The sequence below is a fragment of the Sarcophilus harrisii genome, chromosome 3 (assembly GCF_902635505.1).
Source record: "Sarcophilus harrisii chromosome 3, mSarHar1.11, whole genome shotgun sequence".
NCBI lineage: Eukaryota > Metazoa > Chordata > Mammalia > Dasyuromorphia > Dasyuridae > Sarcophilus > Sarcophilus harrisii.
Window position 1 is genome coordinate 586,210,667 of NC_045428.1, and position 141,219 is coordinate 586,351,885.

At 48.2% G+C, this 141,219-nt stretch overlaps 3 protein-coding genes and 1 long non-coding RNA gene across 16 annotated transcripts in view; 2 read left to right on the forward strand and 2 right to left on the reverse strand.

Moving 5' to 3' along the window:
* Window positions 1-1,141: 1,141 nt before the first annotated feature.
* On the forward strand, window positions 1,142-36,303 carry LOC100933051 (cyclin-dependent kinase 11B). 8 transcript variants are annotated; one of them, XM_031963020.1, is made up of 20 exons: window positions 1,142-1,351; window positions 3,313-3,438; window positions 4,658-4,773; window positions 6,871-6,998; window positions 7,880-8,018; window positions 20,893-21,047; window positions 23,776-23,898; window positions 24,572-24,667; window positions 24,787-24,924; window positions 26,841-26,906; window positions 27,937-28,112; window positions 29,160-29,250; window positions 31,418-31,539; window positions 32,440-32,545; window positions 32,727-32,848; window positions 33,481-33,588; window positions 33,787-33,903; window positions 34,352-34,500; window positions 35,018-35,207; window positions 35,358-36,303. In XM_031963020.1, the coding sequence occupies exons 2-20, from the start codon at window positions 3,328-3,330 to the stop codon at window positions 35,448-35,450; spliced, it is 2,346 nt and encodes a 781-aa protein (XP_031818880.1). In that variant the 5' UTR covers window positions 1,142-1,351; window positions 3,313-3,327; the 3' UTR covers window positions 35,451-36,303. The 8 variants fall into 8 exon arrangements, with proteins under 8 accessions (XP_031818880.1, XP_031818882.1, XP_031818883.1 ...); XM_031963022.1 differs by having other exon boundaries at window positions 1,144-1,351; window positions 27,943-28,112; XM_031963023.1 differs by having other exon boundaries at window positions 1,145-1,351; window positions 20,911-21,047.
* A 595-nt stretch (window positions 36,304-36,898) lies between these two features.
* MMP23B (matrix metallopeptidase 23B) lies at window positions 36,899-45,716 on the reverse strand. The gene is made up of 8 exons (XM_031963028.1): window positions 45,221-45,716; window positions 44,644-44,786; window positions 44,414-44,553; window positions 43,743-43,910; window positions 39,774-39,938; window positions 39,169-39,279; window positions 37,875-38,001; window positions 36,899-37,440 (listed from the first exon to the last, which is right to left on the reverse strand). Exons 1-8 carry the CDS (start codon window positions 45,374-45,376, stop codon window positions 37,266-37,268), a joined length of 1,185 nt encoding a protein of 394 aa, XP_031818888.1. The 5' UTR covers window positions 45,377-45,716; the 3' UTR covers window positions 36,899-37,265.
* Window positions 45,717-52,882: 7,166 nt separating this feature from the next.
* On the reverse strand, window positions 52,883-101,100 carry MIB2 (mindbomb E3 ubiquitin protein ligase 2). Of its 6 annotated transcripts, none has more exons than XM_031963030.1 (21): window positions 100,556-101,100; window positions 94,281-94,375; window positions 67,691-67,736; window positions 64,213-64,489; window positions 63,458-63,629; window positions 59,398-59,504; window positions 59,011-59,205; window positions 58,464-58,606; window positions 58,081-58,188; window positions 57,847-57,951; window positions 57,302-57,464; window positions 56,994-57,127; window positions 56,213-56,361; window positions 55,945-56,101; window positions 55,567-55,721; window positions 55,108-55,234; window positions 54,693-54,923; window positions 53,852-54,030; window positions 53,548-53,753; window positions 53,390-53,455; window positions 52,883-53,147 (listed from the first exon to the last, which is right to left on the reverse strand). In XM_031963030.1, the coding sequence occupies exons 1-21, from the start codon at window positions 101,051-101,053 to the stop codon at window positions 52,903-52,905; spliced, it is 3,558 nt and encodes a 1,185-aa protein (XP_031818890.1). In that variant the 5' UTR covers window positions 101,054-101,100; the 3' UTR covers window positions 52,883-52,902. The 6 variants fall into 6 exon arrangements, with proteins under 6 accessions (XP_031818890.1, XP_031818889.1, XP_031818894.1 ...); XM_031963029.1 differs by lacking the exon at window positions 67,691-67,736 and adding an exon at window positions 92,742-92,847; XM_031963034.1 differs by lacking the exons at window positions 67,691-67,736; window positions 100,556-101,100 and adding exons at window positions 92,742-92,847; window positions 98,107-98,184.
* A 22,193-nt stretch (window positions 101,101-123,293) lies between these two features.
* Window positions 123,294-141,219, forward strand: part of LOC116422867 — a 20,693-nt gene continuing 2,767 nt past the window's right edge. The window contains exons 1-2 of the long non-coding RNA XR_004233401.1: window positions 123,294-123,714; window positions 139,287-139,450. This is a non-coding gene — a long non-coding RNA (uncharacterized LOC116422867). The remainder of the gene's footprint in view (window positions 123,715-139,286; window positions 139,451-141,219) is intronic.

A 141,219-nucleotide genomic window follows, 5' to 3' on the forward strand; every position in this document is an offset into this window, starting at 1 on the left:
AGAAAAGAAACTAGCATTTATTAAGCGCTTTCTGTATGCCGGGCAATATGCAAAGTGCTTATTTACAATACGACCTCATCTGATTCTTGTAACAGCCCCGAACAGTAGATGGGTGCTGTTATTCCCATTTTCACAAATTTTTACAACTTTACAAAAAAATTTTACAAAAATTTACCAATTTTAACTGAGGCAGAAATTAAGGGAATCACACAGGCCAGGGGTGATGATGCAGCAAATAAGGCCCCAAGCCTTTAATGGACCATAAGGAAAGGCGTTAACAGGAAAGAGCCTCAATTACGTCCAAGCAGGCTCATCCCCCTAAGCGCATCTTTTGCCCTAAAATACACTTTCTTTCACGAGGCCCCAGTGGGATTGCTTGCAGGGACAAAACCATCTTCGACAACGCCCCCCACCGACCCGATCAGAAGGCCAGGGCATAACGCCAACCCCCCGGGCTACTTTCCCATATAAGAGCCTCGGGGCCGCGGGAACAGCCCGCCTTGCGGCGGCTTCCCCTTCTTTAATGGAGAGCTCCTTTAGGAAACAGGTCTTTTCTCGGGGGCTAAAACCCCCTCTGGGGACCACTTGGGAGTATTTACCTCCCGATCTGGACTTGATCTGAGACTCCGAGACCCCCCTCAGCCCCGGTCTAGAGCCGCCGTGCGTTGGGGGAGGGGTCGTCTCAACTCCGGGGCCCCCAGGCCCCGAGCCCCTCGGTGGGACGCCGCGCGGGGGCGTTTTCATGCAGGGGACAGGGCGGACGCCGCTGCTTTCGCTTCCCCCCATCTCCTACCCAGGGCCGGGGAGAGGAGCCTCCCAAGCCGCGGCTCGGGCTGGAACACCGGGACGGACGAGGGGGGGGGGGGGGGAAGGGCCGGCACAAAAGGGGGCGGGGCTAGGGAAGCCGGGGCCCCTGGGGGAGGGGGCGCGAAGCCGGAGGCGGCGCGTCTTTGCCTCGGCGGCTCCGGCTCCATCCAGCTGTTCCCGCCGATTCCCGCCAGCTGCTGCCCCTCCAGCTGCAAAGGGGAGGGGGATGTTTTCGTTCCCCGCCCCCTCCCGGGGAGGCTGAGGAAAATAATGCACCAGCCGGAAAGGCTTTTCACGCGCCTCACCCGTGTGCTCGCGCCGCTTAAATGGGAGGAGACGCTGGTGGCGAAAGTGCAGGGGGCGAAACTCGGCTTGGCTCTTGCTGACATCCCAGCTCCTGCCCCCGCCCCCGCTGCCAGCATCGCGCTCCGCCGACGTCACCGGTTCGCGTCGCAGCCGGAAGTGACGCGCTTCTCCCGCGCCTGATGCTGGTTCTCCTCAGTCTCCGGGTCCGGTGGTGGTGGCGGTGGCGGCAGGCGCGGTGGTAAGTGTCTGGGCCCGGGACTGCTGGGGAGAGTCCGGATTTGGGGCCGAGGCCTCCAGGGGGGTCTGCGACTCTGCCTGTCTGCCGTCCTGACCGCGGCTCTGGGAGGGTTCCGGGCGCGGGGCCTGCGGCGGGGCCGAGGCCGGGCCCGCCTCCGGACCTCGGGGGAGACGTTCCCTGCTCTCGGCCCCCGCCCCCCGCGCGGGCTCCGAGCCCTGCGGCTCGAGGCGACCTTAGGAGTCGCCAGCCGCCCGATTTAGAGATAGGCGTTCTTGCGGCTGCCCCTCCCCCACGACCCCACCCCCGCGGTCCATTTCGGGGGGGGGGGGGGGGGGGGCTGGGTTACTTCTTTAACCGCCCCCTCCCCCCGTTACCTTCTCTGAGAAATAGGGGGGTTGTGGGTCCCCAGGGAGAGACAAGCGTGTAAGTGAGAAAGTTTCTAGGAAGTTCCTTCTGGGTCCGAGAGACCTCGGAGGACTGGGTCAGGGGTCCAGCAGGACCGAGAGAAAACCGGCAAGGGCCTTGCCATGGCTAGCTGTGCGATAAGGAAACTGAGGTCACCCCCACAAGTGGCGCAGCCGGGGTTTGAACCTGGAACTCTGCCGAATGCTTCGGGTCCGTGGTGCCCAGCCTTCCGACCGGGTCCGTAAATCAAGATCTTGCTCCCGGAACGCGCTTTAAAGGCGTCGGGGTCCCCGGGGGAGGGCTGCCGAGCGTAGTACGGCTTCGGAGGCGAGGCGGGCGCTTCTCGCGGAAACTTGTCTGAAATCTGGCTCCCGGGAGAGGGGACGGAGCTCAGCCAAACTCCCTGCGTTGCTGCGGCCCCACTGCCGTCTGCTTTCCGGAGATTGGTGGGAGGAGCTGTGATAAGCGCCTTAGCCAAGCCTGAGGATGATAGCTCGTTTCATGGGGCTCGGAGGAGCGGCCCGCTGGCAACACCGGGTGTCGGATAAAGGCATGCTGCGGGCCCTCACCCGGGAGGCACCCGAGGCTTCCGCGGGCCCGCTGCTCCGGGAAGTGGCTGAGGTAGCACCGCACCGCGGGCTCGGAGCCGAGCGTGTTCCCCAGTTCCAAGCCCAGAGGACTGGGCCACCCAGCCGGCCTTGGGAACGTTCTTTACTCTGGCTTATGAAGCAAGTTTGAAGGCAGAAGACCAGGGTGTGGACCCCATCGGCGCTTTCTAGCGCGTAGTAATGACTGGCAGTTATGGAGTGCTTACCTATGGACCAGGCACTAGGCCCATGCTTTGCAACCCTGGTCTCGTTTACTCCTCGGCACGACCTGGGAGGTAGGTGCTGTTAGTGTCCCCGTTTTATAGATGAGGAAATTGAGGCAGCTAATTCCTGAGGCAGGTCTTTTTGCCTGCACCCACTTAGAGCAGCTGGATGACCTTGGGTAAGGCCTTCATTTCCTCATCGGTAAAATGACAGCGTTAGCCCGGTTGTCTCTAAGGCCTCTTTCAGCTGTCAGTCTGTGATCCCGGAAAGCTTCCTGGAGAAGGCGATAGGAATTCAGCAGGTTGGAGGCACAAAGAGTAGCATCTGCACAGACAAGGAGCCGGGAGACCCCAGGACCTGTTCATAGACGGGAGTGAGGGGAAATAAGTGTCTGGAAAACTCTCTCTTTGGGCTCCGTGAAGAGAGGCTGAGAAATAGAAATACTTCCCTCAGACTCTTTGATATTATCTATGGCCCAGCTCTGTGCTGTATCCATAAGGGTCATCCCTGTCTGGATTCACTTTCCCCCTCCTCAAAGAGCTCTTGCTATTCCTGGTCACTAGTGCAAGGGCTCTGTGAGACCTGAGGGGTGTTCAGGGGTGCAGTCTACTATAAAAGCTCTTGCAGCAGAACCTTAGCCTTCATGCTACCCACAAATAGCTGTCTCCCAAGGACGGGAGGCATCTCCAACCACACTGGGTTATGTTTGGCTTCTCCTTCATTCTCAATGTTTTCTTCTTTCAGTGTGTCTTAACTCAAATGGGTGATGAAAAGGATTCTTGGAAAGTGAAAACTTTAGATGAAATTCTTCAGGAAAAGAAGCGAAGGAAGGAACAAGAAGAGAAGGCAGAGATAAAACGCATAAAAAATGTAAGCCACGTTTTTTTAAGTCAGTGGTTTGTAAAAAGGAAGTTTAATGTCTTTGCACTCATTTTTCCATTAGAATCTCGCTTCTTCGGTGAAGTGGTTTTGTACTTCCAAATGTCACAGGTGAGCCATAGTCTCTTTAAAAAAGTTACCAAAACCCCATCTGATTTCTCAGTTTATCTCAAAGATAACAAACTAAAGCTATTTCTAGATCAGGGGTTCTTAACCTCGTGTTCTTGAACATATTTTTTAAATGCTTTTATAATTAATTCAATATTAATTTGTTTTCTTTGTAATCCTATGTATTTTACTTTATGCATTTAAAAATCATTTGATTCTCAAAAAGGGCCCATAGTCTTCACAAGACTACCAGAGGGATACGTGATACAGAAAAAGGTTAAGAACCCTTAGGCTACATGAAGATTGGTTTGGAGAATAAAGTCTTGGGGACCTAACATCATTACTGAATATTTCTAAGTGCCATAGGATTAATGTTTTTAATTCTTTTCATGCTTACACTTACAAATAATTCTATTTATAAAGATTGACAAAATACTGCTTTGAAAAATTAACAACCGTATTAATTTGCAAAATAGTGTGCTCCAAAGAGCTTTTTTAGTAAATTGGCAGTATATTTCAGGTATAATGGCGCTTTCAGTACCGTGCACGCCGGGGAGTTTTATCCATGCTTTAGCTTTTCTTTCTTTTTTTTCCCCCCCCTGAAGCAATTGGGGTTAAGTGACTTGCCCAGGGTCACACAGCTACAAGTGTTAAGTGTCTGAGGTCACATTTGAACTCAGGTCTTCCTGACCTCAGGATTGGTCCTCTATCCACTGCCCCTTTAGCTTTTCTTTCTACATATGTGGGGGTCTAGGAATCTACTTAGTTACTGAGGAAGAAAACTACTACCTCTCTCGTGAAACTTTATGCTCTTCTGTACTTTGCTCACCAACAATCTGTCTCACTGACTCTACCTCTAAAGAAATCTATTGACTTCTTAGGGTTTACACAGCTTTCTTCATTACCAAGACACTAAGAGACATTTTATGCTCCTAATGAAAGAGTTTGATTTTTTGTGTTTTATTGACCTGTTGAAATTTGTATAAAAAAAAAAAAAAAGAAATTGTGTCTGAGGGCATTGGTGAAGCTAACTTGAATGTCATTTTTCAAAAAGTAAAATGTTTGGTTTTTTTTTTTTTTTTCCTTCCTGTTTTCCTTTTAGTCTGATGATCGGGATTCCAAGCGGGATTCCCTTGAAGAGGGGGAGCTGAGAGATCACCGCATGGAGATAACGATCAGGAACTCTCCTTATAGGAGAGAAGATTCTATGGAAGACAGGTAAGAAGGTGTAGAGAAAAGGGCAGCATTTATGGACTGCCTGAAACTGAATGGGAGGCTCATGGAGGAGAGGCCTTGGTCCTACCATATTTTTCTGTCTTATTCAAGCTTCTAATGGTTATTTTGAAAAGCTGTGTCATGGGCATCGATCACTAGTCTGAGTCATGTGGCTGGATCATTTGCTTCATCCTTCTCCTAAATTACTTGCTTCTTCCATACTTGAAGACTTAAAAACAAAAACAACAATTGGCATTTATATGCATGTTGAAGCTTGTAAAGTACTCTTCATGTAAAACTTCCTTTAAGCCATTACCCCTATGGCATAGATGCTACAGGTCTCAGCCTCACAGTATTACAAATAAGAAAACAGAAGGTGGGTGTCAGAGGCAGGCTGTATAATGAATGCAAAATAATATTTAAACAGTAACAGTTCTATTTAAAACCCACAATATCTTACATTTCCATTATATTAGTTCTAATTTCTTTCTTTTTTTTTGCTGGGGCAATTGGGATTAAGTGACTTGCCTAGGATTACGCAGCTAGGAAGTGTTAAGTGTCTGAGGCCCAGATTTGAACTCAGGTTTAACTGACTTCAGGGCTGGTGCTCTATCCACTACACCATCTAGCTGTCCCTGGTCCTAATTTCTTAGAAAAAATGGAAAGAATTGCCTGAGCAAAGCTGCTATTTTGCATATGTAGTATCATAGTGGGCTTGTTTTACTGTCGTATTATTTCCCAGACCAGTTCTCATAGGAACTAATGAGATTAATCTAGCCAACACAGGAAACTTGAGAGCATTGGTCCTAGATTTGAAAGACCTCTTTTCTTGTATTTGCATCTGCATTTATTAATTATCACCTGTGTCATTTCTGGAGAGGTGGACAGTCACTCCTTAGGGGGCCTTGGTTTCAGTTCTGTGAAAGAGATATACTATTCATATTGCTCCCTCACATGGTTCTGTTATAAAGAAAGCACTTTTAAAATCTTAAACTTTGTCCAGTCTCAGATACTTAACACCTGGGCAAGTCACTTAACCCCAATTGCCTTGCAATAAAATAAATAAAAGCTAAAATTTTATGCTTTATTATTCCCTCTTTTTAATTCTTGATGTTATAAATGTTGTGGCATTACTAGCAACCTGAAATAAAGTGGGGTAGTACAGTGCCTCGCATATGGTAGGCACTTGATATCTGTTCATTGATTGTTTTTATTTATTAATTGTTAATAATAATAACTAACATTTAATAACATCTATGTCCCTAGCACTGTGCTAAAGACTTTACATGTATCTCACTCGAACTTCACATAGCACCCTGCCCTGGGAGATATTATTATCTTCATTTTGTAGATGAAGGAACTGAGCTGAGTTCCCTTGCCCAGGGTCAGAGAACCTACTGAGCTGCCTAGATAGAACTGGACTTTTACGGAGCTCGAGGATTTTTAGAGGAGTGACCTAAACCTCAGCTTCTTAAAACTGTAGATCATGACCCCATATGAAGTCTTGTAACTGAGTGTGGGCTTATGAAATGGTGATTTATTAGCCATAAATGTTTGATTTGTTTACCTGTTTTATATTTCTGTAATACCCGGTATCTTTGTAAAAATCTCTCAAGCAAAAAGGGGTCGCGAGTGGAAAAAGTTTAAGAAGCCCTAAGCTAGATTCTAAAAGATGAGAAAAACCAGAGTTTGTCAGTGCAGCATCAAGACTGGAAGCCTTTTCCACTGGTTCTCTGTGGTTTCCCCTGTCCCCTAGATTCATCCTCTCCTTACTTGAGGGGAGAGGAAAGCCTTCTGGAGGCATGTGGAAGAGCTGGGCCTGGAGAAGAGGTATGTTTTGGTGATGTCTCTCAATCTACCAGGCTGCCTTTTCCTTTCATTTTTGACCTGGACCTATCTTCTACAGAAAAACAATTTTGCTGTGATTTCAGTTTCTAGAGCCTGATTATTGACCTTTTCCACCTGCTTAGGAAAGCCATGTCTCTTGATGACTTTTTATATATTTTGTGGCCACATTTGTAATTGAGATGTTAATACTGTAGTGTGTTTTAAGTGCACTGTTGTACATGGGGTAATTGCCGTTTTGCATTGTAATCTTAGAGGAGAAGAAGATGATTCCTTGGCCATCAAACCACCCCAGCAGATGTCACGTAAGGAGAAAGCTCATCATAGAAAGGACGAAAAAAGGAAAGAGAAACGTCGTCATCGCAGTCACTCGGCAGAGGGAGGTACAGAGCTGCTTTTCTTTTGCTTACCAAGTTAATTTGGATTTACTTTATTCTTCATTTCAGACACATCTTTTCATAGAGTTTTCTCCTGTTGTTTTATATTGCTTTGTTCTTAGGAATGATTTGATCTGATAAAATGTATTAGGTTCAGAGTATAGAACTCCCACCCCTATCTAAGCTGTCTAATGATAAGGCACTTAGAGGCAGGCTGTGTACTTTAATAATAATAATTATTAAGTCACTTTAATAATAATAATTTACATTCCATTATGTTGTCACTTGTCATTGAAAAAGGTGATCTGTCACATGAATGGCTCAGAGACCAGAATGGATGTATGTCCTGCTTCCCCTTGTCCGGCTGGCCCTTTTCTGGGCTCCTCTCAGGCAGCTGTTTCCTCCCATCCATTCTTGTTGCCAGCCATTTGTCTTCCATTTATAGAATACTTTGCAATTTACAAAGTGTTTCCATTATTATATCACATTTCATTATCTTAATTAATCCTTGAAACAGGTAGCTGGGGCAGGAATTATTTCTTTTTTTCCTGACAAGGAAACCAAAGGGATTGAAGCAGTTGTGACTTGCCCAGAGTCACAGCAAGTGATATAGCTAGAGGGAGGACCTGGGCCCCGGCTCAGGGGCAAGGGGAACGGCAGGCATCAAAGAATACTTAGTGTGGACCACTTTTGAGATGGATTTACTAACTGAAATTTTGGTTAGAAATCTGAGTAAAGGTCCCAATCACAAAAGAAGAATCGTGACTCCTGTCAAAGGGAGTTCCTTTCTCATATGCTTTACATGTGTCTCTAACTGATATTTTAAATTAAATTCCTGGAACTTAAGAATATTCCTATGAGTGTGACAGGATGTTTCCCCTCATTAGGGAAGCATGCCAGGGTGAAAGAGAAGGAACGAGAACATGAGCGGCGGAAAAGGCATCGGGAGGAGCAGGATAAAGCGCGGCGGGAATGGGAAAGGCAGAAAAGGAGGGAGATGGCTCGGGAACATTCCAGGAGGGAGAGGTGAGAGCGTTTAGTTAGTTAACCAACCCTTCAAGCACTTAGCACAGTGCCTGGCACACAGTAAGTGCTATATCAATGCTAGTTGCTATCATCATCAGCTTTGTTGTTGTTAATATTACCATGACATATAAAACGCAGAACACAGTACTGAGCACTGTGCTAAGGAGTACAAAAATAGTAGCAAGGCTCCTTACAGTTAAGGAATGAAAAAACATAATAATTTAAAAAGCAACATATCTGTAAGGACAAAGGAGTATAATTTGGGCTCGTCCATAAGTGCTAAGTGAAAGGAGATTAGAAATCAATGTGGGATAACATTAAACAGTGAATACTTCCTAGGGAAATAGAGAAAACGAAGGAGAAAAGAATAGTCTAGAGTGGTATTGTGAGTGAAGCCACAGAGAAGGAGCTGGCCGAGAGTACTGGGAGGTGAGGGACAGTACCTGGTGGCTGCTGGCTGATGGGCATCCTTCAGCGCCAGCTTAAAAGAGGAATCCAAGTCCTCGGTCAGGCTAGATTAGAGAGGGAGGAGCTGGGGGGAGAAGGGGAAAGCGAGGGAGGGCTGCTGAAACAGCATGGGTGATGGCACTAGGAGCCCTGTAACAACCCTGAGGGCATGAGGTAGGTGCCTTCATCCTTCTCCCCAGAGTTCCTCGCTAGAGGGCTATAGAGGGGAGAGGAGAGGCGGAAATGATCCAAATTTAGGAAAACAGCACAGTGATGAGGAGAACTAATAGCAACCCTGAGCTGGGCACAAAGAAGAGACCTTGTCTCCCCTCATGGAGTTCATGTTAAAAGGGACATGCAATACATAAACTAATCAATACAGGACAAGAGGATAGTCAGCCAGGTGGTGCAGTGGTTAGAGTAATGGGTTTGAACCCCAGAAGACTCCAGTTTGAATCCTGCCTCAAACACCTAGGTGACCCCTGGGAAAGTTGGTTGGCTCTCTCAGCTTCAGTATCTATGCTCATTGGGTTTCATAAGTGCTAAGTGATTGCTCTTTAAAGTTATACTAGGGAAAAAGTGATAACTTTCTGGGAAGGGAGTAGACAAACTGGCATCAAGGAAGGCTTCATGGGAGAAGTGCCATCAGAGTTGGGTGGAAGAGGGACTCAGAACTCTGGTTCCAAAAGTGTGACCAGATCATGCTGGGGGAAAGCAAGGCTAATCTGTGTGGCCAGAGCAGAGAGTTTGTGGAAGCCTGGCCACGAAGGTGGTGCTGGGTTGGGGAGTCCTGAGCCAAGGAGCTTAAACGGTTTGGGAAGCAGTGAAGGCTTAAAAAAGAGGGTTACCCTTCGGTCCTTGTATCAGGAAGATGATTTGGCTCTTGGTGAGGGATGAGAAGGGAGGAGGGAGCAGTGCACAAGCAGGGGTGGAGCAGTGGGGACAGAGACAAGGACTGTACCCAGACAGGTCATTTCCTGGGGGGAGCTCCTTGCAAGATGTTCCGTAGGGGATGAAGTCAGGAATGGGGATCGTAGAACAGTTTTTGTGAGTAGTCACATGGAAAGAAAATGAGAAACTGGCAGGGAATGAGAAACGAGGCAGAGAATGGTCATTGGAATATACCACGCATTGTGGGAAGGTTTCATTTCATGAAGAGAAAAGGAAGAGTGATGGGATGTGAGAGGCTGGAGCTGGCTGAAAGGAAAGGGAAATGTGAGGATTTCGGAGAAAGGGACACCACAGATTGTCAGCAATCTCCCCCTCCCCAGATCAAGAGTCTGTGCTTTGTGAGGTAGTATTTCCATTGTTGGACTTAGATTGGCCCGTTTGAAGCTTCCAATAGATGCTCTCGGTTCTTCCCTGGAGGGTCAAGCAAGATACATTAGCCTTGCTGGGTCTGGAATTCGGACAGACAGTACTTCCCCTGATTTGATCACATTCAAATTCATATCCAGTGAGTTGGAACCAGTGACCATACTTTACATTTAGATCCATTGATCTTCAGGGGATTCATGATTCATCAATAAGCCCCTGAGTGTATGGATGGCTGCCGAGGCCACTCCTGTGCCCACTCGGGTCTTCTTGAGATCAGCATCTCTATTTCCTTTGGCCAGTGTCTGAGGCAGCACTTGGGGGTCTTTGCCAGTATTTTCCTAACCTAAGTGCACCTTGCTAAACTCGGAATTTAGATGGGGTCAGACCAGAGCAGAAGAGAGGGAGAGTGCCCCCCTGAGCTGACCCAGACGACCGGCATGGCTAGCGAAGGGGAGTTGTCACCTGATCCTCTACCTGGCCTTAATCCAAACCACTGATCAAAATGTTACCCATTGGGGGGGTTCTGCATAAATTAGTGGGGCACGCCACTGAAGATGTCTTCTCTTAGTCCTTTAACATCAAGGACTTTTCAATTCCATCCATTCAGCCAGTTCCCGCTCCATCTACTACTACCATTGTCTAGCTCAACTTTTTCTTTCTTCCTCCTCCTTTTTGATGTTTGGAAATTTTTACAGTTTATTTATACCCTGATGAAAAATCCATATTCTCATCACAGATAAACATCCTTCATAATGTCTTTTATTCCACCTTTTTGCCAGCACCTTTTGCCTTTCTTTCTTCATCTTCTTCTTATGTTTCTTTCAGTTTTCCAGATTTCTTTTTCTTCCCATACAGACCATGCCTTACAAGTCTGTGCTCTGGTTCATTTGTCTGTGCATAGTCAAGGAATCATAAATTGTGCCAGAGCCTGTTGTTTTGTCACCACCAAAATGGGTTGTGAAACCGAAGGCAAAAATGATGTCTGGAGTTGTCTCGTGCTTCCCAGTTTTTGTCAAGATTTCATTTTAACTGCTGAGACCTTTCCAGGCCATCTGTAACCATCTGTTTATGTGGAAGAAGTCAGGAAACTCCTGCCTGGTTCTGATGGTCACAGTGTTGTTCCTGGTTCCTGTTCCTGTTATTCTTGTGTGTGTGTTTTTTTTTTTTGTTTTTTTTTTTAACACATATACTCCTTGAGCAGCAGTAGGAGAAGCCACACCAATTTTTTGCTAAGAACTGCACAGGCTACTTCAAACTCTTAGCTAAAACCTAGGAAATCTATTAGGTCAGACATAAGGGGACTCAGGAACTCTGAGCAGCAGGAGGGCTAAAGCCTATCGGGGTTCCTCTGTAAGTCCAGTAACACTGTAGAGAGTTGTTGGGTACCCTAAACGGACAAAGGAAGAGAGAGCAAAGCTGCCTTGGTCAGCAGTGCAGCCATGACAAGAATGGCAATTGCGCTTCTAACCTGGATTGAGACAGGGAGACCTAGTTTCCAAAAAAACTCAACATTCTCCCCCTACCACAAAAATATATTTGTAGCTTTCCTCTGATTTTACCCCTTCAGTAATGTTAACAGACAAAGAAAGTAACTTGCTGACAGCCTTCTCCTTTTCTAGATGTTCACAAACTGTTGAAATCGAGCTCATAAGCCCATCTTTTATTTGCAGATTCTGTTCCCTTTTTTGAAAACTGGCTAGGACATTGACTTTCAGTACTGACCTCAGCCTTCATATCTGCTCATTCTTTGAATTTTTGGGAAGGTGGATCATCCAGTCATAGGACTTTATTATTGTTCTCTCCTTTCTGATGCAACTGTCCTCCTCCTTGGCAGAGAAAGCAGAATTCCAATACAGTGCAGTCCTTCCCTCTCTCTGGAAGCGATCATTGTTTCAGTCACCTTGAATAATGGTTCTATCTCTCTTGGAGCAGCCTGTTTTTCAGTCCAACCAAGAAATCCTTTCTGTTGTCATTAGTACTTCTCATCAGCCTCAGTCCTGAGTGTTAGTACTTAAATGATGGTATTCTGACCAGAAAGCTGTGCAGTAGCTAGCTGCCTTTGTCTCTATTTTCTCTACATATTTACAGATTTTAATCTGATTGGAGATTCTCAGTTCTTCTACTTATGTCTTCAGAAGACTCTTCTTTTTCCCTTTTCAGCAAAATTGTTCCTTTTTGTGACTTTTAAAAAACTGGTTTTATTAATGCCTTTTGTCTTGACATTAATCACTGCCCACCTCTCTCAACTCTGCCTTGAAATAGTCCTTTGAGACAAAAATAAGCAAAGAGATGGAATATCAAGACTGTCATAACAGTGTGCCCAATATCCTTTCCTTGTAGTCACTTGGCCTTTTGCTCTTAACACAGGACAGAGGACCACTTTCTTACTTCTTCAGGGCCTGTTGCTCAGATTTCAACTTCTTTTCAGGTTTTGTCCAATTACATTGTTGTAATTGTTATATTATAATTGTTATTATCTGCTACTTATTTTGCTTTGCATCAATTGTGTAAATCCTTTCACAATTCTATGCATTCTTCATAATTTGTCTTTTTTTTTTCTGCACAACCTGTTTTTTACACATATACTCATTTTTCAGCCATTCCCCATTCAGTGATCATCTATTTTGTTTCCAGTTCTTTGATACCACAAGTGATGCCATTGATTTATTGGGCCTTTGTTTCTGTCTGAGTCCTTTGGGGTACATGCCAAGCAATCTGATTGCTGTTGAGTCGAAGTTTTTGAACAGTTATTAATTTTTCTTGTGGAATTTATCTTTGCCAATTTGCATGCTACAAGGTGAAAATTCGGGGTCATTTTAATTTCCATTTTTCTTACTGTTTGTGGTTTCAAGAATGTCATCTTGTCATTTATAGCTTGTGCTTTTGAAAAATGTGCATGTTATTTGGCCTGTTTTCCTTTGGCTATTACAAAATTGGTACTGTTCACTGATGCTGAGTGAAATGAGCAGGACCAGGGGATCATTATATATTTCAACAACAATACTATATGATGATGATGGACCTGGCCATCTTCAACAATGAGATGAACCAAATCAGTTCTAATGGAGCAGTAATGAACTGAACCAGCTACACCCAGAGAAAGAATTCTGGGAGATGAGTAAGAACCATTACATTGAATTCCCAATCCCTCTATTTTTGCCTGCCTTCATTTTTTGATTTCCTTCACAGGCTAATTGTACAGTATTTCAGAGTCTGATTCTTTTTGTATAGCAAAATAACGGTTTGGACATGTATACTTTTGCATTTAATTTATACTTTAATATATTTAACATGTATCGTGGAGGGGGTGGGGGAAAGGAGGGGGGAAATTGGAAAAAAAGGTTGGCAATTGTCAATGCTGTAAAATTACCATGCATATAACTTGTAAATAAAAAGCTATTAAAAATTAAAAAAAAAAAAAAAGATAGTTTTAGCTCAGGACAGAGAAGTCAGTGGTCACTTTATGTGTTGTTACCTAAATCCTTGCTTCTTAAACTGTGGTTTGTGACCCCCAATATCGGGTCTTATAACTGAATGTGAGTCATGAAATTGTGATTTATTATCAGTAAAATGTTTGATTTGTATATCTAGTTTGTATACCTATATTACGGATAAGAGGTCATGAGTGACAAAAGTTTAAGAAGCCCTAATCTAAATAAAGATAATAATAATAAATACAATTTTTCTGAACAGTAAAAAAAAAAAAAAAAAAGTACTGTTCACTATATATTTTATTTATATACATTTGTGTATACACACAAAGAATTGGGACTGTTCACTATGGTTTTTATATATATATATTTAGTTGGGAGTGTTCACTACTTTTTACACACACACACACACACACACGCACGCACAGACATCCTTTATTGTTGAAATCTGACGGCAACACTTTTCCACTCTGTCATTTCTCTTCAGATTGTCCCTTTCTGATTATACACATGCAAAAGCATTTTAATTTTCTGTGGTCAGAATTGTCTGTTCATATTTTTATTATATCTTGTTATTAGCTATAATTGTGAAAAGTACTTGGTGTCAGTCTTTTCGTAATTTTTAATGATATGATCCTTTATTTTTGGGTTGTGTATAAGATATTGATCTGAACATAATTTGTAACTAATTACTTTATGGATTTCTTATCAGAAAGAAAGTTCTTTCCCTAGTAATTTATGGCCTTGGATGTATCAGGCACTGAACTTTTGTTTCAATTTGTTTCTTGCTCCTCTTTGAACTGTGTTTCTACTTTTCTGTGTTTTATTTAGCCAGTGCCTAATAATTTTGAGAATGGTTAGAATTGTGATATATCCTCTTCATTTGTGCCTTTTTTCATTTTTTTCCCTTGAGAGTTTAGATTTTTTTGTACTTCTATGTGAATTTTATCATTTGAATCTCAGCAATTTAATATAACACTAACTCAGTAGATTAATTTAGTCTTTTATTACCATTTTTATTCTATTGGCATTGTCCAGCAAAGAGTGAACGTGTCTCTGGTTATTTGTCTTTATTTCTATAAAATGTTTTGTAGTTGTATTAATATAAAATTTAATGGTTGATTGGTTAACTACCATGTAGTTGATGGATTTTAGCAGTTACTTTTGATGCATTTTTTTTCTCTTATGGTTGCCTCTTAGTTTTTGTTAGAAAATTATTAATTTTTAAATATACTATCCTACATTGTTATAGCTGTCATTTCAGTCAATTTCTTGGCTGGTTTTGAGGAGTTTTTTCTATTATATCATTTTCAAATAGTGATCATTTTATCTCCTTTTTAATTGATGTTTATGGCTTTGATTTTTTTTTTTTTTATAACAAACATTTCCAGAACTTTGTCAGATAAAGGGGGGATGTCTTTCTTTGAATAGCTTCGGAATTTCAATCTTGAGCATTTTCATCCCTCTTAGCTGACTTCCCCTGGACAATTTTAGTCTGTGATTTCCTTTGCTCTGAATCCTTTGAAATATATAAATTGCCTTTCTCCCCCTCCAATCTAGGATTCAGGTTGGACTATGATTGGCTTTCCACTCCCCCAACGTAAATTTTATGGATGGAGCCCACTATACGCTAGCCTTTCCACTCCCAACAACCAGATGTTCTTTGTTGATGAGAATCAGATCCAGAATAGAATTTTTTCCCTTATTGGGCATGCATCTCGTTTGAACAATCTTGGAGATAAATTAAGAAATTATAACTGCTCTGCTTTTGCCAGCATTCCAGCAGATATTTGGGTCATTGAAGCCCTCCATCTCTAGTATCATGCCTTTATGCTAGGCTTATCATGTTATTCACATTCCTTCTCTTATTCCCCTTTTTTGTCCTAGTGGTCTACAATCTACTACAGTCACTGACGAAATTGTTTTTGTCTCTTCCTCTGATGAAATACTCTTTGCCCTCCTTTTCTTCATATTTGAATTTCTTTGTATGAATATACTTTTTTATTGTATAGTTCTCCTCCCTACCTCCCCTGCCTTGCCTTAGATCTCTACCTGGCAGGGCATTTGCGTGTCTAAAACCATGCATCAGTCTTTGGGACTTTACCCCTCCCACAAACTCTCAGTGATATCTGGGGGTCAGTTTGACCTCCTTATAGTCACTGAGAACCTAGTCTGTCCTGATCTTTGTGGGTTTGTGTATGAATGTTTTAGGTGGTGGATTTTCTTATTGGTACCTGCCTTGGATTTTATCAGGTGGGACTTTCTGAGTACTGCCTCCTCTTTTTTCTTATAGTAGCTTTTTTAGTCATATCCTTGTTCAGGGCCTCTTAAATTTTTTCCATTCACAACCCCTGTTCACCCCAGAAAATTTTTATATGACCCCAGATATATAAAATAGATATACAAATCAAACATTTACTACTAATAATAAATCGTAATTTTTCAGCCCCTACATTCGGTTACAAGACTTCCAAATAGAGTCACAAACAATAGTTTAAGAAATTGGCCTCTAGTACATATTTGGGATCTAATTTGGTGGGGAAACACCAACAATTTCTTCTGCCCTTTTTTTTTTTTTTTTTTTTTTTTTTTTTTTGATCCGTTTTACTTGAGATTTTTGTTTGAATTTTCAGATCAACAAGTAGTACATTTTTGCCAGCCAGGCCTTGGTAGATGTGAGAATTCTCCCAGCCTAAGAACCTGGCATTCTTATATTTTAAGCTCACTATGGTTTAGAAATCCAAGCTCCATCCACAGACACCATCTTCTTAGTCAGCTATTTATTTCCCTGTTGTTTACCTCTCTGACATCCTTGACTTAAGTGGTCACTAGTGACAAAAACATACTTGTGCCCTATTGTCTTGAGTTACTTGCTCAGGACATTTGTAATCTTGGGGGTATTTAAAGTCTTTTGCGCAGGTTTCTTTGGGACTGCCCATGGCAAGGAGCAGAAATGGGTGGTCCTCACAACATAGCTTTTCCACTCTTTCTGTTGTTGTTTTTCTTTTGCATTTTTGTTTTTCTTCCCAGGTTATTTGTACCATTTTAAATCTGATTTTTGTTGGGCAACAAGAGAACTGTATAAATATGTACACATATGTTGTGTTTGAGATATGTTTTAACATGTTTAACATATATTGGACTACCTGTCCATCTAGGGGAGGGGGTGGAGGGAAGAAAGAAAAAAGTTGGAACAGAAGTGTTTGCAAGGGTCAATGTTGAAAAATTACCCATGCATATGTTCCATCAATAAAAAGCTATAATAATAAAAAAGGGGGGGGGCAGGGGGAAGGAATGGGTGGTCCTTTGGGCCAGTATTGGTACTTCTCAGGCACATCTTCATTAAAGACCAGGAGACTTCATGCCCCAGGAAGACCTTGAAGGCACTCTCATTCTTGATTCCCTAGATCTCTGGAGCCAGGGAGTTTCCACCCTTGCTGCTCCCCCTGCTCTTCTGCATTCGGTGTCTGGATCATCCCTCACCCTTTTGGACTCTGTATACCTTACTCTTATTATAATAACTTTTTATTGACAGAACCCATGCCAGGATAATTTTTTACAACATTATCCCTTGCACTCACTTCTGTTCTTGATTTTTCCCTCTTCTCCACCCCTCCCCTAAGCAAGCAGTCCTATGTATGTTGAATATGTCATGGTATATCCTAGATACAATATATGTGTGCAGAACCAAACAGTTCTCTTGTTGCACAGAAAGAATTGGATTCAGAAGGTAAAAATAACCTGGGAAGAAAAACAAAAATGCAAAGTTTACATTTATTTCCCAGTGTTCTTTCTTTGGGTATAGCTGCTTCTGTCCATCATTGATCAATTGAAACTGAATTAGGTCTCTTTGTCAAAGAAATCCACTTCCATCAGAATACATCTTCATAGAGTATCATTGTTGAATATACCTTACTCTTTACATAAGACTTATTGGTTGTATGTTGTTCTCTGCCTTCCTGTGCCCTGACACATTTTTGCTTTTACCCACTCAAGGGGCAGCCTCTGGATTTCCACTTCTGTGTTGCTAACAGTGGGATAGCTGGTCAGTGAATGTGGACAGCTTAGTCACTTTTTAAACATAATTCCAATTTGCTTTCCAGCATGGTTGAAATCATAGCTCTGCAAACAACAAATTTGTTTGGCCATCTTCCCACATTCCCTCCGACTCTTGTCTGCTTCCATCTTTTTTGAACATTGCCATTTGCTACATATGAGATGAAACTTCAGTCATGTCGATTTACATTTCTTTCAGTGATTTGGAGCAGTCCGTTTATAGTTCTTTTGAGGTCATTTTATTCCCATCCCATGACCAGTTGGGGAATGGCTCTTCGTTTTACATAGAAGCGATTCTTCCTTTCTGTAAATTAGACCCTGATCAGGGTGTCCTGCTCCAATTATTGAAGCCTCTAAGGGTCTGCATTGCTGTGGGACAGTCTGCTTACAGAGGCAAGAATTGTTTGTGTTCATAGCTCTAGATTTTGGATCACAGGTTCCTTGTGCAAACGTGGTTTCCCTTCTTATCCTTGTTGCATTGATTTTGTTCTTTCAAAAGCTTTTTGTTTCATGATTGTAACTATTATCTTTTGTGATCTCCCATTTGGTTAAGAATTCTCCTAGTCAGCGATGTGGTAGCCACCTGACTTGATCCTCATAGTTTTTTAAATGATGAGGTCTTGTATATTTAAGTTGGTCTCCATTTTGAGCTACTTTTGGCATATGGGATAGGATGCTGGTATGAACCCAATCATCAGACTACCTCCCAGCCTTCGCACTGTTTTTCTTGCAATAGAGTATTCTTCCCAAGACAAAACCATCCCCAGTTCCTGATCTCATTTCATTTGCCCGTCATGGTATTACATACTCTTTGATGTCATGGCCCTCTTCAAGAACAAAAGACCAACAACTTCCTCACGAGCTGGTCTCCTCAGGTTTCATGGGGTCCTTCTGGGCTTCCATCACCTTGGACAGTGCTTCTCCATATTCGGTCCTCTTGACTCAGGTCATCTTTGTCCCTGGATCCTTCAGAGTTCTGTCTCTTCCTTCCACTTACTCTTGATAAACCTGGGTTTGTGATAAAATCTCCTGGAGTCCAGAATTCAGCTTGACTGTTGTTAGAAGTCATACAGGGGTTGCAGAAATGGGATCCTGACCTGCCTGATGCAGGCCCCTGCAAATCTCTCCATGTAGCTTTCACTTTCAAACTGTTCTTGACTGCCCTTTATTTATCTCTTCAGAACTTTTTTTTTTAACTTGTTTACACCCTTTTATCACTCCCTTCTGGCTTTTCTACAACCTCTTCCCTTGCTAAGCACATCAGCTTCTTTTTAAGATAACTCTTTATTGTTGCCTTTTCTTTCTTTCTTTTTTTTTTTTTTTGACTGCTAATATGTCCCTTCTTCTTCCCCTTTCTGAAGAGCTAGCCTTCATTACAGAAAAAGAAAAAATCCACAACCTGAGCCAGTGCACTGACGTTCTTGCCAACCCTTCCTAGGTGTGTATTCTCTCTGGGCAGGACTCTGGCTTTCTTACATTTTAAACATACTCTCCTCCCCCACCTTCCCCCCACCCCACCCCCCACCCATGTTCTCAACTAGTTGTTCTCCTTCCAGGTTAGCGGTTCTCTTGGCACCATGTCTCACATGTTCCACACCCATGCTCTACTCTTCTAAACGTGTTCTCTTGAGCCAAGTGTGGGATCTATAATAACATAACATTTGGTTTCCCTTTTTCTTACTCTTTTTACTTTGTATCTTGCTGCTTTACTAGTTTGTTTCATATTTGCTTTTTCTTAGTTATGTCAATTTGTCAATTACTTTTCCCCTGATTTCTCCTCTTCGGTCCTTTCCCTCCTTCATATAAGAAGGAAGATATGGAGAGTGTGGGTAGGAGAAGAGTAGCACATTGTCTGAGACAAGAGGGGCCCAAAAAGAATTCTGGGTCCCCTCTACCCCATCATGCTGACCAGGAGTCATAGGGCCAGAGAGCTTACTTGAGCTTGGTTCTTAATTGTCTGTCCATTGATAGGTGGAACTTCCTAAGAGGAGGGAGAGCAGCCCAAACTAAGGAAAAGAGGACCAGCCTCACCCTTCCTATCTCCTTGAACCCTGTCCTGAAATTTAAGGAACTCTCACCTCTTTCTTGTTCCTCATTTCTTCCCCAAATTGGTTCTGTGGTAAAGGAAATTGTAGTTGAGGCCATTTGAGCAGATTGAGGGCCGGGATCAGCTATAAGTAGAAATGTCTAAGGTTTGATTTTGCTCTTCCCTAGCATTTTTAGAGAGAACATGAAGAGGCAGAGCGAGAGCAGAAGCAGAGCCCCAGGCCACAGACTAGCTTAGGGTGGTGAGGAATAACCACCCCGGTGAGACCAACAGTGTCTCAGGCCCAGCAGAATTGGCTGTTTGTTTGCCATTGGGGGGAGGGAGTGGGGTGGAGCAGATGAGCTTTGATTGGAGCTCCTCTATCAAAGAGAGCAGTACCTTCCGTACAACAAAGGGTCTGATAATCTCGAGAGGGAGTCAGGGAAGATGAAATGACAGCCAGAGCGCCTCAGAGCTGAGGCCTTGTGCCCTCAAGGTCAGCTGCCCGCAGCCCCCCGCCCCTCCCCCCCCATGGGCTCTGCACTTGCTTCCCACGGGCTGTGCTTCAGCATCCCTTTGGGGACGGGTGGTTTTTTAATGTACTTTTTAGACATTGTTACAGCATGCTAGCAAGCACATTGACTCATAGTTTCTGCAGAAATGATACATTTTAATTCTATTAGGAAGCACTGAAAATAACTCTCTGTGGTCTCCCAGTTCTTAGCTTTTGGCAATCTATATTTGGACAACAATAATAATAGAATAGCCAACATTTATATAACGTTTTATGGTGTACAAAAGGTCTTCTATGTCTTCTCGGTTGGTCCTCATAACAATCCTAAAAGGAAGTACAATTATTATCCCTTAGTTTGTGGATGAGGAAACTGAAGCTGAGAGAGTTTAACTGACTTGTACCTGATCATATGACCCAGGCAAGAGTCTGAGACAGGATTTGACCTCAGGTCTTCACTCTGAGTCTAGCATTGTCCACTTACACCACCTAGTTGCTCTATTTTTTTAAGAAGGAGACAGTGGTAATTCTTCTAATCATCAGGAAAATGTCATTTCCCCTTCCCCCCAAGCAACTCCCAAATTTCTACTTTAACTTATCAATTAAGTTTATATTCACTGTGAGGTAACACCTCGGATGGACGCTGGGTGGCTTGTGTTTCGGTGGGGGTCGGGACACAGAGTGGTTTGCCTCGATTGATGCCCTCAGTTATCTGAGCCACTCTCCTCAGGACTTTCTCCAGAGGTGCCCCATTTCTGCAAAGTTGATGGGATTTTTGTGTTTTAGAGCACTATTTAAACCTGGGTTGTCTTATACATTTCAAAGATATTGATTGTATAGTCTGGCTGAATTTGAATAGAAAGTACTTGAGTCATTGCTGGGGTCTCCCAGTGTTCTGTTTTAGCAGAAGGGTTTGGGGCTTCTTCTGCCAGGGACTGTTCAGTGTGAACAATGCTTTGTGCATGTGTTTGTATATCAGCTGTTTTAATGTAAGTTGTTGAGATTGAACAAGCTGAGAAAAGATCATTGTAAACGAAAGTGCTGAAAAATATTGGAACCTTCCTATTTGAATTAAAAAAAAAGTAGGCATCTGATTGCTTCCAGGGATCGTCTTGAACAGCTGGAGCGAAAGAGAGAGCGAGAACGGAAGATGAGGGAGCAACAGAAGGAACAAAGGGAACAGAAGGAGCGAGAGAGACGAGCTGAGGAGCGACGCAAGGAGCGAGAGGCCAGAAGAGAAGGTAATGGGGTCTGCTAAGCTGTCAGGCTGGGGACAGAGGGGCAAGCATGCTTCACAGGCCTTAGCCGGCTTCTAAGAACAAAGCCTTCACTCGGGAATGTCCATTGATGTGTTGGGTTTGGGTATGTATTGTTAGGGCACTGGTTAGGCCAAGTTCCACTCCAGAAAAGGCTTCTTTTAAAATGCAGTCCCTTAAACGGGCTGAAATGCATTGAGGATTGGTCACAGCAAGGTGGAGCTTGAAGCTACCGGATATTTTCCAGAGAAAACTGTTCATGTGTTTCTATCCTTTATATTGACATCTCTATTGGCCTCTGTGTCAGAGTAAAAGTGCATAAAATGGGAAGATCTGTGGTAGACAATTGTCACCCTCAGCATACACTTATTTGTGTATTACTCGTGTAGGAGAATCCCAGAGTTGGAAAAGACTTTAGGGGCCATCTAAGTCAAACCAGACCTGAAGAAACATCTCTACATCATGCCAAGAAAGTGGTCTTCTAGCTTTTGCTTGGAGACCACTAGTGAAGGGGAGTCTTTCTTGTCTTCCTGAGGCCGCCCATTCCCCTTTGGGACAGCTCTAAGTGATAGCAACTCTCCCAGTGTGCTGTTTTAGCAGATGTGCTTTTTTGGACCTCATCTTTAGGGTAGTCTGGCAAGACCCGTCTTGGACAAAGCCATGCTAGTTCTTTTGAGATCATTGTGTTCTGATCTAGAGGTTTATCAGTTATTCTTTGAAAGAGAAGTTCTTTCATTTTGCCAGGAGTCAGTCACCTCACTGGCATTTAGAAAGAGTCTGTCCTGCAGTCACTTCTGCCACTTCTTTCAGTCCTAGCGGATGTAGATAATAGAAGCCAAGTAACTTGAACTCCTTGAGAGCCATTAGATACTTACACTCTTCCTATCCTGCACATCTTCCTGTTTGCCTATTCCAGAAATCTCTAACCTTTGCACAGAAAACAGAAGTAAACTAGAAGTTGAGTTTCTGCCTTTTCTGTTGTCATTTATTGTCCTGTGTGTCTTGAGCCATGGTTGGCCTTCCTAACCTCAGTATAACTCTCCAGTCCTTTGCTGGCTTCTTCTGAGCTTCATTGTGCTTGCTCCCAGTAATCTGCTTTCTATTTTATCTTCTGGAAACAACTTTTTAAAGGCTAAGTTGGTTGATAGTTCCTTGGACACTCACTTTGTTCTCTTTAGAAAAATTCCCTTCAGCCATTCTAAATTGATGATTTTTGTGTCTTCTCCTGTGCTAACTTTGACTGGAGCATCCTAATCAATGGGATTCTTCTTCTTTCTTTGAACCTTTTGAAATCTGCTTTCTGCAAATCTAGTCTTGTCAGATTGTGCCCAGTCTTCCTCTTCTTTTCTCGCTCCTAAATTCTAAGATAGAATAAGTACTCATTTCCATCCTTGTTGGATGGAAAGAATAGAATTTCTTCTTATGGATTTCTTCACTTATTTGACAATTACCTTTAGGGCAAGCCAATACCAGGAGATTATGTTTTGGGGGATGGGGGCAGAGAGAGTGATGAGTGTGGTTAGGGGAGAAGAGATGTGGTTTGGGGAGTTTACTTGCTTTTTAAGCAGCAGATTGGGTGTTCTGAAATGGACACTTCTGGTCTCGTTTGTGATCAGTGGAATGAGAACATTGGTAACATGGTGGCCTGAAACCAAAATGACTGCTTATGGTCCTTGGACAGAAATTGGTTTCCTCTGCATAGACTTGGTTGTGAGTCTCCACTGTGACCGTGGCATCTTATCATTCAGTCAAAAAGTATTTATTACTGTGTGCATAGCTCAAGGGTGATGCAGTGGGGAAGGATGAGCCACAGGTGTTAGACAGGGCCCCTGCCTTCACATAACTGGCAGCCTCTCGGGGAGATGAGATGGTACACATCAGACGTAAAAATGCCTTCCTCCAGTTACTTGGTATTATGTGTGTGAGTTGTATTCTCCCACTCCTTTTAGGCTGTAAATTTCTTAAGGTAACGGCCTGTTTTGTTGTCTCTGTTCTCACTGTCCAGCACAGTGCCTTTCACCCAGAGGTGGTGAAATGTTTGTCGCATTGAGAGCGCTGGTGTCCAGGCCTAGGAGATGATGACTCCATTCTCACAGACTACTGGGCTCCGTTTTAGGGGGCTGCACTTTGGGAAGAACCGTGATCAGTTGGAGAACTTTCAGAGGAAGCTATCCAGTATGGTGAAGGGACTTTATGTGAAGTTTACTTGAAGGACCAGTGGATGTTTTAGTTTGGAAAAGACTTTGGGGATGACAGGATAACTGCCTTCCAGAAACTGAAGAGCTTCCATAGGGAAGAGGGATTAGTCTTGCTCTGTTTGGGCCTGGAGGGCAGGACCAAGACATAGGAAGGGGTGGAAGGGGTGTTTCTTAACGAGAAGAGCTGTCCACAAGTGGGCTGGGCTGCTTTTGGCAGTAGATGGTCCTCAAGGTCTGCTGGCCGAGGACAACGACCTTACACGGCAGATTCCTTTCCACATTCAGGTTGGGCTAGATAGCTGCCGAGAGCCCTTCCAACTCTGAGATTCTGTGGTTCCGAATTGAAAATGTCCCATGTGAGCCCAGCCACATTGATGGCAGCTGGGAATGTAACCCCCACCCAGTGGACTCCAGCTAGTCTCGCATCTGTGGGCACAAGTGATCTGTGAGGAAAGGGCCTTTGGTTTGAAGCATATTGGTGTCAAATGCCTTTTTTTTTTTTCTGGGCTTGCCAGTTTCTGCACATCACAGAACAGTGCGAGAAGATTATGGAGACAAAGTAAAAATAAGTCACTGGAGTCGAAGCCCATTACGCCAGCAGCGAGAGAGATTTGAGCAAGGGGATGGCAGGAAGCCAGGTAAGCCTCTGCCTGGGTGCCAGCCAGGCACTGCGGTCAGTGCTTCTCAGGACATGGCACTTGCTGGCTTTTCACCACAATTGAGATGTTGGGAAAAGTCTCATAGGAGCTTTTCCTCAGCAAACAGGTCGTGTACTTAACCTTGGGGATGGCGGTTTTTCCTCTGAAGAAACCAAGCCATATATTTCTGCAAAAAACCTAGTTCTTTTTTTCCCCCCTCCAGTAGGATACAGAGTCTTCAGGACAGACAGTCCTGGATGGCTGTGGCCTTGCAGTTATGAACAACATTTTCTCAAAGGGCTCTTGTAACCAGATAGCTTTATTTTGGAGGGAATTCAGCAAATTCGATATTTCTCTTAATTAAAGTATGCTTACTCTGGTTAAATACTATGCTTCCACATCTGGATCAACTCTCCATTCACATCTGGCAGACTCTAGATTGGCTGTTCAGTTGGTCCATTGGTTCTTCCCCCTTGTGGAGCTTCTTAGTCACCCGTTCAGAGATGCTGTTGCTTTTACTTGAAGGTTGACAGTCCATCTTCTGTAAACCCTGTGAAATTAATGAATGAAATGTCTTTTTATGAAAACTAAATCAGTCTTTGCAGATTGTCTTAATTATTGAAAAACTTCTTCCCCAAACTCACCTTTGCCACCGTCTGTGTTTGTTTCCTAGTCAAAGAGGAGAAACTGGAAGAGAGGGATCCCCTTTCTGATTTACAAGATATCAGCGACAGTGAGAGGAAGACCAGCTCAGCTGAGTCCTCATCAGGTAGTTGGAGAGCAGCGTCAGATAGAGACAGACTTTACTTTGTAAAACGGAGCCGCCAGGCTTCTCCAAGGGAAGGGACAACAGAGATTTATCTTCTCCTTTTCTGCTTTCTTCTCCAGCAGAGTCAGGGTCTGGCTCTGAGGAGGAAGAAGAAGAGAGCAGCAGTGAGGAATCAGAAGAGGAGGAGGAGGAAGAGGAGGAAGAAGAGGAGGAGGAGACAGGAAGCAATTCTGAGGAAGTATCTGAGCAATCTGCTGGTAAGGGGGTCAACATTCCTAACCCCAAAGCACAGAGTTGGTCATTCCACTTGTTTTGGTCCTTTTTCTTTGTGCAGTAGACCAGAGAAGGGTGGCCAAAGAAAAAGATGGCTAGCTTGAATTCTGAACTTTTTCCTACAAAGATCCAAAAACAGCCCAAAATTCCAAGGAAAGGCCGTGTGCTTCTTTCCCTCGAGGTTCACACGGTGCTAGCACCGAGTCCATGCTGGGGAGGACTCATGAGATTGGCTCTTTCCTACAGAGGCTCTTGTCTCCTCAAGCCTCCCACACCAACCTCTCCCGGGTCCTCCAGGCTCAGGGCTTTGCATCTCACTTTACTGAACAAGCTGAAGCCACTCACCACCAGCTCCCTCTCTCCCTTTCTCCTTCTCTCAGAACCCCCAACCTTCCCCACCAATCTCCTCCTCCTTCATGATGAGTTGGACAAGACCAGTCCCCTGCGTTTCCCCTTGATCCCCTTCTGTTTTCTCTAGCAGATAATCCCCTCGGGCCCCACCTCTGTCTAATCTTCTGGTCTTTCTAGTTCCTTTCTTTCTGCCTTCAAAGAGACCTCCCTCCTTCAGAACCGTTCACTAGAGCCAGCCAGCCCCTCAAGCCTCTTCCTATGGGCCTCCTCCCTTCCTCGGCCAAAATCCTAGAAAATGCTTGTCTACACTCGGTGCCTCCACTTCCTCTCCTCAGCCCTGTGCAGTCTTCCCTCTGACCTCTTCACTCAGCCGAAGCTCTCTGCAAAGTCACCAGTGCTCTCTTCATTGCCTAGTCTGACAGTCTCTCCCAAGTCATCAGTGTGCCTGACCTCTGTGGCGTTCAGTGCCGTTAGCCGCCCTTTGCTCTGGGGTCTTTATCCCCGTCTGGCTTTCTTATTGGTGCTGCCTCCATGTCCTCCTGCCTGGGAGACCTCTTCTGGATCCCCAGGCCCGTTGTGCTTGCTGACCGAGTCTCTCCAGGGCTCTGTCCTGGGCCCTCTCTTGCTTTCTCAGTGACTTCATCAGCTCCCTTGGGGTTAAGATTCCTGTCTGCCTTGGTGGCTCAGATAGCTACACATCCAGCCCCAGGCTCTCTCCTGAGCCAGTCCTGCATCCCCACTCGGCTGTCAGACTTTGCCCGTTGGACGGCCCATCGGAGCCCAAGCTCCTCTTTGTTGCCTGCCCCCCCTCCCGCCCCTTTTCTGGCCCCCCTCCACTCTCCCTGGTTTGTAGCATTATCCTCGGCTCCTTGTCCATTCTCACTGCCAGAGCCAGCCCCTTGCTAAAGCTCCCTTTCTTCTCTGTCGTGGTTCTTGCACTTTTCCCTTCCTTGTCACCTCTCCATCACTGCAGTGCTTCCAGGTGGTTTCCCTGCCTCACAGAGGCTGCTAGAGGGGGCTCCTTGGGGTCTTGGGGCTCTGAGATCAACCTCTCCTTTGGGCTCCTTCTCCCGGGCTCCAGCCAGCCATCCTTCCCCCGGCACACCGTCCTGCCTCGCCCAGCTTTGTGCCACCCTACTCTGACCTGGAATGTCCTTTAGATGAGGGATTAGTGAGAAAAGGACGAGGTCATCATTGCTTGTCTCCTTTTTCGTCCTGATCACTGGCCCCAAGGGAAATCCATTTTACAGGAAGCCCTCCTTGCCCCCTGAGCTTGTGGTCACTTTCTGGGTCCTCTGTAGATATAGAGAGGTACATGTGGGCTCCCACCTCAGCGGGAGTCCTTGAGGTTGCTGGGGACTCTGGAGCATGGCATGGGCTTGGCCCCTTGTGATGCCATGCTTTTTGTTTGGCCGATTGCTGCCAGGCGTGTCCAGGGCACCAAGCTGTCTAGTGCAGGAAAGAAACGGAGAGGCAGTCTGGGGGAGCCAGGGCTAGGGTGAATGTCTCCCCTGAACGTCTGAACAGCTGGCTTTGTTTTGATTTGCAGAAGAAGTAAGTGAGGAAGAAATGAGTGAAGAGGAAGAGCGAGAGAACGGAAACCACATCTTAGTGGGTGAGAAATCTTCCCTGTGAAACCTTGCATCTTTTCCCCCTTTTGTCCCTAATGCCTCCGGATAGAGTCAGTCGTGAACTCATATAAGACTCGCTCCCTGGGCCAAGGTCTCGGCTACATCCAGAAGGAAATAAGTTTCCCTGGTCATGGTTCCCGTCCCGCAGGAGAACCAGGCTGCTCGTGGGATCCTTGTCCCAGAGCCTCTGTATGCCAGAAGGGTTCTTAGGAATGGACTGATGAGCCCTCAAATGTCATCAAAGCAGCAAATAGGTAGTGCGGACCCCCGAAGAGGCAGCGTGGGAGAGCGGGAAGGGCAGCTAGGCTGGGAGGCAGGTGTCGGCCGGGTCCGAGGCCCTTCTCCCATAGTGCTCCAGCAGCGGAGCCCCCAAGTCTCACTTCCTTCATCTGTGAAGTGGGGATAATCACTGGTGTACACCCTGTTTCCTTGGGTCCTTGTGAGGATCGGTGAGACAATGCTCATAAACTGTTCCTCTGACTTTAAAGTGTTAGAAACGCCAGCTTTGGTGGCTGACTTTGATTACTCCTCCTCCTGGGGGCTAGGTTGGGCTGCAGAAGCACTCACCCCCCACCCAACCCCCAGGTCCTTACCAGTGGCCATGATCAAGGTCCCCTGTGATGTAGCTTGGAATGGGGGTGGGGGAGCGGGGGAAATTCAGGGCAGGATATCAGGCCAGCTCACCCTCACCAGCCCTTTCCCAGGAGTTCTGGTTCTGCCTCATGGGGTCTGGGTCTTTTTTGGGGGAGAAGGGTCCTCTGTCATGTTAGTCATAGTCATGTCAGGCAGGCCCCTTTCATGAATGCACCAGGGGGAGGGTAAGACTCCAGGTTCCTGTGGATCTGCAGAGATCCACATGATTTTCCCGTGAAGTGGTGAGTGTCAATCAGACCCCGTTCTCTGGGGCAGAGACCCTCAGCCCAGACTCCGCTGGCCTTCCTCCCCTTGTGGCTGGAAGCTTAGCTTGGGTCCTTGACAGTTACCTCGTTCTAGATCTGATTCTAACCTTTAAAGTTACAGAGTCAAGGTTTGACCGAGATTCAGGAGAGAGTGAAGAAGGTGAAGAGGAAGTGGGAGAGGGGACGCCGCAGTCCAATGCCATGACGGAAGGCGATTACGTCCCCGACTCTCCAGCCCTATCTCCCATTGAGCTGAAGCAAGAGCTTCCCAAATACCTCCCGGCCTTGCAGGTCAGTGGTCTCCTCTGGCAGGCTCCCCCCGGCTCAGGGCCGACCCGGCTTCTCCCAGGTCTCCTCCTTTTCCCATCACCTTTCTGCCGGCTGCCTCCCCAGGATCCAGGGGTCAGGTGGGACTTTTCACTTGACCAGAGCCTGCTAAGGGATGTGCGGGGCGCCAGCAACCCCTCTTTTAACCTGTCAGTGACAACAGCTTGTTGAGCACTCTCCCAGAGCGTCACCAGAGAACGTGGGGCCGCCCCCCAGGTGCACCTTGGGGCTTGCTCTAGTTGCAGGTTTGGGTCTTAGATTCTGCCCCACCTCGGCCATTGATAGAGACTCCAGGGCCACATGGCCCCTGACAGGGGCCTGAAGGGCTGCCGGATGGAGCACCCCTGCTTTTCTTAAGAAATGGCCTTCTCACTAACTGGTTTTCTTTGTAAAGGTAGCACCCTTAGTAGATTCCTCGGCCTACACGTAGAAAGATATATGAAAAATATTGAAGCCCCGTTAGCGTGAAGGTTACGGAGAAGTCAGCCGTGATTAACGTCACAGCAGATGTGGGCTACAGAGGAGAAAGCAGTTACGAGAAAAGGGACGGGACAGAGAAGGGAGTCAGGGTCTCCCCTGGTACCCTGCACAGAGCTGCCTATTCACTGGCTGGCAGGAGCTAGGAGTCCCCCCCCCCCTTTGGTTGGGTCTGTTTTCTCCGTGTCATGTTGGTGCAGAAGTCTCCGTGCTGCCGGAGTCAGAGACCCTGGGAGAGGGAAGGGGCATCCCCAGCTGGCTTGGTGTGGTCACTGCCTCGACAGCCGAGGGGAGGCGGAGTCCCCATTGCAGGGTCCCAGCAGACTCTCATCTGTTAACTGAGAGAGTCCCTAGGCAACGGAGCGAGTTTCTGCAGTGGGAAAATCTGCAGGGATGTGCAGGGGCCCCTGCAGCCATTCCCACGGCCCCCTAGCCCAGCTGGGTCTCTCAGGCAGCTGTAGGGCCGTCTTCCCCTTCAGAGATCCCCCAGTCCCAGCCTCTGGAGGCCACATTCACACACTTCCCTCCCCCCAGGGATGTCGGAGCGTCGAAGAGTTCCAGTGTCTGAACCGGATTGAAGAAGGCACCTATGGTGTGGTGTACCGAGCCAAGGACAAGAAGACCGGTCAGTGGCGCACTGGGAGGAGGCATCGGACGCTCAGGGCTTGAAGGGACCTCGGGACCTCCGGTCTGGTTCAACCCAGTATCCGAGACAGGAAGCCTGAGCCCCAGGAAAGGGGGTGTAGCTTGACCAAGGGACCCACGGGGTAGGGGGGAGAGAAATCATGTGACTCCCAACTAGCCACTGGGGTGCCATGGCCTTGGGAGCACCCAAAGGCCCATTACTTTATCCACTTTATGGCCAGGGGTCAAGTGCCCTGGGTAGACCTTCAGAGATGCCATTTTTTCATGCTTCATTTCTTCCATCTTCACTCAGCAAAATCCTCTTCCTTATATTATTAATAATTTCCATTTTTGCTGCCCTTGTTTCTCCTCTCAGCATTTCATGTCCACACACTCCTCAGTGGGTCAGTTGTTGAAGGATCAGTTGGGGGTTTACTCAGCTGCAGCTCACTCAACATCAATCATGGCCAACTCCCAGTCCCTCTCCCCCAGTATCCTGCAGAGGGCACTCTGACCAGCAGATGTCACCCTAGGCTGCCTTAGGACTAGGAAGGTTGCATTTTGGATCAGAGCCTTGGTTCTGACCCACTTGGGCCATTGGTCATTGGTCTCACGCCAGTGAAGTGAGTCAGCAAAGCCAGGTGTGATTGGTGGACTTCCGGACAGATCCTAGCAGGTTTGGGGACTTAGTGAGACTTACACGCAGAGGGTTTGGTTTGTCCCCTGCCCTGGGGAATGTTATTCCTGAGTCTCTTTTCTCTCTGGGTGCTTCCTGGAGAGAGAGAGGAGTCCAGAACCTTAGCTCTGGAGGCACCATATTGAGAAGCTTGAGTTGGCATTTGTGGTGGCCCTCGGGAGACAGAGGTCAAAGCTGTGTGATTGTGCCCAGGTCCAGGAGGCCTACGGACCAGGCCAGGATGCCACTAGCCGGCCTTGAAGCTGCTTCCTTTCCTAGGCCAGATTCCCTGTGGTGCAAAGTTAGATCTCTGGTCACAGCTCTTTTGCAGGGTGGGGGTGGGGGTGGGGTTTGAGTGAGGGGCTTGTCCATGCTACGTATGCGAGGGCTGCAGATTTCCTGCAGGATCCTGAAGCAAATCCACAGCCTCGTCTTTCAGACAGACCACAGACTCCTTGTAGCAGTCCCTTCAATTACACTAGCTTCACTCTGTCTTATCATGAGCTTCACAAATTTTTAGCTAGGACAAAGGATCCCATCTTGCAATAAGGGGGACAGCACAGGCGTGTTTAACCCTAGATGGCATAAGGGGAAAATGGAATAAATATGAAATGGCTAAAGATAAGCTAGTTTATACCCTCCTGTAAGAGAAGCTTAATTTTTTTTTTTTTTAATAAGAGGTAGTTTGGAAAGCACTTTGCTTGAACGGTGCTTTGAGGTGTACAGAGCATTTCAGCTGTTATCTCATTTGTTCACAAGTCTAGGAAATGGGTGCTGTCATGGCCCCATTCTGTAGATGGGGAAACTGAAGCAGGCCGCTGAATAACTTGGCAGGGATTGGAAGGCAGAAGCAGTTGGGGGAAGGGGGATGTCAGGAAAGGCTTCAAGAAGGGGGTAGTGATGGAGCTACATCTTAACTGAAGAGCCCCAGGCAGGTAAGCACCAAGTCCCTGAGCTGTCTGGCCCTCAGCATGGATGTTTACTCCTACATGCAGGAGGCGTGCCGCTGGCATGACTTTGAGAAGCCAGGACGAGATCAAGGACGGCCCATGGAGGTGGTCTGAGAGCCAGCAGGTCCTTGAGACAGAGGAAGGGGGGTAGGGAGAGAAATCAGAGTTCTCCAGAGCAGTCAGGTGGTCCTCCTTTCTGTTCATCGAAACTTTGCTCTTCCATTTAAAAAAAAAAAAAAAAAAAAAAAAAGGCAGTTCTTTAAAGATAACAAGAGCCAGAACTTGTCATGTGCTTCAGTTTTTGTTGAAAGTATTTTTGCAGAGTGCTTTATAGTTGGAGTTTCCTCAGTTTGTTGTACTGCCCTTCCCCACGTCCCAATTGTACAGGCCGGAAGCCAAGGCAGGTGTGGATGAGCCCTGGGTTCGGACTCAAGTCCAGCCTTGTCTTCGGCGTCCTGGGTGGCTGCCCATCAAGGCACTTTGTTTATCCAAGAGTTCATTGACTCTCCCTTAGTCCTGCCTTTAAAATGTTTTCTTTACAGATGAAATTGTGGCTCTGAAACGGTTGAAAATGGAAAAGGAGAAAGAAGGCTTCCCAATTACCTCCCTTAGGGAAATCAATACTATCCTGAAAGCTCAGCACCCGAACATCGTCACTGTCCGGGTGAGTCTGTCCTTGCTCTGCTCTTCTGCCCAGACCCACATCTGGGGAAGGACACCTCCCCCTGCTTCCCTTCCCCTGCCATCCCCCCACGAGGCAGGACTGCACTGGAAGTTGGTCAGCAAGCATGTGCCCTAACCGAACACGTGGATCTTTTTAGTTGTAAAGTGCCATTTTATTATCCATCCTTTCAGAGGTCACCTCAGGTGCCATTAGTGGTGCTCTCCAGCAGCATCCTTTGTCGCACCTCTATTTCCTTCCATATTTTGGGTCTTTAGCCCCTGGTTCTCTGGTCCCTTGCCTCCCCAAGGCGTCGGGTGGCTTGCAGTTGCGCCTTTCACCTGACCTGGTAATGAGCCCACTGGGCTGGGATGCCTTGGCCATGCTCACTCTGGCCTCTGCAGAGTTCACTGGGACAAAGCCACCCTTGAGGGCTGGTTTTCTAAACGTCCACCTCCGGTTGAAATTCTGCCAAGGACCCGGCACCGTCGGTGTCAGGACGAGCTGTGGATCCTGGTCACGGACCCTCGCCTCTCTTCAAAACTGCTGGTCACAGAGTGGGGCGTCCACCGGGGGTCCCTAGTGGCACCGGGCCCACCACTGACATTGCTCTGCCCCAGTATGAAAGTCAGCTTCAGTCCGTCCTCTGAGTAGTTGCCAGTTATGCCCACGGGAGCTGTTGGCGGCCAGGCTCAAGCGGTCCCTAGTTTTGTGGCCCTGGGTGGATCGTCCACTCGACCCCAGCTTTCAACTGTCCAATGAGAGGGTTGGACTTGCTGAGGTCCCCAGGCCTCCAGGGCGGTCCAGGTGTCAGCCCAGGAGTTCATTGGGGTCCTTGGGGTTCATGTAGATGTTTGTTCCCTTCCTTGCCCCCCACTTAATCCCTCGGGGTGTGCTTTACAGGAGATTGTGGTAGGCAGCAACATGGACAAGATCTACATCGTGATGAATTATGTGGAGCACGACCTCAAGAGCCTCATGGAGACCATGAAGCAGCCCTTCCTGCCAGGTGCCTCCCCCCACCCCATTCCCTGCATCTCCCGGCTCACTCCTCCAGTCCCTGGGTGGGGGGCCCTTGTTGAGTCGTGGCTTCTTGATGGGCGACAGAAGCTTGAGAGGGTCTTTGGGTCATGGGGAGACCTGGCCCCACCCCATGACCTGGTAACCGGGCTTCTCTGCTCCCGCTCTAGGTGAAGTGAAGACGCTGATGATCCAGCTCCTGCGGGGGGTGAAGCATCTTCATGACAACTGGATCCTTCACCGGGACCTGAAGACTTCCAACCTGCTCCTCAGTCACGCAGGCATTTTAAAAGTAGGAGGGCCCGGGGGTCTGGGAGCAGCAGGCTCAGTCAGGGTAGCCTCAGAGAGGGAGAGGGAACCGCCTTTGCCTCTCGGCCCAGGGCCCAGCAGCCCCAGCCAGCATCCCCTGGGAGGACGCCCTGAGTGCTGAGATATAAGCCACCTCTTAGCCTCTTTCCAGGCTGTTGAGACTGTCCCTCATTAGCAAGAAGCTCCACAAGTCAGGAAGACCTGGCCCTAAATGTGGCCCATTGCCAAACTCCTCAGCCTCAGTTTCATCTGTAAAATGAGAGGGATAAGACCAGCACCTGAGACTTTGCAGTTGTCAGGGTCCAATGAGATTATATTGCTAAAGGGCTTTGCCTCCCTTAAAGCACTGTGTATGCTAGCTATTGTAATTATCAAATTATTAAGTTATTATTGAATAAACTTGGTGCTGTTAACCCACTGGGGCTCCTGCATTAGGCAGGAACAGAAATATTCCCCTCTGAAGCCTTAGGCAAGGCCATAAGCGTCACTAAAGGCTTTGTGCTGCTTGTTTTTGTTGGTTCTTTTGGCTCTGGTGGCAGATACAAATCCCTTTCCCATTGAGGGGGGAGATGTGGGCAGGGTCAGCCCCCAAAGTGTTCTCTCTTGTGCTTTCAGGTCGGCGACTTTGGACTAGCCAGAGAATACGGCTCCCCGTTAAAAGCATATACGCCGGTGGTGGTGACGCTGTGGTACCGGGCCCCCGAGCTGCTGCTGGGAGCGAAGGTAACTGCTCCCAGCCCCATGGGACGCTTCTGCCCCATCAGTGAAGCCCCCGTAGTGGGGGACCAGTGCTGGTTCTGGATATGGGAGACGGGGACAGTCAGGAAAGTTCCGGGAGCTTCCTTCCTTCCCGCCTCCTCTCGAGCTCTCTCCTCCTCAGGGTGTTTTCCTTCCCACTGACTTCTCTGCTTGAACTTTCAGGAATATTCCACCGCAATTGACATGTGGTCAGTGGGCTGTATATTTGGGGAGCTGCTCACCCAGAAGCCCCTCTTTCCAGGGAAGTCGGAGATCGACCAGATCAACAAAGTGTTTAAAGTAATGCATTTATAGAGCTCTAAATCCTCCCTCAGTCTTATCGCTTTGGGGGCCAAAAGGGAACACTGGAAATGCCCAGCAGCATGTCCATGCTCACCGCTTCTGCAGGGTCATCTTCCCTGGCCAGGAGGGGCATCCTGACCTGAGCCCAGAATCTGGGGTCCCCTTCCACGGAGTGGGGGTGGGGGTGAGATACTGTTTCTCTGATATTTGGGGCCTGGGCTCTTCCCCCTCCCATTCCATAGTTGAAGAGATGGCCAGATTCAAAGGGGCCGATGGAAGGCACAGAGCCTGGCCAGGCAGGTGAGGCGGCCACCCACTGGCCAGAACCGTGCCAGACATCTGGCCCATCCCAGGGCCTGGGCCCTTGAACCCATGCAGCTGATATTCCCTCTGCCATCACAGCCTGGGGCGAGGAGCTAACGGGGAGAAATTCTTGTCTTGGCAGGACCTAGGAACTCCCAGTGAGAAGATCTGGCCTGGCTACAGTGACCTTCCAGCAGTAAAGAAGATGACTTTTACCGAATATCCCTATAATAATTTGCGGAAAAGATTTGGGGCCCTCCTCTCCGACCAGGGCTTTGACCTGATGAACAAGTAAGTGGCCCCAGCTGCTAGTTCCCAGGGCAGAGCCCGGGCCACCTCTTACCCAGGCCGGCCATCCTCGGTCAGTGAAGGAGACCTGGCAGCGAGTCAGTCTCCCCTTCCCTGCAGAGCTGGCTCAGCTGGCCGCTCTGTGGACAGCTGCATATGAAGTTTGCCTCACAGTGCTTGGTCGTCCAGGGCTTCTCAGAGCCTTTGGGCCCCGTTTCTCCTGGAGTGGTGAGACCCATTCACTGTCTGCCTGTTCCAGAGCTGTGGCCATGTCCTAGATCCCAAGGGTCAACTTTGTTTCCGGGCACTAACCCAGCACCGGGACCCAGAGAGCCCTGCACGGTGACCCTTCGGCTAGCTGACCCTGATTCAGGAGGGCTTGGGGAAAAGCCGCTTCTCCCACCAGCATTTTAGAGCTTTACATTTAATGAGTTACCAGGACCTCAGATTTGGTTCCCATCTCCTCCTGACCCTAGACCACCCCTTTGTGTCCGGGCCCAACTTTGTTTTCTCTCTCCAGGTTCTTGACCTACTATCCTGGCCGGAGGATCAATGCTGAAGACGGCCTGAAGCACGAGTACTTCCGAGAAACGCCCCTTCCCATCGACCCTTCCATGTTCCCCACGTGGCCGGCCAAGAGTGAGCAGCAGAGGGTTAAGCGTGGCACCAGCCCCCGCCCCCCGGAAGGAGGACTTGGCTACAGCCAGCTGGTAAGTGGTCAGCGCCAAGAGCCAGGCTGGCCCCCTCAGAGGCCTTTGCTTGGCTCATATCCACTTGGCTGGGTGGCTCGGGGACCCCCAGGGCCGCCACCGGCCTCTACGTCCGCTGCCTTGCTCACCCGGCTTCTTGGCTTTTCCCAGGGAGACGATGACCTCAAAGACACCGGCTTCCATCTCACCACCACCAATCAGGGAGCCTCTGCCGCCGGCCCAGGCTTTAGCCTCAAGTTTTAAACTCCACGCCGGGCTGCAGAGCAGAGGAAGCCCTGGCTGAGCCATGGCCTGACTGTGGCACTGTCCGTGTCGCGGGGGCAGAGGGACTGGGAACCTCCCCTCCCTTGCCTGCCCGCCCGCCACGGAGACACGCAGCCACGGAGGGCCCAGAAGATGGGGAGGTCCACAAGAGCTGTGTTCTGGGAACTCGTGTGTTTTGTTCTCGGTTTGATTTTTTATTTTATTTTATTATTATTTTTTTTTTTACATTTTGTCTTGGGCTTGTAAATTTGTAGAATCCAAAGTCCAGCTCTCCTTGTCAAGCTGGCATTTCCTTAGGCTGCCCACTGGGGGCCCATCCTGACTCTCTCCATCCATGGGGCGGAGCAGTCATTCTGAAAGCTAGCGCCCAGGAGCCATCGGGGCGGACACCAGCCTTGGGGGTCTCTGCTCTTCACTGTGACACCCACAGACGAGTAGCTTGTCTCCCCCCAGCACTCATCCAGCCACACCGTGGGGAGAGCCGGCAGTCCTTGGGCCCCCAGCACCCAGAGCTGGTGGTTTTCTAAACATCTCAACACATGTGGTGTGAGCCCCCAGCAGGGCCCCCATCGTCCCACCCCGTCCTCGGCACGCTCCCCATCCGTGCCCACCTCGACATCGGCAGGAAGCCTCTCCGTGTTTTCTACTCTCTTGAGCCTCGGTTTTCTAAGGGAACGGCTAGGCCCCCTCCCTGGGCGCAGGGCGGGCGGCCCGGGGCTGGGGCGGGTTCTGTACAAAGTTGGACATTCATGCAAACTTAGCCACAGTGAAGTTTTTGTATATTGAGATTGTCATAAATTTTAAAATATAGTAAAATATTCTTGGAGGAAACTCGGTCATGTTGTCCTTTAAGGGGTTTGGACCCGGCTGAGCTGGGGGGGCTGGCAGGTAGGCTGATGTGCGCCCCGCACTGTGTCAAGCCTCTGGGAGTCTGCCAGGCATGACTCCAAGTTTTAGGCCTTGGGTCTTCAGGCTGTGCCAGACTTCCCACTGATTCTGGGGAGGGCGGGGAGGGGGGGCTTTCCCATGGCCCCTCTCCCCAGCCTCCGCCCGCTCTGGGCCCTGCATGCAGGACCCTTTCCCCTCTGCCTGTAGATTGGTTGGGATTTTTTGAGGCCTGCCCCTGATGGGGGCCTAGGAAAAGAACGCCCAGGAAGCCAGTTGTTGATAAAAGCCAGATGTTTTTAGTAAAACCCATTTAAGGCCTCGGCTATGATGAGAATGTGTCCGGCGGTGCCAGCATTCACCAAGAATGCACCGGGATCTGGGGGGACACCCGGCTCGCCCCCCACCGCAGCAGCCGGCCAAGTGTGTCCACGTGGCATTGGGTCTGCTGATGGAGCTGGGGGGAGGGGCCAGCCCTCCCTCCCCTTGTGGGGGGGGCTGCTGCCTGGGAGCCGCCCGGGGCCTGCTGGGAGAGCTGGCTCATGTTAGGGAGCCCTGCGGGCTGGCCGGAGGGGGCGTGTCCTGGGGGCGGGAGCTGCAGACCTCCCAGATGTTGGACCTGGGATTTCCTAATGGGCAGCTTCTTCCTGGAGCTGGGCCTTAGGCGGGTGACTAGTGGGGCCTCGGCCCCTCCACACCCCGCCTTGTCCCATGCAGCCGGCTGCCCGCTCTTAGCCCTGATGAAGCCTGCCCAGCAGACACAAGCCCCGGGCCTTGGCCTCAGAAAGGGGAGGCAGGAAGCATGGCAGCTAAAATGTTTTATCAATGGGACACTGGGGGCCCTGAGGGCTCTGGCCACCCTTCCCCCTTCCCGGGACCCTCAGTTTCCTTTAGGGCGACCCCAGGGCATCAGTAATTCACCCGGACCCGCCAGGAGTAGGTGGTGAGGATCCGCTCCTTCTTCTTGACCACACATGTGTATGTGCCCTCGTTGATGGCGTTGACGATGATGCTCATGTGGCCCTCGTTCAGATCCAGGTAGCCTGGGTACGAGTACTCTAGGAGCTCCCGGTCTTTGTACCAGCTTGGGGGCAAGAGAGGGCCACATCAGAGTGAGGCTGCACAGTACCCCCCCCCCCAACCCCCCTGTCCCCCCAGGACTACCAGAGACTGGGCCCCACTGGGTGTTCTAGGACAGAAGCCAATCCAGCCTCATCATCTTATACTGGGACATGAAGTCTGGCCCCTGGCACCGCCATGCTGCCCGGGACCAGCACCCCCTGTGGGCACTGGGCATCTGAAGACCCTCGAGCCACTCCTTAGAGTCTATTGGAAGAGAGTGGGACCTTGGCTGGGGGTGCTTTATGTCCTAAAGCCCTTTGACATCCGCTTTATCTTTGTGGGGGGCCAGGGACAAGGAGAAGGGGTCAATCACCTCGATTTTGTAGAAGGGATGGGGCCAAGACCCTCCCCCAGGGCCTAGTCCCTGGACCCAGACCGGCCCCTTCAGCCACTCACAAGACTTTGCCCTTCTTGTGGACAATCTTCTGGCCGCAGCGGAAAGTAACGTTTCTGCCCTCGGCCACCAGCTTGGTTTTGGTCCTGGGCGGGGGTGGGGTGGCTGCAGCGGTGGGGAAGGGGAACTCTGCCCAGAGTACAAGAGGCGGGATGTTGGGAGGCCGAAGCCCCCAGGAAGCCCTCCGGGGTGACGGGCCCCTTCCTTGCCCCACCCAGAACCACCTTTGGTCATGGGAGACCCGACACGGCTTGGGGCACTGCAGGGTGACCGCGGCTCCCCAGCTCACCACCGGCATGGCCAAGAATGGCCAGTGACCCCTGACTTCCCGACCTCTGGGGTGGGGTTGAGACGGGTAGGAGCCCGGGGAAAGTGGGGAGTCAGCCCCAGAGGGAGGGGCAGAACCTCATGGGGGTGGGACTTAAGCCCAACCCTGGAGAAACTGACAAGGCTGTACAGCCCCCACATACGGCATCCCCCAAACACGGGGTGAGGGGGGTTCCCTCCGGGGTGATTGGGGGTATAGGGGCTGGAGCTCTAGGACTGGAGTCAGACATCTAACAGCCATGTGACACTGGCCTCAGTTTCCTTAATTGGACAATATTTAATAGTTATTATCTCCCAGGGTTGTGAGGATCAAAGGAGATATTTGTCAAGTGCTTGACATGAGTACTTAATAAATGCTTCCTTCCTTCCCTCTCATCATTTCTCCCTTTCCACCTTCTTTCCCTCTCTTCCCTCCTCCCTCTTTCCTTCCCCCTTCCCTCATTCTTCCTCCCTCTTCCCACTCTTTCCTCCTTTCCTTTTTCTCTTTCCATTCTTCCTCTTTTCCACTTTCTCCTCCTCTTCCTTCTTTCCCTCCTCCCTGCATTGTTCCATCTTTCCTTCATCCTTCACTTCTTTTCTCTGTCTTCCTCATTTCTTCCCTCCCTTCCTCCTTCTCTGCCTTCCTCGATCTGTACTGTGATTAAACCCAAGTGCTGAGAGGCAGAACCCTGCAGAGCCCCCAGGATCTTGGCTACAGAGCAGAGCGAGCCTTGGACTCCATCTAATTCGTTTCACACTTAAGGAAACTGAGGCCCAGGAAAAGTAATTCCCTCACTGTATGTGTCTCAGCAGGATTTGAACTCATATCCCCCGACTTCTGAGCTAATGTCTCTTTCCTGGTGTTCTGCTGCTTTAGGGTTCGGGAACCCGCTGCAGACCCCCCCCTCACCTCTCCAGGGTCCCCTGCCCCATAGGTGGCACCGGGCTAGGCACCGGGCTAGGCCCCGTCCTCTGCCCCACCCCAGTTACCATAGCAGAAATCACAGCTGTGGGGGCAGAGCTTCTTCATGAACTTCTGGCGGGTGTCACAGAAGCCCCTCCGTGCCCACGACGGGCACAAGGACAGCCTGTCCTGGCAGCCTGGGCAAAGGAGAGCAGCTGACTCAGAGGCAGGAGCCCTGCCAGGGGATGCAGGAGCCCCGGGACGCTTGGGAGGGAGCCAGCTGCGGGGGGCCCGGCAGAGCAGGGGGTCAGGCACGGGCTGGGGGTGCAGTCGGGATTCGCTCACCCTCAGGCAGTGTTTATTAAGTGCCCACTGGGAACTGCCAGGCTATGGCCAGGAAGGACATTCTAATGGGGAATGCAAAAATGGGCATAAATGTGAAGTGAATGAGTATGTGTGTGTGGGGGGGGGCAGTACAAGTCCTGGGTTCTGGGTTAAGGTTTTCGATTTTCATCTTGTGAAATCCCAGAAGATCCCTCCACCCTCTGAAGGAGGAGCCACCTCTAGCCCCCCCTCCCCAGAGTGGGGGCAGCCTCTCCCCGCCAGGCCCCGGGGAACATCCAGAAAACCCCAGGGGCCTGGGGCGGCGGCCTCCTTGGGGTCACCGGCCCCGGCAGGCCGCTGTGCTCACCGTAGAGCCGGTGAATGCCCCACATCTCGTCCTGGGAGATGGTCTTCCTCCCGGTCAGCGTGGCGTTGATGTGCATCAAGGCCTTGGGGTTCAGCGAGTGCATGAGGCCGAGCGCGTGGCCGATCTCATGAGCAGCGATGTGCACCAGGTCAGTGAGCCAGACGCCTGCGGGAACACACGGTGAACAAGGACGCACCAGACCCGGCTCGGCCCGGCCCTGCTGGCTCCGTCTGCGCCAGCGTCGGGGCCCAGACCTCGCTTTCCCATCACACCCCTCAGCCTGCAAGACCCCCCTGGTCGTCTTCATAAAGAAACTCGGGCCTTTCTCAGCTTCTCAGCGCCGGATAAAGCCCAGACACTAAAGCCCTCCACAGCCTGGCTCCCTCCTAACTTCACAGCTGAGCCACTTCTCTCTTTTTTTCCCCCATGAGGCACTTGGGGTTAAGTGACTCGCTCAGGATTACACACCAGAAGTGTTAAGTGACTGAGACCACATTTGAACTCGGGTCCTCCTGACTTCAGGGCCTGTGCTCTACCCACTGAGCCTCCTAGCTGCTGCCCAACTTCTTTTTTCTCCAACCTTCTCAGGACATGTGCTTCCCCACCTCCACACCTTTGCTGACGTCATTTCCCTGGCCTGGGATGCCCTCCCTCCCTCCACCGGCCCATCCCACTCATCCTTCCACGCCAGAGGGAGGGACTGGGAAAGTCCCTGGATCTGAAACCAGAAGATCCCAGGCTGCCTAATGACGCTGCTACTTACAACCTCCTCAGTAAGGCCAGGGAGTTGAATTAGATCGTGGGTCCTTAATCTGGGGTCCATGAGCTGCTTTGTAGAAAGTGCCTTTCAGTATCATTAGATACCTTTGTAATCCCATGTATTTTATCTGGTGCATTTAAAAGTCTGGAGACTGAGCGGAAGCCCAACAGCTGGGGAACGCTGAGTAAGTTACGGGTACACATGCTATGGGATATGCTTGTTCTGTAAGAAACGCCCAGCAGGACGATTTCAGGAAGGCCTGGAGAGACCCACATGAACTGATGCTGAATGAAATGAGCAGGACCAGGAGATCACCAGTATATACTCCAACAACAAGATTATGCAATGATCGATTCTGATGGACGCGGCTCTCTTCAACAAAGATTCAAACCAGTTCCAATGGTCTTGTGATGGAGAGAGCCATCTGCACCCAGAGAGAGGACTGTGGGAACTGAGGGTGGACCACCACATAGAACTTTCACCTTTTGTTGTTTTTGGCCTGCTTGTTTTTCTCAGTTTTTCCCTTTTTGGTCCATTTTTTTTGTGTGTGCAGCATGAAAATTATGGAAATATGTATAGAAGAATTGCACATATTTAAACCTATATTGGATTACTTGCCATCTAGGGGAGGGAGATGTGGGGAAGAGGGAGAAAAATTTGAAACACAGGATTTTGTAGGGGTGAATATTTAAAACTTTAAAAAATAATTTATTTTTAATACACATTGCTTTATGAATCGTGTTGAGAAAGAAAAATCAGAACAAAAGGGGAAAACCATGGGAAATATAAAGAAAAAAGAAGCGAATCATGCATATGTTGATTTACATTCAATCTCCATAGTTCTTTTTCTGGATGCAGAGGGCATTTTCTCTCCAGTCTATTGGGGTTGTCTTGGATGAAAACTATCTTTGGATATATTTTGAAAAACAAAAAGCTATTATAAAAAATAAAATAAAAATCTCGCCTAGGACTCCCCAGATTGCCAAAGGGCTCCAAGATTGATAAATTAAGAATCTCTGCACTGAATGATCTTAATCCTGCTCTAATATGCCCCCCTCTCATTCATTCATTTCTGGGCCCAATGGATTTTAAGTTCCTTGGCAGCAGGAACTGTATCTTTTCATCTTGTATCCCCAGCACAGTGCTGAGGACATAGTCGGTGCTTCAGCATTTCCTGAATCCTGTCCTTTATCATGAACTGAGTCTGTATCTCAGTAAATCAGGAGACTATAAACTCACTGAGGGGAGGGGCTATGATTTAGCAAAATTTTGCATTATCCTCAGTGGCTAGCACAGCAGTCTGCCCTTTGTAGGTATCTAATGAGTGTAGATGGATGGATGGACAGCTGGACAGATAAATGTATGTCTGCCTGACCAGATGATGGATGGATGGATGGATGAGTGGGTGAATGACTGCCTGACCAGATGATTGAATGGATGGATGGAGAGATGAATGTCTGCCTGACTAGATGATCAGATCAATGGATGGATAGATAGGTAATATGTAGCTAGCCAGATGAACAGATGGAGGATGAGTGAGTGAATTGATGGATGCATAGGTGAACAAACAAATGAAAATCTGCCTAAATGCACAGAAAGATGGGATGTATGGGTGAATGAATGAATGAGGGAATGGAGAGACAGATGGACAGATGGGTGGCTATCTGGCTGACTGGATGAACAGATGGATAGATGAGTGAATCGACAGATGGATAAATGGACAGATGGTGGATGTCTGCCTCGCTGGATGAACAGATGGAGGGATGAATGGATAGATAAAATGGATGGATGGAAGGAAGCAGCATAGTATTTCCATCGCTCTTAATTTCCTTCTCAAAGATCCTTTTAGGAAGGGGATCTTAACTCATTTGTGTCATGGACCCCTTTGGCAGTGAAGCCTATGGATCCCTTCGCTTCTTAAAGTAACATTCTTAAATGCATAAAATAAAACATAGGATTAAAAGGGAACTAATTATATTCAAATAATTATTGAAATACTTTTTTTCAAAATTTCGCAGACCCCAGGTTAAGATTCCTAACAAGGGGCTATTCTTCCTCAGCTCCTACCTCCCCTTTAAGGCTCAGAATAGGTAGTCGGTCGAGTGCTGGGTCTTTGATCCCCCTTCCTTCTGGGAGCCCTTTTTCCTCTGAATCATCCCCAGACCCATCAGAGCAGAGCTGCTGGCTTTCCCCCCTCCCAACTCCTCTGCTCTGCCTGGCTCCTGCCACGAATCCCACCTTTCCTTCTCTCTGGCCTCCAGGTTCCTTTATATTCCCCTTCTGTCACCTGTCTGGCCTGTTATGTGTGTTCTGACCCATACATGGGCGGGAACATGTGCCCTGTTCGCGGCTGTCCTGGCCCGCGGGTCTGCTCTGTACATGCAGCTGAGGGCCGTGGGTGTGCCGCGCGTGTGTGCGGACCAGCCTGCTCTGCGGACACCTGGCACACGCGTGTGGCCGCCGGAGCCGGGTCTTGCCTGTGTGCTTGGCCCGTTTGCTGGCCGGAACGCACCCAGTGCACCCGCAGGTAGCTGACCCCTTGCTGACCAGAATGCGTTTGCTCTGTGTGCGTGTGAGCCGGACACTGCTTGCCACGGACCCGCCGCTGCCCGAACAGCGCGCCTGTTATTCCGTGGGTGTGTCCGGCAGGTACCTGAAGCTGACCTGACCGCGTGGGCGCCTGCGCGCGTGCCGCCCCTCCCGAGCTGCGCGGGTTTGCGCTGAGCACGGGTCCGTTCCTGGGGCCCCGCGAAGGTCTGCGCGGAGTGAGAGCCCAGGGACTTGGGGGGGGGGGGGGAAATCCAGGCAGAGCCGGCACTCCCTCCGCCCCCTCGGATCGCGGGGCCCCTCCCTCCCCAGCCCGGCCTCCTCCCCCTCATCTCCCCCCATCCCGAGGAAGGGGTGTCCGTGCGCATCCCCCCACCCCCAGGGCGGGGCCCGGAGCAGAGAGATCGTGGTGATACGGCCGCCAGTCCGAGGCAGCGCGGGGGAGGGGGGTGGGGGCGGGGCAGCCCCAGGAGACCGGACAGCGGTTCTGGCCCGGTCCTTCCGATTCGGGCCGAGCGCGGGGCGCTGGCGGTAGCGAGCTAGTGACATGGGCCCCCGGGAATGTGAGCCCCGGCTGGGGGGCTGGGGTGGGGGGAGGGGCCGGCAGTGGAGGAGAGAGGGGAGGGAAGGGGGAGGGAGGACTAGGCGGCCTCCCCCCTTACCTTTCTTCCAGCTGAAGCGGGTCTCCCCCACAATCCAGTATTCGCTGTCATCAAAGTGGATCTCCCCGTTGGGGGGGAAGAAGGCGTGGGCCAACTCCCCCGTGGTCCCGTCGAAGCATCTGTGCACCAGTGAGCGCACACAGTCCGTGTGGTTGATGGGATAGAAACCTGAGGACCGGGCAAGGCTGGGACCGGCGGAGGACCCAGGAGCTCCCTGGGGGGGGGACATCCGCCCCCTCCCCCTCCCCAGCTTCCCTGCCCAGGGATCGGGACGTTGGGCTGTCACTCAATTACCAAAGGGAATCGTCTCGTCCTCCCCTCCCCCCGCCGGGTGCACCAGTCTGACTTAAATAGCCAAGACTCATATTCTGGCAGGGAACTCCGTATTCCAGAGAGAGGGAACCATCTCTGGCTGCGTTCTACCGAGGGTCGGAGTCGGCCCCCACCGGGCCGGCCCCGGAAACTGCCGGAACACTGGAGGTTCCCAAAGCCCGGGCGCGGAGCCTCACAATCCCCGGGAGGTGGAGGGCACAAGCATTAGCCTCCCTCATTTTACAGACGAGGAAACCGAGGCACAGCAACCCCTCCCCCAACCGCCTAATAATGACTTGCCGACCCCGAGCTCGGCGCCCTCTCTTCCCCCCCTCCCCCCCCCGGACCCGCGCGCTCACCTATCTTCAGGTCACTGGGCAGGTCTGGGGCCACCTCCCTGAAGGTGAACGGGGACACGTCACTCCACATGCGGAAGGCGGCCACCAGCCCCCTGCGGGTCTCGCTCCGGTTGATGAGGTTTCGGGGGTAGGACAAGATCCTGGGGGGAGGGGGGAAGGGCGAGAGAGGTCAGGGGGCGGCCCCTCCCCCCGCCCGCCCGGCCCTTACTGCGGCCCCCTCCAGGCCGTACTTGTAGGTGAGGTTGAAGTGGTCCCAGTGAAGGCGGGACGGGGTGATGGTGTAGCGCCTTGGGCGGCTCTTCGAGGGCAAGGAGCGTTCGAGGGGGGCCCGGGGACCTCCAAAGCTGGGGGGGCCCGGCAAGCTGGCGTCTTCCTTAAAGAGAACAGTTAGAGGAGGCGGTCCCGGGCGCTCCCCAGAGAGTGCGGGGACATTCTTCTCCCCTGGAATCACCAGCCCCAGCCTCCCCTTCCCTCCCCGCCCCCCGCCCCCGTCTCCTTCCCTCCCCTCCCCCACCTCGGCGATCGAGGCGCCCCGGGTCGTACAAAAAGATTCTGGGAAGTCTGAGAGAGGCCCCGAGAACGGGCCCGAGGCGGAGGCGGAGAGGCCGGGGGAGGGAGGGGGACACACATTATGGGCCTCCTGGGTGCCCGGCGCTGTGCTCAGGGCTTTTCTGTTGAGGCAGGAAGCTCCTGGGCCGGAGAGAACCCGGAGACTTTCGGAGATCGCTCTCCCAGAGACAGAGACAGAGACAGAGACAGAGACAGAGACAGGCGGCTGGAAGGCGGGCCAGGGCTCCCCGTTCTCACCTGAGATCCTCCTGCTTCGGGGGCAGCCGGGTGCTTCAGGGTCACCAGCAGGACCAGGGCCGGCAGGAGGCAGAGCAGACCTAGGAGCGCTCGGCACGGGGGCATCCTGGCCGTCCCCCCCGGGGGCTCTGCTGGGGGGCTCACTCCGGGACCCATGGCTAGCTCGGTCCCAAAGCCGGGGGGAAGGTCTCACTCAGGCCGCATGGGCGGCGTTGGGGCCGGGCCGGGCCGGGCCGGGCCGAGGGGCTGGGTCGGGGGGAGATGCGGCCCCTGCCGTCCAGGCCCGCGGAGCCGAGCCTCCAGCCTCCCGAGCTCCTGCTCTGAACAGACTCGAGTGTGCACCCGGCCAAAAGCAAGATCACGTTACTTGGCCCGGCCGGGCGGGAGCTGGAGCCGGAGTCTGGAGGAGGGAGAAGGGGCTGGAGGAGGAGAAGGAGGCTGTTAAGGAGAAACAGCTGGGCCCCGGGTCAGCTCCTCCTGCTCAGCAGCTGTGGGGACGGAGGGAGGAAAAGAAGAAAGACTGGGGGTGGGGAGGGGGGACATTTGGCCAAAGGCCTTTCCCTTAAGCTCTCAACATCCTGTTCCCCAAACCGCAGTTTCTCAACCAGTCCATCTAATGCTCAGAGACTTCTGGACCGGCATTCAATGCTCTCCAAAGCTCAGCCCCAGCTTTCCTTACCAATCTTAGAGATGATCATAATATTTAGAATATGAAGATTGTCTGACTTTTAATTACTTTTTATTTTCAAACAAAGATCAGCTTTCTCGACTTCCCTGCACCACCGAGAAAGCAGGAACTACAAAGCCCTGGTTACAAAAAATCAATTCTCAAGTTACCGTGTCCAAAAAGAAATAATGTCTCCGTCTCCCCTCCCAGTCCATCGCTTCTCTGTCAGGAAGACAGGAGACATCGTGGCTGATCCCCGGGTTCATCAGAGCTCCTAAGTCTTTGGGAGTTAAATACCTTTACAATGTTGCCATTCCATATAATTTGCTTGTTTCACTTTGCATCAATTCATGTAAGTCTTACCCGGTGTCCCTGAACTCGCCCCTTCAGCACTTCTTATAGCGGAATAATATTCCATCACAATCATATGCCGTAGTTTGTCCAGCCACCCTTCACCCACACCATCCCCACAGTTTCCGATTCTTGGCCAACGGGCTATAAATATCCTTCCTTGTGTGCTTGGGTCTGTTTCCTCTGCCTTTGATCTTTGGAGTTTAAAAGACCTAGTCATGGTATCACTGGGTCAGAGCGTTTGCACGGTTTAATAACTGGAGGCACAGTTCCAAATTGCCTTCAAAAACGACCGGAACATGTGTTTTCTTTCACCACCTGATGAATATGGAAATATAGCTGCGCAATTCTAATCTATATCAAATCACTTGCCTTCTCCAGGAGGGGGAGAGGAAGGAAAGAGAGATCATTTGGAACTCAAAATTTAAAAAAAAACTTAAATATTATTTTAACATAATTACAAAAAAAAAAATAAAAATGTTCACACTAAGAAAATTTTCACCCCTAGTGTTCTGGCTATAAGCTTCAGGGGGGAAGAAATTGGCTGGACCAGTTTTTACAGTTCCATTAACATCGCACTACTGTACCTGTTTCTCACATCCCCTCCAGCATGTTATTTTCCATTATTGTCCACTTTCTCAGTCCAATTTGTATAAGGTAGGACCTCTGAGTTGTTCTCATTTGCATTTCTTTAATTATTAATGAATAAGAACACTTTTATTTGGCTACTGATAGCTTGGATTTCTATTTCTAAAAATTACCGGTTCATATTCTTTGACAGTTTACTAATTGGGGAATAGCTTTTATTTACCTAAATTTGAATCAGTTCCTTCTAAATATTAGAAATCAAATCTTTATCAGAGAAAAGCCCTACTAAGAGTCTTCCCTCCTTCATTTGCCTGATTCCCAGCTAATTTTAGTGCTTTGATTTAATTTGTACAAAAACCTTCAAAGTTTTTCCTAGTCAATATTTTTACCTTCTGTGACCCTGTCTGATCCTCTGTTTGGTCAGGAACTCTTCCTCCTCCGTAGATCTGATAAGCAAAAATTCTTTTTTTTTTTTTTTAACATGCAATTTTTAAAAATTGTTTTCCCCAGATATGTGTAAAATTATTTTTAGTTATATACATACATTCATTTTTTACATATTTCCATAGGAATCATCTTGAGAGAGAAAAATCAGAACAAAAGGGAAAAATCACAAGAAAAACGAAAAAAAAAGTGAAAATAATATGTGTTGATTTACATTCAGTCTCTATAGTTTTCTCTCTGAATGCGAATGGTTTTTTCCATCAAAAATTTACTTGGATTGCTCTGGATCACTGAACTGCTGGGCAGAATCAAGTCTATCGCAGTTGATCATAGCACAATCCTGCTGTTACTGTGTACAATGTTTTCCTGGTTCTGCTCATTTTGCTCAACATCAATTCATGTAAATCTTTCCAGGCTTTTCTAAAATCAGCCTATTCGTTTTTTTTTTTTTAATAGAAAAATAATATTCCATTACTTACATATACCATAACTTCATGGTAATCTATTCTAATTTTCGTCACCTTTTAGAGTTGTCATTTGGATCTGAATTTTCTCATTTTACGGAGGAGGAAATAAAGATCCCAAGGACTTTTTCAGGGTTATCTAGTGAATTAGTAAAAGAGCTAAAATTTGAACCCACTCCATCTCCAATTGCTTCCGACTATATGGGTGGGACAGTAGATAGAGCATCGAGCCTGGAGTCAGAAAGTCCCGAGTTCAAGTCTACCCTCAGACACTTACTAGCAGTGTGAATTTGGGCAAGTCACTTCACCGTTTGCCTGTTTACTCAACTGTAAAAATAAATAGCATCTTCCTTCCAGGGCTATTGTGAGGATCAAGCAAGAAACTTAGCATAGCACCTGAGCCGCAGAAGGGGCCACATCAATGCTCTTCTCCCTTCAGCATGGCGCCTGAGCCACAGTAGGGGCCATTTAAATGCTTTTTTCTTTTCCTTTCATGTCCCTTTCCTCTCTGTTCCAAGCCACATTCACCCCTGATTCTGGGCCATGTTCCGCAGGGGAATGCCCGCTCCGTTGTCTCCCCCACCTGGCCCAGTTCCACCTCCCTGGATTTCTCCACACTCTCCCCTCCCTGAACTCTCTGGCTGTAAACTTGGGGACTGTATTTATGGCACTGGCACTTAGTAGGTACTTACTTAAGTAGATACTTAATAAATCCCGAATGAAGGTTCAATAAATGTCCAAATATAGCGAATGATTGAATGAATGAATGTTTGTAGCCTCTCCTGGCCCCCAAGTATAAATAAGCGAATTGTTGTCCCCAAACGATGGATAAGGCAGTGAAAGAATGACTGTGTGAGAAATGAATTAATGGGGAATTGATGGGGAACAAGTGAATATGTGAGGGAAGGAATGAAGGTGAACGAATGCATGAGCAAGTGAATAAAAGAACGAAAGCAACAACAAACCCCCGCTTGTGTCCCGGGGACTGGGAAGGACTTGGGAGGCCCGAGGTGACCTTCTTGGCTGGGGACCTCATCTTCCTACTGAGGGGACGCCCGGATGGCAGACAGCCGCTGGGGGTGGGGGCCCCCAACCAGCCCCGTAGGGCCTTCTGTTTGAGACAGGCTCAGACTTGGCCCTCAGGAAGGTGGCCCTGCCTCTCTTTCCCTTGTCTGTGTGCAAGCCGGGAGGGGGCCTGGGAAGGTGGAGGCTGAGGAACGGTGTGACCGGCTGGAGATTCTTGGAAAGTGTGGCTCTCTGGGCCTCCAGCCGCCGCCCCGCACTCTTGGCCGGCTCCATTCCCCTGGACCTCATCCTTCCTTCCCTTTCCAAGACCAAATATTTGCTCAGGATGTGGCTGCTCAGGCTGTTACCCAAACCATGGTTCCCCCGGCCGGCCTCCTTGTGGGGTGGGAGGAGGGGAGGAAGGACCTTGGCTGGGAGGCAACATGAAGGCCCTCGAAACCCAAGGGAGGGTGCGGGTTCAGATCCTTCTGGGTATACAGTAGGTGCTGTATGATGACATTGAGATCCCCCAGGAGAGCTGGAGGGCTTCGGGGGTCAGGATCTGAACTGTGGCAGAGACGGGACCAGCCCCAGAGTGTAAAGGCCCCAGGGAAATGGAAGCCTGGGGTACAGGAGAATGGGGGCCAAGGACAGGAGCTCTGAGCCCCGTTTCTGGGAGTTTTCAGTTTGTGAAATTTAACAGGATTTTCCCTAACTTCGAACTGAAATTTCATTCTTTCAATTCCTGTAAAGCATTTTTTGGGGCCGGGGGCAGCCACTGGCTTCACTAGGGTCGCCAGAGGGGTCCCTGCTCCCCAAAAGGTTCCGATTCTCTGCCCTGCCCTCGCCAGAGACAAAGGGGTGAAGTGAGGTTGGGAAGGGAGGGGCCACCAAGAGGGAGACCGGAGAGCCGAAAGCTTGGGCTTCCATTCCCTCTTTCCTTTGCCCGATTTTTCCAGGGTCAAGGGGAAAAAGTGTGGATGTGGAGCCGGGAGCGGGGAGGATGGCTCAGGATCCTGGCCTGGCCCAGGGCATGGAGCCCCGGGGTCTGGTGTGGAGCCCAGAGCAGGGAGCATGGCTCAGGGTCCAGGGCCAGCCCAGGGGACGAAGCTCCGGGCTCCGAGTTGGGACAAAAGGCAACCCCAGGCCCAGCATCCTCATGGGTAACATGAGCAGCACGTGCTTTCCCAATGGCAGCCGGGGTTATTCGGCCCATCCCTCCCCTCAAACTCCAGGTTACTTTAGGCTGGTTAGGGGAAGGCTGAGCCCACAGAGGGTGGGCGTGGGGGCAGGGAAGGGTTCTAGACCGGTTCTTCTCCATCCCCCCACCCCGCCTGAGACACGGGGAGGATAAGTGTGAGCACCCCGGCCCCTCGGTCTCAGCCCTAGGCTTGGGCTCCTTCCTCTGGGAACGAGGGGAGGACTTTCCTCCTTCCCCATCTTCTGTCCTGATTGATGCAGCAGGTCACTCCCTCCCTCCCAGACCTCTATATTCTCCCAGCTGCTGCCCTGCCCACTCCAGGTACCTGCTCATGCTTCTCCTCTGGTCCCTCGCCTCTAGCAGTGAGGGGCCAAAGGCGGCAGGGGTCCTGAAGCGAGGCTGGGGCCCCACACCCGGGTCATGCTGCTCAGAGACGGCTTAGGGAAAGGCTGTGGACGCCAGTTTGAAAGCCCAAGGGGTGTGGATCAGGAAGACTTGTCTGTGTGATACTGCCCAAGGCACCTAACCGCTGCCTGCCTCAGTTGCCTTGCTTGAAAAAGGTTTCCTTGCTTGAAAAACCGCACCTCCCTGCCATGGTGGTTGTAAGGATAAAAAATAAAAGACTAACCCCCTTTGTGCATCTGGTATACAGTAGGTGCTACATAAATGCTCCCGTACCCTTAATTATTCAGACTTCTGATTTTGTGACCCCACTTGGGGTTTCCTTGACCAAGGTACTGGAATGATTTGGCCACTTCCTTCTCTGGTTCATTTTATAGATGAGGAAACTGAGGCAAGCAGGGGGGAAGTGACATGCTCCGAGTCCTGCAGCTAGTGTCTGAGGCTGGACTCGAACTCAGGTTTTCCTGATCCAGGAATGACGCTCTCACCTGGGTACCACCCTGGAGCAAGCAGAGGGCAGGATCTGAACCCAAGACTCCAGTCGGTGCCCTCCCCACCCCACAAAGGAGCAGGGAGACAGAGGCTGACTCAGTTCCCATTTCCTTTCCCAGCCTGGACTATGTTCCCTGGCTTCCCACTGGCACGGTGCGCTCGTCAGGACGGAGCTTCCTGCAGGAAGTCTTCCCTGATGCCCTCCCTCCCACCAGCTGCTCCAGAAGAGCCCATCTCCATGAGCTTAAAGCCCTCAGTCCCTGATGAAGGAAATGCCCAACGAGGCCCCACCCCTTGCCAGGCCCAAAGCTCTAGACCCTGCCTCCGGTCTGCCCCCATCCCATCGCCCATCTTGGCTCCGCCCCAGCCCTCCAGGTGGTGATGGGGCCAGGGCTGGGGGTAGTGGGGGAATGGGGCTCCAGGATGGGTCTGCAAGGCGCCTGCCAAAGGCTGCCCACAAGCCACCCCCCTTCTCCTGCAGACTGAGACAACTGTACCCACGACCCCCAGCTGGAGGCGAGGGGTCCTTGGGGTCGGTGGGCAGGGGCGCCCCGGGTGGGTGGCGGGGCCATGACAACGGATGCAGACTCTCTGTGACGTCGGGTGCAAATGGCCTTGGAGCAGGACCCTGCTTCTGTCCTGGGCTTCAAGGTGGCAAGGGGAGCCCCCCAGGGCCCTTCTGGCTCCGGGATCCTGGGCCAGCTTCCTCCCCAGGCCAGATGCCAGATGCCTTAGTCAGAAGCCCTGTTCCAGGCGAAGGGGCAGGGTCACGACTGGGGAAGGATGGGTGCGGGGATAAGGGGGGGGAGGAGTCTGGCCCCAAGTCCGGAGGGAGGGGGGTCAGACCTTTTCTGTGAATGATGTAGGGCAAAAAGCAAAATAAACCCGAGGTTGCAGGGAGGCCGGGGAAGGGGCGGTGGGTGGGGAACCCCGCTAGCTACCTGGCAAGCTACTCCCCCGGGGAGCGAGCACCATCGAGGCCCGGGCCCCCAAACGAGGCCCACTGGCAGCGCGATGGGCGTCCCTGAGGCTTCCCCGGAGGCCTCCCCAGAGGGCGAGCCAGGGCCCGGGAGCCGGCTGTCTCCAGCAGGGCCAAGTGAGGCCAGGGAACTGGAGGGGCGCCCGAGGAGGTCAGTGGCCAAGCCAGGCCCACGGGCTGGTGCTGGTTCAGGCTCCGGGCCGGGGAGGGAGGGGAGCCCGAGCCTTTGCCCCCATTGGGGCTCCCACACACCACGGGGGAGGGGCCGCCAAGACCCTGCCAGACAGCCCCAGCCCAGAGCCCCCTCCCCAAGAAGAGGCAGACACCAGCGAGGACAAAATTCATTTTTCCGTTTATAAAATGCGTGTGTGAGTGTGTGTGTGTGTGTGTGTGTGTGTGTGTGTGTGTGTATGTATGTGTGAGTGTGTCGGGGAGTTTTTGCAAAGGCAGATACTGGAAACATGGCTCTTGTGTAGCAGGACACAGCTGGTACCTGGGCGGGGGGAGGCGGGACGCCACCACGAGGATGCGGGGATCACAACACGCCACACAGAGCTCCCGGGCCGCGGGGCGCAAGCGCCGTGTCCCTGGGCACCGATGGCCACCGGCCCCTCCCACGGGGCGGGCAGGGCGGCCAAGAAGGGGGCCCAGGCCCCGACCCCCAGCCCCCGGCACACCCAAACCCAGGAGTGGGGCAGGGTCCCCCTCAGTGCGGCGAGAGCCCAGAGGGGCCGCAGGCGGGCGGCCGGGGTCCAGCGCGCCGAGTTTCCACGTAAACCGAGGGCCCTCTTTGGCCTGGCCGCCGCCGTGCCCCAGGCTTCTGTCCCAGGGAGGGGCAACCCGGAGACCTTGGGCCCAGCCCGGCGCCCCGTCCCCGTCAAGGAAGGACACAGTCCCTGGCTGCCGCCCGGCAGCCCCTTCCTGCCACACCCCGGGCCTCCCGGGCACAGTCGGGCACTCGTGCCCCGCAGCGGCAGTCCAAGGCCATGCGGGAGGGTGCCCCAGCCCCCTGACGCCGCGGAGGCCGGCCCGAGCTGTGGGCCCTGGCGCCTGGCGGGGGTCGCAGCCCCCGGCTAGGTCCTTGCGGGCTCAGACAAAGATCTGGATGCGGTCGCGGATGGCCTGGCGGCAGATGGGGCAGACGCTGAGCGCCGAGCTGCACTCAAGGCAGGAGCCGTGGCCACACTGGAAGACCAGGCGGATGTGGCTGTCGATGCAGATGGGGCAGGTGATGCGCTCCTCCATCTGCCGGTAGCGGCTCTGCAGCTCCTCCATCAGCTGCCGCTGGCCCGCGCACTCCAGCCCCGACAGGCCGCTCTCCACCTCGGTGCTGTCTGCGGCCGGACGTGGGGCGGGGGCGCCCGGGTCAGAGGGGCCTCCTCTGGGGGCACGTGCCCCAGCCCCCCGCAGTGGTGCGGCGAGAGGGAACATGGCCCTCCACAGCCAGCTGTGGGGACCCACCCCCAGCCCCCCAAAAGTGGTCCAGGAAGGGGGAACACGGCTCTCCACAGCCAACTGTGGGGGCCACCCCAACCCCCCAAGGGGACCCTCCCCCAACCCTGAACCCCCTCCCCACCTTGTCTAAGCTTCTTGTTGATTGTCACTTGACAGCGGATGCACTTCTTCATCCTGCGGGAACACTCTGGGGGCAGAGCACAAGGGGCCGCTGGGCTCGGGTCCAGGGCAGACTCAACCCCCCCACCCCCCCCCCCCCTCCCCCCCCCCCCCACTCACCTTCGCACACGATGCTGTGCTGGCAGGGCAGGAAAAGCACCAGCAGGGCCAGCTCCGAGCAGACGAGGCACTCGCAAGGCCCGGCCCCGGGGCCGCTGCTGCCGCCCGCACCCCCCACGCTCAGGTTGGTCATGGTGTTGGGGGTGCTGTGCATCCTCCGGAGCCCGCAGCTCCTCCCCAGGTAGCCCCCGGAGCTCTGCTGCTCTCTGCCCGTGGACGTGAGGGGAGGGGGATAAGCGTCAGTGACTGGCCCAGCCCCCAAACAGGACCCTCCCCCCCCACCGGGGCCCAGCCCCAGTCCCACCTGAACCTATGGGCAAAGCCCCGAATGGCCTGGACCACGCGCCCATCCGTGACCACATCCAGGGGGCACTTGCCCCGGTGGTTGGCATAGTTCACGTCGGCGCCCTCCTGGGCCAGGAAGCAGGCAATGGCGATGCCCACCGTCAACTCTGTGCTGCCCAGGAAGCTGGAGGCCTGGAGCTGGGAGAGGACGGGCGGGCTGGCACCGGTCCCCAGGGGTGACATGCCCAGGAGGAGCATCCATCCCAGCCCCCTGCTTCCCCCCTCGGCTCCTTAGTATTTCTAGTCAGAAAACAAGCTCAGGACCCCCGGGGAGGGGTCCCCGAAGGCATCTGGGAACAGCAGCGGTGGCCCATGTCTGTGGCGCTTGGGGGTTGGTGTCCAGGGGCCATGGGAGATTCAGTCCTGACCAAGGTGGGGACCTCCAGGGCAGAATTCCCAGCCCCCCCCCCCAGGCTCGCCCACAGGCCCCTGCAGTGGCCCCACCCGGGTCTGCCCACTCCTCCCCAGCAGAGCTGGCTGGCAGCAAAGGGGCCCCGGAGGGAGGCTGGCACTCTGTCCCCCAAATGAGGCCTCTTTGCTGAGTGCCAGAGGCAGGGCCTCTCTCTGAGCCAGGCTCTATGTGTGTGTGTGTGTGTGCCAGGGGAGGCGACACGGCTGGCACCGGGAGAAAGGCTCCTTGTGCAGGGAGCCCAGGGCTGGGGGGTGCCAGGAAGGGGGCGGGGAGGCCTGTGCCCGTTCAGCCAGGGCCACGGGACCTCTGCAGCGACCATGGCACAGGCAGGTGCCCGTTTCACGGCGCTCGGGGCCAGGGCGTTCCCAACGCCCGCCACGTGCCCTACCCGGGAGAAGAGCGAGGCTCCTTCGCCAGCCCCGGAGGCCTCGGCTGGGGGGGCCAGCAGCTGGTGTTTCTCCAAGGCGATGTGCATGGCCGTGTCCCCAGCCTCGTCCTCGGCATTGACGTCGCTGCCGGCGCTCACCAACAGGAGCAGCAGCGCCACGTGGGCCTGGGTTACCGCTAGGTGCAGCGGCAGCTGGTGGCGGTTGTTGCGGAGGTTCACGTCACAGCGGCCCTGTGGGCAGAGGCGGCCACGGCGTCAGGCTCCCCCACTGGCTCTGGCTGCCCACCCCAGATCCCCCCCTCTGACACCGGCCAGCGGGACCCCCGCCTTCTCGGGCACTGGCTTGCGTGGCACTGCTTCGGAGGGGACAGGGGCTCCCAGAGGACAGTGCTGGTACCCGCCCCTTGGCTCCCACCTCTTTGATGAGGATCTCAGCCACCTCCCGGTGGTTATTGAGGGCAGCCAGGTGGAGGGCCGTGAAGCCGTCATCCTTTTTGGTGTCTGCCAGCTGCCGGGCCCGCACCAAAATCCTCCTGACGGCTCTGCAGGGAGGGCAAAGGCTCATGGGGGTCCTGAATGCCGAGGGGGGGGCTGATCGGGGAGGTGCGGCCTCTCAGCCCGAGGGGATGGTGTCAGAGCCGGGAGAGGAACCCGGGGGCAGAGGGATCCCCGGCTGGGGCCAAGGGCAACGCTCCTGTCTGGCACCACCCCAAAGAGCCGGCATCCGGCCTGAGGCCGTGAGCATGGAACCCTCCCCAGCCTCCCCCCAGAGGGGGCTCGGGGCTCGCTCACCCCCGGCCTGCCCTCCGTGGGAGCCAGCCCGGGTCCCGGACGTGGGCACTGCCCGCCCCCGGCCCCTTCCGGCCTCACTCACAGCACGTTGCCTTTAAGTGCCGCGTGGTGGAGAAGATTGAAGCCTTGGCAATTGGTGGCGGTGAAGTCGATGGTGGGCACCTCGGTGAGGATCTCGATGATGCCCTTGGCGTCTGCTGAGATGGCACAGTGCAAAGGGGTGTCTCCACACATGTCCTGCGGGGGGCCAGGGACGTCGCTCAGGCCCTGTGCTCATGGGCACAGGATGCCCGGCAGAACCCAAGCCAAGCCCCCGTGAGCGAGAGGGCCGCCCTCCCAGGGTTCAGAGAAGGGAAGATGCTCTGGGCCGGGCCCGGGGACTTGTAGCCACGATGTGGCCGGCAGCAAAAACTTGGGCCAAGGAGGTAGGGAGGGGCACCCAAGGGAGCCCAGAACCTACAGGGATGTTGACGTCGCAGCCTTGCTCACACAGGACGCGCGCCACCTCCAAGAAGCCCTTGCGGACTGCCACGTGCAGGGCGGTGCACTTAGCATTATTGATCAGGTTGGCACTCGCTCCCCGGCTCAGCAGCACCCGGGCCACCTCGGCCTGGTTCCTGGATGGGAAGAGCCACGGGCAGCGCTGCTGAGGGGGCCGGGTGGAGCTGGTGGGGGCCCTGCCCGCCTGGGGAGGCCGCCCACGTGCCCACTGCCCCTGGGCGCCTCACCCAAAGGCCGCGTAGTGCAGCGCGGTGTCCCCCTCGTCGTCCCGCACGTCCGTGCCCGCATGGGCCTGGAGCAGCAGCCGCACCAGCTCCGCCTGGCCCAGGTGGGCGGCCACCTGGAGGGCGGTCCGGCCCTGGTTTCTAACATCCACCTGCGGGGGGTTGGGGGCGTCAGGCCGTGTCCTCTGGGCCCCCTCCCCTCGGGGCTGTGCTGACCCACGGCCATCTTGTTCTCACATGACCGACCCTTCTGAAGCCCCCCCACCTCAGCCACCCCTTCGACCCAGTAATGGGCGCCCCCACCCCAAAGACATCTGACTCAGTTGGGGGGGGCACTCGGTGGGAAGAGCACAGTGTACAAAGAGCATCAAAAAATAGGAACACACACCCCCAATGCCCAAGGCTTTCCTGAGTTCCCAGCGGACAAGTCACTTCATCTGTTTTCCTGTCACCCAAGGACAATCCCAGCCCCGAGTTCAAATCCAGCCTCAGACACTGACTAGCTATGTGATCCCATGTAAGTCACTTAAGCCTCTGTCTGCCTCAGTCTTCTCAGCTGTAAATGGGGTGATCATAGCGCCTCCCGCCAGGGTGCTTGTGAGGACCAAATGAGGCAATCTTGGCAAGTGCCTGCTTGGCGCGATGCCTGGCCCACAGTAGGAGCCGTGTAAAGGTTAACCCTGATGACTTTTGTCATGACTCTTACTGCTCCCGCGGCCTGCAGCCTTCACCAGGACACAGTGGAGGCCGGAGCCCAGCTCGGCTGTGCCCTGTGCCCGCTTGCCTTGTCTGGGTGCCTCTTCACCAGCTCCAGCACCCTGGCCACGTTGCCGTGAGCCACCTCGGTCACCAGCCGCCCTGGCTGTTCGGGGTCGCTCTTCTGGGTGAGCAGCTTCTCCAGGACAGCACCCAGGGAGCCTGGGGGAGCCCCAAACCTCAGTGAGTTCGGGGGAACCCTGGCCAGCCCTCTGCCCATGGAGGCTAGGGATACAGGGCTGTCCCCCGCGCCTGCCCCTGCAGCTGGCGCAGCCTCGGCCTCCACGCCATGGCAGGAGGGAGGAGCTTGCCCGCACCCGCCCGCTGCCGCCTTACTCTTGGGCTCCTTGGCGCTCTCGGTGGCATTCAGGTTGGCGTCCGCCTCCAGGTGATACGCTGTCAGGCAGGCGGGGTTGAAAGTCCAGGACTGACCGCCCACAGACACCCTCAGGTCTCCATCTCCGAAAACCTTCATCACTTTCCCGATGTGCCCCAGGGCCTAGGGAAGGGCAGGAGGGGAGGTCAGGAAAGCGGGCTTCTCTGGGGGATGCAGACAGGTCCGGGGGGGCCAGGCGAGGGGCCTCATCAGGGTGGGCTCTAGGAGTACGGATCGGGCCACTCTTGGTACCCCCAATATGTGCCTGGCACACAGCAGGAGCTTAATGGATGGATGGACAACTTACCCAAATCCTCTCAGACAAAGAATGGAAATGGCCTGGGGGGCTGGGGGCCCTGGGGTAGAGAGAAGTAGGTGTGTGTCTGTGGGCAGCAGGGGTCCCTGCACAGCCCCCTATGACTAAGGTGAGGGCAGGACCTCTGAGGGGGGCCAGGAAGGCCCCTCCCCCCAGAGCCAGTCTCTCGGGTCGGGCTGCGACACTCACCAGGGCCATGTCCTCTGTCCACTCGCCGTGTCCAGCCTGCAGCCGCTTGACCGTCTCCAAATCCTCAATGACCCGGACCATATCTCCGACCCAAAACGTGTTGTGCTATGGGAGAGAAGGGGAGCCGGGCTGGGGCCGAGGCGGGCCGGGAAGCGGGAGAGCTCCCAGCCTTAGTTTTGGGGGTGCTTCTCGTTCCTCTCTCGCGCTCTCGGCACCCACTCCCCCCAGACTCACTTTGGTCAGGGCGCCGGGATGGAAGGTCCAGCGGGCGTCACTACTGAACTGGACACGCACGTCGCCGCGGTCAGTGATACGATGGACGGTCCCCGTCTGACCGATGAACTGCACCCGCAGGGAAGGGGAAACCAAGACAGACAGACAGCTCTCAGTGGCTTCCCTGGGCCCAGGGGCTACCGGGGAAGAGCAGCCCCATCCCCACCCTGGCAACTGTCCCCTTTGGCTGCCAGTGGCCAGAGACCAGGGCCAAGCTGGGCCCCAAGAACTAGGGCAATCCCACTGGGCTTCCTCTCTCCAGGGCCCCCTCCCCTGCCAGGCAGCCCATGAGCAAGCCCAGCTCCCTAGGAGAGACCCTCCCAGGGAGATCAGGCCCAGCTCACCTCAGCCATCTTGGGGTTCCAGCCTCCATGGCCCTCCTGCATCTCCCGCAGAATGTCCATGGCCAGCAGACACTTGACCTTGTCTCCGTGCTGAAAGGGGGGGCTCTCGGCACTTGCCTTCCGCTGCAGCTCGGCGGGCTTGCCTGGAGTCAGGGGGGACAGCCCCAAGTGAGTGTGTTGTGGGGGGCGGGATCAGCCTCCACTGGGTTATTGCACAAGCCTCTGCTTAAGAGGCCTAGGCCTCCCTCCACCCATTCAGATTTTCAACCAGGAGAGGGCGGCACCCCACCCTGGAGTTGACCCGTCTAGAGCCGACCCCCCACCTGTGTCACAGGTTAGCATAAGAAATTAAATGGGAATTTGGGGGACTTCTGTGGGAGCCACAGACAACAAGCAGAAGCTGACAGAAAAAACTACCCCAAATTTCACGGTAAGTAGACAACCCACCAAAGTCCAGACTCCTCTGGCACAAAGGGAGGGCCAAAATGTTTCCAGGTCACTAGGGTGCCGTGGAAGGGAGACCCTGGGGCATCCCCCAGCACCATACCTAGCCTCGGGAGGTGCTCTTTGTAATAGAAGCCTCCCGGCGCCTCCACCACACACTTGAGGTCCACCTTGCCCTTGTGGCCCACGCGGTAGACGTTGGTGGTGCCATCGGCCCAGGTCACGCTAGCCACGCTGCGGCCCGTCTCCACGTCCCACCCGCGGATGTCCATCACGCGACCTGCCTTCCCCTCGCCCCCTGAAAGGACAACGCCAGGTGTTCCTCCTTCCGGCCCGAGCCTCCCTCCCTCCCAGCGTCCTGGGGCCCTGCTGCGCCATCAGGGACCTGCTCTTCCCGCCTTGTACAGGAACAGAGTCCGAGACCCCAGAACCAGGCTCCATCTGGGCACAAGGGCAATGCAGGGCCCCGCACAACCCTCGTTCCACTTACCATCCTGGTTGCCCCATTCCCAATCTGGGCCCCGGAGGACCTTGGCACCTTGGAAGATGCCCCTCAGGGTGATTCGAGGCAGATTGTGGCGGGCACTCACTGTGACTCTGCAAGAGAGCAAGTTATATTATCAGTACTTACATAAGGCTCAAGTGGGTAGTTAAAAATATAAAACAAACTTTGGTAAAAAAAAAAAATGCCCCAAATTGTCTTTATGTATGATTGGGAAATAACGGAATACTATTTTTTTCCTGAGCAATTGGGGTTAAGTGACTTGCCCAGGGTCACACAGCTAGGAAGTGTTAATTGTCTGAGGCCAGATTTGACTTCAGGACTCGTGCTCTATCCACTGCGTCCCCTAGCTGCCCCTAGAATACTATTTTTTAAAAACGGAGTCGCTCGTGCAGGACAGGGGCCTGGTGCCCTGCCACTGCCCAATCCAAAGGTGCTCAATGTTCCCATTTTGATCAGTAATGCCGACGAAAGCTTCCCTGTCAGGGAAGCAGGACAATCGCGCGCAATCCACCACGATCACAAGCTGGCGTCAGGGACCCAAAGGAACGAGATTTAACCAGGATCAACTGAAGGCTTTCCCTGGCAGTTCCAAAAGACAACTCTGCCGGCGGAGGCTGGGGTGGGATAGCCAGTGGTGTTAGCAGATGGCAAGCTCAGCGGGAAGGTGCGAGGTGTCCCAGCAGCCCATGGGGCAGGCGTGACCGTTGTATCATTAGCTACACAAGGCAAGGGCACAAAGAAGACACTTGGGGGAATGGCAGATCCCAGGGGAACACTGCATCCAGAACTGGACAGCTCCCTGATGGCAAGCCTGTTAGCTTGGGGACTCTGCAGCCCCAGCAGCTATCCTTGGGACACTGCCTGTCTCCCAAAGGAACCTGGGAAAGCCGGAGCAGGGCCAGGAGAAAGCAGCCAGCTCAACTCGAGGAAGGGCTTCAGGTTGCCTCAAAGCAGAAGGGTCTGGGGAGGGCAGAGGCGGGGAAGCTGGGTCAGTGAGGCTCCCCGGAGATGTGGCTCAGGGGGCAAACAGGGACCTTATGGTGGCTCTGCAGTTCTACTGGGTCATTCTGCTTAGCCCCAGGCACGCCAAAGGCAGGAGGCAGCAGAAGGCGGCCCCAGGGGGGAGGTCCGCTCCCCTGGGGGTCTCTTTTCCTGGTTCTGCTACAGAGCCGTGGACCTGCTCAAATTGGGTCCTGCTCTGACACAAGAGCCTGGGGTAGCTCCAGCCCTTTCTCAGGGTGGTGCAGAACTGCCGGCCAGGCCCCAAAGACCCACATTTGGCTCAGGTTCAAACCCCTGACCTGCAGTGGGATCAGCTGCAGGGAGGATAAAAGGGGCAACAGTTTTCCAGAGCCCAGGCAAAGGCACAGGGGCTGGAGACTGCCGAATGCCAGGAAGAAGTGCTCCAGCGTGGCTGTGCTGGCTTCTGCAGCAGGAGGGGGCAGCCAGGAGCCGGTGCAGCTTCTGCAGCAGGAGGGGGCAGCCGGGAGCCGGTGCAGCTTCTGCAGCAGGAGGGGGCAGCCGGGAGCCGGTGCAGCTTCTGCAGCAGGAGGGGGCAGCCGGGAGCCGGTGCAGCTTCTGCAGCAGGAGGGGGCATTTGGGACCAAGTGCAACTTCTGCAGCACAAGAAGGCAGCCGGGAGCCAGGAGGCAGTGCAGCTTCTGCAGCAGGAGGAGGGGGGCTCTGCTTCTAAGAAAGGATATGGGTCCTCCAGGGGCTCTGCCCCACCTAGGGATGAGCTGCTGGACAAGTCATCCCCTCCCTGGGGCTGGAAAATGAAGAGCTTGGGCCGAATGCCTTGGGCCTGGGCCTTGGGACTATCCTGAACCGGCCTATTTGGGGCCGCCAGCACATCCAGTGAGTGTCCAGGAGCACACAGGAACACCCGCGGCCTCTAAATAAGGGAGCGCGCCAGCCAGCCCATCACGGCCCAGGGCCACGGAAACACGGAGACCAGGAAGAAGTGCTCCCTTCAGACGGGGGTCCATGGAGCAGGGTATGGCTCCTTGGTCTCGATCTGAGCACGGGGCCTCCACACAGGCCTCCCTAAGCAGCCCTGCCTCTGGAGGAAGTGGCTCTCCATATTCCTGACCTTCCCAACCGTTCCCAGAAGTAGAGCACAGAAAGAGAAGAGATGGTCCAAGTCTGAACAAGGCAGGACTGAAAGACCTGAATGCAAATTCAGCCTCAGACACTAGCTGTACCTAGTGAGTCACTTCCCCTGCTTGCCTCAGTTTCCCCATCTGTAAAAGGCAGAAGTAGGACTTGCTGGCCCCCGAGTCCCCCTTCAGGTCCAAATCAACGATCCTGTCACTTTCAGGTTGCTCTAGCGAGCTCAGAATTGGGAAAACAGGCTCTTGGTCAGTGGGGCAAGTGCTTCTGAACTGAGATGTTACCTCCCCCACTGCTCTCTGCGGGGCTGAGACCGAGGCAGCAGGCCCCCATCTAACAGCTGGAACTGCGAGTTAGAGGACACAGCCTCTGTAGCGTGAGGGCCATGAGGCCCCAGGCATCTGCCCTCAGTGCCCCCACCCCCCAGCCTCAAGACAGTCCGAGGCTGTGTCCTGGGGCCGGATTTGGTTCCTTTCACCAGGGTCATTTATTACGATTCTGTTGGCACCCCAAAACCTCCGGGCCAATGACCCAGAAATGGAACTGTGCGCTCTCCCAGCCCAGGCCAACCTCCCTCTGCCCGCCCTGGGAATGGCCTGGCTCTGAGCCCCCAGAAATAGGAAGTGGGAGGGGAGCAGCCCTGGCCAGCTCGCTGCCTCTCTGGGGAAGGCTCTGGGGCTGCAGGGTCTCTAGCCTGGGCACTTTCCCCGAGCAGGCCAGTCAGCCTGGCAGCCCCCCGCACCCAAGGCATCCTCAGGAAGCAGCCCTGAGGCCCAAGTGGATTCAAGTGCAGAGCGTTCGGGCTGGGGTGGGAGAGAGGGTCCACATGTCTCAGGCAGCCTCCAGAGCAGGGGAGGCCAGAAGGCAATGGGCAGAATGGCCACTCTGAGACCGTGCCCAGGTCCACAGTGGGAGCTCCGCAGTGCCCCGGCCTCCTTGCCCCGGGACCTCCACACGTGGCCGTCATCACCTCTGGCCTCCTACCTCACCTTCTGCCCCAGTCCATCTCCCACAACGCTCCCCATAGGAGCGGGAGACTCCGGCTGGCCGCCCAGACCCAGCTCCTTCCCCGCCTCTCCCTTCTCAGCCCTTCCTCCCTGCCCTGCCATCCCACCCCACTCACCCAGCACCATGGAAGATTTCCCATCTCCCAGCCTTGGCAACAGCCACGTTCCACACCTGGGAGGCTCTGCCCCACACTCTCAGTGGCGAGGACGCAGGTCCCCCCACTTTAGGACCAAGACACTCTGGGAGGAAGGACACAACTCCTCTGGCCAGATCAGTACTGGTCTTGTCCTTGGGAGCCCAGGACGTGCCTTGTGGGGCCCCAGGGGGGACACGCAGCACCGGCCAGGAAGCGGGGGCCACCAGAGTTCAAACCCAGCCTCAGACACTTCCTGGCTGTGACCTTGGCCCCGCCTCTGTCTGACTCAGTTTCCTCATTCCACAAGGATCCCTTTTTCTCAGGGTTCTGAGATGATACAAAGCACTCAGCAAGGTGCCTGGCAAACAGCAGGTGCTCTGTAAATGTCTGTTATTTTTATTTCCTCTCTGTTGACTGCTCCCCAGGTGCTCCCAGGCAAGAGTAAATCCACAGAATCAAGATGACCACAGGCAACAATCCCAGGTGACCCTTCACCCACCCAGGACCCCACATGTCGGAGCCAGGGAACGTCCACCAAGAGCTCAGCTCCCAAGGCCGGGCACCAGGTCGAGGCTCGCCACACAACTTCACGCCAGCGCTGGGGCCGGCTGGCAGCAAGGAGCGAGCGTCAGGCTGGGCCCGTCCTCGGACTCATCGGGGGCCTGGCCAATGGGCAACCTGGAGGCCGCCAAATCCCAGGTCAGGAAAGCTCGGTGCTCAGTCCTCCCCCACACAGAGACCCTGACCCTCCCCCCACCAGAGAAGGCAGGAGGCGCTGTCAGTACTCACGGGCGCGAGTGCGCAGTCTCATAGCGTTCGAAGGTGTGCGAGAGGTCATGCTTGTTGTTCATGTAGCACTGGGTGCAGAGGTCATAGTCGAAGCAGATCCGGCACTTCCAGCGCATGCCCCTGAGCCCGTGTTTCTTACAGCAGTCGCAGATGATGTTGGGGTGTCGGACACCTGTGGGGCAGCTCACGCTCACCCCCGCCCCAGGGCCCGGCTCTTGTCCCAACTCCTGCCCCCCCTGCGCTCCCAACCCAGCCCTCCCTTATGAGCTGCAGTGGCCCGGAGGCCAGGGGCCAATCACATGCGGTAAAGTGGGAGGAGGCATATCCCCCTTAGGTCAGAGCAGAGGGAGGACAAATGGGCAACGCCTGAGTGGCCCCCCTCCCCTGGGGCCTGTGAGGCCCCCCCTGTGGTCAGAGTGGGGGTGCCCTGCATCTTATAGAGAAGGGGACACCCGAGTCCGTGGTAAGGAACAAAGGATGCAGAGATGACCCCCCCCCCGGCTAACTTCATGGTGCTAGGGGATCCCTGGCCCAGTCCTCGCTCCCCCAGGCCTTGGGTCAGCAGTGTGTGCCACGGGCCTGGAGCCTCCGACTCCACATCGCTGTGTGACCCGGGCATGTCTCCTAGCCCGTCTACCTCCATCCCCTCCCTCACTTCCCCGGGTTGTTGCGGGGATCCCACCAGATACACACAAGCGCCCTGAGAACCCCACAAGCCACACAAAAGCTCGCTCTGCTCCCCTGCCTCGCTTTACCTATCTGGGCGTTGTCATAGAGGAGGAGGTCATAGGCGCCCTGAAAGCCGGTCCGGTAATTAGTCCTGGTGCCCTGATCCCACTGGACCACCACCGTGCGGTCGGGCGTTGTGGGGCTGCCCTGGCGGCCGATCTCCACCACCGTGCCGACATTGCCCTCGCCGTTGTCCTGATTGCCCCACTTCCAGTCGATCCCTCGCACCACGCGCATCCCCACCTGCATGCTGGCATAACAATCCGGGTCCATGGCAGTCTGCGCGGCTGCGCGCCCACGTTCCTGAAGCAGAGAGCACGGGGGGGAGGAGTTAGGGGTATCCAGGCTCCCGGGGCACAACCTACCCAACCCAGGAGGAAGCTTCCCTGAGGGCACCAAGACCAAGGCTGGGCCCAGGGAGACACCAGGGCTGGGCCAGTTCTGACCGAGGGCTGAGAGAGAGAGCCCGCCTCAGGGAAGCTTCCCAGGGCGCAAAAGCCAGGCAGTCCCTCTGGGGCGGCTGCCTGCCCACCCTGGGTCTCACTTCCTCACCCAGGAGGCCCCGCGGCCCCGGTCGGCTCTGACCTGCCAGGCTCCGGGGACAATGGTAGCAATCGCCACCAGCCACTCTTCCCCCGGGGTGTCTGCTCCTCTTCTGTTCTTCCTCCAGCTCCCCCAGTCCCTTCCCCTTCTCCACACATGTGCAAATACTCATGTGCACACACACACACACATGCACACATTTGTACAAACACAAGCACATGCACACACTCGCACATAAGCACATGCACACTTGTACACCCACTCTGTACACATATAAACGTGTACACACTCATGTGCCCTCTTGCACACACTCAAACGTGCATGCACATCCTTGCACACTCACACTTGTACACCCACTCCATGTACACTCTGCAAACACACACATTCATAAATACACACACTCATACAAACTCACGCACACTCATACATACTCACAAACATGTTCACGCACACTCAAGTACACACATGCACACTCACAAATGTGTGCACACACGTGTACACCGGCGCACACTCAGGAATCTCACCCCAATATCCACACCTCCTTCCGAGAAGGCCGGACTCACAGCCATTGGCCCGTGGCTGCCCCCCCTCCCCCAGTTCAGCTTTTTCCCTGTGTATACAGAGTTCGGCAGTTTGATTTCGGGGGTGGGGGATGTGCAATCACCACCTGTCCCTGTCCAGCTTTATCGGGCTAGGACTTGGAGGGCTAGCCCTGGAAACAGGAAGCAGTGAGCTCCAACCCAGCTTCTGTCACTTCTAGTTGTGAGGCTGGTCAAGTCGGTTAGCCTCTCTGCCTCAGTTTCCTCAACTGTAAAACGGGGATAATGACAGCTTCTACCCCCCAGGTTGTTAGGAATAAACGAGATCTCTGTAAAGCAGTTAACCCGGTGCCTGGCACACAGTAGGAACAACATAAATGCTTCTTCCCTTCTCCCTCCTTTTCCACTTTGCGATGTCTGGAAACCAAAAGTAGCGGTGAGATGTCAAAGATTGTTTTAGCCTGGTCAAAAGGCAGAGTGAAAGACCCGAGGGTTTTCCCAGCTAGCCGGGGCCCAGATCTCTAGGGGAGCTTCTCTCCCCCGGACCCCCCTCGGCTTGAGGCCCTCCTAGGAGCCGCAGCAGCAGCAGCCGCTCAGCACAGGAGCTGAAGTACAGATCAAGACCAGCAGAGGACAGCAGAGAGCAGCAGCCCAGGGGAAATGGTCAGCCGGCAGCCAAAGAGCAGGGTCCTGCTACATCCCTGCTCACCTGCCCCTGCTCCTCCCGGGCCTCCCCAAGCACATTTCCCAGCGGGCACCGCCCGACCACGTCCACTCACTCCCTGGCCACGTGGGCATCTCACAGCTCCCCCAATTGCAGAAGTCCCCCTTTTTGCTTATGGTTTGATTGCATTTCTTTGTTTTGAAACAGTAAAAGAAACAAAGCGGGGCTGGCGTCGGAGCTTGTGAGCTATGGTTTTGAATGGAAGCTGACCCACAAATTATTTCTCATTTAAGGTAGCTGGGGCGGGGCTGTGCATTTATGAGAGGGTTCGAGGCGTCCTGGGAGTTTTCATCTGAAAAAAAAACAGAGAGGATCTGAATCCAAATCTATAGGCACATGACAGACAAAGAGGAACAAAGGCCCGAGTCCAAGTAAGGGGCTTCCCAGGAAGAGGAAAATATGGGGCTAGGGCCCAGGAAAAACCATCCTCTCAATTGAAGAGCACGCAAAAGTTAAAACCAGCAAAGTTGCCCTTTGAGATGGAAAGACAAGTGGGTTCCAAGGTGGGAAAAGGCAGAAAAATAAGCACCAGGACAGGCTCCTGCACTACTGCCTCAGCAGGGTCCTGCTCAGGCTTCTTGGGGCTTGGGGGGGAGAAATATCTTTGGCTCAAAACAAAGTATCTCGGATAAGCCTGCACTTGTATATAATCCCCTTTGCCACTCTTTTTTTGTACATGGAAATGTGGGTTAAATTCATAATTGATTTTAAAATGTTTTCTTTAATATTTACATAATGTTTATATTTACATATATTATATTTATATATTATAATATTTACATGTTTATATTTACATATATTATATTTACATAATGTTTATATCCTATAATATATATTATATATTATGTGTATATACTATACTATGTATGACATCTATTTATATACATATTATAAATTTATATCATAATTTAATTAATTCTTACCAAAAAATTTATTACTAGCTCTCCTCTAATTCTACTTCTGTGCCTCAGACCATAGGACCAATAACAGGGCCTATTTTCAGAGGTAAACAAAGCCCTTTTTTTTTTTTTTAACCACAATCCTGTGAGGGAAGCCGTGTAAAGATTATACCCATTTTACCGGTGAGCACATTAAAGTGCCAAATGATTTTCAGAAAAAGAACACTCAGTAACCATGTGAAAGAAATTCTCCAAATCACTGACCAAAAGAATACGGCTTTTTCTGAGGCTTCAATTCAACAATATGTCAAAGAATATTATGAACGGGATTAGTTCCCGGCAGCCATGGTCAGTTCTGCTACACCTACTCTAGGGGAATCACCTTCCCATCAATCACGGTAATCACATTGTTTCCAGAAAGGGGTTTATGGATCAATTCTTCCGAGGTCGCTCACCAATCCAAGAATTTTCCCAGGTAAGACGGAATGGAGGGGAGAAAGAGAAAATCCATTACCATTACCACCACCGGCAATCAAGATATCCTCCCAGGATCCCATAATTCCCTTTTATCTAGTTCTCCCAAAGAGAAATTATTTTCCTCTCCTAGTCATCTTTCTAACACTGTGGTTAGCCCAAGGCCTTGTGGAATGAAAAAAAAAAAGCATCGAGGACAGAGCTGGTCTCCCCAGAGTTGAGCGCAGTGCCTGGGGCCTAATAAATGCGTAATCAAGGTTTTTCATTCATTCATTCACTCATTCATTCAATATTAGAGGATCTATGAAGAAACAGCTAAGCTTACCTGCAACTGGCTAAAGGGTGATCTGATCCAACCGTTCCGGAACAGCCTTTGGAATGGAAAAAAGAACCAAATACTAAAAGCAGGACTGGCAAACAACTGGTGATGGCTCAGAGTTCTCTATCATCAGGAGCTAAGAATGGGTTTAGGGTTTTTCAAGAAAGTTTTATTTTTTTTAAAAAACGTAAGAAATGGGGAAGCTAGATGGCACAGTAGATAGAGCGCCGGCCCTGAAGTCAGGAGGATTTGAGTTCAAATCTGGCCTCAGACACTTAACACTTCCTGGCTGTGTGACCCTGGGCAAGTCATTTAACCCCCAATTGCCTCAGGAAAGAAAAAAAAAGAAACATTCTTTGCTGGCCGACAGCAGCACCAAAACAAGTGAGTGGATCGGGCAGTAGAGTGCTGACCCCTGCACCCAAGTGTTTATATCCTTTGACCCAGAGGTCATATCACTGAATGTCCTTAGGAGGCCAAAGACAGGAAAAAAGACCCCATGTTATCAAAACCTTCCCAGAAGTGCTTTTTGTGATAGCAAAGAATTCTCTCCATCAATGAAGAGATGGTGGGAAAACTGCGCTGTTACTGCACCCTAAGAAAGAGGGGCCGCCCAAGAATGGGGTGCCAGTCCTGCCTCTGACAGAGCTGACTACAGGGGGAATTTTCTCTGCTACTAATGAAGTCCTAGGTCAGGTTTCTGTTTTTAAATGACAAATATCAGGGCCGCTGAGCAGCACAGGGAGATGTGGGAACTAAAGGTGAGTAGAATTCAGAACTTAAAGATGGCCACGAGGTCTGTGACGCTCAATGATGACCACAATCAGATAAACTGGGAAAGACACGATGAAAGGCCGGGGCCTATGGATGAATGTTTCTATCATTTTCCTGTTTTACAAGGAAAGGACATTTAATGGGAGGAGATAGCAGAAAGGGATAAGGGACATATTAGGGGGAAAGTTGACCTTTTTTTAAGGTATCAATAAAAAAATTTTAAACTCTAAAAAGCAATGGAAGTTTGTGAGAAGCTGACGGATTACCCCAAGATGACCAAGGCAGGGGCAGAGCTTGGGCTCAGCACCAGGTCTCTCTAGACTCCTAGAGGCTTCCGATTTTTCCCAGCCCAAGGTTTTGACCAGTGCAGGCCTCTTATCCCGGGCAGGACTCCAATCTCCTCCCAAAGCCAGGGTTTTCATGATTACTTTGGGAGGGTCCAGGGGAAAGAGACTTCTCTGGTCAACCCTGACTGTGGAAAGGACCAGAATTGAGAGGCCCGTGAAGGAAGCCTCCCAGCCCATCAGGGAAGGCAAGACTGGCTCCGTTGGGGTCATCCATTCTCCACCTTCACCAGATCTGATCATTCCAAAGTCCTCCTCCCCAGGGGAAGAACCGCCTCTAAGCGGGCTGAGCAGCGGCCTCTCAACATTGAGGATGAAGGGGAGCCCCCGGGATCAAGCCCCTGCGGCAGCAGAAGGCAGAGTTCTCCAAGGCTAAGCTCCCCTTCCAGGTTTTGCTCTCCCAGCACACAAAGAAACCCAGAACCCACAGCCCTCCATCATCCAGCACCAGCTCCCTGTGCCACCCCATCCCCCTCCACTGCCACGTATCCCCTTCGCTGGGGAGCGGCTCTTTAATATACTACTACACGCCTTTGCTCACACCGCTTCCTTTACCTGAAAGCCTTTCTTCTCCATCTATCTCCCATCTCCTTCACAAAGCCTTCCCCATCTGCAGAGCTTAGTTCACCCGACTCTTATGGCGCCAGCTGCTCAGATCCTTTATTTATCAGGACAGCCCATTTCACAGGTCTGCGGGTGACAAGCTGGACTGTCTTACTTTCCTGTCCTAGTCATCTCTCCAACTCCGTGGTTAGCCCAAGGCCTTATGGAGTGTTAGAGGAGGAAGGACGTTAAATACTTCAAAACCAATTCCACTTCCTCAGACTCAAGGTTCCTTTTTCTTTATATTGAACAATTATACTGAAACCAATCATAACGAAAAATACAATTATCAAAACATTAAAAAAAAAAGTTCATGGCTCTCAGCTTAAGAACTCCATAGATTTAGCTAACATTCACCCCTCTTCAGAATACCCAGAATGCCCTTTCTCCTGGCCCAGGAGCTGCCAACAGAAACCCTGCCCACCGAGTCCATCTCCTACATGATCCCAGCTGGTACGTCCATGAGCATGTGGCCACACACGAACACACAGGGACATCCATGCAGAGAAACTGCCTCCTATCAAGATGAGGGGAACAGCCTTTTAGAAAGAAGGGCTGGTGGGGCAGCTAGATGGCACAGTGGATAGAGCATCCACCCTGACATCAAGAGGACCCGAGTTCTAATCCAGCCTCAAACACAACACTTCCTAGCTGTGTGACCCTGGGCAAGTCAACCCCAATATAGCCTCAGGGGAAAAAAAAGAAATGGACATTCTGTCCTGTCAACTGGGAAATGGCTGAACAGGTTGTGGTATGATGAAATCCTATTGTGCTGTAAGAAATGAGGAGAAAGATGGCTTCTGAACTGATGCAAAGTGAAGTTAAGCAGAATTAGGAAAAGGCTGTACACAGTGTTGTTATTTTGTTATATACTGTATACAGTATAACAGTCAGTGATCAAGTCCAAATGACTTAGCTGTTCTCCCTGATACAATGATGCAAGACAATTCAAAGGACTCGTGATGGAAAATGCTACGGTGGGAATCTGAGTACAGATTGAAACAGTTTTTCAATTTTATTTTTCTTGTATTTTTTGACTTTTCTTTTGCAACGTGGCTGATATGACCTCATATGTATAAAATCAAGGCCAAATTGCTTGCCTTCTCAAGGAATAGGGAAGGGCAGAAGCAAGGGAATTTAAAATCACAATTGTTTTGAGTGTCAAAAATGATTTTACGCCCACTTGGGAAAATATTTAATAAGATAAAACTATATTTTAAAAATAAAAACATTCCTTGTATTCCTTGGTGACCAGCCCTACGTGAATCGGGCCCGGCCTTGCTGCTCTGTCGGGATATTACGATCCCTGAATGTTGGGCCAGGCCTCCCTCCGCTTTTCTACTTGTGGGCTGTGGCCACACGAGGCAACAAGTGGCTCGTTGCTGACCCTTCCCATATAGCCTGCATGCACAGAGTCGGGAGGCTCCTGTATGCTCCCCTTTGTGAGGAAAGGGGGCTGGGGGACTCAGGAGGACACTTGGTGAGAGGCCTGGGCAGGTACAAAATGACACCGGGGCTGACAGTGGTCTGACACTCTAGTGCCAGGCGGATGTGGCGGGGGGGGGGGGGTAAGGGAGAAGAGAGTGTGATGGCTCCAACCTGTGGGTGGCTTCCTGGAAGCTCCACGGGAGGGACTGCCTTTTAGAGTTAAAGGGGAGGGCATCTCGGAAACCCCACTTTGAATCATCCTCTCTTCCTGCCTGAGTGTTCAGAGGAGAGGGGGTTCTGCAGACCCTCACGCCTCCTTCCTTCTTGCCCTGGCTTACTCCCAAGTTCTAGACAGTAAAAGAATCACATGGGCCATGATCCCGCCACCATCCCAGGCAGCAGCTCTCCCAGAGATCCTGCCCTAGGTCCACAAGTATCGAACCTGGAGGCGTCTTCCACAGGGATGGGAAGAGAACAGGGGCTCCTGGTGCAGGAGCAGCAGTTGCCCATCTGACAGGCACTGTGGACCAGGCCCGCCTCCGCCTAACAGCTGGCCCCCTCCAAAAAGGGCCAACGAAGCCACAGGATCTCCCCCGCTCTATTTCCAGCCCATCGTTACAAAAGACCCCAGATACTTGGAATGCAGCCTTCTTCTCTCCAACTTCCTACACCGAACCTGTATTTCCACATTAACTTCCCCACACCTCGTCCACTGTGTCCACTGGCTTATGTTAGGGCCAGAGGGGACATATGAAGGGATCATGGATTTAAAGCCAAAAGTTTCCTCAGAGGCATTTTACAGATAAAGAAACAGAGACATGAGGTGTCTTGCCCAGAGTCACACAGCTGGTGTCAAGGCGCTGGATTGGAAGGCAGATAATCTCGACTCCAATGCTAGTGCTCTAACCAACGTGACACACTGCCTGTCGCGAGGGACAAGGATAGTCCCCATCCTCAGGGTCCAGCAGAGTGTTAAAGACACAGACCCAAAAAGTTGCTTGGAGTACGATATTCTCAGAGTCACAAGCAATGGGCCAATAGGGTCCCACGTGAGTACAAAAGGAGAGCTGGCTTCCTGGAGAAGGAGCTGTTGAAGCCAGGTCCAGTCAGCACCACAGCCTTGCCAGTGTCTTGCTCACAAGCTAGTTCCCACCCCAGCTTAGCTAATGCCCAGCTTGGAGCTGACCCCCTACCCCACTCAGGTTGGCACCCAGTTCACGCCCATGATCATTGCCCAGATGAGGCCAGAGACCAAAGCGCAGAAGTTCTCCTCCCAAGATCTTCTGTTGCTCAGAGACCCTTAGGCCAACTTGTTGAGGTTCAAAAGGAGACCCCCCCCAAAGGCCTCAGGCCGGTGTTGTGAGGTGTCTCAAAAGAATCTGCAAGCTTGAACCCATCTCCAAGTCAAGGGACAAAGTTAATTGTAACGCCAACTGAAGTGGACAAAGTTAGGAAGTAGGATTAGGAAATAGGAGCAAGAAGAAAATTTATAGGAAAAAATAGAGATCTGGTTCTCCATGTCACTGATAAGCCCATTTTATGGCCCAGAGGTAGAACTGAGTAGTGCTCTCATAGGCACCTCACCATTTATCCCAGAGACCCTATTATCACTGACTAACAGAATGTTACCTGGTTGTCAGCAAAGTTTCTAGGACTAGACTATAGTATTCCTAAAGCTAGGAGACATTAGGATCATTGACAAACATCGTGAGAACAATAGCACTCCTAAGGTCCAGGGCCTCAGGATTACTGCTATGTTTCTCTCAGAAGCTGATCCCCATCAAATCACTCAGAACCTTGCTCCCCAACAAGCCCAAACCCCCAACACTCATCTGAAGGTAACCTGAACATTCGCTCTATGGCCATAAAAAGAGGCCTTTCTTTCTGTGTAAACGTCACTAGAAGCAGAACTGGAAGAGAAATCTCCACAAGAAATCTCCACATTAGCATGCAGTCCCACCACAGAGGGTCTGATCTCCCACCCCTGAAGGGGACTGACCCAAATCTCTGGCACTGGAGGGCTTCCTCATCAGATAAAGGGTCAAAGGACACCAACAGGTTTTTAAATCAGACCTTTAAGTGTTTGCTAACTGGCCACACACTGATATGCTATAAATCCCTCTAAGAGATGACTAGAAGGTCTCTGACCGCCCCACGGTGAAAATGAAAGAGGCAAAAATCGGAGGAAACGGCAATGACGGAGAAAGGAGAAGGAATCCCAGCTCATGGCGGTGGGCTACCAGGACCACATAGGGCATACATGGGTGGATGTTCCAGCCTCAATCGGACGTTTGTGCTTTAGGCTTTTGTCACAAGGGCTGGTTTTCCCAGTCTGGGGCCGGCAGTGTTGGGATGACTGTAAAGTCAGAAATGAGCCCCAAAGGGTGACCAGTGACCATTGGACCATCAACTTCAGGTTCTCAGAGAAGGTCTAGGGTGCTAAGACTACTGTTTTGGCCTCTATGCTCAAAGGGGAGTTTCCCCAGGCCTCTGTATGAAGGGAGACAGAGTCAAACAAGATCACTTCTGGTTGGGGGTATGGCGGGCTCTAGGCAAAGGGTCCTGGCCTGTCCTGACCATCTCAGGGACTGCGACCCCACAGTCCCCTGGGGTGCCAGCCCAAACAAGGAAAATCTAAGCTGGCCCAAGCAGCCAGGCCCCCAAAGGCATAAGCAAATACAGAGCAAGTCCCGGCCTCTATGTGAGGAACCTAAAAGAAAGGGTCAGCGACCCCTCAGAGAGAATCATTTGGATAAGCCCCTCCCTGACTCATCACAGAGTGATCATCCGAGATCTGACCCAATATGGTCTTCCGATTGTGACTCCTCTTCACCCACAAGCAGGCTAGGCTAGGCCAGGCCAGGCCAGGCCAGGCCAGGCATCCCTCAGAAATTCTCTCTGATGGTCCCTTGCTCTGCAGGCCCACTGATCTCTGCCCTGGGCCAAGCAGCCTCCCCACTGCCGGTGCACTGTGGGGTTGGTACCTCTGCATGCTCCAGTGGCCAGGAGGCTCATCAGACAGCACTCCCTCCATGGATGCAGCTCCTCCCTCTCCTCACAGCCCGGCTGTGGCCGAGAACCTCGACTGCCCAGGCAATGTGCCCAGGCTCAAAGCCCTCCCATCGATTCCAAAGCTGGAAGGGGCCTTCAAGGCCCTTGGGTAAGCCCTCTTAGTTTACAGATAAGGAAACTGAGGCTGAGAAACACTGAATGACTGGCCCCCAGAGCCCCTGCCTCCAAGAGCAGCTTCCGGCCTCCAAGAACCCCTGGTTAACAGGGAGTAGAGAGGAGGCACAGTCTAACAAGAACATGATGACAGCCAACCCTGGCCTGGGGTTCTAAGGCTGGCAAAGCGCTTCTGCCAGACTTACTGGGGTTTCTCATTCACCCCTCCCTCCCCTCAGTGGCTGAGGGACCCAGCCCACAAGGCCTCAGCCCCTCTGCTGCCTCCATGTAGACGAGATGGCACGTTCAAGAAACGGGTTTGGAAAGGGACCCCCAGGAATCCCCCCTCTCTGGCCATCGGCTTCATGCTGGATCTAAAACAGATCGTGCTGAGAAGCAGGGCTGGTGCCAGAGAGCCCCGAATTCTGCCCTTTCTCCTCCAGCACCCAGGCTGGTCAAGGAAGAGGGCAGAACTGACCCCAAAGCCAGGCTGGGCCAGCAGAAGGAAGCATGGAGCGGAGGCCCTCTCTGAGTCACACTCTCGGCAAAGGGCTCGGTGGGGACCTCCCAGAAGGCTTCGGGCTGAGCGCTCTGTGCGCAGCTGGGTCTGGCTGGTCTGAAGGGATTTCTCTGCAGTCCCTGCCAGGCCCCAGGACAGGCTGGCTCAGAGCACTATTCCTTTCTGGGCCCTGGGACAGGGTTTTATTTACCTTTATTAATAATGTGACCATGGGAAACTGCGGCGCCCCCAATGTTCCCACAAGAGGACAAAGTGGGCCATCACCCTCTGCCCACCCCTCCCAGCCTCACAACGGGATCACAGCACCGGGGGATTGGCTCATCCCACCGACACATCCTTTCTCTGGCAACCAGCTTTGGCTCTGGGTGCAAGCATTAGATCTGTCAAAGGAGGCGGGTGGGCAGAGGACAATGGCGGTACCACAGGCAAGGCTGATGGAACCATGAGCGACATCCTTCATTAAGGCCTTCCTTAAGGAAGACCTCGGGGTGAGGGGAAAGACACAGCAGCCCTGGAAGACTGCACCTCTCATATGAGATGCTCTAACTTGTCTTTATAAGGGAAAAGCCCTCACCAGGCGCAGAGGGCTCCAAGCCACCACTCAGGCTGGGGGCCACCAGAGGCTGCCTCTGGAAAGGGGGGATGGCAGGGCTGTAGCCCTGGGCTACAAGTTAGCTGCTCCAAGACAGCATCAGTCAGCAAACCACAGGGCTGATATCGGAGCGGGTCCTGAAGGGTGTCGGGAGGCCATTTCCAATACCAAAGGACTTGTTTAAGCAGAAGTGTGGTCCTCTGCCTTTGCCTTCACTGAGCCTCTGTCCCTGCACCAAGCAGAGCCCCCTCTGGGCTCCAAGAAAAGGGGGCCCCTTCTCTACACAAGACCTCCAGGCTGGGGACAGTTACTGACCCCTTGTCCAGCCCATTTTAGGAAGGGGGGCCTCTGCTTATCTGAGAGAGGCCTCAGTGGCCCATGTTCCCAGCATGCTACTCTGCGTGCCAGTGAGCATGAGGCTGAACTGGTACCCAAATCCTGTTCTTCCTGCTCAGGCTGCATCCATCCAATAAGAGTGCGTGGAAGTCAAATGAATGGAATCCACCTGGCCAATAGCTACCTGCAGGCTCCGTCTCCATGGAGACACAGGGTATCTTCCTCTCATCCCCGCAGCCAATCGCTGGGCTGCTAGCTGGCTGCTCTCTCTCTCTCTCACAGGTGACCTTGCATCTCCTTCTCCTTTCCCCGGGAGAGAAAGCCCATTACTTCCTGGGGAGGGGGGGTCCTGTTGCCCCCTCACAGCAGCCTTCTGTCCGGCTCGGAGCACCGCAGCATACTGATCCCCCAGAGGCAGCCAAGATCTGACTCACTGAGCCTTGACTCACAGCCTCTCCCCACCCCGGGCCAGCCACACTGTCGTTTGGACCCAGAGGGGCTTCCTTTTTAGGGGGAGGGCAAATCCAATTTAATTCAACAAATGATAACTAAGCACAAGTGGATACAAGGCACCTCCAAGGGTCCAGGGTCCCCCTTCCCCCTGCCCTGGGCCCCAAATCCGAACTGGCCTTCATTCATCCCATTCCCCCCTAAGCCTTCAGTCACCAGGAGACGAGAAAGGGCCCGAATGCTCCAGCCACAGGACAGTCGCATGGGTATCCCCAGCCCAGGACAGCCAAGCTCCCTTACCTGTCAGAAGCCCAGGGGCTGCATGTTCCCAGAGGCCCTAGGCAGGCAGCAGGCAGCTGGGGAGCACCCAAGGGAAGCCCCAGCCCCAGGCTCCAGCTGGCAAAGGGCACCTTCTCCAGGAAAGCCCTGCTCCCACTCCTTCAGAAGACCAGACAAAGGACCCCACGAGCTGCTCGCTCTTCCCTCGGGAGCTGTCACAGCAAACCTTGCCCCGACAGCAATCCAGCATCCCCCATCCTGGGGCTTTCCAGGGAAGGAGACACAAGGCGGCTGGAGCAGGGCCCGATTCAGTCCCCTGTTCGATCTGGATCCCTGAGCCTGTGAGCTAGCACCCAGGTCTGGACAGACTCCGGAGGAGGGGAAGCTGAGGGCGGGGAAGGGACTCAGCACTGGGGCTCTGGTTGCAGCCCACAGGACAAGGGAAGCAGGTGGGTACCCCCCCAGGCCAACCCAGGCTACTGGGAGGCGTGCCCTCTTCTTTGGCAGGAACGAGGCCAGCCCCTCGCCCCCATGCAGCACCTGGATGAGGGAGGGCAGGGCCGCCGGCTCCCCTTCCAAGCCCCATGGATAGCCAGCCCCGAGCCCCCAGACGAGGCTGGGCCGGGCAGGGAGTGGAGCGGTGCCCGCAGGCAGGCACACATCCAGCCCTGCTCATGCCTCCCCTCGCTCTCCCCACCCTCCCCAGCTGTCACTTAGCACAGCACAGACAACAGCCACTGGTATTTAAAGTGACAGGCTCTCCCCAGAGCCATTGGGACCAGGCAGGGTTGGCGTGAAGGGACCGGGGGGTGGGGGGCGACACCCGAGGGGCCGGGTGGGGGGTGTCGTAGGAGCTGGCTGCCCCGGCCCTAAGACTCACTCTGGCTGGGAAAGATGCCCCCAAAGGTTCAAGGGAGAAGCCCACCGGCAGTCCCAACCCTCCCTGCCCGGGTCTCCCCCAGGGAGATTCAAAGCGAGCCTTCCAGCCACCTGCCAACGCGGCCCAACCACAGTATCTCATGCTCAGATGGTCCTGCATCCCTTGGAAACAAAGGGATCTCCTACTTGTACGGGGACAGCCACCTCCCCGGGGACTACTCTCATCTGTCCCTGCTGTCAGGGAACCACTCTGACTTTCTGCCCAGCCGCAAGGACTGGCTCTCGTGCGGAGGCCCTGGATGCACAAGCAGACCCCTGGTTGGGGGAACTGCTGCTAGTGCCTGGAACTCCCCAACAGGGAAGTCGGGGGCATGGGAAGTGAGGGAGCCCCGATGGTGATCCAGCAGGGATTTGGGAAGGGGTGAGGATGAGGAGACAAAGGTTGGGCTGAGGTGGAGGAAATGAGCTGGAAGGTCTCCCAAGCATGGCACTTGTGCTGGCAGGGATTCCCTCGGGAAAGTACCACCTTTTCATGGGTAGCCTGGTGCTTTCCAAGCAGCCTGGCTACCTGAGAGAGAAGTTGGCTCTTGGGACATAAGCCTGAGCCGTACCCAAGAGGCCATGTGAAACCTTGGGGGTGGGGGTCTCCACAGGAGCTCTGCCGAAATGAGCTGGGGGAGCGAGGGGGCCCAGGATCATGCCCTGTGAGTGCCAACCCAGGGCACCCAGTGCAGGGCTAAGGCCGCCCCTAAAGCCCGGGAAAGCGGGGACCCCCACCCCAAACAGCTGGGCCCTGGGCGAGCCTCTGCAGGAGACAGCCTGGCTCCGAGGGGCCGCCACAGTGGGACCCGCTCTGAAACCAGGGCTTCTCGTCACCCAGGCCTCCGGGGCTCGGCCTGCTCAGAGCCTCCCCTTTCAATACCCTTGGAGCCAGGCTTCAATGGGGAAAGTCATTAAATATTGAAAAGGAAGAACTTTCCTGACCTGCCGGCTAATTAGGAGACTCTCCAAACTGGCCACATTTCTGCCGAGGCGGCAGAAAGCAGAGGGAGGTGCTGGGTAATTATCCAATCTCAGCATCTCCTGCATTTCTTGGGGCGAAATAAGCTCCAAGGGAGAACTCGGCTGAGAAAAGCAACCCATCTTGGAAAGCCCAGCTCCCTTCCCGGCTCCGACGCTAGTGCAGGGCAGGGGGACCAGGGAGGCAGCTGGGGGCAGGGGAGGACAGGGGGCGCAGCCAGGGGGCACAGTGGGCCTGGGGAAAGACGAGGGGTGCAACTTGACATGGAGAGGAGGGTCGAGGGCACAGGGGGCACAGCTGGGGGTTGGGGAATGGGGCACAGCCAGGGATGGGGATAGACAGGAGGGCATGGCCCAGTCTGGTAATGGGGGCACAGCTGAATATGGGGATAGGGGAATGTAGCCTGGCATGGATGGGACAAGGGGCACAGCTGCACATGGGAGGGATGGCCAGGAGGTACAGCTGGACATGGGGTCAGGGGTCAAGCTTGGTGAGGTAGTAGGGGACATGGTCTGAGGACAGGGAGGGTCAGGGGCGCAGCCAGGTGTGTGTGTGTGTGTGTGTGTGTGTGTGTGTGTGAACATAGGGCACAGCCTGGCACGGGGCGGGGACAGGGGGCGCAATGCAGCCACCATCTATTCCTTGCGTCCCCCCTTCTCTCTGACCCACCCCTCACCCTCTCCACAGAGAGGATTGCTGGCCCAAAGCCTTGAGGTCCTGAAGGTAATAGGACGTGGTTTCAGTCCACGGTCCAGTTCAGCTCAGATTTTACCCCACTTCTCTCAAGGCACAGGGATGTCATATTTGAATGAATACAAGAAAAAAACAATCTGTGTTAAGTCTTTGATTTACCGTGTGTTGATGCTGTGATGATTCTAACTAACTAATAGAGCACTTACTGTATACCCTTTGTGAAACTAAGCCCTTTGTGATTATTACCTTATTTCGTCTTCATAATAGACCTGGGAGATGCTAAATTCCCATCGTTTATCCCCATTTAAGCTGAAGAAACTGAGGCAGAGTTGCTAACAAATACAGGAGGCTGAAACTGAATTCAGGTCTCCCAGACTCCCATATTCCTTTCCACTGCTCTACCCAGCTGCATCCAGCATAGACATGGCAGCTATTATAATTTGTTCCTCCAATAAACTCGGCACCTGTGGGGCCCCATCCCCGAGTCCCGCGGCTCCCTGCCCTCCTCGCTGGCCCCAGTTCCCCAGACTTTCCCAACGCCCAACATGGGGACCGCCCGCTCAGCTCGCACCCCTTCACTTGCCCCCTGGTCCCCAGCAGGCCCTTTGCCACCCCAGAATGCCAAGTGGCATCCCCCACGTGATAAGGGGCACAGGGCTCCAAAAAGCTGAGTCAGGGCTACTGGGCGGCCCTGGCCTGGGACTGCTAAGCCACTTCTGGCAGCTCTCCCAAGGAGACTAAGCTGGGCAGGAGAGCCAGAAGCCCTGGATTACGGAGGTGGCAGGGACTCCCTCAGCTCCCATCAATCCCACAGCCTGGCCGAGCAGCCAGACACCTCGAGGGAGGCTAACCGTGGCATCCCGTCCTCATTGGGTCCTTAATCCTTGTATGAGCACAGCCACCTCCCCAGGACCACAGGGCCCAATTGTGCTTCTCCTCTGTTCCTACTGTCAGGGAACCACTCTGACATTCTGCTCAGCCTTGGTCTCCTGCCCTCCCAAGTCGGCTCAACCCATGTGGGGCGGAACTTTGCCCTCGCATTGGGCCCCCACCCCTCTGCTCCTGGGTCTGCCCTTGGGGGCCACGATGGACAGGGCCAGTTTTTCCCTCTGCCCTTCCCCTGCCTGACTGGGGAGAGACCAAGTCCCCCAGCCATGTTTCACCTCAATTTTTCTGAGAAGCTATCCCATGGTAACCCTGCCCTTGGCACTACCCCGACGTCCAACTCACCTGAGGGCCCAATGGTCCCCTGAACTTCACGGATGAAACACCCCTCCCTGGCTCCCATCCTCACCACCCCAAGTGTCGTCCCCCCATTAGAATCCAAGCTGTCTTTTAGACATGTATCCCAGTGTCAAGCTCAGTGCCGGCGGGCACGATGGAAATTTAAACACTCTTTGGTTCAGCTGCTCACCCATCATCCTGGTGCCCTCTTGTGCTTATTCCCAGGGTGGTCTTCCCAAGCCAGGGCAGAGCAAAACTGCCTCCCCCTCCCTCCCGGATGCTTTGCTTCTCGCCACAGCTACTACATTTTAGGGCTGCCAAGGCACTTTGCTAAAGACTACTAAGTTTGGGGGCCTCTAGAACCCCAGATCTTTTTCAGGACCCATGGCTCTGCTCCCAGGTCAGTCCATGAATGGCTGTGGCTTGCTGGGATTCCCACCTCCTCTCCCTCTCATTGAAACGAAGCCTCTTCTAGATCCAATGTTCTCTGATCCTGGACTGGGCTGTTTCCTGTTCTTGCCCAGGCCACAAAGGACAGGGTGAGTAGGACTCTGGGAGAGGGGGCTCCCAGGAAGGCCACCCGGAAAGAAAGGTGTATTTCCCTGGTCCCTTCTCAGATAAGACTACTGGGCAAACTTCACAACTTGAACTGAGGGCTCTTGAGAAGGAAGAGGCCCAGGGGCAGCTAGGTGGTACAGTGGATAGAGCATCAGCCTTAAAGTTGGGAGGACCTGAGTTCAAATCTGGTCTCAGACACTTAACCCTTCCTGGCTGTGTGACCCTGGGCAAGTCACTTAACCCCAATTGCCTCGGGGGGGGGGGGGAGTAAGCTAGAGAAGGCAAGGCCCAAAGCCAAGAACAACCACAGAGTTGAACCACAGCACCCAAACAGGGGGGCAGAAAACATTGTGGAACACAAGCTCATGGGAATAAAGGCAAGGGAGGAACATGGTCAAGTCAAGAGGGTGGAACATAACGAGGGGTGACTGTACCCAGGATACCCACACTGAGTTTCCATGCCCAATATGACCAGGAGATGGATCCCATCAGCAGCCACTGCTGTGGAGTGAACACCTTTGAAAGTAAGATGAGGGAATGAAAGCCATCCATAGTCATATGAAAAAATGCTCTAAATCACTACTGATCACAGAAAGACCAAGTAAGACAACTCTGAGGTACCACTCCACACCTCTCAGATTGGCTAAGATGACAGGAAAAGATAATGACGAATGTTGGAGGGGATGTGGGAAAACTACTTTGCATTGTGGGTGGAACTGTGAATGAATCCAACCATTCTGGGGAGCATTTTGGAACTATGCCCAAAGGGCTAGCAAACTGTGCATATCCTCTGGCCAAGCAAAGAGGGAAAGAGACCCCCATGTGCAAAATTGTTTGTAGCAGCTCTTTTTGTGGTAAGAAAGAATTGAAATTGAGTGGATGCCCATCCGTTGGGGAATGGCTGAACAAGTTGCGGCATATAAAGGTAATGGAATATTATTGTTCTATAAAAAATGATAAATAAGCTGATTATAGAAAGGCCTGGAAAGATTGACATAAACTGATGCTGAGTGAAACGAGCAGAACCAGGAATACCTTGAAAGCCGGGTATATGGCCCTTGTGAAGCCCTGCTGCCTCCTCATAATCATGCTTCTCTCTCTGCCCAAACCCAAGCATCTCTTTGCCAGTCTGTCTAAACCAGGGGTCCTCAAACTACGGCCTATGGGCCAGATGTGGCAGCTGAGGACAATTATCCCCCTCACCCAGGGCTATGAAGTTTCTTTATTTAAAGGCCCACAAAACAAAGTTTTTGTTTTTACTATAGTCAGGCCCTCCAACAGTCTGAGGGACAGTGAACTGGCCCCCTATTTAAAAAGTTAGAGGATCCCTGGACTCTTTTCCCTTAACCAAATTTGAACTTCCTGGCCTAAAGCCAGGAAGGGGAGAGACTGCTCTCTCCCTTTGCAGTAGGACTGGGACATTATTTGTCCTTTTCCAGGCCTGTGCTCCCCTTCCTGTTTTTCTATGACCTCGATGACAGTGGCCCGGTCACCCCTCTGCCAGCTCTTGTAGGGCCCAAGAATCTAGTCTGGCTGGGGCCAGATGAACAGCGTCAGCTCTCAATTACCCAGCAGTCATTCTGGTTCTGCCCCTGTCAGGAGGAAGGTCATTCTCCTTGTAGAGGAAATGGGAATAAATGAGGACTCAAACCAGTCTCTTTTCTCTGTCCTCCTGTCTTCCCCAAGGGAAGGCCTCAGCCCTTTCTCAACCCTTTTTTTCTTCCCCCAAAGGAAGGCCCCAGCCCTTTCTCAGCCCCTTTTTTCCTCCCCACAGGCCCCAAACCCCTTTACTTGTTGTCCTCAGCTCAACCTCCCTAACTCCATCTTCTTTGGGGATGCTGCATCCATGACACTTTTTTTTTTTTTTTTTTTTTTTTACACAGGGCCAGGCTGTGCTAAGATCTGTCCTTTTGTTACTTGGCCTTGGCTCCAGCTTCTGTGCATTTAAAAAAACAATCTAAGTTGGGTGCTAAGTTCCCTCGGCATGCACATAAGCTGAGCCATGGAGATGTTGGTAACGCACTTAGTGCAGTGCCCTAGGTGCTATCTTCCCATCTTTCCTTCCGTACAAATAAAGTCCGCTATCCTCTCTTTGAATAATTTCTCTTCATCATCAGAATTCTATAATTGAACGTCTCCCAAGAATTCTATAAAATTTTACTTCCTTGGCTCTAGCTCTTTCTTCCCCCGATGCTTTGGATTTCTTTTTTTCCTACAGTTAGGGCGTAAGACAGGGAAGAAAGTACCAGGATAATAGAGGGTAGAGCAGCCTAAGGAAACAGTGGCACGCACAGACTTCTGCCTGGGAGCCCTCTAAGGGTACAGAGGACAAGAGAAGGCAGAATGGATCAGTGTGGGAGCTTCTGCAGGTCATCCAGTAGCTCTAGTTCTGTTCTTGGTCACTTTTCTAATTAAAATTTATTTTACATTTAATTTTCAAATTTTAAAATATCTCATTTTACAAGGGAGAAAAACGAAACCCAAAGATCACGGAACCACGGAGCTATGGCTGAATGTCAGAGACCATCTAACCCAACACCTTGATTTCATTTTTTAATTTTTAAAACTTTGCGCTTAAAAAGCCAAAAAAAAAAAAAATAGAACAGAAAAGAGAGGAATATAAGTTGGGGAATGGCTGAACAAGTTTTAGTATATGAATGTAATGCAATATTGCTGTTCTATAAGAAATGGTAAATAAGCTGATTTTAGAAAGGCCTGGAGAGACTTGCATGAACTGACACTGAATGAGGTGAGAACTAAGAGAGCATCCTACACAGCCACAAGAAGACTATGTGACGATCAACTAATGGACAAGGCTCTTTTTTCAACAAGTGATTCAAGGCAATTCCAAAGTCTAGGTTTGGAAAATGCCATCCACATCCAGGAAGAGAACGATGGAGCCTAAATGTGAATCAAAGCGTTGGATCTTCAACTTTTTGTGGTGGTGGTTGTTTGCTTATTTTTTTCTCTTTTTTACTTTTTCTTGCACAACAAATTTGGAAATATGTTTAAAAGGAATGCACAAGCATGATAATTGTGGAAATATGTACTGCACATGTTTAACATGAATTGGATTACTTGCCTTCTAGGGAAGAAAGTGGGGGAAAGGGAGGGAATTTTTTTTTTTAAATACAAAATGTTACAAAGGTGAATGTTGAAAACTATGCATGTATTTTGAAAATAAAGAGCTTTATTTAAAAAAAAGATTGCCCATATTTAACCTATCTCAGGTTGCTTGCTGTTTTGGGGAAGAAGAAGGGAGAAAATTTTGGAACACAAAGTTTTGCAAAAATGAATGTTGAAAACTATTTATATATATATATTTGGAAAAATAAAATACTTTGGGATAGTTAGTTGGTGTAGTGGATAGAGCACCAATCCTCAAGTCAAGAGGACCTGAGTTCAAACCTGACCTCAGACACCAAATACTTCCTAACTGTGGGACCCTTGGCAAGTCACTTAAGCCCAATTGCCTCAACCAAAATAAATAAATTAAATAAAATACTATTAAAAAAAAGAAACTGCTATCTCAATTATAGCCAGCTCGCTTTAAAAATAAAAAAGTATAGAATAAATTCAGCATATCACTTTCAAAGCTGTCCTACTCATCTGTTTCCCTCTGAGCTCCATTCTGTTCTTTTCTGTGCATTTTCTTTTAAATGCCGCAATGATCCTCTTTCCTTTTCTACCTCTTCCCCCAAACAACACTGGCTAGTTCTTCCATTATCCCCAAATCTCACACTGGTTTTGAATTAAAAAAGAAAAAAGAAAAACAAAATCCTTGTAACAAGTTTAATCAAACAAAATAATGCCACGCATTAGCTGTACGTTTCCTTCTGCACTGTTTAGCCCTCACCACTATCAGACGTTTGCTTCATCCTTGGTCTTCTGGAGTTGTCCAACTTTCTTTTCTTTTTTAATAATAGCTTTTTATTCTCAAAATATAGGCAAAGATAGTTTTTCAACATTCACCCTTGCAAAATTTTAAGTTCTGAATTTTTTCTCCCATCCTCTCCCTTAGACAGCAAGTAATCTATGTTAAACATGTACAATTCTTCTATACATATTTCCCCAATTATCGTGTTACACAAGAAAAATCAGATCAAACGGGGAAAAAAATGAGAAAGAAAACAAAATGCAAGCAAATAACAACCAAAAGAGTGAAAATACAATGCTTTGATCCACACTCAGTTCCCACAGTCCTCTCTCCAGGTGCAGATGGCTCTCTCCATCACAAGATCATTGGAACTGGTTTGAATCATCTCATTGCTGAAGAGGGCCACGTCCACCAGAATTGATCATCACATGATCTTGCTGTTGCCGTGTATAAAGATCTCTTTGTTCTGCTCATTCTACTCAGCATCAATTCATGTGAGTCTCTCTAAGTCTCTCTGAAATCATCTTGCTTTTCATTTCTTACAGGACAATTATATTCCATAACATTCAGATACCACAATTTACTCAGCCATTCTCCAATTGATGGGCAGCCACTCAGCTGCCACAAACATTTTTGCAAACTTTCACTCCTTTAAGACTTCTCTGGGATATAAGCCCAGTAGAAACACTGCTGAACCAAAGGGTATGCAGCAGTTTCATAGCCCTTTGGGTCTAGTTACAAATTGTGCTGCAGAATGCCAACCTTCTTTTCTAAAAGGAGAAACTGAGCTTCAGGAAAGTTCTATGATTTCCTCAAGGTCATTCAGATCATGTATGTTGGAATGATATCCAAAGCCCAAGAGAAACCGATCCAAGATCCTACAGAGATAAGCAGCAGATCCAAGACTTGACCCCCAGTACTTATCCTCCAGAACCCAGGCTCTGCTCAACTGCCCCTTTCCCACGCCTCTGAGCTGGTATCTCAAATCATGATCTCACTTTACTCTCTCTTGCAGCCTGAGGGAACCAGAGCTTCCTGAACATCTTGCTGCTCCCATGCTAATGGCCGGGCCTGGGAACTCGTCCTCACTGCTCCCTGCTCCAGCAGAGGGGGGCTACTCTTTTCCACATCCACACTCATTCTGCCTCTTGAGCTTTTGCTCACGCTGTTCCCCCTAGCCAGATCTTCCTCACCCACTGCGTGTTAGCTCAGGGTCAGTCCACCTTGCTGCCCACCGTGTTCCATGTGGCTCAGCCTCTCCTTTTGGTCTACGGCATCAGATGGCTTAGCAGTGTGTTTTCTGTGGGTGGTCTCTCCTTAGCGAGACTGTAAACTCTTTGAAAGCAGGGCCAGGCCTTCTCCTACAAATCTCCCTCCTACATCACGTGGGCAAGGGGCTAGGCCCCCAAGAAGTAGCTGAGAAAGCTCTTCCTGTGATGCAAGCCTGGCAGACATGTATGAGAAACAACGTTTCTACCCAAGGAGCCGTAGGAATGATTTCACCCAATGCCCTCCTCCTTCCTCTTGTTCTCCCCCAAAGGGCTTGTGGGGAACGAAGGGCGGGCACCAGCATCTAGAGGGCACCTGAGAAATTTCCCGGTGTTTCCCCTCTGTGGCAACCCTTCAGTAAGGAAAGGACTGTAGATATTACCATCCTCAATTTTCAGATGGGGAAACTGAGGCTCAGAGATGAAGTGGTAGGCTCATGGTACCAGAGCAAGAGCGCATCAGAGGAAAGGCTCCAGGGCAGGCTTCCCACTGCCCCCAGGCCAAGGCCTGCCCATTTTCGTAAGCTGCCCCTCCTGAACACCACAGCGCCATTTCCTTAGGAACACATGAGATATTCCAGAAAACTCTATCTCAGGTCACTGATTGGGCAAAAATTCTTTCCCCTTCCTGCATATACCCAGGAGCCAATCTCTGGCGCTATGAAGTGGGGCACTTGTCTAGAGCAAAACAAAGCCCCTGGCCTTGCTGCCACCCCGAGATGACTGTGCCAACTAGACATAACTGGTGTCCCGCCATCTCCTGGGGCCTGGAAGCACAGAGCTTTTGAGAGGCAGGCAGGGAGACAGGAGAGCCTTCCCCTTGATGCTGAAAGGAGTGGGAACCGCAGTTCCTACAACCTACGAAGACCCCAAAGATCAGACCCAGGCCGTCCATGCCATCGGGAGAAGCACAAACAGGCCAAGAATTAGAAGCGGACACTATGGGGGGAAACAAGACACTAACAGAGAAGGGAAAGAACGAATTCACTCTGAATCTGGGTCGCCTCTAGTCCAGAACCTGCGATTTCTGGCTCAGGCCCCTAGTCCTCAGCAGTAGGCTCCAGCAGGCAGAGAGCCTGAACTAAGACAAGCAGACCCTAGCAAGGGATCCTCACCACTCGAGACTTGCCAGAACCAGCAGCAAGGGCCTGCACTCTGTATCAGGGGACTGTCTGTGGCCAACCACCAAGTGTTCTGAGTGAGGCAGCCTTCCCAAACCAGACAAGACAGAATAGCCAATGATTATAGTAATCTAGTGTCTGATAAACCCAAGGACTTCAGCTTTTGGGATAACTACTCACTAGCTGACAAAAATTGCGGGGAAAACTAAAAAACAGAATGGCAGAAACTAGGCATTGGCCACCATCTCGTACCCTGTACCACGATAAGGTCAGAATGGGTTCATGATTTAGACGTAAAGAGCGACACTGCAAGCAAATTAGGAGAACAGGGGATAATCTACCTCTCAGCTCTGTGGAGAAGAAAGGAATTTATGGGCAAAGAAGAATTAGAAAACATTATGAAATGTAAAATCGATCATTTTGATTACATGAAATTAAAATTTAGGTTTTGCACAGACAGAAAACTGGGAAATAAGTTTTATAGCCAGTGTTTCTGATAAAGACCTCATTTTTAAAATATATAGAGAAATGACTCAAATTTATAGGAATATAAGCCATTCCTCAATTGATAAATGATCAAAGGACATGCATAGACAATTTTCAGATGAAGGAAAAAAAACATTTCTAATCATGTGAAAAGGTGATCTAAATCACTATTGATTAGAAAAATACAAATTAAGACAACTCTGAGATACCACTACACACCTGGCAGATTGGCTAGATGACAGAAAATAATGACAAATATTGGAGGGGATGCGGGCAAATTGGGACACTGATGCATTGTTGGTGAAGCGGTGAATAGATCCTACTATTCTGAAGAGTAATATGGAACTATGTCCAAAGTATGCATATCCTTTGATCCAGCAGTGTTTCTACTGGGCCTCTGTCCCAGAGATCATAAAGAAGGGAAAGGGACCCACATATGCAAAAATGTTTATAACAGTCCTTTTTGTAGTGGTAAGGAACTGGACACTAAGTGGATGCCCCTCAGTTGGGGAATGGCTGAATAAGTTATGGTATATGAATGTTATGGAATAGTAAGTGTTCTAAAAGAAATGATCAACAGGATGATTTCAGAAAGGCCTGGAGAGACTTACATGAATTGATGATGAGTGAAATGAGGAGGACCCGGAGATAATTGTACATGGCAACAAGAAGATTATAAGAAGATCAATTCTAATGGACATGGCTCTTTTCAACAGCAAGATGACTCCGGCCATTTCCATTGGACTTGTGATGAAGAGAGCCATCTGCACCCACAGAGAGGACTGTGGGAACTGAATGCCGATCACAGCACAGCATTTTCACCTTTTGTTGTTGTTTGCTTGTTTTTTGTTTTTTTCTTTCTCATTTTTTTCCCTTTTGATCTGTTTTTTATTATTCAGCATAATAATCGTGGAAATATGGTTAGAAGGATTGCACATGTTTAACCTACACTGGATTGCTTGCTGTCTAGGAGAATGAGGAAAGAGGGAGAAAAATTTAGAACAGGGTTTTGCAAAGGTGAACATTGAAAACTATCTTTGAATGTATTTGGAAAAATAAAATACTCTTAAAAATTAAAACAAACAAAAAACCAACCAGACAAGATTTACAATTAGTTAATCTGAGGAAACCTTGCCTATTGTCCCATTCTTCTGTCATCCTGCTAATTCCCGTGGGAGACGACCAAAACCTTCAAGAAGTACCCCCCAGCCAAAAATAAACAGCTCTGGTTTCTGTTAATAGAGGCTCCCCCCAGTTACTACCAAATACAATCCCAGTGGAAATCTGGCAAAAGAGGGGTTCATGGGGCCAATGGCTACCTCATTCAGTCCAACTCATCCCACATGTTAAGGGGGGATCAGGTGTCCACAACTCCAACCCCTCTGGGAACCGCCTGCCATCTTACGCATAGATGATTGTGCTTCTATTACAACAAGGCTGCTGGGCTCTCTCCCAGTGCCCGTTTAGATTGCTCAGTCGTTTTCTCAGCACCAGATGGTAGCCAAGTCACAGCCCAAGCCTGAGAAAAGGGTTTGGCAAGTCAGGCCAGAAAAAGAAGCCTGATCCTGAAGCCAGGAACCAGTGCCTGCAGGCCTTGCTGCCGGGGAGGGAGACCTGTCTTTTCACATAGTTTGGTTTGCCTGCTGAGACTCATTAAATTTCAGGTCTGAAAATAAATGTTTCTCCTTCCCTTCTCCCCAGATGCCAGCCCACTTTGGGGGGAGAGGGAGCCCCTAAGTCAACCTTTCTGCCAGAACAAGGCAAGAAAATGAGCTGGGAAGTTTGTGGGAGGCCGGCAGGTGGGTGGGCAGGGCCAGCCACAGGTGCCAGAGGTGGAAGCCAAACAACGGCAGCTGGCATTTAGGGGACTTGGGAAAGCAAGGGTCAAGGGAGGAGGGCAGGGCTCTGAGTGGAGAGAAGAAAGGCAGGACAACAAATGTGGGATAGGCCAGGCAGAGCCGCCAGGCAAGGCTCAGACAGAAAGGGTGTGGCAGGGCAGACCATTCATCCCTAACAACAGCCGGAAACTGCAATGGGGCAGCAGGCCCTGGGCAGAGGGGTGGCCTGGGGCACCAGGAATTTAAGCAGATTTAAAGGGGCCCTGCTGCCAAGCCAAGATGACCTTAAGGAGGCTCTAGCTGGGGGGGGTTGGGGGGGAATTAAGGGTAGTCTCCTCTCTCCATACGGCTGGGAGGTCTCCCTGACTTCAGTCTAGCCCTGTCTCTAGTGCAAGCACTAGACCATGATGTGGGAACAGTGGATCACATGAGCAACAGTTAGGGAGGCCTGGCAGTCCGTGATCCCTTGAGCTCTTGGCTTCCCTTTGCCCATACCTCAGACAAAGCGCACTGGACTGACCTGCTACACCCTGACTGCTATCCCCCTGCCCGGCCCTCCTGGAGGAGGGGGCCCAAGCGAGGTTCCACCCAGCCACCAGTAAGACCGTGGCCTGATGTGAAGGGGCCGCCCAGCCCCTCCACTCAGCAAGGAGAAATCATGTGCTCCTCTAAAGGGACAAGAAAACATCGTCTTTCCCACTGTGGCCGTCCATCAGGCACAAGCTTCTCACCGTAGAGACCATATGAAATTTATCACAGTAGTTCTCACACCATTTGGCATGTCTGTATCGCCTCCTAAATTATCTTGAGTATCTTCTGGGTATCTGAGGGGAGGGGGCGTCCCCATTATGAGCTGCTCACTCCAGTTCCTTCTCTTTTAACAAAAGCGTGGAGGCGAGCCTAGCAGACCCAGGCTTTAGGCCCATCTGAAAACATGAACCTTTTTGCCCCTCCCACACTCCCTTTGACCTGTTTGTGGCCCTGACTGGGCAGGTCTTGGAGACATTGTAGCCGAAGCCTGAGAGACTCTCAGAGCTGGAAGAGACCCCGAAGCTCCCCCAGTCATTCAATCCCCCCATTTTTGGATGAAGAATTGAACCCAAGCAAGAGCAAGAGCTTGTGGGCACAGCAGCACTCGGCGTCTGAGCTGGTAGTGGAGCCCGGCTCTCCTGGCTCGGCGCCCCTTTCCTGCTGCCACCGAGGAGCAGAATGGAGGGTCCCCTAGTCACTGCCAAGTGCCACTGTCAAGGGGAGACAGCTTAGAACAGAGACGGGCACATCTCTGACTGAGTCAAACCGCAAGCGACTCTGGACGAGCAAGGTACGATACCCACCAGCCCGGTCCAAAGGCCAGAAGCCCGGCATGAGTCAGGAAAGGCCCCATGGGAAAGAGGAGGCTCCAGTGAGTTCTGAAGAACGTGACCCAAGGAGATAAGCAGAGAACAGGTGGGGAGAGAGGACATTCCAGGAACAAACACCCAGAAGGAGGAACCCACATGAGGGCTGTGAGGGTGTGACGGGGTGAGGAGAACAGGCTGGCTGAGCAGGGAGGCCAGACGGGAAGAGATGGGACCAGAGAAGTCAGCTGGGGACAGCCCTGAACATCAGGCTGACAAAACTGCATCTGATCTAAGAAGCAACAGGAACCCAGAACTCCTTCAGTAAGAGGGTGGTCAGATGTGAGGTGTCCTCAGGGGGATCAGGGGGCAATCCCGGAGGGAAGGGATAAGGCGGGAGGCCACCAGACCAGGCAGCAGGTGCCTCGGGTGACGCGGGCAGAGGCCGTGGGAACACAGAGGCAGATTGGTGACAATTTGAAGGAAGAGTGGGCAGAATCAGAGAGGCGACAGACAGGCTGGACTTGTGAGGAACAGAAATGGCCTATGTGCAGCCGGGGGGAGAGAAGGCAGAGCGGCCATCACAGAGTCAAAAGTCATCGAGCGAGAGGAGAGCGAGAGTAAATGGAAAAAGGTTGGAGTCCGGGGCGTAGACAAATGCAAGGGCATCAGACAGGACGGAGAAGGGACTGAGCCGGGGTGGTGAAAGCCAGGGGAAAGGAGGGGGTGAGCGCACTAGCTCTGTGGCTACTGCCGTCCCAGGCCCTTCTCCCCTCCTGGGCTTCCTCCTTGGCCCAGAAGATGCGTCTGGAGGGGGCCGGTCAGTGGGTCAGTAGCAAGGCCGGAGGGCAGGCATTCAATTGCAGAAGAGTCAAAGGTCAGGGAGAACCAGGGCAGGTGAAAAAAGCCAACCCAGTGGCCAGGGCAGGTGTTGGGACAGGAGTCGGATGAGAACCACAAATATGAAACACCAAAGGGTAAAGTGGACAAGCTGGTAGTTAAGCCTAGCCATGCTTAGCCCAAGGTCTGGCACACAACAGGTGCTTAATAAATGCAACTGACTGACAGGCCAGCAGGAGCCAGGAGGGCTCCACAAGCAGGTCCGGCAGGAGAAGGGAGGAGCCATCACCAAAGGGTCATGGGGCAGCTAGATGGCATTGCAGTGGATACAACCCTTACCCTGATGTCAGGAAGGCCCAAGTTCAAATCTACCCTTAGACACTAGTGCCTCCCCCCAGACATAAGAAATAACCAAGGGCTCCTCTCACATATTTCCCTCTAAGAGAGGGAGGCCCATTTTCATGCCTGGAGTTCAGAGTGAAAGACAAGCAGTGGTTGATGGGGGCAGAGCCCGGCAGAGCCAAATGCCCACTCTCACTCAAAGGTTGGTATCCCTAGCGGGTGTTTTTCAAGTTTCGGAGCTCATCATCTGCTGATTCAATGTGCTCCTTCTACCGAGACGCCAAATCCTAGGAAGGCCTAGCTCTCACAGCTTTTCTGTGGTCCAAGCGGGCCCAGCCGAGAACTCAACACCATCCACTGGGAAAGCTGCTTCTTAAGGCTCACAAAGGAGAACCTCACAAGGAAATTTAAGAAGTCTCTGCTCACTCTCCGGCCTGGTTTCAACTCCAGCACCACTGGGGTGTTCAGAAGATGCTCAGCACCATGGAGATGGCCTCAGCTTTGGTATCTAGACCTCCTACTTGCTTTAATCCCATTTACCCTGCAGCTCTCATCTAGCCTTCCTGTCAAACTCCAACTTGCTCCAGGACAGGACCACCCTAGGACCCAGCCTACGGCCTGGCATGAAGCCCTAGAGTGAGCCATGAAGCTGGGGCCCCCTCTTCTTCCAAGGGCCCTTGATTTAGAGAGCCACAGAGAACAGAAAAAAGAAGAGGAAGAAGGATGGCATGAACAGTGAACCAGTATCTAAGGCTGAAAGACCCAGGACCAATGATCCAGACTGGCTGTGTGGCCTTAATCTCTCAGGGGCCCCCGAACCACGGGCTAGGACCAGAAACTGCACTGAAGAGCCCTCTTGGTGCTCCCTACTTGGGGCCACAGGTCCAGGAAAACAAACAGACAGAGAGGGGGACAAGTCTCCTGACTTTAAATAGGTCCTGTCCCTGCTGTGTCCCCACCTCTATAATCTGCCATATCCCCTGAGGGAACACAGGAGATTGGATCAAGAGGTTTCAGGGCCCATTAGGAGGCTAAGACTATTACACATAAAACAATGAAAAATGCCAGCAGGGCGCACTCACCAAGGCCAAGCCCTCGATCAAACGGTCCCCATTATCATCCCTTTCTCTAGTCTTCAGCCTCTCTCTCTTTCTTTGCTTCTTTTCCAGGATCCAGATTCCCTCCAGCCTTAAAACAAACAAACCCTTCTATTCCCTCAGGTCTTTTCTTCTTTTCCTAGTCAAACTCATAGGGCAAACCATCTACACTCATGGTCCCCTTCCTCTTCCCTCACTCACCTTATCTCCTGCCCCAAATCCTTTTCCCAACCTCCCTCTCAGGGCACCACCCTCAGGCCATGGCCCCTCTGGTCCCCTCCTCCCCACCCACAAGCACTCCATTTCAGCCCACCTCCCTTCCCCTATATCAAGCATCAGCCTCCTGCCTGGCCTTCCTGCCTCAAGTCTCTCCCCATGCCAATCCATTCTCTCCATATGACAGCAAAGAGCACAGATGTGAATACAGTACCCAAAAAGCTCTAGCAATTCTCAGAGAAAACACAGATTTCTCAGTGTGGCATTTCAAGCCCCACCCCAGTCTAGCTCGGGGCTATCTTTTCAGATTTATTGCACACACACCTGCCTTCACACACCCTATGTTCCAATTAAACTGGTCAATTTGCTCCTTCCTTCCTTCCTTCTTTCCTCCCTTCCTTTCTTTTTAAATAAATATCTCGAGCTCCCCCACCCCCAACTTGCCCCACACCCACACTAAGAGGGCATGAAGTAACTTAACCCTAACCCTCTTACCACCCTTGGCTCCCTTCAGAACTGAGCTCTAGGGCTACATCCAGCCAACTCCTTCCTGATTCTACCTCCTCCACAACAGCCTCAGCAGTACCAGACAAGAAAGTGCCCTACCCCAACTCTCACCCCCCAAGCAGGGCAGGAGCCTTGTGTATCCCAGCAGCCAACTCAACTCCTAGAATACTCCTAGAAGGTGTTTAATAAATGCCCGATTAGTGACAGATGTAACATTTGAAGGCCTGCAAAGCAGTTTCTTCCCAAGAATCTGGAGGGACAGGATTTAGAATTCCTATTTTAAGAAGGATGTAATTAGGGTCTGAGGAATTTAAGTGACTCAATTGTACAGCTAGTCCCCGAAACGGGATTCCACAGCAGGCCTCCCGATTCTAAGTCCAGGGCCGTGTCCACTCCTCCAAACACCTTCTCTCAGCCAAACCAGTTTCAGAATCACTTGGCAAATGTAAATACCCAAGTAATTATGCCCATCCATTTAAAACCCCATTTTCAAAGCCACAAAGGAAAAAAACTGCCAACACAGCACTTCCTAATTAGCTTTCCTGTAAATAGAGAGCCCGGCTCCTCAAATTGTGCAATACGGATTGTTTCCACACGCATGTCACTATTACAATCACCAAGTCACAAATAAATCACTGAGGGTTTTTTTTAATCACCCCAGATGCTTCAAATTACCATCAGGCCCGGCAGCTAATGGTTCACAGAAATAGCCATCTGAAACGCTACACTTGTGCTCATTCTGGCCTCTGAGTCCTGACTTACAGGGCTGGGGAAAAGGGCACCCAGGTGAGCAGAACTTACCTCAACTCCAACTGCACCTTCTGCTTGGGATTCGGCTGCCCCCGGGGCTTCCTTCTGCTTCTGAGGTCACCAGGCAGGTCAGCAAACAACCCTTCCTATGGGGACCGGCAGCCAAGGCAAACAAAAACGGAGGGATCAGTTCAACAGAAGTGGAGAAAAGTCAGGGGGCACAAACCCAGCTCGAGGGCCGGCAGTAATCAATAACCTTCTCTCCCTCCTTCTTTTACACTATTCTCAAGTCCAAGCCTTGGCTCTGGCTTCTCTAACTCGATTGGCAACTACTGAGATGCCAGGCCTGCTCTGTACTTCTCTATAATCCCCACCCCCACCCCGGAGAGTTCAGGGAGCACAGGTGTTTATAATAATTTTAGAATTGAATAAGCATAGTAAAAGCAAGGGCGGCTAGGTGGCGCTGTATGTACCACAGTCAGGAAGACTGGAGTTCAAATCTGACATCACACACTTCCCTGCTATGTGACGCTGGACGTGTTATTTAACTCTCTCTGCCTCAGTTTCCTCATGTGTGAAATGAGCTGAAGAAGGCAGTCCGGTGTCCTTGCCAAGAAAACCCCCAACGGAATCACGAAGAGCCAGACTCGACTGAACAACAATAAAATCTAAAACAAATTAAATGTCCCTACCCTACGCCGAGACAGTCAACAGAGGCCAAAATTGTGGACACGAACCAGGGAGCGCAGAACAACCAGAAAGTGGTCTCCCCAAACAGCAAAACGTAGTATGAGGAGTGGTCTGGTTTGGCCTGGAAGGAAGGACCCGATGATGTAATGGGCTATTTAAAATCATTACCTTCCTATGGAAGGTTTTCCGAGACAAAACAAAGTCACGATACAGGAAGCCTCACCCTCCAGATGCAAAGGGCAAGAACAATCCTCGTGAACCCGTCAGCATGAGCTGCGAGGTCTAGATTAAACACGGGTAAGACGTGATTCTGGCCAAGGAGACAAGATCCTACAGCCATTTCAGGAATTCTGTCACAGCCGGGAGATCAAGAATGAGCCGATGCACTACTTCCTCTTCCTCTTCCTCCTCCTCCTCCTCCTCCCCTTCCTCCTCCTCTCCAGCAAAGAACCTGCCTTCAAGGCTCAAGCCAGAGGCTTTCTCCTCTTGTACTTCAAAGGTTTCCCTGACGCTCCCAAGCTCTCGTCCTCCTCCAGTGGTTTCCTTTTGACTTTTCTGGAAGGAGCAGCAGCTAGACAGAGAAGCCTGGCTCTGACCACAAGTCTCTTAAGCACTATGAAGTCTGCAACAAGATGCAGGCAGTGTGGACCCACATGGGTAGGGGAGCCTCCTCACTAGGGAATTTCTCTTTTCCAATGAAATTACAGAATTACAGAATCAGATCCTTCCTGTCTTGCTCATCAATCTGTACCAATTATAATTCCATCTTGGAGAACAGAAGGCTACTAGATAGAGAGCTGGGGAAGTGCTGGTGCAGAAGTCTACATGGTCCCATCCTGGATCATGTCCCTCTTTCCCTTAAAATGGAGAGAGTGGAAGGAGGGCAGCAGACAGCACCTTCCAGATCCTCCACTGAAGGAGGTGGCCCAAGGTGGTCGGCCCATCATTCTCCTGGTCTCCTTTACATTTCATCATCCCCCCCACAGTTTTTGTTTTCTCTCCCCCCACTAGATTCTAAGCTTTGGGAGCAAGGAGGGTGGGAGGTGACAGTTCCTGAATTGTCTTTGCCCTGCTGTGCATCCCCAGTGCTTAGGGCATAAAGGCCTGCAAGTAGTAGGTGCTTAATGTTTAGTGGCTAGCCATGGACTCAAATGTGCTCATTTTTATTGAGTTTATGTTACCAAAAGGAATCCAATCTAGAGGGTTAAGGAGTTACTTCCAGAAATGACTTTGATGGGAGAACAAAAGGCATCAATAAGACATTTGAAATTGGGAGGAAAGTAAACTTGTTGAAGGGAGAACTGTTTCCTTCCTGTTTGTATTCCCAAACTGATGCTAAATCACCTGAAACTAGGACTGCTCCTTCTGTGACTAGGCCCGTTTCCACCATTACTGCCTCATCCAGTGTCCCATGTGGGAAGAGGATTCTAAAGTTTGCAAAGAACTGGAGATGAGAAAGGTGGGCATGTGAGAAGCAGAGTAGTTTTTCCACTCTCCAAAGAGTCCTGGCCTCCAAAGAGCTCCAGCTCAGCTCCTGCCTTGGGCTTGACTCTGGGCAGTCCCCTATTCCTTCTCACCTCTCAGGGTGCTCCAGATGCCCCAGGAGCAGTCATGGGTAGGTCTTGGGGGATTCTGGGTAGAGTACTCCCACACAAAACAATTATGGCACACCAAGATAAAATTAGCTAAGAGGACGGAGAGAACTGGGACCTCACAGGCCATCTGAGAAGGGGCTACTCCCTAGGAACTGCTTTACGGAGCCCAAACCCAGACGGCAAAAGGTAACTGGGCAGGAGGCAAAGGGGCCAGATATAGCTCCCCTGGTCAGACAACAAGAATTTCTTAAGCACCTACTATGTGCCAGATATTATGCTAAGGAACTCCCTTTCTAGAGATGATGTGTATCCATACAAAATATAGACAGAGTAGAGGAACAGATGGCAGCAGTGGTAGCTGGGGCATAGGGTGGGGTTGGGAAAGCTTCCCGCAGAAGGTGGGGGCTGAGCCAAAGCTTGGAGGGATTCTATGAGGCTGAGGTGAGGAAGGATTGGTGACAGGGCTGAGCAAAGCTATGGAGATGGGAAATAAAATGGGTGTAGGAGGAACATGTGATATGGCTGTGTCCGAGAACGCATGAGTAAAGTTGTAAGGAGCTTAAAAGCCAAATAGAAGAGGATTGGTTTTTTTTTTAATATTTAAATTTAAAAATTAAATAGGGAGCCACTAAAATTCACTGAACAGGAGAGGGGTGGAGAGGACATAAATCTATATTTAAGAAAAACCTCTTTGATAGTTGAGCAGACAGTTCCAAAGATCTTGTGATGGAGAGAGCCATCTACACCCAGAGAGGCCTGTGGGAACTGAATGTGGATCGCAACATAAATTCTCACTCTTTTTGTTGTTCGCTTTCATTTTGTTTTCTTTCTCATTTTTCCCTTTTTGATCTAACTTTTCTTGTGCAACAAGATTACTGTATAAATATGTATGCAAATATTGGTTTTAACATATATTTCTACCATGTTTAACATATACTGGATTACTTGCCATCTAGGAGAGGGAGGGAAATTTGGATGGAACACAAGGTTTTGCAAGAGTCAATGGTGAAAACTTATCCTTGTATATGTTTCAAAAATAAAAAGTTTTAATTAAAAAAAACCAAACCAAAAAATGATAGTTGAGCAGAACTCAGACTAGATTAACAAAGCACCTGTATGCCAGGCAACGGGCTAAGCACCAGGCACACCGAGAATAGCAAAAGACAGAACTGGCGTCTAAGGCGCTCACGGTCTAGTGGAGGAGGCAACAGGCAGACAACTCTGTGCAAACAGAGATAAGGAGGGATAAATTGGAGGCAGTCTTGGAGATTAAGATAAAGGACCCCAAAAGATTTCCTGAAGAAGGCAAGACATAAGCTGAGCTTTGAAGGAAATCAGGGAAGACAGAAGGGAGAGAACTCCAGACGTGGGACACCGCCAGGGCAAATGTCAGGAGGTAGGACAAGTCATTTGGGCACTAGATCCAGAGAATGTAGAGGAAAGAAAGATGGGAGAAGGAAACAGGTCTTGAAGGGCTTTTAAAGCCACAAGTTCCCAGCTCAGACCCCCACTGTGGGACCCTAGGCAAGTCACTAACTTTGAAGCCTCCCTCCCTCAGTAGTAAAATAGAGAAATAATGCTTTCCAACCTACCTTACTGTGACCATGGGGCAAACCCTTGGCCCCTGGAAGTAACAGGAAGCCCCGGTACTCACTGAGCAGGAGGAGAGAAGGGGACAGAGGAGGTCACTGGAGCTGCCTGAGGAGGGTGAGATGTGGTCAGACCTGCCCTTCGAGCAGCTCCCTTTGCTGCTGGGCTGGAGAGACCCGAGGCGGGAGGGCCACGGTCGGCTGCGAGGTGATGAATGCCCGTCCCAGGCCAGCCGCAACGTCACAAAGCAAAGGGGCAGATGGGAGATTTTGTGAAGGAGGAGCTGTGGGGTTTGGCAAGGACTAGATGTGGGAGGTGAGAGAGAAGGAGACACTGAGGGTGACATAGATGGGAGCCTGGGCACCCAGTGTCCTCAGCACTAATGGGAGAGTTAGGAAGTCGGCGTTTGGTGTTAGCTACAAAACATCCATGTGGGCAGCCAAAGAGCCCCAGAGCTCACAGAGCGCCAGGCTTGGCGCCAAGAAGACCTGAGTTCAAATCCGGCCTCAGACATTGAGTAGCCATATGACCCTGGGCAAGTCACATAATACTGCCTGCCTCAGTTTCCTCATCTGTAAAATGAATTGGAGAAGGAAATGGCAAACCACTCCAGGATCTAAGACAACCCAAATGGGGTCATGAAGAGCCAGACAGAGCTGAACAAATGAGACATTCTATTCAGGAGATCCAAAAGGCAGCGGACATGAGGGCCTGGAGCTCGGGAGAGAGACTAAGGCTGGGGGTGGACATCAGGAACCATGTGCGGGGATGACTTCTGACTCTGGAAACTGATGGGATCCCCAGCTGACAGAATATAGAGGGAGAAGGGAAGACCTGGGATACCCCAAGTTAGTATGATCAATCAAATGATGATCCCAATGATCATCAATCAAACAAATGGGATGAGACAGAGAGAGGCAGAGACAGATAGTGCAGCAGCCCCAGGGAGCACAGTCACAAAAGCCTAGATGGGAGAGCCTCCCGTGAGCAGGGGGAAATGATCAACAGCGGGATAAATATTAAGAGATTCATTAGAGATTAAAAATGAGGACAGAGAAAAGTCAATCGGCCTAGGCTGCCCTTGCACCTCTGACCCTCTGCACCACAGCCCTGCTGCCTCCCCCCCACCCCGTTATGAATAGTCCCTTTTGTGTCGCCCTCCTGCATGCGACCCCTCCCCCTTCCCTCTGACTCCTGAGAGCTCTGAAGTGAAGTCAAGTGCTTTCGATCTAGTTCCCAGCTCGGACCCTCACTGTGGGACCCTGGGCAAGTCACTAACTTCTAACTCCTGCTCCCTCCTTGACAACATGGGGGAACGAAGCTTCCCGACCTACCGCACTTCCAGTGGCTGTGGGGCAAACCCTGTGTAAACCTTAAAGCCTGACACGAATAAGAAGCATCATCCCCATCCCTCTCTAGCTCTTCCTCCTCCTGGACTCCAGTTTGGATGGAACCTCAGACACACACATGGCACAGCCCAATCCTGAACTCCAACTCTCCCCCAAAACCCCCAATGTGGTGTCGTCCTGCCCTGGATGGGGTGAACGAAGAGAGACCCCCGATCTCCAGAGGCACCTCCTCCACCTGGCACCATCCTGGGCCCACAAAGTCCCCTCCCTCCCCTCCAGGATTCTCTTTCCCTCTACTTGAGACCCAACCCTTGGGGCTTCCTCCTTTCACCCCAGTCCATCTCTGTGGTCCTCCCTTCTTCCCTTTCCCCATCTCTCCATGGTCTCCCTTTTCTTCCTCATCCCTCAGTGGTCCCCCTTCTCCCACAACGTGGTGGTTCTCTCTTCTCCCCTCCTCCTCCTTTAGCCCTCTCCCCTATATCATTCTGAACTCTCCTCTCTCTCCCTCCCCTATATCACTCTGTACTCTCTTGTTTCCCCTTCCCCCACATCATTCTGTATTCTTCTGTCTCTCCCTCCCCGTATCCCTCTATATTCTCCATTCCCCTCCTTCTGTTTCTCCTCTTCCTTATCATCTGTTTCTCCTGTTCTCCTCCCCTGTTCCCTCTATTTCTCCATTCCCTCCCTTCTGTTTCTCCTCCTTCCCTATATCACTTGTTCCTGTCTCCCTCCCATCCATATTCTCCATTCCCCTCCTTTTTCCTCCCCCTTCCACATTCCTGTCTCCTCCCTGTATCTCCTCCATTCCTGTTTTCATCTTTCCCTCCTATGTCCACTGTTCTCCCGTCTCCCCTCCTACATTCTGTATTCTCTCCCCCTATTCCTTTTCAAAGATGCTCCTTCTCCCCCTCCCTATCTTCATTCTGCTCCTCTCCCCCCCTATCATCGACATTCTCCCCCCTCCCCTTCCCAGTGGCCCCCATTCCCGGAGGTTCCTCCCCGCCCTCCCCTCGTGCCCCCCCCTCCTGGTCCCGCCCCTCACCCCAAAGTTTCGGTTCGCGGCCGCCCCGCCCGCCCACCTGGCCGGAGAGGCGGCTCTGACCTGGGGTCTGTCCCGGGCTGGGGCCCTTCCAGAGCCCGGCTCGGCTCGGCGGTTAGCCCGCCCGCCGGGCTCGCTCCGAGGCTCCGTCGCAGAGCCGCTCCTCCGGTCCGTACGTCCGTCGCTCAGGGCCAGCCGGGTCGCTGCCAGCCCGCCGCCGCCTGCCAGCGCCGCCCCGACGGGCAGCTTCAGTTTCCAGGGGCCGCCGCGGGGGCTGCCGGGAGTCGTAGTGCGCGCTAGATTAGCGTGCAACCCCAGGGGGCGGGATCCGGACCACAACTCCCAGGAGGCCCCGCGGGAGCCGGGAGCCGGGACCCCTCGGGCGCTGCTACCTGCGAGGCTAGAGGCTGGGCAGTGGCGGCCGCGGAGGCGGGGCCGGGGGCGGGGGCGGGGCTCCAAGTCCTGCACCATAGCGTCCCCTGGCGGCGCGTGGAGAAAGGGCCGCAGCGCCAGAGCCCCAGCGGGCGGGCAAGATCCTTCTGTCAATCCACAAGCATTCATTACGCTGCTGTCTGCATAGTGCTAGGCACCGCGCCGGCCCTGGGGAATACAAACACAAAGAATGAGACGAGGAAGGCTAGCTCGGAGCCCACAGCAGCCATTTTACAGACGGGGCACCTGACGCCCCTAAGGAGCGCTCCCAAGGTCAGCACTAGAACTCTGCCACACTCAGTAATAATAATTATGATACTAAGCAGGTGACGGTGCTTCAGGGAGCTGTAACTCGCACGCAGGAGGACGTGGCCCTCCCGTGTCCTGGCAGAGTCTCCCTAAGTCGCCTCGGCACGCAAGCACCTACTCAGTGCTCGGCACTGTGCTAAGCGCCCCACGTCCGAAGGAAGGCAAACCAACCAAAGCCAGTGCTTGCTCTCGGGGAGCCGGCGATCTTGTGGGGAGGCGGCTCGCGAGCACGTGCGCAGCGGATACAGACAGGAAAAAGCAGAGCTCATCCCTGAGGGAGGTGCAGAGGAAAGGCTTCCTGCAGGGGAGACGTCAGCTGTGACTGTGCAGGAGAGAAGTGTTCAGGCACGGGAGAGAGTCCATGAAAATGCACAGGCTGGGGAGATGAAGGGTCCCTGGTCCGGAGAGTCAGCCTGAATGAATAAGGTGAGGCGCCTGAAGTCAATGGAATCTCACCCCCTGTATTAGCTGTGTCTTCCTGGTCGAGTCATCTCATCTCTCGGGGCCTCCGTAATCTTAGCCGGACAAGTCACTTCCTCAGGAAAATGGCAATCCCATGCAGGACCTTCCTCCCTAGATCTCTATGAGAATCAATGTTTAGAAATCCTTAAAACATTATAGATAGCTGTGAGTCATTGTTGATGTTGTGGTCAGAAGAAGGAATTACTTTGTAACCAGTGCAGTCCTGTGCCTCTCTGAACTTAGCTTTGTGGGCTCCCAGCTCAATGGAAGAACAGATAAAGGAAAAGATAGTGTTAACATTTCGGTGATAAATTACTTTCTTCATTAATGCTTTGGGTTCTAAGGTCGCAGCGTCCCACCGTGCTACACAAAGAAGTTGCTGTTAAGTCATTTTCACTCATAACCAATTCTTCGTGACTCCATTTGGGATTTTCTTGGCAAAGATATGAGAGTGGTTTGCCATTTCCTTCTCCAGCTCATTTTTGCTGATGAGGAAACTGAATCAAACAGGATGAAGTCGATAGGGTACAGCTTCTAGGGGAAATATTGCAGCAATCCTGAGGTCCCCTGGTCTTAGAGTGCTATTGTCTAACGGTCTGTGGGTCATTGATTCTAAAGTCTTCCACCTTAGGATAGTCCCACAAACATTGCTGACCGTCAGATAGATAGAGAGATAATCTGCTGGTCAGTGATAACCAAGGTCCTAACACAATAGTGAATAGACCACTCCTCAGTTCTACCGCTGAGTCATAAAAGTGGCATATCAGTGACAAGAAGAACCAGATCTCTCTATTTCTTCCTATAAATTTATCTCCTTGCTCCTGGTCCTTTGCTAAATCCTTTTGGAATTTAGCTCATGTCAGTTGGCATTACAATTATAATAAACTTTGCTCCTTGACTTGGAGATGGATTCAAGTCTGCACATTCTTTTCCTGACACCGATTTGTGACCCTAACCTCTTGGGCTCTCCTTTTGAACCTCAACAAAGTGACTTGCTCAGGGTCACACAGCTAGGATTACATATTTAGAGGAATCTAATTCCACAAAGAGGAATCTTCGTGACTTCAGGCTCAGTATTCTATCTACTGTGTCACCATAGAAAAGTCACTAAAGAACAAGACTGCTGTGCTACTGTAGATTAAGACTACCCTGAAGTTCAAATTAGAGAGAACACAATCTTGAGGGTACTGAAGGATCAATTCTCAACTTTGAAATGTTAACAGAGCTTTGCCTTTTTTCCTGGAGGTCTTCCAATCCAAACCCTTATCTTATAGAAAGGAAGAAAACAAATGATTAGGAAGCTACAAATCAGCTCCCCTTTAAACAATTATTGAGAAAACACAAACAACTTTTGACCCACATCCCTACTTTTTCATTATATGAATGATCTAAACACATAATGAAACACATTCATGATGAAATTATGTAGAGGGCAAAACGATGCTCTATAATAGGCCACATTTTTGTAGTCATGAAACTGACTGAAAAGTACTGAAAAGAGATCAAAACCTATTTTGTTTCTTTTTTTTTTTTAAAGGAATTTAATTTGGAAAAGCAGATCAGAAATTCTGTGGATTCTAAATTCAATTGGTCCAATGGGATGGGTCTAATTTGCTAGGATCCTTTTGGATGCTGACTTTGTCATCTAACATGTTCATTAAACCCTCTTGCTGTTGTTTCCAGATTTCTGTTTCATCTGGATGCATACTTATCATTGATTTAAAAATTTTTCAATAGCACAAGACCAAGCACAGATACATGGAGCACTCTACTAGAGACCTTTCTCTAACACAGTTCCACTAGTGAGTACTCTATTTAGATTTTTGATGCAAACTCAACTGTTTGCAGTTGACTGTATCTGGTCTCAACTGCTACTGCTCAGTGACTTTTCTGTCATTTCTGACTTCGGCTACCCCTATGGAGTTTGGTTTGGGGGTGGTTTTTGTTTGGCAAAAAATACTGGAGTGGTTGCCATTTCTTTGTCCAGTTCACTTTACAAATGAGGAAAATAAGGCAAAAGTAAAATGACTTGCCCAAATCACATGGTAAGTAAGTGTCTGAGGCCCTATTTGAACTCAGAAAGATGAGTCTTCCTGACTCTAGGCAGGAGCTCCATGTACTATGGTACTACCTGACAGCAAAAGCAGATGATTTAAACTAAGGTCTTTCTAACTCCAGGCCTAACAGCATATCCATTGTGTGACCTAATTATATGACTCATTTAACAGCTTTCTGCCTCAGTTTCCCCAACCACCCAATGACACTTTCTTCCAGGATTGTTTTGAGGATAAAAGAAGATATTTGTAAAGCACTTTGCAAACTTTAAAGTGCTACATAAATGTGAATGATTGTTGTTAGAAGCAGCTTGAGTGACTGTCAAGCTCTTTGCTGAATCCAGATAAAACTACAGCCCTAATGTTTACCTTACCTTTTTAGTAAATTCTGTCAACAAAAAGGGGAAATGTTTCAACTCTCGTATTCTTTATGGTTCTTTGGGATCACGGATCAGTTTTTTTCCCCTTCTTTTTGTGAAGCAATTGCGATTAAGTGATTTGCTCAGGGTCACACAGTAAATATTAAATGTCTGCGGTTGCATTGAACTCAGCAATCATATCTGTCAGTTCTTTTGAGTTCACTTGGAAGTTAAATACAACAAGAATAGGTAGATTCTCCTATTATCTCCTTATTTGTTTGGGGATAATTTAGGTATTCGAGCCAGATTGTATGGGAATAAGGAATTTGGATTTGCATTTTATCCTAGTGTAATGCTGGAGAAACTGAGGCAAGATAGAGATTAGAAAGTTTTTAATATTTTATTTGAATTTCTGAGAGGCAGAGATTTGGGGGGGGTGCAGATCAAAAGCCATTATTTCCCCCAGGGCTGAATTGGACTTTTGTCTCAAAGAATTCATGATCGAATGTGAGGTTCCAGTGATTTTTATATGGCTCTAAGTGATCAGGGGAGACAAAGCAAGGGGTGGAGTCCAAACACTGGTGAGCTAAGGAATTCCATCAATACGATTCTGACAGTTTGCGGGTAGGATCATAAATTCTGATAACTTAGGAGCACTTAGGAGCCAGGACATCTGAACTCCCCCTTATCTGAGATTAATCATTTACAATTTATAATCTTAAAGTAGCCAGTCCTAAATTATATCAGTCTTAATAGTCAGGGGGGGTTGCAACCAGGGGGATTGAGGCAGAACAATTCAAGGAACTGAGGCAGAACAATTTAGGGAAACTGAGGCAGGACAATAAAAGAAAACTAGGACACTACACTAGAAGTTTTTGAAATCACCCTTCCCTCTTTCAAAGTACGATCCTTTCCTGTTCTCTGGGAGTATGGTGCTCTTTAGTTCTTCCCTTTGATTTAGAGAATCTCCAGTTATAAGATCCAGATTTGAAAACCCATTGCTCATTTTCTCCTCTGCACGATCATTTCCACATGGGCCAGCATAAAAGAGAGTATGTCAGAATTCAAGCTGCCTAAAACCACAGTTTCCTTCAATCTGGAGCTGCGAAACTTTACTGATCAGAAGCTACAAGGGACCCTGGAAGTCTTCCAGTCCAAACCCTTCATTTTACAGATGAGGAGATTGTGGCTCAGAGGGTGAAGTGATTTTCCCTCAAGTTGCATTGATTCCAAACATTCATTTGATTGAATTCCAGCATTAGGGGGGGAAAAGGTTCATTTTTAGGATAAATGGCAAGCTTTTCCTCTCCCTCCCCCAGCTTTTTAAAATATAAATAAGATAAGTTCTAAGAAATGCTTATATAAGGTAGTTGGATTAGCTATTGACAATGGAAAGAACTGTATCCTTTAACCTATCAGTAAGGCAGGAACATCAACTATTGTAGCTGATTTCATTAATGTAACTGATTTTATTGCCACTCCGTTATTTTCCTGGTTTATATTGTTGCTCTCTGGATCTGTTTTCTTCATCCTACACCTCTTCCTATTGGTCTTCACATGTTTCTCTGAATCCTTATTTGTCATTCTGTAGAATGCAGTCATATTCTATTACATTCATCTCTTTGCTCATGATTTATTCAGTCCTTCATTCCCTCTTGGGTAAAATTAACTTTTATTGTTTTGTTTTGTTTTGTTCTTGCTAAGGCAATTGGGGTTAAGTGACTTGCCCAGGGTCACACAGCTAGGAAGTGTTAAGTGTCTGAGATCAGATCTGAACTCAGGTCCTCCTGATTTCAGAGCTGGTGTTCTATCCATTATGCCATTTGGTTGCCCCTAAGTTTTAGTTTTTAGGCTTTTTGGGTGTCACAAAATAATTTCATTTTGAATATAGATGGGTCTTTTGCTGACTCTGGGGTCATTGCTTGGACTCTGATTGGCTCAGAGTGAATGTAAATAGAAATTGTTTCTGTTTGGCTTAGAATCCCTGAGGGTTTTCCCCATCCATTGGATTTTTTTTTCTAAGTAAAAGAGGTGATTCTTTGTCTCATTTCTTACCTAGTCTTGATCACTGACTGGGCATTGCTTTAGTCTTACGGAAACCTGGGAAAGACTTTAGCTTAAAAAGGTCACTGCATCCAGGGCCACCTCCAGTCATTTTGGCCTAGATTGGGCTATAGGACCCAGATGGCTCTGGAGGGGAAAGTGAGCTTGATGACTTTGTCCAGCCCTTCTCACTTAAATCCAACTCACTTACATGTCATGGTCCTCTTCAAGAACTAAGAACAAACCACTACCACTAACACTTCAGTAAAAGCTTAGAAAGTTCTAACAATAACTAATATTTATATATTCCAGGCACTGGGCTAAGCATTTTACAATTCATGACAACCATGAGAAGTGAGGGCTGTTATGATTCCCAATTTACACATAAGAAAACTGAGGTAAACAAAGATTATGTGACTTACCCAGAATCACACAGCTATTAAATATTTGTGGTCAGATTTGAACTAAGGTCTTCCTGGGTTTGGCAACTCAGAAATGAAAGTTTTTATTTTCAGACTGAATAGTTTACCCAATGAAGCTGACAAATGAAAAGATTTTATTTTAATTTTTTTTTGCAAGACATAGTAAACTCAAGAACTGAAAATAATTGATAGAATTGATGGTTGTGAAAACAACAAATAAAATAGGTTAACTCCATGGCTTCCTATCCTATGCTTGGATCCAGGCTCTGCCAGTTATTATCTTACTTGTGTGATCTTTGAAGAAAGGAAGGAAATAAGAATGGATGAAGCACTTAATGTTTGCCAGGCACTGTGTTAAATCTATTTGATCTTCAAAACCACCTGAGAAATAAGTGCTATTATTGCTCCATTTTGCAGAGGAGTAAACTGAAGCAGAAGTTGAATCACTTACCTAGAATCACAGAGTTAATGTCTGAACCTGGATTTGTGTCATTTGCCATCTCTGGGCCTCAGTTTCCTCATGTGTAAACTAAGGGAGTTGGACTAGAGGAATTGGAAGACATTCTAAATCTCTGTCTCTGATCTCATGAAGGGGAAGAATATGAACAATATCACCAATCACCATTTAGCTCAATTCATGTGAAACTATGCTCAGTGAATGCTTGGTAGCCCCCATCATATTTTTGTGCTTTGGAGACTTTGTTATTGTTGCTGAGTCATCTCAGTCTTGTCTAACTCTTAGTGACTCCATTTGGGTTCTTCTTCTTCTTCTTCTTTTTATTTTTTTTGGCCAAGATATGCCTTTTCCTTCTCTACCTCATTTTAGGAATGAGGCAAACAGAATTAAGTGACTTGTCCAGGGTCATACAACTAAGTGCCTGAAGTCTGATTTGAGCTCAGGTCTTCCACAGATGCAAAAAGTGTATTGTGCTTACATCTGGAGGAAGAAAACACATTCAAAGTGATATGAGAAGGATAATGGCATTTTACCATCATAACCTTGAACCTATGTCAGTGCATAGAATCCTAGACCCAAATTCAGGAATTCCTGAATTCAAATCCAACCTCAGATGCCTTCTAGTTGTATGGTCCTGGGCAAGTCACTTAATTCTGTTTGCCTCAGTTTCCCCATCTGTAAAATGGGAATAATAATAACACCTATCTCTTGGGTTATCCTGAGGATGAAATGAGATCATATTCGTCAAGAGCTTAGCATAAATTTGCCCAAAGGGCTATAAAATTATGAATACCCTTTGATCCAGTAGTGCTGCTACTGGGTCTGTATCCCAAGGAAATCGTAAAGTAGGGGAAAGGGCTCACATGTGCAAAAATGTTTGTAACAGTTCATTTTGTGGTGACAAAGAATTAAAAAATGAGTAAACGCCCATCAACTGGGGAATGACTGAACAAGTTGTGGTATATGAAAGTGATGGAATGGAAAAAAAAAATGATGAACAAGTTGATTTTAGAAAAGCCTGGAAAGACTTACATGAACTGATGCTGAGTGGAACAAGTAGAACCAGGAAGACAGTATACACAGTAATAGCAAGATTATGCAATGATCTGGGGCAGCTAGGTGGTGCAGTGAATGGAGCACCACCCCTGAAGTCAGGAGGACCTGAGTTCAAATTTGACTTCAGACACTTAACACTTCCTGTCTATGTGATCCTGGGCAAGTCACTTGCCTCAGCAAAAAAAAAAAAAAAAAAAAAAAAAAAAGATTATGTGATGATCAATTATGAAAGACTTCTTTCTTCTCAGCAATTTAGTGATCCAAGACAATCTCAATAAATCTTACAAAGAAAACACCATCTGTAGCCAGAGTGAGAACTATGGAGACTTGAATGTAAATCAATACATGCTATGTTTACTTTTTTCTCCCCTTTTTCTTCTGCTTTTTTTCTCTCTTATGATTTTTCCCCCTTGTTCTGATTTTTCTCTCTCAACATAATTCATAAAGAAATATGCATTTAAAAAATGAATGTAGACGTATAACCAGAAAAATAAGAAAAAAAATTAAAGACCTTTAAAAAAGAGCTAGGAACACAATAAATGTTTATATCTTTATTCTATAACTTGAGTTCCAAAGAATGCCCAGAGAACCCTGGCTATACTTATTTCATATACGGATCAATTGAGGGGCCTTGGGATGGTTGGTTTAGAGATGAGGACTTGGGGACCTATGATAGTTGTCTTCTGCTTAGACTCAGGTATCAAGGAACAAGTTCCAAAGAAGGAAATTTAGAAGGTGAGGGTAAGGATGGGAAAAATAATCCTTTTTTTTCTATATATGTTACATTTATTTTCCATATATGGATGAAAAGATGAAAATACAGATGTACACACCTTCCATTAAAGAATGAAACAGTATAGTATATCTGGATTTATACTTAGAGATCTGAAGATCAACTCTTGACGTCTTTTTTTCCCCAATATATGTATATATTTATACAATTATCGTGCTGCACAAGAAAAATCAAATCAAACCAGTAAAAAAAAAGAAAGAAAGAAAGAAAAAAGAGAAGCAAAATAAAATGCAAACACACAACAAAAAAAAAGAGTGAAAATGCTATGTTTTGAACCACACTCAGTTCCCACAGTGCTCTCTCTGGGTATAGATGACTTTCTTCATCATTGAACTGGTTTGAATCATCTCACTGTTGAAGAGAGCCACGTCCATCAGAATCAATCATCGTATAATCTTGTTGTCATGTATAATGATCTCCTGGTTCTGCTCATTTTACTTAGCACCAGTTCATGTAAGTGTCTCCAGGACTCTCTGAAATCATCCTGTTGGTCATTTCTTATAGGACAATAATAAGAATAATCCTTTTAAAAATAAAATGGAAGGTATTGTGTCCTATTTCTGTGGAAGTCAAGTAAAGGCCAAATGACTGACCAAGTGGTCAGTTACGGCATAATAAAAATTCCTTTCCGAGCATAAGTTGAATGCTCACCTAGGTGCATCCAATTCTTAAAATTCTGTGATTTTATGACCAGCAACTAGGAGGACTGGGGAAATACCTGAGATGAACCTTGGAGGAAAATAGCTTCTTGAGAAACAAAGCTGAGGAAAGCATCCCAGCCATGGGACATGGATCGTATGAATGTTTTAAACAACATCTCCTTGTAAAATCAAATCAATCATGCTGAACCATGCTAAATTAGACAATTATTGTCTCTATCAACTCTAATGACTTAACATTTTGTAAAGATTCCAACAACTAGAAAAGGGAAAATGGAAAGCAGAATATTAAGTACAGTTTTAATGATTCAATTTGGCTGAAATGAAGAGTCTTTGAAGACCAGTAATAGGAATATAATGGGAGTAAATCAGAGGAGCTAACTATTTAGATTCTGGATTACTTCTGGAGTAATAAGTACTCTGGATGTGTGTTTTGGGCTTGTTGGTTACTGTGATGAAGATGGGGATAGAATGAAAGAGAACTGTCTAATAAGCATGAAGAGTTGACTATTCAATAGGCTTAAAGGAGAGAAAAAAATTTTTTTCCTGACATGTGGAGCATGTTATAATCTTTGAAATGTTCTTTGAAATGTTCCTTCACACTCATGTGGGAATAGGGAATTCCTCTCCTTTTTCCACCTCCTTCCAGCAGCAAGGATGCACATAGCACATAGCATGAGAACATGCACTTACCCTGATAATCTGAGACTATATCTCAAATTTCCTGAAATATAAGCAAACTGATTCTGAGTTGAGTCTTTTTTGAAACATATTCATTTTTGTTATTGTTGTTATATAGTAACATCTGAACTAATTCCTCATTTCTTGTTATCACTGGTGGGTTAAGTCCCCAGAAGGAAGTTCACTAATTCTTCCTCTCCCTCTCAAAAGTTCTATTGATGGATAATTTTGATCGACTCCTCAAGGTTTCCTTAGTAGTATTTTGCACAAGCCCCCATCCAGTAGGCACTCCAATAATTGTCAGCTAGTAACTCCAATTAGCTTTTTTTGGGAGAGGGAAGTATTAATTGAGATGATATAGAAAGAACAATTGATCAAAAACATCTCCTAAAATGTCTGGGGTATATTTTCATACAGAGGTCCATGAGAAAAGTGAGTTCAAACCTGGAGTAGAATTGTAGAATTCATGTGTGTTAAAGAGGAAAATTCATAGCTTCTAGTTACTAGAAATCCTCTTCTCCCTTCCCTTCCTTCTTCTCTCATGAAATTCCCCTTAAATATGGTTCCCTTCTGTGTGACGACTGCACTAGCACCCAGAATACCTTAGAATTAGCCAGAGTCAGGATAAGCAAAAGTCCTTAGTCTTTATTCTTGGTCTTTAGGGGTAGAAGTGAAGGGGATAGAAGTAGGATCTCCACAACCGCCTTCTTCTTCCTCTACCTCCAAAGGTGACTCTGGCTAGTCTTACTCCACCCCCAGTCCCTCCTACAATCCTCTGTATACACCAATCATCGAGCCAGCACAGGATAGTGGGAAGGGCCATTTTCCAAGCATATGCCCAGAGTATTGTCCAATCGGTAGTTAGCCTCAAGTGCTCTGCTGTCCTGACCTCAGTGCTTCAACTCAAGAGTTTCAGCCCTCTACACTTCTGGACTTCTGTTGTAAAGTCCTGATGCTCCCTGTCCTTGGTATGGCTAATTCTATCTTTGGTTACCTCTCAGCCCTAGGTTAGATATATTATCTCTTAGTGGTTTAGTCTTTCTGATGATTTGGTTAATGGGTTCACTCTCTTCTCTTTTCCCCACCCCCCACTCAGTGACTCTCATCTGGCCACCTCCTCTAGGTCTTTCTGAGTCTGGAATCTCCAAAAACTCAACTGCTTTGCTGCTGAATTGCATTTTTCCAAGCAGGCTTCTCAGATTGTATACTGACCCACAGGCATGTCTGATTTTTTCAACTCGTTACAAATTATTTGCTCTGTAGTGTCATCTGCTTTGATTCTTCACTCTGTGAAGCGCCTACTATGTGCCACATACTAAGTCCCAGGATACAAAGAGAAGCAGAAATGCAGTCCTTGTTCTCAAAGAGCTCACAGTAGGATAGGCAACATGAAAACTATGATATGCAAATAAGATATATAGAGAATAAAATGAAAATGAAAAGAGATGGAAGGCACTAGCAATAAACATCAGTGGAGAAGTATTGGCCTTGTGTTTTTACAGGAATAAGGATGGGGATGTAAACTCCCACTCTCTCCTTAGTTAAACATGTGCAGTCCTTAGTAAAACAGATGGAGTTCCTTTGGCAGAATCCATAAACCCCAATCCTGGATAGTTCTTCACTGACTTGGAGAGTTTTGAGCATTGTCCATTTTCAGGCCCTTTCCTGGTGATTTAGACTAAAAGGCTTCAGGCCAGTCTATGGGCACATTTTACAAAGGTAGTATCACAAAGTACTGAACTTGGAGTCTGGAAGCCCTGAATTACAATTCTCCCTCCGAGACCCTAACTCTGGTTAAGACACTTAACTTCTCAACCTGTTTCCTCAACTGTAAATTTTTTATAATAATAATTTTATAATAATATTATGTTATAATAATAATACCTACCTCACAGGACTGATGTGAAGCTCAAGTAAGATAATACTTGCAAACCTTATGGTGCCACATAAATATTAGTTTTAAGCATATTCCCATACCCCAAACATATGACAATGTTGCTTTTTTGTTAACATCTGACTCTCTATGATGCCATTTGTCAGAGATACTGGAGTGGTTTGCCCTTTCCTTCTCCAGTTCATTTTACAGATGAGGAAACAGAGACAAACAGGGTTAACTGACTTACGGATCATCCTCAGGATCATCCAGCTAATAAGTCTGAGGCCATATTTGAAGTCATAAAGATGAGTCTTGATACAACTTTTCACACAGATGCATTTTTTTTTTACAAAATTCTCAGAATTGCAGAATAGTTTAATCAACTTGCAAGCCCACCATTGTGTCCCCTCTACAAACTCTATAAGAATTATTATTTTCAATGTTTGTCATTTTTGCCAATCTTACAGGTGTCAGGTCAAACCTCAAGAGATACTCGAATTTGAATTTCTTTGCCTTGGAGGATTTTTGATATAGCTATTGATATAGCTTTTGAGACCTGCCTGTTCATATCCTAAATTATTATAGTTTTTAATTTTTTTGTTTTAATCAATTCCTTCCAAAGCTTAGATGTCAAACTTTTAAAAACTTATTATTATAGCTTTTTATTTACAAGTTATATGCATGGGTAATTTTATAGCATTGACAATTGTCAAACCTTTTGTTCCAATTTTTCCCCTCCTTTTCCCGACCCCCTCCCCCAGATGGCAGGTTGGCCAATACATGCTAAATATGTTAAAGTATAAATTAAATACAATATATGTATACATGTCCAAACAGTTATTTTTCTGTTCAAAAAGAATCAGACTTTGAAATAGCGTACAATTAGCCTGTGAAGGAAATCAAAAATGCAGGCAGACAAAAATAGAGGGATTGGGAATTCTATGTAGTGGTTCATAGTCATCTCCCCGTCTCCCAGAGTTCTTTTGCTGGGTGTAGCTGGTTCAATTCATTATTGCTCTATAGGAGCTGATTTGGTTCATCTCATTGCTGAAGAGGGCCACATCCATCAGAATTGATCATCATATAGTATTGTTGAAGTATATAATGATGTCCTGTTCCTGCTAGATGTCAAACTTTTATCAAATTAATTTACTTCAAATAATTTTAACAGTTTCTCTTCTAATTGATTTGATTTGTGGGGAAAGCTTTTCAATTTTATGTAAACAAAATTGTCTAGTTTTTGCCTCCTATGATTCTTTCTATCCCTTCCTAGAGTAATAATTCATCTCCTATCCATAGTCAATAGGTATTTTCTTCCTCGGTTGGTCAGTTGGTTCTTGTCCTTTGATCTTGAAGAAGGCCAAAATGACATCTGGGATCAAGGCAAGCAATTGGCTAATCAGACCAATGTGAGTTTGGAATGTTCTACCATATGTCAGACATGAGTAGTGTACATTCCAAAACCTTTTATTTCTATTCCAAACATCTTCTTTCTTAATCCTCTAATGGATTTACATCTGGAAGTTGTCCGGAAGCTTCCTTTAAGACACCTTGATTGTCTCACCCCGGCCTTGTGCAAGAAGCCTTTTCTGGAACTTCAGCTGCTGGTGCCTTTCCCTCTGAGAATACCTTCCAGCTATTATTTATGTGTGTATAGATGTATATGAATGAATGTATATATATATATATATGTATGATTATGTATATATGAATGTGTGAATGTATGTGTGTATATATAGTGTGCATATATGTGTTATATATAGGTTTATATAGGTATATATATATATATATATATATATATATATATATATATACGAGTGAGTGTATATATGTGTGCGCGCATGTATGTGAGAGCATATACATGTGTGTATATGTACATATGTATATGTATTTGTATGTGTATATATGAGTGTTTTTATATATGAATATGTGTGTATATATGAATGTGTATGTATATATATGTATATGAGTGTGTATATATGTATGTATGTGTATATATGTGAATGTATGTATGTGTATATAGGTATGCATATATGTGTGTGTATATGTGAATATGTGTGTACATGTATATATGTATGTGTGTATATATAGGTATGCATATATATGTGTGTGTATGTGTATATGTGTTAGATATGTGTGCATATGGGTATATAGGTATATATGTGAGTGTATATGTATGTGTGCATATACATGTGTATATGCATATATAATATGTGTATATATTTGTATGTGTACATATGAATGTATGTATAATATATGTATATATATGCATGCATATGTGTATCTAGGTATATATATATGAGTGTGTATATATGTGTGTATGTGTGCATATGAGTATGTATATATGCATATATGTATGTGTGTCTATATGTTTATGTGTGTGTGTATATATATATATATATATATATGAGTTTACTTAGATATTTAACTTGCTATTTGTCTTTACTTCATGATTTATGCCAATAGAGCACTTGTTAAGGACAGAAACAATGCTTTTGTCTTTTCTGTATCAGAGGTGCTTAATATGATGCCTGACACATAGTAAGCACTTTTTAAAAAGAAATTATTTTTTCCCACATATGTGTTGTATTTTATTTTTGTACAGGCATGTTCAGCTTTTAAATACACGTTTCTTTAGGAATCATGTTGGGAGAGAAAAATCAAAACGAAAGGAAAAAATCACGGCAGAGGGAAAAAACAGTGAACATAGCAACACAGTAAGCACTTCATGCTCTTGTTTGCCCTTTGTTCTTGAAGAGGAGTGACATCAGGGAGGTGAAGCCATGACTTGCAAATAAATTAGATTGAAGTGAGGGAGGGCTGTGCAAAGTCACCAGCTTCTCTTTCTCCTCCAGAGCCATCTGGGTCCAGTAGCCACATAAAAATCAGGATGACTGGAGATGGCCCTGGATGCAGTGGCAGACCTTGGCCTTTCTAAGCTAAAGTCTTTTCCACCTGAGATTAAGGCTGGATAAGAAATGAGAAAGAAAATAGCTTTTTACCTAATCAAACAAACAAACCCCCCAAAACGCACTGCAACTTTTTTTTTGTACTGGAACATGTTGAGTTTGAGGGTTTGAGGGACCCTAATCTTTCTCCTGATCTCTGGCCCTAAATCATCATCTATTTTTGAGATCCCCTAGGGGAGATGTGAAATAGCCTCCTGGACAGTGCAGAACTGGGATTCAGGAATGAGATTAGATTAGGAGATGGAGATTTGGCAGTAATCTGCATAAAGATGATAATTTTATCAAGATAAGGGTTGAAATCACCAAGAGAAAGAATGTATTCAGAGAGAGAAGAAGTCTGGGGCAGAATCTCAGTGCCACCCTTTTCAAATTATACTCACCAAGCTTCTAGGTAAGTAAGATCATCAAGGAACCCAGCTCTCCCACATAGAATGATAGAAAAAACATTTATAAAGTGTCTCTACTAAGCACTAGGGATGCTATTAGAAAGGTAAGATAGTTCCTGCTCTCCCCCCCAAATTCACATTTTATTGGGGGAGCCAGCATCTGTAAAAAGTTTCAGGTACAAGTCAGATGTGTGTGGAACGGCAACGCAATCCCTTACTCAAAACGACTATTCAGGGATTTTTCAAAGTGAACATCAGAAGCTTTATTAAAATCTCCGAGAAGCAGGCACTCCGCTCACTAGGTTCTCAGAGAGAGGAGGTCCTTGATTACAGAGTTAAAAGCGATTAAATAGTTATAGGAGCCCACGACCCTCCTTCTCCTTATCCAGTTAATTTTAACAATTAAGCAGTTAATTTTCACTGCTTGCTCGGTGGAAGTAACAAAGGTTTGCTAAATTCTGGTCAAGCCGATTTAGTTGACTTATTGCAAGTATGTTTGCCTAAATTTATTGTGGTCAGCTTGTTACAATGTTTGCAAGTGCTTGCTTGAGTTGATATGAGCACTCTTTTGTAATGGTTGTACAAAGAATTTTATTTTTCCTAAACCCATCAGACCTTCATAAACTAAAATTTAGGTTATAAATTCAATTGACCTTAGTTAATGATTTTATGAGAAACCACATAATCCTTCACAATAAGGAGATTTATGTAGAGGTAAGTATTCGATTAAGCCAGAGGGTTTAAAGGTTTCTAAAATAACTAAGGAGACTTAGTTTACCTCAGGATTTCTCTGTCAACAAAAAGAGAGAGCTAGTTTGGACACTTCTCGAATATCTCCAGGCCATTAAATTATTAATCAGATTCTTCTCTAAGCAGTTGAGTAAAGGTCAAGGAGTTATCTCTTAGATGTTTTCTGCTGGAAAAGCAAGAGCCTTAATGATTAACAGATCCTTGGTGCTGAGTCTTGATTTACCCAAAATTATTATTCTGAGAAGTCCTCAGTTTCCTGTTTCATTCAGATGGGAAAAGTCCTTCGTCCTTAAGGGGTAGTAGCAAAGCAGATGGTGATACTTGCTATTTAATGCCATTTCCACTGATAAAATTATAGGAGTTTCTTTTTTTTTTTTTTAATTATAGCTTTTTCTTGACAAAACATATGCATTTTTACAACATTGTCCCTTGCACTCACTTCTGTTCCATCTTTTCTCTTCCTTCCCTCTATCCTCTCCCCTAGATGGTAGATAACATGTTAAACATGTTAAAGTATATCTTAGATACAATATAATCATAGGAGTTTCTGACAGTGCTAAGGGCTTTCCTTTCAGGGTCTTCAGTACTGTGGTTGTCACATCTTTGAGGAATGGGGACCATCTTTACAGAATGATCACTAAAGGTTTTGTGCTGGAGACATTGCCATTTTTAGGGCTCTTGGGTTCGGTGTCCAAGGTTGTTTTTTAACAGGGTTTGAGAAATATGACAGAATGTTCATCTCCATAAATTCAGAGTCATCTGAAGGACCAGATAAAATGGAATGTAACTGATTCTGTCCTGTTCAAGGTTAGGAGATAGTTAAGTTAAGATTAAGCTTTGCTAGAAGTGCTCACGTGCAATTAGCTCATAAATATTAATTCCTCTTTCCCAGTAGGAGCTTAAACTCATTTTAAGAGTTGTGCAATGTATGTGGTGGGAGGGGAAACATACCTAGGGATAAGTATATAATAAGTGGAGTGGGAAGTTGTGACACCTAGAGTCCCTAAAAAATGGGAAAATAAAGGAAGGACTTTGTGGCTGGGAACAGGATTCTAATGCTTGATTCTCTTCTTTCCTATGCATTTCTATTCCCTAATGAGACATATCATACCCATTTCTACAGATGTGTAATAAAACACTCTTTTAATTTCATTCCTTCTGAGTCCAAGACGTTTATTTCTCACAAGTCTGAAGGGAGATGATTGTTTAGGTGCTACTGTTGATAGTCTGAATTGCCTTGAACATGCTTCAGAGTTTCTGATTCAGCTAGGCTGATTTGTCTGCCCTATACGTGATAGTTGATGGGGTGGCTGGTTTTTTCTTCAAAAGAATTACTTCCCCAGCAAAGGTATAAAAAGGGACTAGAGAAGACATTCAAAGTAAAATAAGAACAAATACATTCATTCAGCCCAGGACTTCACAGAAAACAACCATGAAAGAAAACGGGAACTAGGAGCCCATCAGCACTCCAGGGGGACACCCTTCAGGGAGATTTGAAACTTCTCTTACCCCTAACATTCTTTTTTTTTTTAATTTAATAGCCTTTTATTTACAGGATATATACATGGGTAACTTTACAGCATTAACAATTGCCAAACCTCTTGTTCCAATTTTTCACCTCTTACCCCCTCCCCTAGATGGCAGGATGACCAGTAGATGTTAAATATATTAAAATATAAATTAGATACACAATAAGTATACCTGACCAAAACGTTATTTTGCTGTAGAAAAAGAATCAGACTCTGAAATATTGTACAATTAGCTTGTGAAGGAAATCAAAAATGCAGGTGGGCATAAATATAGGGATTGGGAATTCAATGTAATGGTTTTTAGTCATCTCCCAGAGTTCTTTTTCTGGGCATAGCTAGTTCAGTTCATTACTGCTCCATTAGAAATGATTTGGTTGATCTCGTTGCTGAGGATGGCCTGATCCATCAGAACTGGTCATCATATAGTATTGTTGTTGAAGTATATAATGATCTCCTGGTCCTGCTCATTTCACTCAGCATCAGTTCATGTAAGTCTCTCCAGTCCTTTCTGAAATTATCCTGTTGGTCATTTCTTACAGAACAGTAATATTCCATAATTTTCATATACCACAATTTATTCAGCCATTCTCCAACTGATGGACATCCATTCAGTTTCCAGTTTTTAGCCACTACAAAAAGGGCTGCCACAAACATTCGTGCACATACAGGTCCCTTTCCCTTCTTTATAATCTCTTTGGGATATAATCCCAGTAGTAACACTGCTGGGATCAAAGGGTATGCACAGTTTGATAACTTTCTGAGCATAGTTCCAAACTACTCTCCAAAATGGTTGGATTCGTTCACAACTCCACCAACAATGCATCAATGTCCCAGTTTTCCCGCATCCCCTCTACCCCTAACATTCAATCAATTACCAAGTCTTACAGCTCTCAGAGGGGGAAACTCCAGAGAATCCAGAAGTTGGCAGAGACTCGACCACAATAGAAATTTATCCAAAGGGGATGGAAATCTGTAGCTTTGTGTCAAAGGATGCTCCAAGGGAGCCTGCAGAATACAGTTTTCTAAGGCCACTGAAGGGTGCAGGATTGAAGACCTATAGTTCCCTACCTGGAATGATCCAGGAGCTCCTGAAACCTGTCAGTATGTACTAAACACAAATAAACACAAAATGATATAAAAGCCAGAGGCAGGAAGCCAGGAAATTGAGGTCAGCACCAAAGCCAGCTTGACCACCTCATCTAAAGAGTGCAAGAGGCAGAGAAACTGGGTTCTAACACAAAGTCCCCAACTGGGAATTAAGACTGGAGATATGAGTAAACAAAAGAAGAAACAGAATGCGATAAATAAATACTATGGGTCAAGAGACCACCAGAAGTATTCTTGATCAGAAGAAATGAGTGACTCCTTCCCAACTAAACAAACTGGCACATGTTATGGAATATTACTGGGCTATAAAAAGTGATGAATAAGAATACAGAGGAACATGATAAAATTTCCAGGAAATGATAGAAAGAGAAGTAAGTAGAACCAAGAAAATGTCACACACAGTAACTACAATAATGGAAAATGGAAAAAACAGAAACCACCAAATAACTGAAATGAAGATTATAAGATCACAAAGAACAAGCTTGGTACAAAAGAAGGGATCTGAGAAGACAACTTTCCCAACTTTTCATAAGATGTAGAGTGTCCATAGTTGTGGAACATTGCATACGTTGTCACATTCACCACTACCAACACCCCCAACCCCCTCACACACAATGTATTTGAGTAGTTTTGCTTTAAAAAAAAAAAAAGTTTTTCGGTGTCCTCTTTTTCTTTTCTTTTAAAAAAACTTATTTTGCTCTTAGGGATGGTTCTCTCTAAGGAAAGAGGAAATACAGAAGAAAACTTGAATGACATAAACCCAAAAGGTAGCATTAAAAACTCATTTTAGAAAGAAAGTTGAAGTAGAAACTCAGAAAAAAAAAGTCATAAGGACTCCAAGAATGACTAGAAGAAATACAACAAAAGATGAAAACTGGAATTATAAAAGAAATATGAGCTTTGCCCAAAAGAAGTAGAAGGAATACAACTTAGACCAGAGCTTCTTAAACCTTTTCACCTGATAAATTTTTATGTGACCTTGGGTATTAATTTATATAAAATAGATACACAAATCATACATTTATTGATAATAAATAGTAAGGAAATTTATTTTAAAACAATTTTTGGTTATACATATAATTTTACCATTTATTAAAGACAAAAATGTTTTCATACTAATGAAATGGATGCACTTGTTTATCTTTGTATAAAGAATTAAATTGTGGCAGAATATTTGACATTTTTTACTGTTGCCAAATTTTTCACGACACCCCCACATTCAATTATGTGACCTCATATGGGGTTAAGACCCACTGTTTAAGAAACTTTGCCTCAGAATAGAAATTGAAAAACTTTATCCAGGTAGAGGATTGAAACAAACAGAAATCAAAGAGTCTATGTGAGACCAAGAAATATTTGAACAAAATCAAAAAACTGAGAAAACACAAGAAAATATGAGTTGTCTACTATTAACCTAGAAATAGGTGAAGAAAAAGAAAACTTAAAAATACTTAACTCTAGTCAACTGTCCTTCTCTACCATCCTAAAGACCTATAGGTCTTTCCATCATCCCCAAAGCTGAAATTTTCTCTCTTTCATCTTTTCCAATTAGATTATGAGCTCTTTAAGAACAGAGGCTGTCTCACATCTATTTGTATTCCCAATATGAGATCAGACACCACTTGTGATACTATTCACATAGCAAGGTTAAATGGGATCTGTAACATACAAAAAAAACCTTAAAAGACATAATTTCCAGGTAATTAATCATTTCATTGATTATGGCTAGCAAATAATAATAAATATAAATAATAAAATAAATAAATAAAATGATAAATAATAAAAATAAAAGAATTGGTTGTGTGGCTGTCTCTTGTGAACCAAAGACTCCTCCTGGAGACCTCAATCCTTATATGATCTGGAAGAGTGGGTAATCTTGACAGATGGTAATCAGCTCTGATTGGTTAAAAATTAATGAGAATGAATATTATAATGAAAGGTAGACCCATTGTAATGAGGGACTAGGGATGAGAGTTTTACTCTCACTCCAAGCCTTGGTCAATCTTGACAAAGGATCTCTCCTTCCTCCACTCAAGCCTGAATAGAACACAATGGACTGGAATACACTTAGACTAAAATCTCTTTACTTTTTGATGAGACCTAAACTTTCCCATTTGGATGATGTCCGAACAAGATTGAGGAAAATAATAAATTCAATATCAGTATCAGCCCTATTTTTCTGATGCTGATTTGACCTTGTAGAGAATGTGGTAATAGGAAGGGAAAGAGTCTTAGTCCTAATTTAATAATCATTTCTCTCACCTCTAGGGCCTCACACCCAAAAGCTATCCTGTCACTGGAATTATTCATTGCTATGGACTTTTACTCTCTATATCAACCTGGGCTATGGTTGGATAATGTATTCTCATTCTTGCAGTCTTGAGCCACCACTCCCTAATGAATTGGAGAAAACTTTCTCAACAGTAATTATTCATTAATAATTAAATATTTAAAATTACTGATTAGGTACAATTTATTTAACAGACATAAAGACACATATCACTCCACAACTACCAGAAATTCACTTCTCTTCATTTTTCTATAGACTCAGTCTCAAGTCTCTCTAGCCAACAATTCAAGAAAGGATCGATCCTTTCTTTTTAAATTTACTTTTATGGTCAGCATGGAGAAGAATTTCCAAAATATCCTGTATTTGCCAGATCTTCACAAGACTTTCAGAAAATTCAATTTGTTAAGCTTCTTTCTAACAGTGCCACTTATGACTGTTCTGAAGAGGAAGGAGGTCCACATCACTGACGAGGTCCAATAAATTATGAAGGTGGGGGATAGTCTGGAATTAATTCACAGCTCAAACCTTCTCCAGGTCAAGGGGCAAAGCTTTATGATGATGCTTAACAATTGGGCAAAGTTCCTAGTGAACTAGGAATTAATAAGAGGAAAGTAGAACCTTTTATGGGAAAGGACTCAGAGCATAATGTGCTAATTACGCTAATTGTGTACCGCAGTAAATCAGTTGGTACTCATGGCTGTTCTGTTTATACAAGATAGCCTTGGGAGTTGACGTCTAGAGCTTAGCCTTCAAATTGTATAAAATAACAGTGGGTATCAGTACAAGATAGCTCTGTTTGTACAAGATAACTCTGCAGGGTCTGCTTGCTTCTCACTGTATCTACTTTTAGATACTAGGTTACAACCAGGAACATGGTCTTTTGCTGCAGCCCTTCAGCATCTTTTGTCTCTCTGTATACTTCACAAAGCTTTATGGATCATAGATAAAGCATATACGCACGTACACTCTCCTCTCCCTCACTCTAGAGTGGAAATTTCTTCATATCAAGCAATTTTTCCACTGATTTTTTTAAACTGCTTTGCCCAACATTCTATTTTTAGCTCTTATCTGGTTTTAAAAGCTCTAGTAGCAGTCTCTGAAATCTTTGAGATAGATGCTAGAAAAAGGGCTTACATCAGAGCTTGGCACACTGCGCATAGTAAGAGAGTAATAAATGCATTTCTGTTTGTTCCAGCCCACTCTCCTCCTGTTCATCCATAGACATGTACTGATGGGTCAGTTTTATGGGCTGTCCCTCAAGTTGTATAATGACTGTTTGGACAAGTATTTCATACACTTCATTTTTTTTTTTTTTCTGGGTAGACACTCTTTTGAGTCAAGTCAATAAGTATTAATTAGTTAGTGTTCTAGGTTCTGTTCTATAAATTTGGGTAATTATGGATCTCACTTAGGAGACTCAAATACGGATGCAATCAGGCAGACGTCATTCACAAAAAGCTGACGTTTATCCAGAACTTTAACATTTACAAAGCACTCTACATATATCATCTGTTTGGACAACTGATGGTTGTTGGTGACCTTTGAACATTTTATGTGCGGAAAAATGGATTGTGTATATCCTACATCATAGATTCAGAGCTGGAAGAAATCCTTAGAGGTCATGGAGCTCACCCCCCCCCCTCTAATTTTACAGGGGAGGAAACTGAGGCACAGAGGTTAAGTGACTTGTTCAGGGTCACAAGTTATCTGTTTGTCCTTTGCTCTCGGAGGACCATGACCTCAAGGAGGTGATGTTATGACTTGCAAGTGGGGGAGGACGGTGCAAGGTCACCAGTGTCTCCCTTGCGGCCCTTGGGGACCAGTGACAAGATATCGATCAGGACGCCTGGAGATGGCCCTGGATGCAGTAGGAGACCGTGACCTTTTTAAGCTCAGGCTCACACAGGGTTTGAAGGAGGATTTGAACTTAGATCATCGCAGCTGCCTCTCAAGAAGGAGGGGTGAACGCAGGTGGAGAGAAACTGGAGGAATGAGGCGGGCCGGTGGCTTCTGCGACTCCCCCGCCCCGCCCCCTGGGCGGAGTCTAAGGCAATACTCTGCGGGCGTCAGCTAGAACGCCTTTCTCACTAAGACCCGCCCCCAGGATCTTTGACTAATCATCGCACAGGGGCGGGCACCAGTGGGTGACGTCACCATGACGCGCTACTCCACGGCGACCATCTTTATTCCTGGTGGCCGCTATCTGAGGCCTGCGACGGTACTTCTACTTGAGTTGCTGTGCGAGCCGCCGCCGCAGCTCCGACTCTACGTCATCAGGAGAGGCGGCGCTCGCTGCAAAAGACTAAGGGCGAAAGGGAGAGGGAAGCTGGTGCAGGGGGACGCCCCGGAAGTGGGAGTTCCGCTTGGCTGAGGGGTGGGGCCAAAAGTCTGTTTACGACCGGCTGGCTGTTTTTCGCAGGCTCGGTTTTGATCTGGCGCATGCGTACTTACAGCTTCCCAAGGACCAACTCCGGAGGGGAGGCGGGCCGTTGCTATGGTGATGGATGCTCTCGAAATTCCCTGGGGATCCGCGTGCTGATCTCGGATGCTGCTCGTGGGCTGGACACTCAAGGAGGGAATGGGCACAGGTAAGACAAGTAAACGCAGTAAGGAAAGTCCGGAGAAAATGAGGGAGCGAGCTCCTTCCCACGTGCCGAAACGGGGTCCGTTCCATCTGCAGACGGTCCCTGGGCTTATTTGCATATCGTTTGCATAGCGTTGGAAGTATTCCCAGGCTGTTGCACGTGCGGGGGCTGCTGAGGCAGTGAGCTTCTGGGGACCAGCCCCTTCCAGCAACGCCCAGCCTGGCACTAGGACCGTTCTGCATACAGTAACTGCTGAAGTCCGGAGACGGAACATTGTATATAACAAACCAGCTTCGAACATACAGAATCTAAGGGGAAACAATGTATCAGATAAAAGAAGCCTGGAAAGGAATATTGGAGCCAGGTTGTAAAGATAAATGGCCAGCGAAAGAGTTCATATTCGATCCTAGAGATAATAGACTATGTCAATAACCAAATTAACAAAAACCATATGATCATCTCAATAGATGCAGAAAAAGCATTTGATAAAATCCAACATCCATTCCTATTAAAAACACTTGAGAGTATAGGAATAAATGGACTTTTCCTTAAAATAATCAGCAGCATCTATTTAAAACCATCAGTAAGCATCATATGTAATGGAGACAAACTGCAACCATTCCCAATAACATCTGGAGAGATAATAGACTAATCCTAGAACTACTAATTTGTTGTTCAGAATCTTTGTGATTTCTTTTGGGGTTTTCTTGGTCAAGATACTGCACTGGTTTGTCGTTTCCTTCTCTGGAACATTTTACTAGATGAGGAAACTAAGGTAAACAGAATTAAAAGAGTTGTGCAGGTTTAAAAGGAGACAGACACGCCCCCAAAAGGGATGGGGTTGCAGACCAGTATTGGAAGGAGTCTCAAAAGAATCTGCAAGCTTGAATCCATCTCCAAGTCAAGGGGCAAAGTTTATTGTAATTATAATGCCAATGGAAACAGGCCAAGTTCCAAAAGAATTTAGCAAAGAACCAGGAGTGAGAAGAGAAATGTGTAGGAAAAGAAAGAGAGATTCAGTTCTTCAGGTCATTATATGCTAATTTTATGGCTTAGAGTTAGAACTGAGGAGTAGTCTGGAATTTACCTCATTATTGAAGTTTATGGTTTAGAGGTGGGTTTGAGGAGTAATCTGCTAGGCACCTCACCATTTGTCTCAGAAACCCTGTTATCACTGACCAACAGATTATTATCTGGCAGTCAGCAATGTTTGTTGGACTATATTATAGTCCTAAAGCCGGGAGACTTGACATTAACAAACAGATTGTTAGAATAATAGCACTCCTAAAGTCCTGGGGCCTCAGGATTACTATTATATCTTCCCTGAAGACTAGGAGAAGAAATATATAAACTATATTATTATATTTGGAAGGCCAGGAGATTTTAGGATTATTGACAGACAGATTGTTAGAACAGTAGCATTCTGAGATCATGGCACCTCAGGATTAATGCTACAGTTTCCCCAGAAGCTACATCCCATCCCAGGGACACTGGTAGTAAGTATCTATAGTCAAATTTGAATTTAGATCTTTCTGCCCAGGATCTGTACTCTAACCATTGTACCACCTCACTACCCTTGAATAGGGAACTTCTGGAAGTTATTAAGGAGGGCAATGATATTAGCAAACCTGTGTTTTTCAAAGATCACTTTGACTACTGTTGCAGAATGGATTGCAGGGGTCCTCAGACTACAGCCTGTGGGCCAGATGCAGCAGCTGAGGTCATTTATCCCCCTCACCCAGGGGTATGAAGTTTCTTTATTTAAAGGCCCACAAAACAAAGTTTTTGTTTTTACTATAGTCTGGTCCTCCAACAGTCTGAGGGAGAGTGAACTGGTCCCCTATTTTAAAAGTGTGAGGACCCGTGGATTAGAGAAAGGAAGAGACTTGAGGTGTAGAGAATGATTAAGAAATTATGCAATAATCCCCAGGAAAGAAGGCAAGAGCCTGATATGTGGAGAAAAGGATAGTAAGAGATCCAGTGGAGAATGGTGATGACTGGAAGAATGGGAGTGAACTTGATAGAAATTGAGCTGTTGGGAGGAGAGGGTCTGAAGAAAACAAGGTAATAAATTCTGCTTTGTGCCTTTTAAATCTGAAGCAGCTCAGGCTCAGACACTCCCTTTTCCCAAACCCTACTAAATTTATTTCTGGGTATGAGATAGATGTCATTAAAAGAGATCTCAAGATCTGTGGCTGAATATAGAGCTCTTAGAGGCATCTCTAGAGAGATAATTGAATCCATGGGAGCTGATGAGAAAAGGGAAGTAGGCCCAGGCCAGTCGTGAGGGACATCCACTGCTGGGAGATGATGTGAGTAGAAACCGTAACTGAGAAGATGATGTCAGGAAGAGCAGCCACCTGTGCCAGAATTAATACTGTGTGGAAGGCACTCAGACCTCAAGCTTCAACATGTCCCAAAAGAGTGAAGAGAAACCACAGTAGTCTAATCTAACAAAATCAAACCAAAAAATGTGACGGAGACATCAGCAACTACCCGCTTAATATGTCAACTTCCTATTTCTCTAAAACAGGGGTGGGGAACATCTGTCTCAAGGCAAAATCATTTGATCTAGCCCACAAGGTGGACCACAGGTGATAACAATTTCCCACTGCTTGAATTCTTTAAATTGAAAATCTTGAATGGGCCACAAATGATGTTATAAATATCCAAATGGCCCTTGGTAGAAAAGGTCCCCCACCCCGGTTTTAAAACTTTTCTGAGAGTGGACAGTCCATTTGCTTGGAACGTCCTTGCTGCAAACGAGAGGGGCAAAGAAGAGTTTTTTGCAGATATTTCTACATGGTGACACAAGCCATTGCTTGTGCTGTGGAGACAAGAATCCTCCAACTGCAGGCTTCCTGGCTCCCTCTGTAATAGCAGAGAAACTGAGGCAGACGGAGATTGGTTTTTAATGTTTAATGTAGAGAGTTTAGTCTAGCTGATCAAATGGGACTCATGTCCAAAGCATTTGGCGCAGATAAACTGAGGCAGGGAACTTATAGGGTTTTAGCTAACTAGGGTTTACAAACAGAATACATAACCTAAGTTTACAATCTTATAGGGGAAACAAAGGCAGATAAGGGGGGCAAGGACGGGGTCACACAAGCCATAATTCTAGGAAAGAATCATAACTTAATCCTGACAGGATATGGGTCAAGATAAGAAGGGCAAGGGCAGGAGGCAGTGAGTTGAGAGGCAATAATCAAAAGGAAGGGGAATTATCCTAGCAAGGACTGAGATAATGCACCTGGAGTTTATGACACAATGATACATAAAGGTGATCAGAGCTCCAAGGTGTTTCCTGACTCAATTCTCCCAGTCCTAATGACAAGGAAGGTGTGTGTGTGGGGGGGGGGGTGACAATTTTTTTTATTCAGAGCATAACAACTCCTCCAGTGCAAATATCCTTCCCTAAATAATTCTGTGTTCATTTTGTACGTGTTCTACACTGTTTCTCCTATTAGAATACAAGTTCCTTGAGAGGAAGGAGTGTTTTATTTCTATATCATCAAGCAAGGTGATTGACATGTAGTAGACATTTAATAAATGCTTAATGATTAATAGACTGACTGTTGATATTAAACATTTGCATTGTAGCACAGCCGTACACTTAAAGGCTCCTCTTCAGCTGGAAGGGTCCTTTGCACATGTTAAAATGTTAAGAACCAGAAGGTCCCATGATAGATGCTGTGAGCAAGATATACAACTGTAATTCCATATAGGGACAAGGACTTAGAGAAAAGTCACATCAGCTGACGATTCTGTTGTACAAAACAAGATATTGAGCCGCTAAACTAATAAACTGATAAAAATCACCCCCAAACAAAAATGGAATAAAGGTAATCACAAGCACTGAGGGCACATGCTTAATGAGTTAATTAATATTAACTTCTTCCCAGGGGAGGAGTTTTCTGCCATTTTTGACGGTGTGTGATGAGGAAGGGGAAACATGCAATGGGAGGACCAAGAAATCTACTAATTTCTTCATCCCCAGCCAAGTCGGAGGAACAGGGGAGAGACTTTGAGTTTCAGGATAGGAAATAGAAGGAAATTACCATATTTATAAGTGTAGATCTATCCAAGGACTGCCCCCGATAAACCAATTTACTTTATACACTCCTGAGTCCCTTATATCTTTGCAGCATATTTATAACAAAGCTATTGTGTTGAGTGATCCTATAAGTACCAGAATGAAGGAGGAAGAAGATAAGGGTCCATACATTCTTGTGAGCAAGTTGGAATCATGTGAGAAAAGTCACTGAATGTCAAATAATAAATTTTTTCTACTCTGTCTCCTTCCTCCAGGCCTTTGTATTGGCCATACCCTTTGCTAAGAGTGCTCTGTCCTTTTGACTTTGGCAAAAGGAAGGGCTGTGGCTTTATCTGAGACAGGCTTCATCTGAGGCAAGAGATGGTGGGGGATGATGCTTGAATGATGTGAGATGAGGGGGAAGGGAGAGAAGAAATGGCTCCATTTTTTTCCCAATGAAATATGAGACAAGGTTCTTGGCCGAAAAATGTCCGGGGAGAGGGTGCCTTGAGGAAACATAAGGTTTGGAACAGTCATTGTGGGGAGTGGGAAAGCAAGCCGATTATGGAGGAACAGAATTCGTGCCTTGCTGTATGGGGGCAGTTGAGATTAGAGAATATAAATTTGCTGTTGATTCCATCTCTGCATGTCAGCTTTCTGATCACAAGATATAAGGCTGAAGAGAACGAGCAATCTCACATCACGGGATCATGGGACTACAGATACAGACTTGATTGAGATCTTCAAAGCATTTTGTTTTTTTCAACTTAAAAAAATGTTTTCCCCAGTTACATGTAAAACAATGTTTTTACATTTGTCTTTAAAACTTTGAGTTCCAGATTCTCTCCCTTCCTCTCCTCCTCCCCTCACTGAGAGAAGGCACTTGTGAAGTTACCTAAAACATTTCCATAAAAGTTATGTTCAAAAGAAAACATAGATTTCTCCTTCTTCCTTCCAAAATATCCTCAAGGAAAAAATAGTGGAAAAAAAAAGTATACAAAGTATTTTATAGATGAGGCCACTGAGATCTAGGACTTGCTGTCATTTGCTCAAGGTCACAGGGTAACAGAGTCCAGTGACAGTCAGGATTCAAACCTGGTTCCCTGGATCCAAATCTAGTAGTAAGGCAGTGGAGGAGAGGAACCCTGGATATCCCAGAAGAGTTTGGACAGTTGTATGGTTCTGAACACTGGTGTGCAATAAGTTCTTGCTGATATAGCAGGAGTTGGATTGGCTTGCGCCCTATGTGGACATGACCTGCATGGGTTGTCTCATGGAATGGATGCAGAGTTCTCCTGGCAACTTTTGGGGAGCGCCATCCTGAAAGCATTGGCACTTGGGTTGATGCAGTAAACCTGGGACCGCTGCTTCCCCCCAGAGCTGCAGTGGGGGGTGCTGAATCAGCAGCAAGTTTGCATCTCCCAGGGGTGGGGCAGAAGCCTCATGACTGATAGGCCAGCTGTAATTAGATTGGGGCTTCCTCCTCTTTTTTGTCTCTTTCCTGGGTCAGTGGTGATCCCCAGATGGTGGTTTTCAGCTCGGAAGGTTGCTGGGTGCATCCCCCCTCCACCCCCCTGGACTGACCCTGCTCAGTCCTTGTGTGGCCAGAGCTAAGACCTCCCCCTAGTGGAGAGCGAGGGGTGAGCGCCCCAGTCCCGGAGCTCCTCCACCTCTGGCTCTTGTCTCGGGTTCACTGTGCTTTTCTGCGATCTGATTTCTTTCCTTCCGTGGAAGTGGGATATGGGGGAAAGACCCAGCTTGGAGTCAGATCCAGGCTTTGCCCTTTATTAAATAAATCATTTAACTTTCCTGAGCCTCATCTGTCAGATGATAATACCCATAATACCCACTCCATTGGGCTTTTGCAAGGATAAAATGAGATACCCGGCCTGAAGTGAACATATGTACTGAGGCAGCATGGTGCCATCTATTAACTGGATAACTCACTTGCGACCTTTCTGGGTCTGATATTCCTAATTCATAAATTGGGGATGGGGTGATGGGGGGATGGATTCAGCGGTCTCTGCTGCCCCTCCCAGCTCCTAAATATCTGTTCCTTTCTTCCTATGATCTGTCATAATTTTCACATTTTAGCTCTTTGTCCTGCTGCCAGGAAGCCTGTCTGGAAAGCTGGGGAGGTTGAGCCACCCTTCTTTGTCCTCTACTTGAATTTTCCCTAAGAAGCCCATGAGGTATTTGTATTCTAAACCTGGGTGCTTACTTGCGTGTTTAGACAGGGACTTTCATCATTTTCCTGGCCATCTTTAAGCCCGGAGAGCAAGAGACAAGCAAGCTGGAACTGGGATAAATTTCCTAATTCACTCCTTGAAAAGCTCTTTCATTGTCATTCTCTCCCAGAACCTCCTCTCCTCAGTTGCTATACAATCTATTCCCACTGATTACACCCAGGATAAATTGTCTTTATCCATTTCTCGGAGCAGTGAGACCCCAGAGAGATCATTTTGCCAATATTCTTGCACTGAGCTTCCTGGGAATCATTCATGTTAAGGGGTGGCTGTGACTGGGAGGTGGGGGCTGGGAGAAGTGCAGTGGGGGTGGACTGGGAAGAGAGAGGTATTGGTGAAGGGCAGTAGTAATACCACACGACAAGGGGAGGGGATGTTCTTAATGAGTCTGCTCAGCAACCTGTGCTGGAGAAGGAAAACCTTTGAATTCTGCTGGGAGAGCTCTTCTTAACAGAGGAGCCCCATCCAGAATACAGATGCTCACAGCTGGACTCTGTTGATTGTTCCTGCGTGAGAAAGAACCAGCCTCCTGTGGGCCGCCCTTTTAGGCAGACAGGAGGCTGTGCCAGGAGGATCAGTCCTGTTTGCCAGGCCTTTGTCTACATCAGCCTCTTCTGTTTGTAGCACCGAAGAGGGTTTTCTGTGGTTGACTTAACAGGGAGCACATGGGATCCAACATGGAAATGTGTGTTCATTTCCAAGAGAAATACAGAAGGTCATAGGATGCTGTGTTCTGCAGCCAGCATTCCCACCTGACTCACATTTATTTAGCACAATCACACTGTAGGGCACATGAGTTCTGTGAGCCTGGTCAAGACACTTCACCCCTGGTTATCTGAGTTTCCTCAATGCCAAAATAGGGTGAATAATAACACTACATTCCCAGGGTAGTTGTGTGGCTCAAAGGAGATAGCACGGAAAGCCATTTGGAGACTTTATTTTTTACTGAGGCAATTGGGGTTAAGTGACTTGCCCAGGGTCACACAGCTAGGAAGAGTTAAGTGTCTGAGGTCACATTTGAGCTCAGGTCCTCCTGATTCCAGGGCCGGTGCTCCATCTACCACACCTCCTTGCTGCCCCCACCATTTGGAGATTTAAAATCATATCAGTGCTTGTGATGGAGATGTCATATGCTTGACCCTGTAGTAGTCTCTAAGGATATGAAGACTAATAATAATAATAATAGAGACAGCCTCTGTCCTGGAGAAGCTTATTATGTTCTACTGGCAGCTAGGTGGCACAGTGAATAGCATGCTGGTCCTGAAATCTGGAGTTCAGATCTACCCTCAGATACTAAGCTGTATGTCAAATTATAATATCATACCTCCTTCCCCCCGAGTTGTGTTAAGAATGAAATTAGATATTTATAAAGCACTTAGTATAGTGCCTGGCATATAGTAGGTGCCTAATAAATGCTCATTCCTTTCTTCTCTCTTCCACTTAAAACATTTTCAGTCTCTAGGATTTTTTTATTGCAATTTCCACTCTACTGGCAAGATGAGTCCCCAAAGCTTACCAACATCTTCCCCTTCGAGATTTTAGGGGTACTCTTGAGAGGTTCAGGTATTTCTTCTAACGTCTTGGTTCAAGCTCCCATTCTGATGCATCCTTTTCACCTTGTGATTGATTAGGGCCCAATATAATTTAACCCATGGATATCTTCTTCATATAGATAGCTTATTAACAGTTAACAATTAGCTTCTAATATATAATGTCCCTGAAATTGGAGGCACCTTTTCTCTTCCTCAGTCCCTACAGGGAATGATTCCAAAACAAAAAGGGGAATGTAAAACATTTCCACCAAGTCTACTTCCTGATGGATGGATTGAATGAATTACATTTTGCTCACAGGACACAGCATCTCAGAAGTCCAGTCAATGTACTTCTGGGTTGGGTCAAGCAGATGGCTCCTCAGGACTCTGCTTCTGGACTTTTTTTTTGTCTCTTCTAACTTTTCAAAGCTTACAATTTCACAACCTAGACTCTGGAATACAATAAGAAAGCTGAAATGGCCTCTGCCTGACAAGACCATCAATTTAAAGTTCATTTATTTTGTGTTCCTGGTTTTGTTACTGTGTAACTATGCAGAGTAGGTTCTGAGCATTCGTTTTATTTCTTTTGCTATTGTTATGATTTCACCTGCTATTTGCTGTTTGGTTATTTGATTTTTTGCCCTCTTTTTAATCACATTGGCTCAAGGTTGGTCCATTTTATTAGTCTTTTCAAGGAAAAGCTTTTAATTGGGTTTATAATTTCCATTGGGATTTTGGGGGTTTCCAGTTTATTTCATTTCTTTTCTTTTCTTTTAAATTAGTCCAAGGTGTTTAATATAAGAGACTGGAGTTATCAAGTACACACTTTTAATTTTTCTTATTACTTTATTCAGACCAACTACCCTCCCCGTGGGCTATTTTATTACCTCTATGGATAGCTTTTGAATAAGGAAAAGAAGATTAAAATAAGGATAATGCTTGACTGTCACCATGGAAATGGATGTTAGCCAGTTTTCATAAGCAAAATCCCAGTACACAAGCAGCACCAACTTGTTTATGAACTTGAAAGCTTCCTTGGTTAACCTCTGAGTGAGATTTTCATAAGACATTGGCTGCTGGACAAACTCATGGTTCCTCATCTAAATGCACTTTAAAGGTTGGAAAAAATGAAGGAATCAGGCTGAATCCAATTATAGTGGCTGCTAATAAAAGACAGGACAAGAATACCCAGTGAGGGCATCCAAACAGGCCAAGGCGTTTGAGTATCTCTAAGTGACAAAAGACCAACAGTTTGCAGGAGAGTGAAAATGAACATGTGAATCCCTGTGGTGAACATAATGTCTCTCTCAAATTGGTCACTGGCAGTTCATAAATTGGTCAAAACCATGACTTAAAATATGGTGACAGAATTCATCTCTGCTGTTACGGTTTATCTCAAGTAACCACTTTCATATCAGGGTTGAAACCTTGGGTCTCCAAAAGCTTGGCGAAAATGATTTCATTTGTAGGCAGTCTACCTAAAGAAGCCAAAAATAAGAACATTTCAACCTTAGAGCATGAAGCCATTGACAGGGTAAGGACCTGTCAGGAAAGCAACTCTGTTTATTGTACACAATTCGGAGGTGCAGCTAAGTGTGCTGAGTGAATTTCACTCCCCCTTTGGCTATTCTGCAATATTAGGAGCTCTTAATGTTGTATTTGCATAGCATCCAAGATCTCTAATGCCAAAGTCATCTGCCATTGCTAAGAGAATGTTGGGCTTTGAAACTGCATCACTGTTGACACTGCCATAAAATAACATCAGGGGAAAAGCATCTTCATTTTCTGGTAAATGGCAGGTCAAGAGCAGAAAACTCTCCTGGTAGAGAAAATCTTGTGTGGACCCAATTGAGAGGAGCTCCTTGTTAAGAACTTAAGAGTTAATGGCTCTGATCCCTTCATGGTTAGCCATAACTATGATATTTTAAAAGGTTCAAGAAATATAGATTCTGGGTAATTTGAAAATTTTACCAATAGGACCAACAAATTATTAATAAAGGGAAGATTATTGGACATCTCTCATATTAAAAACATAGATTATTTCTTTTTTCTTTTCTAATTTTTAATATCTTTTTTTTTTGTGATTACATTGTTGTTTGGTTGTGTCTGACTCTTCACAACCCCAAGAATCATAGCAAACAGATACGTCTATCTTCTACTATCTCTCAAAGTCTGTTCAAGCTCATATTCATTGCTTTTATGACACTATTTATCCACCTCATTTTCTCCCATTCCCTTTTCATTTTGCCTTCAATCTTTTCCAGCATCTGGGGATTTTCCAATGAGTCCCATCTTTTCATTATGTGGTCAAAGTATTTAAGCTTCAGTTTCAATATTTGCAAATAGCCTTAATTAATTTAAGTATTGGCTGATTTGATCTCTTTGCTGTCCAAGGGATTTCCAAAAGTGTTCTCCAGCGACATAATTTGAAAGGGTTGATTCTTTAGTGTTCACCTTTCCTTACAGTACAACTTTCATAGCCATGCATTGCTACTGGAAAAACCATGGTTTTAATTATAAGCCTTTGGGGGCAAGATGATCTATCTGTTTTTTAGTATACTGTTCAGATTTGCCCTAGCTTGACTTCCAAAGAGCAAGAATCTTTTAATTTCATGGCTGCAATCACTGTCTGCATTGATCTCTAAGCCCAAGAATATAAAATCTGACATTGCTTCCATTTCTTCTCCCTCCATTTAGTAGGAAGTGATGGGACTAATTACCAAGATCTTCATTTTTTAAATGTTAATCTTCAAGCCAACTTTTATACTCTCATCTTTCATCCTCCTCCTAATTCTTTTTCACTTTCTGCCATCAGAGTTGTATCTACTGCATATCTGGGATTGTTGATATTTCTTCTGGCAACCTTAATTACAGCTTTTGATTCATCCAACTTGGCATTTCACATGATGTACTCTCTCATATAAGTTAAATAAATAAGGTGATAAAAAACAGCTTTGTCATAACTCTTTTCCCAATCTTAAAACAAACAGTTGTTCCACATTTGGTTTTAACTGTTGCTTTTTGACCCATATAGAAGTTCCTCAGGAGACAAATAAGATGATTCAGTTCTTCCATGTCTTTGAGAACTTGCCACATTTTGATGTGATCCACACAGTCAAAAATTTTAGTGTATTCAGTAAAGCAAAAGATGTTTTTTTTTTTTTTTCTGGAACTCCCTTGCTTTCTCCATAGAGCAGCAAATGTTAGCAATTTGGTCTCTAGTTCTTCTGCCTCTTTGAAAACCAACTTGCTCTTCTGGTAATTTTTGGTTCACATGTTGCTGAAGCCTAACTCACCAAATCTTAAGCTAAGCATAACCTTGCTGGTGTGTGGAATAAGGGCAACTGTTTGGTAATTTGAACATTCCTTATCATTGCCTTTCTTTAGGATTAAGATATAAACTGAACTTTTCGAATCCAGTGGTCATTGTTGAATTTTCCAAATTTCCTGCTATATTGAGTGCAGAATTTTAACAGCAGCATCCTTTTTTTGGATTTTAAATAGCTCAGCTAGAATTCTATCATTTTCTCTAGCCCTTGTTAGCAATGCTTCCTCAGGCCCATTTGACTTTATTCTCTAAGATATCTGACCAACATGGGTCACGTTAACATCTTTCTTGGGTGATGATAACATCTTTCTTATATAGTTCTTTTGTGTATTCTTGCCACCTCTTCTTAATCTCTTCTGCTTCCAAAAAGTCTCTACCATTTTTGTCTTTTATCTTGTCTATTTTTTCATGAAACGTTCCCTTGCTATCTCTAATTTTCTTGAAGAGATCTCTTGTCCTTTCCATCCCATTATTTTGTTCTATTACTTAGCATTGCTCATTTAATAAAATATTATTTCTCCTTGCTATTCACTGGAATTCTATGTCCAGTTGGGTAGCTCTTACCCTTCCTCTTTTACTTGCACCTTCTTTTCTTTGGCTATTTGAAAGCTTCATCAATGACAACCATTTTGCTTTCTTGCTCTTCTTTTTCTTTGGAATATTTTTGTTGATGTCTCCTATATCATATTGTGAACCTCTCTCAATATTTCTTCAGGCATTTTAGTTACCAGATTTAATCCCTTAAATCTGGCACCTTCATTTCATATTCATATTATTTGGGTCATACCTTTATGGTGTGATGATTTTCCTTCCTTCTTCAATTTCAGCCTGAATTTTGCAGCAGGAAGCTCATGATGTGAGCCACAGTCAGCTCTACATCTTATTTTAACTGACTGTCCAGAGTTTTTCCATCTTTGGTTGCAAAATATACAATCAATCTTATTTCTATATTGACCACCTGGTGATGTCCATGTAATAAAGTCACCTTTTATATTGTTGAAAGAGTGTTGGTTATGATCACTGGGTTATCTTGGTGAAAACCTATTAGTCTTTGCCCTGCGTCATCTTTTATATTATACTCTAATTCTACTTCTCTTGCCCTTTTATTGACTATAAAGGGCTATTCCATTTCTTTGAAGCAGTTTTTGCTCACAGTAGTATATATAATGGTCACTTGAATTAAATTCAACCATTCCCATCCATTTAAGTTCACTGACACCCAGGATGTCAATGTTTAGTTTAGGTATCCACATTCAGCTTACCTTGGTTCACAGATCTCATATTCCAACTTTCTCTGTAATATCACTCTTTACAGCATTCCATGTTCTTTTTGTCTCCAGACACATCACCAGCTGATCTTCCTTTTGGCTTTAGTCCAGTTGCTTCATTCTTTCTGGAGCTACTTGTAATTGCCCTTTGCTTTTCCCCAGTGTCAGGTTGGATGCCTTCCAAGCCGAGGAGCTCATCTTCCGGTGTCATCTCTTTTATCATTTTACTATGGACCATGGGGTTTTCTTGGCAAAGATTCTGCAATAGTTTGACATTTCCTACTCCAGTGAATCACCTTTTGTCAGAACTCTTGCTTGTGACCTCTCTGCCTTAGATTCTTTGCCTTGCAAAGAATATCTCATCGTTTCAGTGAGTAACACAAGCCCCTCTCTCACGACAAGGGTGTAATCCAGGGTGCTGGTGGGGTGACGGTTGTATGTTATTATGTGTGATTTTTCTCCTTGAGTGTGTCTGTAGCTATGTCTAAGGAACTTAGATATGTTGTTTCGTCATTATCTTTTCTTTCACATAATTATTGTTTCTTTGGTTTGTTCTTTAACCCTCTTACTATTTTGAATTTCATTGTTCAGCCTCCATTTGGGTGGATATAGAGCTGGAAAGGTCTATAGAGGACATCTAGTCCAATCCTCTGTTTCTACAAATGAGGAAACTGAGAAAGAGAGATCAAAGGCCTTGCCCAGGTGTCAGAGGCAGTATTCAAGTGCATGTCCCCAAACTCCAGAGATGGCGTTATCTCCATCCAACCCTGATACTTGATTATGGTCAATTCGGTTAAATACGGTTACATATCTGCAATTTTGTGGTGTCCCATCATGTCAGCATCTCTGTTTTAGCAGCGCCATCTTCGGCCAGTGTCTCTCACTTTACCACAAGCCCTCTTGGTGTCTGTCTTGGCTTTCCAATTCTAAGCCTCTTCCTCTCCCTCTGGTCCCTTCCCCTCGTCTCTTGTATCCTCACAGCATCTGAGAGAGTGAAGTTTCCACTTTGGTATACAAGGATCCCAATTGGGCAGTGAGGGCTGCTGGATCCAGGGGCTGTCCTCTGAAATGGGGCTCCCAATGTGGGAGAAGATCATGTGAATGGAAACGTTTGCCTTTCATCTTGCCTTCTTCCAGGTTTTATGCTGCAGAAGTTAGATAAGCTTTTTACAATCCAGAACGGTCCCTTTGTGTTCTCTTTGCTAGGTTCCTCAGGTATCTGGAATCTTTAGCATCTGTAAAACTCAAACATCCTGGAGAAAGGCCACTGTCCCTCTGCAAAGATAGCTGTGCTCTTACTGAAGGATACCCGAGTTCCCTGAAAGTTTGTTGCTTTTTTGCTCATTTGTTTTACCCCCATTGCATAGGTCCTGCCTCCCCACGGATGTGAGGCTGAGGATCCCTAGCCTAGCCAATCCCCCAGAAGGTTTGTAGTGCTAAGAGAATGTAAATGTTCACTTTTCAAAATCAAAGCAAGATCGCTAATATCAAACATGATCTCAGTGTGAAATGAGCCTGGCAGGAGAGCTCAGATGTCTCTTGATCTGACCATTTAATATAACTGTCTCCCCAGATCTCTCTAGCTATGGCCTTTTCCATACTATTCCACCTCACTCTCCCCTAGTTAGGTCTATGAGGAACTGGCAGAGTGGTAGCAAAGCATGGTAAGGAAGCCACAAGAACCACCCTTCCCTGGCCTGTGGGCCAAGCCCCTCCCTCACACCATGCTTTCAGCTTCCTCCCAGGAGGCCTGGTTTCCCAGCCAAGTGAGATCTTTGTGGTTGGGATCAGTCTCTTTGCATTCTGTTCTCTTTCTGAAACCCACAGACGGTTACTCTATCATGGGAGGACAGACCTCTTTCTAGCCTCAAAACATTTTGGAGAATTCTCACCACACACTTCTAATAATCTCACGGTTCTTCAACACATGTTGTCTTTCAGAGATTCTTAAGTGTTTTTGAATGCTATTTTGATACTAAATTTAAAAGATACAAGCAATTTCTGTATCACATACTGCTATTGAGTGACATGATTATTTTTATATGAATTATGCATTATGAAAAAAGTTTGCTTTGGTTGGTGGGGAGGAAAGAGTCATAGACGTGAGAAGTCTCTAATTGGCTTATTCTTGTGTGTGCTGGGTGAAGCCTCAGCTTTTGTACCGTGTGGGAGTGGAGGCTGAGAGAAAGCATCATCAATTAAGAGTTAGGGACCTCAGAGGCCAGCTGGTTTACACCCCTCGTTTTATAGATGAGGGAGATGAGACCCATGGAGCTTTTGCGACTTGCCTGTGATCACACCGGATGCACTGCACATTCACATATGCTCAGTCACACAGTCAAACTCTTACCATAGAGCCTGCTTTTTGATCTGTTGTGAACTAGATATCATCAGGCAAAGATCACCATGGTTACGAATTGTTTACTTAAGTATTTGGTATCTGCTCTTTCTTACTTCCAGACTCAGTGTGCCTCCTAAGTGTTCCAGTTATCTGAGTGGTTTTCACTAGATATTTGGTGAGCTCACTTTTAAATTTCAGGGATTACTGCCATGGGGAGGCAAGCAGATGAATTCTAGTTTGATTGTAAAATGGGTGCTCTGGATAAGTCTTGGACCCTCTCATTGATTTGTATTTAGGACATTAAATAGAGGGATGCATGGTTCTTATCCCATTCTAATTGTGGTTCCCAGGATATGGAGAGGAAAGAATAGCAGAATTGTTATTTTTGTTTAACAAATACATCAAGGATTGACCCAAGGTTGGTGCAATATACAAATCTACTTTCTACCAGGCAAAAATTTACCAAAAAACCCCAAAAAACTGTTGGTGGTTTTTTTCAAAACCAGTAAAGAAGGGATGTGTTAGAACCAACTTTCAGAGAGCTGGTTGTTAAATGTTCAGTGTGAACATTCATATTCTGAAAGTCCACAAATCCTACAAATCGGGGCTTGATTTATTGTATTATTGTTTGTCTACATTTTTAAAAGTGATGGAGAAAATGTTAATAACGCAGATTCAACTTAAAAGTATATCATGTGCTCATTCCCTTCTATCCCTTAGAGAGCCATGTGTTAAATATTTATCAGTTAGGCACTATTATAAAGGTGTGAGATCTGACCGGATATCCATTTCTTGGATTCACACATAAACCTTTTTTTGTCCCTCAGAAAACCAAGATACTACCAGTTCTGAGAAGGAGGAACACTTCCATCAAGATATATTCCCAGTGAAAAAGCAGTGCCAAGGCAATAGTATCCAAGTCTTCAACATAACTTTTCCATGCAGAGGATGGATGTTTCATGGAGAAAGCACAAAAGGAAATCTTAAATTGGTACATAAGTTATGTGAGCACAATTTAGTTTGCTTAAAAAAAGTTAAAGGTATGATTCCTGTGAAAACAGTGGGTGGTAGACAAAAACTGGAGGCCATATGAAATCAGCACAAATAATATTTATAAGGTTTATAAGGTATGAGATTTAAAAAAAAAACCCAAGACTCATCTGGTTCTCTTAATATCACAGAATTGGAGAATCTAGTCCAATCTCCACGTGAAAGGAATCCAGGAATTCCTAATGTTGCATAGCTGACAACCATCTTTGGAGACAGACAGGGCGTTCCACTTTGGAACAGCTCTAATTGTTAGGAGGTTTTTCCTAATGTTGAGCCTAAATTTGCTTCTTTGCAATTTTCCCCTTTGCTGCTGATTGTTTGGCTCTCTGAGGCCAAATGGAATAAGTCTTTAGTCTTCCCTCCACATGACAGCCTTCCAAATATTTGAGGACACCGCTGATGTCTCTGAAGTCCTCCCATTTTCATCAGCTGTTCCTCATTCAGTGAGAACTCCAGATCCTGCATCATCCTGGCTGTCTTTCTCTAACCATTCTTCAGCTCATCAATCTCCCTCTTCCACTATGGTGCCCAGAATAGACTAAAGAACTAGAGAGAAGGGCAGAATACAAGCATTTTTTTCTTCCTAGAAGGCTGTGAAGCTCAAAGCGCATTAGCCGTTTTTGTATGTATTTTGAAAATAAAAAGCTATTATTTTATTTTATTTTTTCTTAAATTATCTTTTTATTTTTTAATTAAGGATTTTTATTTTCAAAATATATATATGGATAGTTTTCAACTTTCACCCTTACCTTGTGTTCTAATTTTTTTCCCTCCCTTTCTCCTACCCCCTCCCCTAGATGACAAGTGATCCAATGTCTGTTAAACATGTACAATTCTTTTATATATATATATTTCCACAATTATGTTGTACATGAAAATCAGATAAAAAGGAAAAATGAGAAAGAAAATAAAATACAAGCAAACAACAAAAAGAGTGAAATTACTATGTTGTGGTTCACATGCAGTTCCCACTGTTCACTCTCTGGGTGCAGATGAAAAAGATGTTATTTTTTTTTTAAGTATAGGTTTTTATTTTCCAAAGTATATGCAAAGATAATTTTCAACATTCACCCCTGCAAAACCTTATGTTCCAAATTTTTCTCTCTCCTTCCCCTCCCCCAGCTCCCCTAGACAAAAAGTAATTGAATATAGGCTAAACATGTGCAATTCTTCTAAATATATTTCCATGTTTGTCATGCTGAACAATAAAAATCAAATCAAAAGAGAAAAATGAGAGAAAAAATAAGCAAGCAAAAAACAGCAAAAAAGTGAAAATACTATGTTGTGATCCACTGTCAGTTCCCACGGTCTTTTCTTTGGATGTAGATGGCTCTCTCCATCACAAATCGGAATTGGCCTGAATCACCACACTGTTGAAAGGAGCCAAATTGTCACAGTTGATCATCACATGATCTTATTGTTGCCATGTACAATAATCTCTTGGTTCTGCTCACTTCTGTCAGCATCAGTTCATGTCAGTCTCTCCAAACCTCTCTGAAATCATCCTCCTGATCGTTTCTTTTAGAACAATAATATTCCACAACATTCATATCCCATCACTTATTCAACCCTTCCCCAACTGATGGGCAACTACTCCATTTCCAGTTTCTTGCCACTACAAAAAGGGCTGCCACAAACATTTTTGCACAACTGGGTCCTGTTTCCTTTTTTATGATCTCTTTGGGATACAGACCCAGTAGAAACACTGCT

What these genes read in the sequence shown, in the direction of transcription:
- MIB2 (XM_031963029.1), bottom strand. Translation starts at nt 101,053, where the DNA reads ATGAATGCTTGTGGATTGACAGAAGGATCTTGCCCGCCCGCTGGGGCT. An exon ending in GGAATGGGGCAACCAGGATG is followed by an intron (nt 59,206 to 59,397) that starts GTAAGTGGAACG and finishes TTGTCCTTTCAG; the next exon opens with GGGGCGAGGGGAAGGCAGGT. An exon ending in GGAACCCCAAGATGGCTGAG is followed by an intron (nt 58,189 to 58,463) that starts GTGAGCTGGGCC and finishes CTGCGGGTGCAG; the next exon opens with TTCATCGGTCAGACGGGGAC.
- LOC100933051 (XM_031963020.1), top strand. Translation starts at nt 3,328, where the DNA reads ATGGGTGATGAAAAGGATTCTTGGAAAGTGAAAACTTTAGATGAAATT. An exon ending in GAACATTCCAGGAGGGAGAG is followed by an intron (nt 8,019 to 20,892) that starts GTGAGAGCGTTT and finishes AAAAAAAAGTAG; the next exon opens with GCATCTGATTGCTTCCAGGG. An exon ending in CGGAAACCACATCTTAGTGG is followed by an intron (nt 26,907 to 27,936) that starts GTGAGAAATCTT and finishes TAACCTTTAAAG; the next exon opens with TTACAGAGTCAAGGTTTGAC.
- MMP23B (XM_031963028.1), bottom strand. Translation starts at nt 45,376, where the DNA reads ATGGGTCCCGGAGTGAGCCCCCCAGCAGAGCCCCCGGGGGGGACGGCC. An exon ending in GGGCATTCACCGGCTCTACG is followed by an intron (nt 39,280 to 39,773) that starts GTGAGCACAGCG and finishes TCCTTTGCCCAG; the next exon opens with GCTGCCAGGACAGGCTGTCC. An exon ending in CACAAGAAGGGCAAAGTCTT is followed by an intron (nt 37,441 to 37,874) that starts GTGAGTGGCTGA and finishes CTTGCCCCCAAG; the next exon opens with CTGGTACAAAGACCGGGAGC.